Source organism: Lissotriton helveticus (genome assembly GCF_964261635.1).
Source record: "Lissotriton helveticus chromosome 1_1 unlocalized genomic scaffold, aLisHel1.1 SUPER_1_unloc_4, whole genome shotgun sequence".
Lineage (NCBI taxonomy): Eukaryota > Metazoa > Chordata > Amphibia > Caudata > Salamandridae > Lissotriton > Lissotriton helveticus.
Genome location: NW_027611681.1, coordinates 2,034,386 through 2,178,564, shown reverse-complemented (window position 1 = coordinate 2,178,564; position 144,179 = coordinate 2,034,386).

The following is a 144,179-nucleotide window of genomic DNA, read 5'->3' as shown; positions in this document are numbered from 1 at the left end:
TCTAAGCTCTAAGATTTCCACTTTCCCATTCACCTCAACTCCTTTGGAAAACTCTCACCTTCCCACGAGATGCACCTCGCTCCCTCACCCCATCATAGCCAAGCATAACCTGTCGTCCGCAAACATCGCTCACTCACACAAGCCCATGAACGCCACCCTTCTTCAACCTACATCTCAGAGGAACCCAACTATCTACACTATTCCGACCATCTCCTCTGTCAGAACCAAGCATCCTCCTAAACCCTCCCGTGCACCCCCGTATAGGCACAATATCCCTATCACCCTTCTTAGCCCAAGTGCCCCCATCACCAAAACTGTCTTGACAGAGCTGCGCTGTCTGCTCCACAACTGCAGATCTGCAATAAAGCACAAACTCGAAATCTCTGATACCATCACCCTTCACAATATTGACCTGTTCTTCCTAACAGAGACCTGGTTCAACGATACCTCTCACTCTATGTTTGATCTCCTATTACCCACAGGCTACTCTATCTTCAGGAATGACAGACCTATCAAAGTTGGGGGAGGTGTTGCAGTCATCTTTACAAACTCCCTTCAACTTAAGGCTTTTCCCATCAGCGCATTCTGCACTTTTGAAGTCTATCTCTTGAGCTTCAACTACACTACCGCTCACCCCTCAGATTCCATGTCATATACCGCCCACCTGGCAGCGGCCCTTTGTTTATGGAGGAACTCACTGACTTCATCAGCGACCAATACTCGCAAAGTGACAATCAGACCTTCGTGGGTGACTTCAATCTCCACTGGGGCACTCTGCAAGACTCGTCCGCGAACCTGCTGGCCACCTTCCTCTCTACAAACGATCTTACCCAACACTGCACAGAATCAACACACTCTAAGGACTCAATCCTGGACCTTTTTATTTCTAAAGCAGGCATGCTTTCTATCGCTACCCCTATTCACGTAGACTGGTCTGACCACCTCCTCATTCCATTCTCTCCTCACCTAGCACACTCTATAACTCTTGGCCAACCTAAGAGGGCTACCTCCTGGTTCCGTGACACTAAAAACATTGACACTGTTTCCCTCTGTGAATCAACTTTGCAGTCACTTCCAAGGCTAGACCCAAACCTAGATGTTGACGATCTCACCACCCAATGCCTCTCAGTCCTTGCAATAGAAATCAATAATGTCGCTCCTCTCCAAAGCAAAAAGAAAAGGACCATTCCCTCAGCACCTTGGTTCAACAAATCCCTCTATGAAGAGAGGAAGCACCTACGACTCCTGGAGAAACAATGGAGGCAAGCGCCCTCCACCAATAATTTGGCCACGCTTCGTTCAGCAAGATCCAAGTAGCACAAGCACATCTTCTTTGGGAAAGCATCAAGATTCAAGATTCAAGATTCAAAAGTACTTTATTCGGTTAAAAAGGGAAAATAACCATAAAAGTAGCATGTAAGGTGCAATTTACAAAAGGTAGAGTAAGTATTTTTCCTTTAAAATCACAAAATAAGAAAAACAACAAAATTAAATCCATATCAGCAATATTAAATTCATATACACAATAAAAGAGATCAATCCATTTGCATTGATTTACGACATTTAAAAGCCAATTTTAAAAATTCTGCAATAGAGGCAACCATAAAAACAGTATCCATTTTCTGGCACTCTGTAAACGCTAGGCGGCATCTGTAAACATTTAGATCTTTAAGAATAGGAATGATAAGTTTCTTTCGGGGAAAGGTATAAAATTTACAAAAAAATAAAATATGTATATCCGATTGTTGGGAAACATCATCGCATGGACAGAAACATAAGTCCTTCAGCCAACAATTCATCACGGGGAATGATAGTGTCCTAAAAACTATATTCAATCTAAATCGGGTCAAAAGGTACCGTTCATGATTAGACATATACAGTGAAAGATATGGCTGCAAATTCTCTCCACATATAATATCCTGGTGGGCAGAGACAGTCTTTTTTCTTGCCTCCTTTATATTTCTCTTTTCCTTGAGGTAGGTCATACACAAATATTTCAAATCGCTTCTGGATATACATTCCATTGATTGTGGATCCTCAAAGTATTGGGGGCAACTTATTTTTTCAAGAAAGTCTCTGACATAGCCTATCCATTTGTAATCCCTGATATTGTCCAATACCATGATGTCCTTAAAAATGGCACGATTAACAACACATTCTTCATTTGTCCAGACCCTATGCCAAAGAAGAACTGGCTGAATTCTAATAATGTCGGTGACATAAGATATTCCCAATTCAACATGGCATATCATTGTTGCAGTACTTTGGGGTACAGACAATATGTGACATAAAAACTTATTTTCCAGGATTTGAATTGGGGTGATGTTTGAATAACCCCATAATCCTGCCCCGTAGATGGCTACAGATATACAAGTCGCATTATAAACGGTTAAAATCTCTTTTATGGGTTTTTTACCTAATTTTTTCATAAAACATTTTAGGGCCATAATGGTCTTAGAGAATAACAGAGATCTGGCATGAATTGCTGTGGTCCATGAGCCGCTTTCATGAAACAGTATCCCTAGATAAGGGAAGGTGGGGGTCCTTTCTAAGGGATTGGAGTTCACAAAGATTTGCTTCACATGCTTGTTTGTTCTGGACCCGCAGTACATAGATAAAGTTTTAGAACAATTGATTCTCAAATCTAAGTCAAGCATAAAGGTGTTAAAGGCTGTAACCAAAAAGCATCACACTTCAGAACCCTCCTTGACTCAGCCAAAAATAGACCCAAAAACTATTCGATCTCATCAAGAATATTAACTGCTCTCCCCCAACCGCCAAGTTGGAGCATTCTACAAAGAAAGCAACAGATTTCGCTATATTCTTTGACAAAAAAGTGAAATCACTTGTGGATCAGGTCGCTCATCCTACCCCTCCAGAGGAGCGCAAATCCTTAGCCATTTGGCAGAACTTTGACCCCATTTCTGAAGATGTCCTCCTCAAGTGCATCCTCAAAACAAAGCCCTCCAACCATTCTCTTCCCTAGTGCTATTGCCATTGACTTCTATTCTCATTCTCTTTCCTATTGGACCACTCTGGTCAACCTCTCCCTCCATCAAGGCTCCCTTCCTGTTCCCTTCAAAACTGGGCAGGTCACCCCTCTGCTTAAAAAATCCACTGCGGATGCGAAGGACCTCAACAACTTCCGCCCCATCACTAACCTACCCTTTCTTGCGAAGATCACAGAAAGATGTGTTGCGAAACAACTCTCTCATCATATTAAGGACAATGATCTTCTTGACAATTTTCAGTCCGGCTTCATCCAAAACTGCAGCACTGAAACAGCCCTGCTGCTAGTGATTGATGACGTGCTGCGGATACTCGATTCGGGGGGGCCTTGTCTTCTAATTCTCCTTGACCTTTCTGCAGCCTTTGACACTGTCACTCACAACACCCTCCTCAACACTCTTCAACAGAGAATGGGCATGGAGGGCACTGTGCTCAAATGGTTTGCTTCCTTCCTCTCTGAGAGATCCCAAATGATCAAAATAGCGGACAGTCTTTCATCTCCTTTGGCGGTAGGTCAAGGTGTTCCTCAAGGCTCTATACTTACACCCACATTGTTCAATCTCTATTTGGAACTACTGGGAAATCTCCTAAGTAAATCCGGGATCCATTATCATCTCTACGCAGACGACACTCAAATCTACCTCAACGTTGCCTCCTCTCATGATCTCTCCGTCCTAAGCTCTACTTTGTACTCCATTCAAAACTGGATGTCTACACATCAACTGATTCTGAATCCCTCCAAAACTGAATTCCTCCTCCTCTTCTCCTCCTCACTCTCTCCTCCCCCGGTTCAATCATGGATGGACCAGATGAATCTGCTGAACAATAAACCCATCATTGTCAACAGCGCAAAATCCTTGGTGTCATCCTTAACAAAAAACTCAATCTACTCTCCCACATTAATTCAATTGCAAAGTCTGCTTGAAACCAACTGCACCTTCTTTGGGGGATTCGTTGCTTCTTCCCGGAGCATGACCTTAAAACTCTGGTCCAATCGCTGGTCCTCTCCAGACTGGACTACTGCAATTCTCTTCTTACTGGCCTCCCCAAATCACACCTGTCCCCCCTCAAGTCTGTTCTCCATTCAGCAGCTCGTTTTATTTATGGGGCCAAAAGAAGCGACCACATCACACCCATGTTATCCACCCTCGGCTGGCTTCCCATCGAGGCAAGATCTATCTACAAGACTGCCTGCATTACCCACAAAGCCTTGCACTCCTCCTCTCCTCGCTACCTGGCGAATAAAATGAAACTCTCGGGAGGCTCTAGACATTCACGAAATGCGGAAAATCTACTGCTTGAATCGCCCACTTTCAAGAAGGAAAGATCGATGGCCCAATCCTTTTCAGGCAACGCGGTGAGAATCTGGAACTCCCTTCCGCCTCAGCTCCGGACCACCACCTCCTCCCAGGCCTTCAAAACGGACCTCAAAGTTCTCCTCCTTCAAAGACACTTCCAAACTTAATTCATGCCCTCTCTTTTACCTGAAGGAAGACCTTCCATTATAGAAAATTCTTCTTTCCATGACTATGGTAGTGCCTTCCCAGTGTGTTCTTGTGGCGTGAGAGTCTGCCATTTATTGCAGTATTATCCTTCTACCTATGTTTGGCACTCGTTTATAACATGCACACGTCACTTTTCTCTTGTATCACACATCGTTTGCTACCTCTTACATTTTGTTTGCCTTCAATTCTTGCACAAGTGCCACCATTGCCTATGTAATGTTTGTTTTTGTGTTTGAGTGTCTGCCATTTATTGATGCTTTTGTAACCTGCACACGTCACTTTTTCCTCCTGTAATGCACCGTTTGCTCCTCTTGTATTTTGTTGGCTCACGATTGTCATTTTTGCATCATTCAATGTAACGTTTGCTTTTGTAATTTGTTCACTTGTAATGTTCTCATGTATCAGTTCTGTTCCTATTGTGAAGCGCTCTGACACCTTCGGGTAAAGTCCGGGCTACATAAAAATGCATAAATAAATAACGGCGCCTCGATCTGCGTCACGTGACCCTATGACGCCTTTCGATGGTGCCTTCCTGAGGGAAGCAGTGGGCGCTCCTCTCCTCAGCGAGGCCCGACCGCCCCCAGGAAGCTCACGTTTCTGACCAATCATGGAGTTTATTGCACAGAAACCCGCCAAAAATTACAGTATATTCCGCTTCTCACGGCCCCTCGGAGTGCGCGCGACCCACGGAGTATTAAACTAAAGATTAAGATATTGAATAGAAAGTTGTGCTGTCCGCACAATCACAATAACTTCCTACTAGTAGAGTGACTTTACACCGGTGACGTGCCGTTCACTCTCATGAATGCCTCTGTGTGCACAGCTACAGGCGCTCCTTCTACTGTTAAACAAACGCCTGTGTCACTTGTAGTGATGAATTGGGTGTTTGCAGCAGAGGCTTCTGGGTATGCAAATGTTTGTGGCTAGCCACGCCCCCTCCAGTAACAGCAAGGCTCCTGCAGCAGCCCCATGGTGACTTGTGCTCTGGGTCCAGGCTGTGAAGAGTCTCAAAATCCAGTAATATTCACACAGGCCAAAATTTCAGAACAGGGAGGCGGAGATTTAAAATAGAAAATCAGGAGAATGAAAACCCCAATGACTTCTGTTGTAGAAAATGCAATTTCAGGCCGGAGACGGCTAAAATAAAGGCATTTTTGGCTTGAAAAATCTGTAGTCTCCAGCCTGAATGGGGTCTATTGGCATGTATGAATAATGACCGAAGGCTCCATGGGGTTAGGGTACTTCCACAATATACTCGCGTGCATACGTGCCAACAGACCCGATTCAGACAGGACAGTCCCGACTTTTGAGCCCAAAAGTCTGTCTCCGCCTGACATGGCAGCGTCTTCAATGCAAGTCAATGGGAAATGCATCTAGCCCTGCCCAGTAACACGCATCAGGAGTGAGACTAACACATTTTACTGCTGGTGTCCGCATCAATAGAATAAAATGCATTAGTCACGCAATTATAGCGCTCGGGGAACACTGCAGGAGCCGTGCTCGAGGAACTCAGCTGCGCAGCCCTGAGTGATCGCACTGGCATGCGCTGTGCTTGTAGAGCATGCTTTCTCACTTGTTGTAACGTTTACACACTGCAGAGCCTCCTAATGAAGGCGCTCCGGTGCCCCGTGGAGAATCAATCAATCAATCAATCAATCAATAAGGGCAGGTTACTTTGTCATTTAATATTCCAGGCATGGATCCTTGTCTGTTGTTCATTCCCGGCAACGCACCCGCCCCACTGTGACCTCGCACGGGCTGATTGACCAGAGTCAGACACCTCCAGGCAGCAGCTTTATTTTAAGTTACTGCAGCAGCAAATTAAACCCAAAAATCACTGGCTTTCATCTGCGCCCAAAGAAAGCCTACCTGCTGAGGGTTTCAGATCGCTATGAGTAAAATTTTAATAAATTCAGTGTGGTTATGAGTGACATTCCAACGGCTATGAGTGACACTTACTCAAGAACAAAATCAAGCAATGAAGACGAGAAAATAAACAAATAAATATCACAAGTTACACCCATTTGAGCAACGAGAAACTCTAAGAAGATCTTAAAACTGCTGCCAAGGACCAGAAATGGAAGGGCACTAACTAGAGACAGACTGCACTTCTCAGTCACAGAGGGCAGGGGGCACTACAGCTGCTCAGAAGATGATCTCATTGGTCTGATCATTCATGGCCAAACACTATCCTAAAAAGCACATGTGATGGTATAGCATAGCAAGTGCAACTAGGGGATTATACCATGAGGCCCAAGCACAGGCATATTTGTTATTATACCACCATATTGCCGAATCCATCATTCAAGTCTTAAGTATTGATGCGTGTAAGTAAACACTGTAAAAACCCTGCGACTGATACACCCATACCTTTACATTCTGTCCATGCATCTCCTGGCACCAAGGACAAGGTATGTGCTCTGCAGTGTTTGCTGGTTACCCCTGCATTTAGGAATAGAATAATGTGATGTTTACTGCGTGTCTGCGTCTCCTCTTCCACCGCGCACTCACCTTGAGCAATGCAGTGCTGCGGTCTTATGCGTGGGCGCACATTAAACACACTATTAACAGTTTCCTGAACACATACAACAGTGCAGTGTGTGAAGGCTCGGTGTCATACTGTGGTGATAATACACGGTGCACTGCAGGTTAAGAACGACTCCACCTCCGATGGGTAATATTAATTTCAAAGTGTTTATTCATGGGTTCCTGGTTCCTCATACATAGAGATGATGCCAGCAAGCCCCAGCACAACAGCTACTCCTGGCCAACTGCCCCCAATGTTCATATTCTAATACCGATCATGTCCCTCACCAACCTTCCACTCACAACATTCCAATGTCCCACACACCTTCCCCTCAATACAAATAACAAACACAACAAAACAACAACAGATAAATGACATATGCCCTTTCCCCCCTTAGAACACCAACTACCAGGAAATAAATATGCACACTGTAAATAACTAAAATATAATATTATTCCATTACAAGCTCTTTAATATGACCACGCAATTTACTCTCTCTTGCACTTTGTACTCTTACATCTGGATCCCTCTGACCTCCACCACTTGCCACCCCAGAACTCCCACACATCTCACTCACCCTAGCGTTTGCTTCAACCCTTGAACACACCTCATCACCCATCAAGTATCCACTAACAGTGTCATGCATACCACACTCCTGACCATTATGTCCGCTAACTCTCCTGCACTCACTCACATGGCATAAATTCCGCACTCTCCCATCTTCAAGTTTCACTGCACCTTTCAACACCTAAGCAATTTTAAGCTTTTTTAAGCCATTGTACTGAATGTTTTAACTTTCTCAACGGTCCGATGGATAGGAGATGACGGGGCAGATTTACAAGCCCTTTGCATCACTTTTGCGACACTTTTAACATTTAAAAATTGACGCAAGGGGCTTGTAAATCTGCCCGAGATGTTTAAAGTAACTCTTAAGTTCATCTAAGCAACGTTATCTTCCCCATTGTTATTGAATGGCATTTTTGCATGAAGCTAAATCCCTTAATTCACTGCATAGAACGTGACTAGGAGAGTTGTCACAGGAAACAAAGTCACAGTCGCTTTAGGAACAGCGAGCAAAAGCATCATAGGCGGTAGAGATACGTGTGGGAGAGACCAGAAAAGTGGCTCCCTTGACCGCAGACATCACAGGTATGGGTGTGCCGTTTGTTAGCTTGCACCAGTGAATAGATGGGGCAACCACTTTATGTTTCAGTGTTTCATACCAATTTATGTGAGATATCAGGTTTTTCTTTTTACACCTGTCAGTACAAGGATTTTATCGACGGGCTTTAAACCGCCAACAATTTCGATGTGCAGAAGTCCAGTTGGTGTTCTAGACCGTCTATCCCAGAAGCTGTTTTATTTCTTCTGTAGTAGTCTTTTCCCATTTACTATACACCATGTGTGAAACAGTAACAATGATGGCACTGAAGACCCAAGGCCCCAGTGCTTTGCCAACAAACATTGGCACCTGAGTGACCTCTGAAGGGAAACATCCTTTACAACGCGGTGTTTACACCGCGGGGCCTTTACGACGCAGCCATCACAACGCAAGTCATTACTACGACTTGCTCTGGATGGCGCTCTTGCTCAAAGAATAGTTTAATTTTCTATTCCAACACCTTCCCATCTGTTACGTGGGCCGGAGTTGGAATTGAAAATTAAAATAATCCACAATCCAGCGCCCTCCAACGCAAGTCGTTGTAACGACTTGCGTTGTGATAACTGCGTTATAATGGTAGCGTGGTGTAAACACCGGGTCGTAATGACATACATCCCCCCTGAAGGCTCCTTGAAGCCCGACCGCTACTTCAGTACAGTTGCATGCATTAATACGTTTTTTTTCCGTTTTGTACTTTCTTAAATGTGATTGGGGGTCAAAAATCGTAAATTATTTCCCATACTCACCACTTTATGTACTCTGTCACTTCAACCAAAAATGAAACGTATATTATTTGCATAGTGGACGTTGCCCGTTTTGCTTGTGATAAACTGCGCCCACTGTAGTTCATTGCAACGTTCCCGCTAATTTCAGCAATAAGAACTGCTTGCCTACAGCTAGCACTGGACATTTCGAGGCGTCTAAATGAGTCCAGGCAGAGCACTGTTTTTCTTGTAGTGTAGCTCCTATTTTCCCAATAGGCTCTGCGCATTGGAATAGTACCTACAGCAGTAAAGGCCTAGGCCAGACGTTAACTAGGTCTACTACTGTCGATACTAGACTTAATTTTTGAGTTTGCCAGCTAAGCTCAGAGTTCGCTAGAAACTTTCTCGAATGTTCAAGGAAGGATTAACTTCCCTGATTAGACAAGAAGGGATTTAGTTTCTGACAACCATAGAACATGACAACTTTGCTCTCCCCTAATCAAGAGTCAATCTCGAGAGTCGTGTGAGCACAAGGCAATTATTTTACTCAGTCAGTACGTGCATTCTTAGTCTCATCAGAATGTAGAGAAAAGGAAGAGACGGGCGTGTTCAATAAAAGATGTTATTTATTGATCAGTCTCTTTTCTCGTACAAGAGAAATGGATCGATATTATTGCAATACTTATAGTTAAGTAAAGTGCATACATTAGAAGCAATAGTATAAAATAATACTGTAAAAACATTGATATGGTTTCTGAGCCATATGATGTTTAAAAGGATTAAAATATATTTACATACACATATACATTTGACTAAACGTACTCAACTGGTGTTTCTAAATACGCCTACCCCGTGTACCTGACCTAAGTCTAATGCGTGGGCGGGAATAGAAAGTTACAGTTTAAGTTAAGTTTGTTTTTGCCAAGTGAATAACTAAAGAATTCTCTGTGAGGGGTTATTCAGTTCTGTACCTGGAATTTAGGATGAATGAGGAATGGTATCTCTTTCTCTGCTCTCGATATTCCAGGCTGCCTGCGAGGGCTACCCGGAAGCGCCGGTGCTGGGTCTCTCGGCTTGAGATAGCAGCGCGTCTCTCAGCGCGTCAGGAAGGCGGGGCTGCTGCCAGCGGGGTCTGCTTCTGCTCTCGGCTTCGGCAAGTATGGCTGCTCCGTCTTGTCACCACGCGTGTGTTTGCATAGGGCAAGGTCGGCAATATTTATACCTTAAAGGTGCCGGGATTGACGTAAGGATGGACATAGGTACGTCAATAAAGATGTCATACGACTTGCTCGTTAGCACATTCTTTACTAAAGTTCTCTGTGAAATCAAAACAATGGCCGCACGGATTATCCAGGTTGTCATAGGTTTGATTTGTTATGAGAACGTCGTATACCTTATCAGGGGCTGGAGGAATGTCGCTTGTCTAATTAGATCTCAAGCGTTATGACCTAATCAGATAACACGTTCCTGTGCCGTAGTGTGACTGCGTCAGATAACGGTATCTGCATCATGGGGGTTTTCTTGCCTCATGGGCTGACTGTTAGTTAACTAGCTAGGTAGTTTAACCAGAATAGGGTCAGGAATAGGGGGATCGATTCAGAACCTATAGAAATACACGACACCCACTCCACGCTAACTATGGTCATATCTACTAATCTATGCATAGTATAACATAGTACAACATACTATAGAGTATAGTGTATACCTTACCACCCCAAAATGCATAAATGCATTTTGAAATTTTCAAATATACTGAAAAATTGCAGTCATATATATTGTATGCACTTAAGCTATGAATTAAATGCAAAATTAAACACGCATTGTTATGCATTATTGCTTTTTGGTATATGAGAAATACACATGAAATGGCTCTTAATATAGCTATACAGAAAGGAAGGTCGAGACCATTTCATCACATAATAAAATATTTGTGAACATACCAGCGGGCAGCTAAAGTCTATATAAAGTATCTAAAAATAGAAATCTTAGTTCTCTAGGAATAGTTTCTTACTTTAAGCAGAAGATCAGTGTCCCGGGGAAAAAATATATAGAAATTTTTTTTAAGGGCTTGCTGTCCGTGAACTGGATTGTAATTGTTCATGTGACTTTATTTTTTAAAGTTGAAGGCCGAATTCAGGGAACGCCGTGTGCGAGTTTACTCAAAAGTCTCTATTTCTGTTCCGGAGAGAACATCATATCATTCAGGCTTTCGAAAAAACTGTCAACAGCTTCATGGGAAAGTTCCACTAAGTCGGAAATAGGGGTAACCATGCATTCGTGCGCATGATTGTCTCCATTGACATTCTGATTTGCATTGCTGACAGAAGGTCGTACCTGTTCGATGCTGCTTTCATCTCGAACTTCACTACCCTTCAATCGTAGTGGTGAAGATTCCAGGAATGCCGTCATCAGAATTGGCAGCCTTTGAGGGCAGCACAGTGCGTGAACCTTGGTAGGAACCAACAGTGTATCTGCATCCACCGGCGCATCCGATTGTAGCGTCAGACAGGTGTCTAACACGCATTCTTCTCTGCATAGCAGACACCTTAGTACAGGTAAAACACACCTTTGCCACATTGGTCGAAATGATAGAAACCAAGTCATGTTTAGGTCTCTAAGCCGGGAGAGTCCCAGGATTTTTGATATCCGGTCCCGGTATCCAATGGCTAGGATCGTATCTTCCATTGTCGCGAGAGTTTGATCTGTGACATGGGTTGCCATAACGGAAAATAAGGACTAGGAATAGGATTCCTGCAATTAGTCCCAGGATCAGGGGAAGTCCGCCAAAAATCGAATGGACGAAATCTGGAAAAATACCCAGTATGGCTTTGAATGGTGTTAATGCCATCGAAAATACTGTCTTAAATACCTTTGAGACCCCAGTGGTATCAGAAATATTTAAGATTTCGCTCAGGATTTCCGCGAAATGTACGGGGGAATTAGTTGATAATAATGTATGTATCTCTGCAGTCGTCCTTGCGACTTGTAGATCATACGTTTCTTTAGATGACGTGAGCCTTGTAGGCGTCTGAAGAAGCACTGTTTTCATTCTGCTTAAAGTATCTATTCGAATAGAAGTAATTTTCAAACCGGGCCATGCCCTTGCCTCCCTGTCTGGAAAGGAGCTGGGGAATAAAGAACGTCCACAGCACTTGACCTTCGCCGTCGTAGTGACGAGATAAGGAGTCCCGGGCATAAGAGTACAACATCTGCGGTCTACAATAAGAATGTAACTCCCATTATAGAGTCTTTGAAAGAATGGTTCTATTTCAGTTGCAGGTGCGCCTTGCTGGTGACATGAAAGGTTGTATGAATTCCCTTCACAGGCTCCGTGCAAACTAATACCGTTACACAGAAGCGTGCCGCTTAGTGACATAGCACAATTGTTGCCACTAAGAAACACTTTCTGTCCTTTGTTACTGACACATGCATGTGAATAGGGCAGGTTCCAAGTTGTTTTAAGGTACCCCTTTCCCAATTTCTCGTACATGCCAGCCTGTATATATTTTTGGCAGTATTGAAACCTGAAGGTTGAGATTGGAATATTTATGATTCCGTGGATTATCCATTCACTGACAGGTCGTTCTGACATTGTCATTGGTAATCTTTCTAGTTTTTCAATGCTCAAGATTGTATAATCAGCACCCTTCTGCGCCATACCGATTTGTCTATCAGTAAGGTTAAAGATTTGGAATAGTGACGTTGTGTTGATTAAACGCCAAGGCACATAGCCTGAACGAAGATTTTGTAACGTCCAGCCAAGCTGTACAATGGAACGCAATTGTGACTGTCCATGTTGTAATAACAGTAAGTCTTGCGATAATATATCGATTGCTGAAGACACAATGCTGTCCAATGAAAAAATTCTGGAGGACAGAGTCATTAACCCATTGTCCACTACAGAAAGTGATTTTTCCAAATTAATACGGTCAATTTCCCGTATTCTTTCTGCTGTTTCAATTTGAGTAACCTTCCAGGCCTCATTGTATGCTGCATATACAGAGGCTGCTATGAAACGCTTTTGACGCTGTTTGCGTGGCCCCAGTATGAAATCACGCAAGTCAGCACCATCAGTAAGTAAAGTTAGGTGTTGCTTAATTTCAGGCAGTGTGGAAGTCTGTAGCCATTGAAGGCATAATTTGCCCACACTGTAGGTTGTTATTATCCCTGGGTGATGTCTTTGGGGATATCTAGGGTCTGGCCTGGTCATTTTGAAACCCTGTGTTTTATTCAGGAATCTATCTTGACAGTTATTTGTATCTGTGGGCCAGATCAACCATTGTTTCCAATCAGGATGTGTTCTGTTTTGGTTAAGTATATGGTTTATGTCTATTTCTTCATCTGTTTCAGAGCTATTGCTAAACATTGTTGGCTTTGGAATAGACAGGTTATTTAAATCTTTGATTTTGGCTAAGCCAAGACAGGTGGTTTGTTGAACAGTGTCATTTAAAAATATCATTTGTTCTGGGATCATGCAGGCTCTAAACAAAGCTTCTAAACCCTGTACTTGCCATTCTTTTGTACCCCAAACACTTTTCAAATCAACATTTTTGTCCCAATAATCAAATCCAAAAGTATTCATTTTTTCAAAGAACGAATCAGAATAAATCAATTTTGTGTTGGTTATCATGGTTTTCATCCCTGTCTTGTTTGACAATTTGTAATAAAATGTTTCAGCATTACTAGTGTTAAAACCTTGAAAGTATGAATATTTGTCATAAACGGTTCTAGAGCTCCCTTTTGGAGGTGTAGCACAATGTTCCCATTGATTATAATTTAAAACATTTCTTGGTTGTGCAGATTTATGCAAAAAACTGTTACCATAATGGTTATAGCAATACATACTATCATAATTTGTAGAACCTTGCAAATAATCATGTTTTGTAAATTTAGCAGACATTACTAAGTCAGACATCATATTGTTTATACTTTCAAAGTCCCAATCATCAGCAAATGAGTTTGGTTTTGCAAAATCACTCAAGGAGATCTTGATTTGGTGTGGATATTTCAGGATCTCGACCGGACCATAAATTTCATAGTCAGTGTTGTCCCAGGCTACCCCACCAGGTATTGGAATTGCTGTGAAGTTGGCTGAAGAAAGTTCTGAAGAAAGTTCTCGTTTCTCGACGTGTGAAGATGTGTGTGGTTTGAGGACCAAGTTGATGTTCTGACTTGCTGTGTCCATTTTAGCATATTTTCCCTCAATGAAGCGTCCCAAGGTAAATACCATGATGAGCCAAAGTATGAGGATAAATGCACCAAAACCCACCCAAAATTCAATCCATGGAGTAACCAGATATGTTTCTTTCAGTTGTTTCAAAAGTTCCTTAGCTTTGTCTTTAAAGGATTTTGATGATGGCTGTGTCTTTTGTTCGCTGAAACCTTCAGAGGAATCATCGAAGTTGATGAAGTAACCAGATGCAGTTCTGTCAATTGTTCCAATTGGTTCAGGATTTTTGTTTCTTGCATTTTCACTTGGAACTTCATTGTAGATTGGTGTGTCTCTGCTAAATGTCTTTATTTGGGTTTTCAGAGGTCTGAGTTCTATTGCATTGTTGCATAGTCCTTGTTGTTCTTCTTTAGGCGTTTCGAATGTGATGAGCCTCTTTGTTAGGACCTCTGTACTGGTAGCAAACCTTGGTGTTCTGCTACTTATTGGGAGTCCACTTGGCCTACTGTTTGTTATCGGCCACATGTTGTGGTTTTACCAGGTCGATGGATACAACTCGGTTCTCCTTTTTTCCAGCAAGTGGCGGTAGTACAACTGATCTTGTCCCGTTGACAGACAAGACAGGAACTGCTTTTCTGTAAGAAGGCCCAAATTCCTTCTTTACCGCGATCTTCTCCCTGACTAGATCCCCGACTTTTGGAATCCAGACAGGTCTTGCTGGGACAGGTGGTGAATCTTCAGTGGTCGTTGGCTGTTGTTTCAACTGTATGTTGCTCAGGTCTTTTCTTGTTTTGTTTAAGTCCTGCAAAATAGCCAAACGGTCTTTGACATCAAAGGTTTTTTCTATTACCACTGAAGTCTGACTATCAAGGTCAGAGATCAACATCCTAGTTCCGAATAATAATTCGTACGGACTGAATCCCTTCAGAGAATTTCTTGGCAAGTTATTTAGACTACGTTGGACACTTATTAGATGTTTGACCCACCCAGCTCCCGAACCTAATATCCTTTCTATTATAGATTGCTTTCTGCCTTGGTTTTTTCTTTACACCGTCCCATACCCTCAGGAAGGAAGTGAGAAGATTCCCGCTGGGCTGTGCTCATTTGGCCATGTTTCCCCCCCAGGCTGGTTTGCCTGAGTGAAAGAAATGGTCGAACGTAGCATGCTCTTAGCGTATATGCCATTTAGACTCGCAAATCTTGTATAATAGTCCGGACGTCAGCCGAGTGCTGGTGATCTACATTATAAGTGGAAACTAGCCTGTATATGTTAATCGCAAGCCATTCTTTTTGCTGGTAATATTATCTGCCTTGATACGACGAGGTATTAAACTGCTTCTCTCCCCACTGCGATCTCTGTTGCAGTTTGGGCAGTTTTTTACAAACATGGTGTAGTGCAGGCTCATGCCTGGCCACCAGTACCGTGATTGTAATTCTTCCAGAGAATCTTTTAATTTAAGGTGTCTGTGACCCTCGCCCATGTGTGCGTCTGCGATTAACAAGTTTCTCCTGTCCATGTTTGGAATCACTCTATCCCCCACTCCAGGGATTCGAGCAAAAGGGACGGAGTTTGCATCGATTATGTATGTATAATTGAGTGGATAGTTGATCGGTAACGCTGAGCAGTCGCCTTTTGATGACGTTTTCACCGCCAGCAATGTTTCACCGTCAATGTATTTTAATGTACGCTTTTTTCGATCTACGGGAGCCGGTTTAGTGGCTGCCGCTGCGGCTGCTTCAGCCAATGAATTCCCTACAACGTGAACGCCATCACGTTGATGACTCAGTGAGTGAGTCACGTGAGTCTTTGGTAGTTCTTTTTTCAAAAGAGCTACTTGTTCCCAGAGCAGTCTCTGCTTTATTGGTGCATCTGTGTCATCTTTGTAACCATTCTGAATCCATGTCTGCAAATCGCTGTTATATGATTTGACGCAGTAATATGAATCTGACACTATAAGTGTCGGGAATTCGCGATCCGCATTATCTAGCGCCATTTTCAAAGCTAATATTTCAGTTTGTTGTTCTGAATTGGTTTCTACTGAGTGTGTCTTTGTTAATAGAGGTCTTAGTTTACCTCCGCGCCACACTTCTTTTGTAATCTCACATGTGGGGTTGTATGCTTGTTCTCCCCAAACGGATGGTTGAGCATGTCCGTCTGTATAGATTACACAGGCGTAATGTCGTAGAGACAGAATGTCGATTGGCAGAGGATACGTCTTATCATATTTTAGATTTTTCAATTCTTCTAGTTCTGGATCAAAGTAGTAGTATACTTTGTCCGTTGTGATTGAATTCACCCATTGTATCCATTCCGGATTCAATGTTGTTGTTGGTAAATTACACGGTGTTGTTAGTGCCTCGAAGGCTGATTCAGCTGTTCTGACTGTGATATGTCTACCATCAGCTATGTCTTTTTCTCTAGCTATTGCGGTTTGAACTGCTTGAACCATTTTTCCTTTGTTGCTGAATCTCTGTTCAGCTTTTGTGTACAAATGTGATTTGAATGCAATTGGTACCTTTTTTCCCTCATTAGAGGTCAGGTATGTGAATCCGCATTTCCCTGGGATGACTCGGATCACAAGGTTGCGTGTATTATCACGGGTTTCTAATTTTGTTTTAATTAGCATGTCTGTTTGTAAGGATCTCAAAATTTCTGTGTGTGCTTGAGTCCAACTGGATCTTTTAAAGTCTGGTTTAATTAGATCATAAAGGGGTTTGACCCTTTCTGCGTAATTTGCAATATATGTTCTTCCGAAATTTAGGAAGCCTAGAATTGACTGTAGGTTTTTTAGTGTTTTAGGAGCTTGGATTACGGCACATTTCTCTAGGAAATTGTCTGCCAGGCTTTTACCTTCACTTGATAACTCATATCCTAAGAATAGGACCGTCAGATGGGCAATTCTGGACTTTTTGAAGTTGAATTTGTAACCCTCTGCAGCGAAACCAAGTATTATGGTGTTCACTCTTTTCAAGTGAGTCTCCAAGTCATCATCTGTTAAGTAAATGTCATCGACATAAGATAATGCTTCATCATCATATAGTTGTAGTAATTCTGTTACTCTCGCTGAGAATACCCCCGGGCTGTTCTTGTACCCCTGGGCTAACCGACAGAATTGTTTTTGAGTGCCATTTACTGAGAAAGCTGTTAAATATCTGCTCTCTGGTGCTATGTTTTGACAAAAGAATCCATTGGAGATGTCCAAGGTTGTTTTGTATTTTTTGCGCACTATGTTATTCATTAGTGCAGCACTGTGTGAGTTTTGCACTGCAAAGGTTTTGCAACATGTGTTAAGGTGTCGGTAATCCAAAACTAGACGATATGAGTTGTCTGGTTTGGCGACCGGAAACAAAGGATTGTTCATTTGTGAGGTGCAAGTTTCAATCACCCCCTGGTATTCTAGCTGATCTAGTATTTCATTTACTTGTTTTTTAGCTTCTTGCTTAATTGGGTACTGCCTTTGTGCAGTTGGTTGTGATTTTAACTGGATTTTGTGAAGAGGAGAATCCTCATCCCATCCTACATGATTTTTATATAAAGCAGGTGCTAAGGCCACTGCCCACTTTCTAGCAAGTGTATATTTTTTATGAATCGGTATTTGATTCGAGAAGGCAGGCATAATTACTTCTTCGCCATGAGGGCACTCCCTGACAAACTCTGGTGGCCAGTCTTTTTCAGCTAGAAGGATGTCATAGCCTTTGGAGAGGTTATCCCAAAATAGTCCCCTAATTTTCCTAGTCTTATCTCCCTCTATACGTAATGTTATCTCGTATATTTTGTGGGGCTTGCTAACTCTGGTATCTGCAGTTTCCACTTGAAGGTATTCATTCGTGTCCACTGTCTCCAGATGATTCATAAGGACTTTGCGAGCTATGCTCACCTCTGCTGCGCTGTCTAGCATTGTCTGAGCCCACTCTCCGTTTTTCAGTTGTGTCCTCAGTATTCTCGGCATTGTTAACTACCTTGATACTGGCTACCTTCTTTTTTGGAAATTGTGATTTCTTTTTCAGTTGAGCAGGTTCCTTGTCTTTGGACTTGGCGTGCTCTTCTGATCGTCCTCTTCTTTCCGATTTCTGCGAGGAATTCTGAAAAGATTGAGAGGGACGTGTATCAATGTCTTGATATCTATCAGGTTTTTTAATATTATCCCTATTTCTAAGGTTATATCTATTCCCAGAGGGGTCACTCTGGGGTGACCTTTGTCTCGGGTTTGGAGATTTCTCTCTTCGCCTAGGAGACCTTCCTCTGGACTGGAATTTCTTTTCTTTAGGATTGGATTGTTTATTTCCATCCCAGTTCTTTTTTGGTGAATTATTATTATTATTAAAAAACATTTTTTCTGGACTTGTAGTCAGTTGCGGTTTTACTGGTATTCCACCTAGACTATCTCTGCCTAGTTCTTCATAGGATTTTTCTATGATTCTGGCAATTTCAGCTGGTTGGTCTGCTATATCTGTCTCTTTTAACCTCTGGCGGATCGCCACGTTTGCTGCTTCACCCTTTATGTTGGCTAGTAATATAGCCGAAACCTGCTTGAAGTCTTTCAGTAATTTCATACCAAGAGTTAAAGCAGGTTCTGGACCGTATTCATCTTGAATTTGTTTTAGCACATCTGGTATTACCGAAATGGACGGAACACCGTGCGTTTTTGTGTAGATGGAAGCAAAGACTGTACCCCAAGTGTCACAGTCCTCAATGTGTGGTGCGATTCCCATTGGGAGACATATAGTCAGAATCCTGTGTTTTTCCAGAGGGGTGGTGTCAGGAAACACCGCCTCTATTTGGGTAATTTTCTGTGCCAACCAGAATGGTATTTGTTCCCGTTTAGCTGGAACTTTACCTAGGCAGGATTGGATGTTCTGTGGTGTAATTTTATTTGTGTTCCCCTGGTGAGGGGTCAGCTGTGGAAGTTTAATCGCTGGCTGAATTGTTGAAGTCCGCATTACATACTGAACTAATTGTCTATGAATTTTTAGTAGTTGTTTTAGCTGTATTAATAGCTCTGCTGCAGGCATTCTTTCGATGTCTGGATGTGGTGTGTATCCGGCTAAGACCGGCCACGTTGCTCCTGGTCTTCCTAAAGGACCGAGCCTTGTAATGTGATTGTTATGTATTAGGGCGCCATCAAATAAGAGCAAATGCTCTTGGAATTTGAGTGGTACTTCCACCTCCTCGAAAGGAGTGTAAATGTCGGGTGGAACCTCTATTTTGTAATAGTGGAAGTACTTTGTTACAGCATTTGCTGCTGGAAAATGTATCCATGTATAGTATACCTCTGTCTGCCGATATTCGTGTGCCTCAATTACGAATATGACTGTGCCACCTCTAGGTGTCAGTCCATTTTCTATAAGTTTTAAGGTTATAGATCTCCTTTTGGCGACCTGGATGAGTATTATATCCGGGTCTGCTGTTTGCATGGTAGCATCAGCATCTGCTATTTCAGTTGCTAATCTAATTGCCTCTCTTTCATCATCACTCTCTGCCATTTTACAGACAGGATGGTATTATGTTTGTTTGCAGATCAGGTTTCTTATGGAGACAGAGATTAGATGCACAATATTCTGGAACTGTTTTATCCTTCAACGTTGACTAGACCAAGAACCATACATAGGAGTTCCCTCCTGCGAGGTTTTGGAGGATATAATAACCTTTCACCCACTCCAGACGTCTTTGGAGTATTTGGGAAAAGGGGTCTGAGTGAGAAAGCACGACTGAGTTACTCTAAATGTCTTACGTTAGTTTTATCGCCCTTTCCAAACGCGTTGGGCGCCATGTAGTGTAGCTCCTATTTTCCCAATAGGCTCTGCGCATTGGAATAGTACCTACAGCAGTAAAGGCCTAGGCCAGACGTTAACTAGGTCTACTACTGTCGATACTAGACTTAATTTTTGGGTTTGCCAGCTAAGCTCAGAGTTCGCTAGAAACTTTCTCGAATGTTCAAGGAAGGATTAACTTCCCTGATTAGACAAGAAGGGATTTAGTTTCTGACAACCATAGAACATGACAACTTTGCTCTCCCCTAATCAAGAGTCAATCTCGAGAGTCGTGTGAGCACAAGGCAATTATTTTACTCAGTCAGTACGTGCATTCTTAGTCTCATCAGAATGTAGAGAAAAGGAAGAGACGGGCGTGTTCAATAAAAGATGTTATTTATTGATCAGTCTCTTTTCTCGTACAAGAGAAATGGATCGATATTATTGCAATACTTATAGTTAAGTAAAGTGCATACATTAGAAGCAATAGTATAAAATAATACTGTAAAAACATTGATATGGTTTCTGAGCCATATGATGTTTAAAATGATTAAAATATATTTACATACACATATACATTTGACTAAACGTACTCAACTGGTGTTTCTAAATACGCCTACCCCGTGTACCTGACCTAAGTCTAATGCGTGGGCGGGAATAGAAAGTTACAGTTTAAGTTAAGTTTGTTTTTGCCAAGTGAATAACTAAAGAATTCTCTGTGAGGGGTTATTCAGTTCTGTACCTGGAATTTAGGATGAATGAGGAATGGTATCTCTTTCTCTGCTCTCGATATTCCAGGCTGCCTGCGAGGGCTACCCGGAAGCGCCGGTGCTGGGTCTCTCGGCTTGAGATAGCAGCGCGTCTCTCAGCGCGTCAGGAAGGCGGGGCTGCTGCCAGCGGGGTCTGCTTCTGCTCTCGGCTTCGGCAAGTATGGCTGCTCCGTCTTGTCACCACGCGTGTGTTTGCATAGGGCAAGGTCGGCAATATTTATACCTTAAAGGTGCCGGGATTGACGTAAGGATGGACATAGGTACGTCAATAAAGATGTCATACGACTTGCTCGTTAGCACATTCTTTACTAAAGTTCTCTGTGAAATCAAAACAATGGCCGCACGGATTATCCAGGTTGTCATAGGTTTGATTTGTTATGAGAACGTTGTATACCTTATCAGGGGCTGGAGGAATGTCGCTTGTCTAATTAGATCTCAAGCGTTATGACCTAATCAGATAACACGTTCCTGTGCCGTAGTGTGACTGCGTCAGATAACGGTATCTGCATCATGGGGGTTTTCTTGCCTCATGGGCTGACTGTTAGTTAACTAGCTAGGTAGTTTAACCAGAATAGGGTCAGGAATAGGGGGATCGATTCAGAACCTATAGAAATACACGACATTCTGAAATCCTGTCTCTTGGTCCAGTTGGTGAGAGAAGGCATTTTTACTTCTGATTCTTCTCAACGTGCTCTACATATAACAGGTTTAGCTAGAAAGCCTCATCTAGTCCATGTCCAAGGCAATCAGTGAAAATCTGGATTTAGGCATCATGGGGACTAAGAGGTATTAAAAGAAAATCTCATTAACCCCATCCCATTATGCCACCTTTTCCATGAGCTAAAAGGACTAAGGTAACAAAAAATAAAAACATTAACACATGACTGTCATTGGGCCATATTTGGAGTGTGAGACCAACCAGCATTGAGAAAAAGGAGAGCCGTAACCAGATTTGTATTGGTTCTCCACGAGGCAGCCATGTCTCTGAGTGCCCAGCTGTAGCGGTACAGTATCTTTTGACACTTTTCCTAGCTGAATGATGGTCTATCAGCCATTGCATTTCCTTCAGGTGTTACTGTTGTAGAGCTAATGGTTTGGATTGTTTGACACAGCATTTGCCTGTGAGGAAAGACTAGCTTTTGCCTGACCCTGTTTTGTGACTTGCATCATCGGGCTAATTTTTTTATAAAAATGCAATCAATCCAACACATGGCCAATACTGGAAATGTTCAACTAAAGGAATGTTTCATGGTTACATTCTGTGTTTATGATCCTTTAGACATGATCCAGTTCACCAGGTGCCACACTAACTTGGATGTTGTTTGTTTTAGATTGAGGTTTGCCAAGAAAGAGATAATTTCAGTGATCCTCTGCTGACTTAATCTGTTTTCACCCAAAAGGCAATCTCATAATAGAGCATCCTGTATATCTTGGTTTTTTTGTTTCCTCCCATGGAGCACCGGCCAAGTACTGTATCCTTATGCTTTAGGTGTTTATGTGTTCCTTTGGGGACTCCTTTTTTTCCCTTGCCTGCTCATGTTTAACTGTGGGTGTATGTTCTCTACTCTGACTTCCATAAGCACTTCTTATAAGTGTTCTGTTTTGCCTTTAGTTCTCCTGGCTCATCACGGCGCTCACTTCACGTCTGCCTCGCTTATTGTTTTTGTGTGCCTCATGCTCAGCACACTGCACACTTCAAGTCTGCTGTGCTTTACATTCGTTTTGTGTTCCTAATCCTTTACATGCTCGTGTTACACTGAGGGTGCATGTTAAGCTTTTGTGCCTGTTGCAATTCACTTAATCTCGACCGTGCTGCCCGCCCACCACCACCTCCTCCCGCCCGGATTAGATCTAAATTCATCCCAGCTGCACAACGTTTGTAGCTTATTTGGAGAACAAACCCTACTGTGTGGTTCGCTAATAATCCCGCCATCTTGAAACTGCCAATATTCTCACTTTCAAAAAACACTAAAGCAGGAAAAGTGCATACATAAAAAAAGAATAGGATTTAGACAATCATATTAAAAATCTCTTAGATTTATTCATCAGAGTTTTGTGATTTATGGCACTTTTTTTGCATACAAAATACCTGTCGTTAAACCAGAAAAAAAGGATTCATATAAATAGTTATAAAAAATATAGACGCATATTTTCTAAGTATGCGTTGGCAGCAGGCATTAATAACAGCCATATAGTGAAGGAACAAGGTACACATCTTACTGGCTAGACGTCCAATCTCAGAATTACATTGGTGGGAGTGCACTTTCGAGGCGGGCTAGGAGTGAGGTCCGTTCGGCAGTTTTCTTGCACTTTCTTGGTGCTGCAATGCTGCAGAAACTTGCCCTGGAATTGATCTAGCGGTACAGTGGGGTATTTGGAGCCTTTCGGCACTGCTCAAAAGAAACAAATTCTACAACCTAACAAGTGAGCATCTGGGGCTTGAGTAAGCAGAGGACGTGATTTGTAAAAGTGGGGGGAGTTTTAGGGTTTGATTAACTGGTGCGGTTGAAGTGGAATATAGGTAACTTGTTTATAACACTTCTTGCCACTTGGTGTTCGCTCTTTATGCATCTGTAGCATGCTCTCCCCTTCTTTCTCTCTCCCTCACACACTTTCTGCTACTCCATCTAGAGTTCATTCACCACTTCTTGCATAAACTACCTATCCCTCTATATCTTAATTTCTATCTATTCTATACAGCTCTCACCCACGTATTCAACATGTGACGTAATGGCCTACATCAATATTCTGCACACCACACAATTCCACCCCATAAAATTCCACAAGTAAGAATTCCAATTCAGCCCAAATAGCTCCACTCCAAACCACATACATCCACTCCACTCCAAACCAAAACACATAGATAAAATACATTGTCATTTTCAGTAAGCATGGGCCAAAAATCCGTTACGCTCGCGAAATTTGCGGATTTTTGGCAATTTCGCGATCAGCGAATCTCGCGAAATTGCCGAAAATTCGCAAACTCGCGAGCCGTTGTATTTTTTTTATTTTTTATGAACAGCTAACTCAAGGGACCCCTGCACCCTACGGTGCGATGGCATAGTAACACACACATGGTCACTGGAGACAACTCTTCTGGCACTTTACGCAGCTGTAGTGTAGGAAAAGCACTATACATTTACCCAACAAGGTAGCACTTACAGTTAGCCACTGTAGACAGTGGGAAACAGTCCTTTGGGCAAATCCGTGAATTTTTTAGCGAACTCGCTGATTTTTTTGCCGATTCCGCGCGAATTTGCAGATCGCAAATCCGCAAAATTCACCCATACTTCATTTTCAGTGCCAATAGCTCTCTCACAAATGCAAGACCTATTGCATTGTAAAGGCTTGTTTAAATAGTGAAAGATTTTACTAAATCATTCGCATAATCTAGCATGATTCCCCCTACTCAGGAACTCTGCAATGGACTATTGGACTTCTTTCAAGATAAAATGTTAGACATTTACTCTACGTTCGGCCCTACTCTGGATTGCCCGGTTCAACCAGTCGTAACCAATAGTGAGCCATTCACCACCTTTCAGCCCGATCTTCACTCATTTAGCACTCCAGAAATTGCTTGCCTGTAAATCAAGCTCCACAAAGGACCCCTGCCTGGCATTAATATTTAGCTCTTTAGCCCCCCTCATTATCTCTCCTTTGAACTTGATTTGGAACACCTCCCTGTGAAATGGGGCTTTCCCTCTTTCCCTTGACCTGGAAACAGGCCATGCTAATACCTATTTGGAAAAAGAACGGATGCGGATTCTTCCGTTGAAAAAAATTACCGCCCCATTTCCCTGGTACCTAAACCAGCCAAAGTCCAGGAAAAAGTAGTTCAGGAGCAATTATCGAGCTATCTTGAGACATGCCATCCTTTACACGACTCACAATCCGGGTTTAGATCGGGATATAGCACAGAGGCGCGCTGCTGGAGGTTTTTGAAACCATTTGAGAATGTTTGGACGCAGGTGAAGCAGCGATGCTGGTGCTTCTCGAACTGTCCGTGGCATTCGATACAGTCGCTCATGATATTTTGCTTGAGAGACTATACAATCTTGGGATTCAGGGTACCCCTCTAGCCTGGATCAGATCCTTTCTAGATGGCTGCACTCAACAGGTCTCCCTTCAGCCATTTGTGTCCGAGGAGAAACCACTGAACTGTGGAGTCCCTCAGGGCTCTGCACTGAGCCCGCTATTGATGTAAATCTCCCTCCTCTGGCCTCAGTGGTAGAATCTTGTGGTGTCAGAGTGATTTCTTATGCTGACAACACACAATTGGTGTTCTCATTTAAGCATTACTCTGAAGCAGCTTTCTCTAATTTTAGACACTGCTTGTGCAACATCTCCACCCGGTTGGCATCAAACACGCTTAGGCTCAACTCTGATAAAACCGAGGTGCTGTTTTTTCATCAAAAAACCCTCCTGCACCTCTATGATGGTGGCCATTGGAGTTAAACCCCCCTCCGGAACCTGTGGACTCAGCCAGGAATCTCGGATTCCGGTTCAACAACGAGTTATCCTGTAAATCTCAATTTGACCAGGTTTCATCAGCGTCTTTCGGTAAATTGTACATGATTCGCAAAATTCTCCCTTTTCTCCCTCGAGAATTTTGCCATACCATTGTTCACGCCATGATCACCTCACATTTGGACTATGCCACCTGTCTTCACTCTGGGGCTCCTGCCTACCTGATCAAACGCTTACAGATTGTTTAGAACACGGTGGTCAGGTTGATCAATAACATCCCATATCGCCACTCGATTTCTCCCCACCTGAAGAAGCTTCACTGGCTTTCAGTGACCAGGCGCATTCAGTTTAAGTCACTGGTTTTGGCTTTTAGAGGAATGCAGGGTCAGGGACCGACCTACCTTAGAGCCCGACTTAAGCATGCTCAGTCTAACCGCTCACTCAGATCAAACCATCTCCTCCTTTTGGTGACTCCCCGTTCGCCGCTCCAGAATGGGTGGCAGAGCTTTCGCAGTGATCACAGCCAAAGCCTGGAACAGACTGCCAATGTCCTTGCGGATGGCTGAATCTGAATCTATTTTCCGATGCCACTTTAAGACCTGGCTGTTTTCCCACTCTTAGCCCTCTATGAGTACCCGCACCTGCCGCCTGTCTTAGAGCCGGGAAACGCCCGCTGGGGGTAGCTGTGCACTTTACAAGCTTCAAATAATAATAATAATAATCTTGATTCTGTTAATGACCTGAGTTTGACTCCGTTTCACATTCTTCTTCATCAGAAGCTCAACCTCTGACTTCCCTTTTTCTTCCTTCTTAATGCTCAACAAGCAAGGTACAAGTTTTGAAGAAGGTGTCCTTCCTCTTAACACCTTAAATGGCATTGTACCTGTTATTGAATGAGGTGTAATCGTGTTTGATAACAACATACTTTGAAGAGCTTTATTCCTTGATAGCCCAAACTTAAGTGCCAATCGTATTGCCTCTTTGACAATTCCATTGAACCGCTCAACCTGGCCATTACTTTTGGGATAATCCAATGACGTGCTTACATGATTAACACCACACTTTTACAAAAGCGACTGCATCTTACTTGATGTAGGCTCCACCCCATTATCAGACACCAACGACTCTGGTACACCTTCTCTCGAATAAACATCCTCCAAAAAATCAATAAATAACCACCTCCGTGGTCACACTGCCATTCATATGAACTTCCGCCCACATAGAGTAATGCCCAATGAGATCAATGGCATATGCCTTCTTGGATGGTAACGTGGTAAATGGCCCCATAATATCAATTGTTACTTTCCACCATGGCCCATCACATAAATGTACTGTTTGCATAGGTACCACCACTGGTTTAATCATTTTGTCACTTGACATGCATGCATTAGATTCCCTCACCCAGCAATCCGCCATACCATCCAAACCTGACCTCCAAATTTCTTCTTAAACTTTCCACCTCATGCTTGACATCCTCCAATGGCCTTCATGTCCTAACTTGATAATGTTCTCGCGCTTCCCAATAGGCGATACAAACCTATCTCCTCTTAGGACAATACCATTAGAAAAGCATAATTCCTAGTCGGGGCAAGATGGCGTCGGGGCAAGATGGCGTCGGGGCAAGATGGCCGCGGATCGGTCCATTGAGTGAGACGCCGAGTCATCCTTCTCCCTGAGAATGAAGTCGGAGTGAAAGTAATGCAGATGCCTATGCGACTGGAAGTAAGAAACCGAGGAGCGAGAGTTTCAGTATCGTCGCGGCTGGTGCAAAGGGCATTTCACAGAGTCCTTCGAATTATACGATTTCTAGAGGCGTTCACATTGTCGTTCTGGTCAGATGCACCATTGACTCGAAGCGGGATGTCTATATGCAGCGCGAAGCAGGGGCGTGATACAAAAAAATTACCTGTAACACAGATCACCGCCAGGAACCAAGTGGTAAAAAGCAAGAACCCAGAGCTAGATGTTGATACGGACTCGGCATCCAGGAAGAAAGAGTTAAGGAGAAAGGAAAAGGAGAGGGGTGCCGACACCAGAGCTGAGCAAAGAGCTGAACGCAAGGCGATAATGGCAGCAGCAGCCGCGGAGAGAGCGGGGAAAAAAGCATTGAAAACAGAAGCTGCATTAAGAAAAGAGACAACCCCTAAAACTGGGCGAGGGGCGCTACGGCAACCTACCTTAGCGGAGTCCTTTGCGGGTACTTTAATGAATACCAATAATGAGCTGCCGCTGGAGCGGGGTCAGGACCTGGTGAATCTAGAGGTTGACCCAGCGTTGCCCGCGATACCGGTAATGCGAGAAACAATCCCTGCAGACATGGCGTTACTGGCGGAGGGAAAGTCTGCCAAGGAGGCTGAGGTGGCAGCGACAGAACAAGCAACAGGAGCGGGAGCACCGAGCAGGCAGTACGCGGAGAGCGGCTCGATGGATTCGAAACCAGGAGGAATAGCAGAGCAGCAGCCGGAGGGTATGGAGCAGGAGCAGTGTCTACGCAAGACTATAGTTTCGTCCAAGGAGCCGCTGAATGCGGATGGAGGTCGAGAGGCTGAGCTGGGACTAGCATTCAGCGAGGAGGAGCACTTAGGCGACCTGACTCCCGTCCCTACTGAGGTACAGCCAGCTAACTTGACTCTTGGGCCAGGCGGGTCTGACGGCAATGTTCTGCTACCGACTGAGGCAGTGATAGCGGTTACCGGCCCAACCAGTATATCGGAGGGGGCTGCGGGGGCTGCGGGGGCTGATCTATCAAAGAGTCCGAGTCTGAGTCGGAGCCTGAGCGGTGAAGTCAGCTCGATGGACACAAAAGGTAACGGGCAGGGAGATAAAGAGATGGGGCAACAGCGGATAGGGGGACACAGGCGCTGCCAGGTACTCAACTCAATTCACCTCTGGGTAATCCAGACACAGGCACAGCCACAGGTACAGGTGATAACACAAGGAACTCAAATTTAAATAGGAACATGCTAGGAAATGGGCTGGCAGGGGCAATGTCGTTACTAAACATAGCCAAGACAGGGGGTACCGACACCTCTACTGCTAACCCTAATGCTTCTATTGTTTCTGGCACCAACGGAGTCTTTCTGTTAGGTATGATACCAGGCACGGTATCAGGCACACCAAGTGAAGAGATTTTTTACTCAGTAAATGATGAAACGGATGAAACAGACAGAGCTTCTGTAATGTCTAAAAGTGGGGAAGCAGAACCAGAGACTGAATCAGATGAATCTGATAGGAGTTCAGCGCTCAGCGGATCATCTGTCTCAGACCATGACTCAGAGCCTGACCAAACTCAGTCCTCTCTAGACGACAAATTGCAACAACCTACCGCAATTAGGAAGAAACTGCAGCATACCAGAAAACAGCAAAGCAGGATTAGCCCTACACAGATGGAGATGTCTAGAAAGTTGGTTTGGGATTATTCGGCAACCTGTAAAATATACCAAGAGGAAGGGGGAAGGAGGGCCCAACATCCTGGGTCGACCGGTGTACAAAATCAAGGTCAGAGTCCCACAATGGGGACACTCTATGCAACCCTTAAACAGATGCAGGGGGAAGCTAGAGCAGAGACTAAAAGGTCTAAATGAGTGAGTAAGAAAATAGAGGGCTCTCTGAGTAAAATGAATAAATTATACGCAGAAATGGCTGGTCGTGTGACTGAAGTCGAAGAAAGAACAGGACATTTAGAGGAGGAAGTATCTCAATGGAAGGAGTTTAAGGCTGCACGGGAGAAGTTTAATGAGGACTTGCAGTGGAAGGCTGAGGATGCAGAGAACAGGCAAAGGCGTAACAATATTAGATTATTGGGTATTCCGGAGGGTCTGGAGGAACAAAATCCGAGAGCTTTCGTGGTCACCTTGTTGAAAGAGGCATTTCCAGAGATTACCGTTTGGAATTGTGACGTTGAGGTACAGCGAGCACATAGGTACCCCTTGACAATTAAGAAATCTTATGGGGCCTCACAGAATGTAAAACCAAGAGCATTGCTTATATATGTAGGGAACTTCCTGGCTAGACAGGAGATAATGGATAATGCTAGACTACAGGATCGCCGTTCCTTCAAAGGGACATCTTTCTTTGCCCGACCCGACGTTTGCCACGTCACGGTGGAAAGGAGATGGAGATTGAGGCAAATGATAGACCCCTTTCAAAAAATAGGATGCGGGGCCTATCTCTTGTTCCCTGCAAGATTAAAAGTAATTTCAGACGGGCACGCAAGAATGTTTTTCTCAGAAGTTAAAGCGCAGAGTTTTTTGACTGAATTAAAGGAGAATAGAAGGCATGGGGTCGTTAGACCAGGCATCAAATGAACTGGAATAAACATGGACTAAATAATTCAGCAATGATGGTTCTCTATTTAAAACACGTTGTTTGGTTAGGCTGGCTATGCGGTGGAGGGATTAGCGAGGGGATCATGGCGGGGGTATTTATTGTGGCTTAAGGGTAAAGATAAAGCTTAATTATATGAATTAGGTGAGGTGGACTAGAGAGTTGGTCTCACTGGTTTCATCACTGGGCAGTTTTTCTATGTTATCGGCACTCTGCAAACAAGGTGAGGCGAGAGGGGAGAGGGAGGGTGGCGACACTCTAGGGGCTGGGAAACAGTCATACGTAGGTCAGGATTGACCTAGTTGCCTGTGATGGTGGGGTGGGGGGGAGGGGTTCTTGGGGTGGGGGAAGCACCGGACAAAAGGGAGTAGTTTTGATTGTACAGAGAAAGGAAGGGAAGTATGGCAGTTGGAAACGGCAAGGGAGGGAGAAACAGATGGAACTGAAGGCATACAGTAACAAGAAATACGGTAATCAGTATGGGTGCAAGAGATTCAGATCTGTAATGGTTGATTCAGGGTTAATAAATGTGTGAATCATCGAAAACCGTCTATGAGTGCAAGTATTAGAATAGTTACTATGAATGTATGTGGACTGAACGATAGAATAAAGAGACAGAGGGTAGCGTTATTGCTGAAGAACACTCAAGCTGATTTTATTTGTCTCCAGGAAACTCATATAGAGGGGAACAAACCATTTATGCTGGAACAACTGGGGTTTCGCTTGCTGGCCCATTCGAAACAGGGGGCTAAAATCAGGGGGGTTGCTATTCTAACGAAACATTTAGATATAAGAACAAGGAATAAATTCGAAGATCAATGGGGGAGATGTGCCTTGATTGAATGCTTTATAGGAGAGGAATGGGTCACTATCGGTTCTATTTACGGGTCTACAGAGAATGACCCAGAGCTATTTGAGTTTTTGGATATCGAATTATCTTCATGGGCATCAAGAGTTATCCTAGCTGGGGACTTTAACATTAACGGGCCACAGGTCTGGGTTTGGATGCGATGGGACAATATCAAGGCAGGAAGAGGAGGGTATGCAGAGCAATCTTGAGTATGGCTAGGAATAACGCATTAGTAGACGTATGGGGGGCACAGAAATGTTTGGATCCAGGTTTTACATTCTTTTCGGCACCACATCGTAAATGTATCCGGCTGGACTATTTTTTTACATCAAGGTCATTACTAGCCAATATGAAAATAGAAAGACTGCCACGAATCCTGTCGGATCATAATCCCCTAAAGCTTATCGTGGAAGGCAGTGGGTTCAGGAGGCGGGCAAAATCATGGACGTTTGAAAAAGAATTATTGAAAGATGAAGAATATATCACACACATGCATTCCTGGATTACAGATTTTTGGGATCTCAACAGGGGGAGTACTAGTAATGAGAATGATTGGGATATGTTCAAGGCAGGGGTTAGAGGGGAGGCACTCAGTTATAGTATAGCTAAACAAAAAACAAGAAAAGATAAGGAATGACCTGCTAAATACTGCCCTGTTAGAGGCGGAAGCAAGATTGGTTCAGGCCACGATAGACCATCAGGAGTTTGCTCAACGATTATTGGAGGTAACGATAGCTAAGACAGAGGCTGTAGAAGGAATGGCAATTAAGGCGGCTAAAATATATGATACAAGGAGGGAGAACTGTTATGAGTGTAGTGAAAGGGTTGGCCGGACCCTAGCAGCGCGTACCAGACAAAGGCTAGCGAAGGGGGAAATAAAAGAAATAAAAGATAGTAGTGGTAATATATACACGGACGATAAGGGGATACTTGAGGTGTTTAGGGAGTTTTATAGTAAACTTTATAAGGAGGAGCAAGATAGGGATAGTGAGGAAATATTGGACTACTTACGGAATATAAATGGGGGTGGGGTCGCACACTACTCACACACCGGCGGTGTCGCCCCTAAGGACTCTGGTCAATTACGGAATATACCTGCCAAAGTGCTAGACAATGAAGATAGAGCATACTTGGACGCCTGCTTAAGAGACGAGGAAATTAGTGAAGCAATATTGGGTTTACCTTCTGGTAAAGCAGCTGGCCCTGATCTGATACCAGGAGAGTTCTATAAGGTATTCATATCCTCAATTTTTCTGGATTTAGTGAGAACGTTTAGGGGAGTACAGTCGGGGTTATCGACCCCAGCTAGTTGGGCTGGGGCAGATATCATAATATTACTCGAAGGAGCCACCAGAACCAGGCTCATATCGTCCTATAACCCTGATCAACGCAGACTTAAAAATATTCTCCAAAGTATTGGCAGTTAGATTTTCCAAGGTAATAGGGCAGATTGTTAGTACAAATCAGCATGGCTTTATACCACATAGAGGTACCACGTTGCATATCAGGAAGATGGTTACGCTATTTGATGTTCAGGGCACGGAGGGGAACCCTATGGCTGCTATGTTATTAGATGCCGAAAAGGCCTTTGACAGGGTGGCTTGGGAGTTCTTGTGGGCTGTGTTAAGGAGAGGGGGATTTGGTGAAGGGTTTATCAGAGTGGTTCAAACATTATATACGAAGCTCATGGCCTGCGTTAGGGTAAACTCAGGCCGCACCTCACCCTTTGCCATCACCAGGGGCACAAGGCAGGGGTGCCCGTGCTCACCCCTCCTATTTGCTATGTACATCAATCCGCTGATTTTGAGACTAGAGCAAAACGTTAGAATCAGGCCGTTAACTACTCGTATGGGGGATATTAAAGTCCTTGCTTATGCAGACGACATCGCGGTTATTACACCTAGGCCGGCGGAGGCAATAGGAGAAATTGAATTAGAGGCATAATTATTCGGGCGGGTGGCAGGGTATGCCCTGAACAAAAGCAAGTCTCAAATTATAAAGAACTCCCACACAGATTGTGCAGATGAACGGGTGACTAGTGAAGGGGTGTACCTGGCCATTACTATCACGGCAGAATTGGAGAAGCTGGTGGAAATTAATATTGATCCAATTATTAATAAAGCAAGGAAGGATCTAGATAGGGTACATAACTTGCGCATGTCTATAGTAGGTAGGGTAAACTATGTAAAAATGAATTTACTGCCGAAATTTTTGTATTTGTTTAGAACGATACCACTTTTTTTTAATATGATTTGGCTAACCAAGATAGAGAGTATGGTGAATCGATTTATCTGGTCACAGGGCAAGACCAGTAGAGCTTTGAAATACATGTCCTTGCCACGGGACAGGGGAGGATGGTCACTTCCAGACTTACGAATGTATTACTGGGCAGCGGCACTACAGCAGATGACAGGCCTGTTGGGTGGTGCTGAGAGGGAAAGGGAAAACTTTACAGGATCTACAGAGGTGTACGGATTAATTCTAGGTGACGAGACAAATAATGCATTCCTTAGATATTCTGAACCAAGCTACTTTAAACGAACCAGATTCAAGACGCTAGAAGCTGCATATAAAGTCTGGAAGGCGTTTAAAAAGAGTTTTGGTCTGGGAAGGTATCATGCACATACTAGGCTTACAGAGGATCCTATGCTACCTCCTGAGATTTTTGCTGACAGTATATTTAAGGAGTGGGGCCGATTGGGAGTTAAAAGGATGGGTGACTTAATAGGGGAATCAGGGGTCCGGCAATTTATAGAAATTCAGCAGACATTCGGAGTTAGTACAAGGAGTTTTTTAAAATACTTACAGACAAGAAGTTTTCTGGGTAGTAAAAGAGGGGGCCCAATGGGATTCACGTACAATCCAATACTACAGATAATAGAAGGGGGACACTCGTGCACAATAAAAAGGTTTTATGCAGAACTTATAGAGCATAGAGAGGATGACTTAGGAAAATTTGAAGCTAAATGGATGGAAGCATTGGCAATATCTGAAGGTGTCTTTGAAAAATCATTACAGTTAGGACAGGATATTCTTTGTTCATCGGCTCTACAAGCTCAACACTACAAAACTCTGTTCAAGTTATACTATACCCCAGCCAGAATTGCTCAGTGGGGAGGGACACAGGGGATCAGGTGCCCAAGATGTGATAGTTTGGAGGCTGACATGAAACATATGTTTGCAGAGTGCCCACATCTTCTCCCTCTAATAAGTAGTATTGAAGCATTTTTTGATAAATCTTTGAACTATAAATTGAAGTTGTCTTCGGAAGTAATTCTATTAGGGGTGGAGGAAAACATATCCCAACAACAACTTGGTTGCTTCATTTTTGTGGCTACGGCTGTTCTTTGCCTATGCATAGCCTCAGCGTGGCGAGATAAGTTACCACCCTCGATGCAGCAATGGCTGGCTAGGCTATTACATATGTATAATCTTGAAAAGGCTATCTACGCTAGGAGAGGGAAGAAAGGTAGAGCATTAGGCTTACAGATTTGGAAGCCTATTGCAGACTGGAAAAATAGGATGGCGAATGTATAGGAAGTGTAGAAATTGGACAAAATGTACATGTATTTCTTATTTTTCTTTACCTTTTTTTGTTGTTCTTATTTGGTGTGGAATGTTAGTACATTATTAAAATTCTCATTTAGTGTTATCATATTTAAAAGTCATGTAAAGTATACTTAGGTGTTGCTAACCCTCTTATTTTTTCCCTGTGGGTATATTGTCAAGTGCGGGGGGTGGGGGGTGGGGAGTAAAAATGTTGTAAAAAATTGCTTTATAACAATAAAAAAAAATAAAAGGATAATTCCTCCTTTACCTTCCAAAATGTGCTAAATTCAGCTTGCTATTCCCAGTCCAATGGCCACCCATTTGCAATTGTTTTATTTTACATCCAACAGCACCACATCTTTTTTCATTTCCTCTATCCTTCACCTCAGGCAACTCCAACCCATTCACCACATCTCTGTTCCTGCAACACATCACATCTTCATACATGTACGCCACATCACGTCCACTCTCATCCATTTCCTGTGCGTTGCACGATTCCACTGGTAACTGTGACAACCTATCAGCACCACAAGTATTTTTGTCTGGAACACATACAATATCATAATAATACATTTGCAACTTTGAAGCCAATCGTGCTAACTTTGCTCTTATATGTTTCCCAACTCCTGTTTTTGAAATATTCACTAAAGAGTAATGGTTTGCACAGATTTTGAATTTCCTGCCCCGAACATTCTTTCCCTATCATTGAAAATCTTCTGCCCACTTGTGTCAGGGTGCGAGATGCATATACAACCACCCACTCATTGCCATCCTTCTTTAGTGATAGAACATCTCCTACTCGGTAACCACTGCCACCCACAGATTATTTTTTTTTAAAATATATCTTTATAAAGATTTTGGTGCACGATATATTTTAACCAATCCCTTGTAGGGTGGTGTACTTTTTACCAGTCCAAAGTGTGGTGCTCGCAGGCATGTACTTTGGTGGTTTCCATCTAGATTCATTAATATATTAAAACTTACCCCAAGTTGGGGGGTCTTTTATGACGCATTTATTAGCTATTTGGCCCACTCTTTATATTTCCATGTTTGGCTAGCTTCCGCCTGGCCTAAATTTTTAATGTCATACATTACATATATCATTGCTTTATTGAAACACAGCTTTAATCATTCATTTGTGGTCAGTTGTTTGTGCGAGAAAAGTAATAGGTTCCTGGAGATCCACAGGGTTTCTTTCCCCGCGTTGATTATTTTCCATGCGGTCTCTTTGTTTGCGGAGGGTAGATCCAGGCCGTAGAGAATGGAATGTTCTCATGTTGTCGGTTTGTCATGGAGGTGATGTGATTTAGGAGCTTGCCCAGCTTCTTCCATAGTGTCTGTGCATATGGGCAGTTCCACATCAGATGAGTTGTGGTTTCTTCGTGTAGGCAGCTTTCTCTGGGGCATTTTGTAGTTCTCGCCATCCCTCTGTGGTGTTGGAGCTGTCTGGTGGGGAGGCATTCGTGGACAACCATCCAGGTTAAGTCTCTTTGCTCATTGGTCAGGCGTTTCCAGCTTACTTGTTTCCACGTTTCAGCTGTCTTTTTTTCCAGGCAGGTGGCGATAGTGTTCATTGTTGTTTGATTTTCAATGTCTGTGGTCAGTTGTCTTGCCGTAGTTTTCTCCCCAATGTCTTGTAGTAGAGCTTTGTTTTTCAGCATGAGGGGTTCTCGGCATATGTACATTGGGGGTGCGATGAGGTCAAAGACTTTGTTTGTTACTGAGTAGAGTTTGAAACGGTGGAACAAAAAGCCTGCGTGAAATTTGATGTACGCTGCACTTTTTGTGTTCTTGTTGTGCAGGCTTCGGTAGCATAGCATGAAATATTTAGTGAGCAAAAAGTCTCCGACACTTGGCATTTTCTTCCCTCCTTTGTCATGGGATTTGCAGATGAGTTCTCTTTTCAGTTTTTCTGCTGTAGAGTTCCAAAGAAAGGTGAAAAGTAGCCTGTTCAGTTTTTGTAGCATGGCTTTGGTTGGAGGGAAACCACAGCTATTTATAAAAGGATTGGTAGTACATCTGCTTTTGTGACCAAGATTTTCCCTTCCAGGGTTAGCTTTCTTGTGCGCCAGAGGTTTGTTTGTGATTTTTTTGTTGCTTCTTGCCAGTTTTTTCCCCCTTTGTGTCTTGGGAGAAGTGGATACCTAAGATTTTCGTGGGCTCTGTGGTGGTCTTGACTGGTAGCTTGGTTAGGTTGTTCCATTGACCCTTGGTGAGAACTGTTGTTTTCTCCTCGTGTAGGGTTAGTCCGGATGATTAGCCGAAGATTTGTACATGCAAAATAGTTTTCCTCACTGCTTGTGGTGTTTTGCAGATTACTGTGAGGTCGTCCATGTAAGCAATGCATTTGGCCTCCTGTCCTTTGGCTCCTGGTATTAGTGTCCCTCTGATGATTTTGTCTTTTCTGATTTGTATCAGTAAAGGTTCCAAGGCACATATGAAGAGGGCTGGGGATAGGGGGCAGCCTTGACGTACTCCTGTCTGGATGCAAAAGGGACTAGACAGTGATCCATTTATATTTACACAGCTAGTTGCGTTTGTATATAGCATTTCAATTGTTTGTATGAAGACGTGGGGGAACCCCATCTTCTTTAGTACTTGTAGGACGAAAGTGTGTGCGACTTTGTCAAAGGCTTTATTGAAGTCTATTGCAAGGATGCCGACTGTTTCTTTCCTGTCTTTGGCTGACCTGATTGTATCCCTCAGTATTATAAGGTTGTCCCAGATTTGTCTGCCTGGGACTGCACAGGTTTGATCTTTGTGTATTACGGTTTGTAATACTTTCTTCATCCTGTTGGCTAGAACCTATGTGAAAAGCTTGTAGTCCACGTTTAAAAGGGAGATTGGTCTCCAGATACCAATGATTTTTTCGGGTCCTTTTTTGTGTATCAGAGATATTATCCCATGACAAACACTTTCTGGGGTGGAGTTGTTCCATACACATTTATAAAACATTTCTATTACATCGGTGGCTATGATAGGCCAGCAAACTTTGTAGAAATCCCATGGGAGCCCATCCACCCCCGGCTAGATAGCTTGTTACATTTCTGTAGAGCTTGCAAGGACTCTTCCCCTGTGAGCTCTTTCTTCATAAAATCACTTTCATTAGATGACAAACAGTTTTCAATTAGGTCAACATATTGTGAGATGAAACCCTTGCTTTCATTTCCTTTTTGGTACAGTTTTTCATAAAACATTCTTGCCACTTGTTTACATTTTTCTGTCCCTTCCTGACTTTCCTCTTCTTTGTCTATCAGCTCCTGAATTTCTTTGTGAACTTGTGTTTTTTTCCTAAACAAAAAGGAGGTGCATTTTTCTCCCTCTTCATAGTGTTTTACTCTGGCGTTGAAGATAGTCTCCTTCCCTTTTTCTTCTAACCATGTGTTCATTTCTTGTTTTGCCTTTGTCATTTATTGTTGTACTTTCATCTCTCGGCCATCTAACTTGTGAAGGAGGGCTATTCTATCTTGCAGGATGTCAAATTGTTCTGCCTTTTGTGCGCTTCTTTCTCTCCCTATGGTTTTGAAATGGGCGGCTATGTATTGTTTTCTTTGCACCCACCAGTCTGCCATGATGTGTGATGTGGTTTGTTGTCTCTTAGGTCTTTGTATATTGCCTCAAAATCCTTCAGTGCACCTTTTCTTGGAGGAGGGCAACATTCAGGGGTATATTATCAACAACTAGCGATAATTTTTGTCTCTAACTTGTTTAGAGACAAAAATTATCGCCGCACATCGGCGATTTTTATCGCAGATAAACCTTGCTATTAGCAAGGTTTATCGCAAATGCGATAAAAAACGCCCGCAATGCATGAATATCGCTGAAAAGTCCGCGATATTCATGCATTATCGAGCAAATGCTCTTAGCCATGTTATCCACCTCCCATTGGATAACATGGCTAAGAACTGCTCAGGGCAGGTGTTAGCTTTTGGAGATATTCGCGCTTAGCGCAAATATCTCCAAAAGTTGGTAATAGGAGATAGCGATGTTAGCGACTGTTTCCAGTCGCTAACATCTTGGCACGCCCACTTTGCATATCATTAGTGATAAATATCACTGACATGCAAAGTGGGGCCCATGATGGTCGCTATCTCCTATTAGCTGTCGCTAACTGGTGTTAGCGACAGCTTGGTAATAGGGAGATAATTTTATCTCCGCTTTCTTGGCTTTTAAAGCCAAAAAAGCGGAGATAAAACCCCTTGATAATATACCCCTCAGTTTACAATACACTTTCCCTCTTTTCTTGTTTGCTTGTATCTGGTAGGTAGCGGTTCTCAGGGAGTGGTCTGAAAAGGATGTGGGGGTGATGTGCTATTGTGTGGTGTTGATATTTCTGTTGCAGAAGAGGAAATCAATATGTGCTTTAGTGGTGCCTTTGTCTGAGTGCCCTGTAAAATGTGAGCCAGGCTTGTGTTTGTCTCTGTATGTGTCTTTTAGGTTTATGTCTTTGAGGAGAGCGTGCAGTGTTTTTGATGATATGTCTAAGTTGTAGTTGGTTGCTTTCCCTATCCTGTCTTTTTCTTTTAAAATGCAATTAAAATCCCCTACTAGGAAGGTAGGGTGTGAACCTGTAAGGAAAAATGTGATTATGTTAAACAATACTTCCCTTTCTTTTTTGTCGGGTGATGCATAAACATGACATATTTGGAAAGTTTCGGCATACAAGTTAATTGTGGTTAGCATTGCCCTTCCTGCACTTATAATAGTTTCCTTGGTTATTTGTGTATTACTGTTTTTGCAGAGGATCGCTATGCCAGCATTTCTGTTCCCTCCCCCTGACCATGCAGATGGACCGAGTGTCCACCAGTTTTTTTCCTCTGCATCGTCTCTTTTTAGGTCTAAAGAACATTCTTGCAAGCATATGATATACACATCAACATTTTTGCAGTATTCCATTACTGTCAGTTTCTTTGAGTGTAGCCCAAATCCTCTGATGTTTAAAGGAGCGAGTGTGATCGCCTTTAGTATTATTTGTGTACTCATCATGAGATGTGTTTTTTTATGATGGTGACCATGGTGAATCCATATTTTCTGACATCCCACCATTCATTATGGGGGTTAGTGACCATATTCCTCTGTTATCCCCAAGAATGGAGAAAAGATGGCGTTGTTTGTGTCCTGTAATTTGGCTGTTAATTGAGATTCCTGGGGTTCTGGGATCTCAGTTTCCTCCTGAACCTCCTCAGGTTTTGTAGCACGCTGAACTTCCCCTTTACTACTATCTCTTTTGCTTTGGGGAATTGTTTTTTTTGGGGCGTGGTTTGGAGTTTTCCTGTTATGGTTTCTGTGACCTTTTTCTTGTGGCCTTTTGGGAGTTGCCACCCTTCATCGTCCATGCCGTTTTGAGTATTAAGCTCTGTTTTCTCTTCTTTCCCTCACGCTTTTTTTCTATGACTTACTTCATCTGTTGAACTGCTAGCACAATTTTGGAGTCAGAGGGTGTTGTGTTTCCCTGTGGTTCTTGGGCTGTGTTGTTTGTTTTGGTCTCTTGCCTTTGTGAGTTATTTTCTTGTTGCTGTTCTGTGTTATTGGTTTCACTGTTCATGGGATCTGCGTGTTGGTTTTGTTCTGTGTTTTTTATGATTTCTTCTCTGAGTTTCTCAAGAGCTTTCAGATGGTCAGAGTCTATGTCTAATTCTTAATCTTGTTTGGCCCCATCTGTTTGATCTATTAGATTGAAGGGGTTGTTGTTTTTGCTTGTTGATGCGCTCTCACCTTTGTCTTTTATTACCTGGGCCTAGGAGTTTTTCCTCATGGGGCATAAGTTCAATAAGTGTTTGTCACTCCCACACATATTGCATCTCTTTGGGTTTTTTGCCCAGTTTCATTGCAGTTCTTGTTTACCTCTTTGTTGCACTTTTCTTTGGTGTGTTCAAAGGTTTTGCAAGAACTACAAGAGGTGGGTTGGTTGGGATAGTTGAGAAAACCTTTGTTTGCCCCTATAGAGAAGGTAGCGGGTGGGTGTCTGAGGTTCCCCATGCCTGTTTCATCTTGTTTACGTTTGTATAGGTACCTCCTTTTCCCATTCCACACTCCCAAGAAATTTTTCAGGTGCCAGCCCCCTCTGATTTGTAAATGTAAATGTAAATGTGAATGTGGGTGTACTTGTAAAGCGCACTGCGACTCCATGGAGTATCCTGGCACTGAAGACCGCTGGGGAACCCGTCCCGGTTTTCCCTGTGAGATGGTCCCTTTCTGGGTATCTCCAAGGTAAAACCAGGCATCCCCGGCGTCTGTGGGGGGCCGTTGTAGAGATGAGGCAAGCTTAATGCCCAGAGTTGCCGAGTGTGTCCCTGGTTAGAGTAGGCACCGAGGCGAGAATTATCGAGTCCGTTTTGACCCTGGTCCACGACCCTGCCGCGTCAGGAATTGAACCCAGGTCCCAGGCCGTTCTATGCTTACGAGTCTGCCGCCTCTAACCAGTGAGCCACACCACTCCATTTGTTCGCAGTATTTACGTAAGAACAGCTCAACATCTTGATCAGGGACATATGGGTTATACGTGTGGATTGTTATTGGGATTTCCTTTATCACAGATGCATTGGTCATGGTTATTCCCTTTATGGCCTCTTCATAAAAAAAAAAAAAATTGTGACATACATAATGTTGCTTACTGTTGCTTCGTTACTGAAATTAAATTCATACACTCCCCTACTGGGATATACCTCAATACATCTTAATTGATCTATTCCAACTTTAAATATTTTTTCGAGTATTTCAAAAACAATGTATTGTAAACCTTTCACATTTCTTTCCTCTTCATGGACTTCAATTTTAATTGTGTTGTGCCCTTGCTTTGGCACATTTTTATGATAATGCGAGCCTGAGCCCATTGCGCTCTGTTAGAACTGGGGTCACCAATTCCACCACAGTAGCTTGGTGCGAGGCAGGTAGGCACCCGAAGGCAATGTGTAAAGCAGAAGTGCAGCACACACTCGCACTGAAACAGGGAGGCACCCGAAGGCAATGTGTAAAGCAGACGTGCAGCACACACTCGCACTGAGACAGGGAGGCACCCGAAGGCAATGTGTAAAGCAGTGGTGCAGCACACACTCGTACACTCGTACTCGGCTGCACCAGTGCTGCTTCGGCTGCACTGGTGCAGCTTCTCAGACTTGAGGCGTTGCACCAGTGCAGCAGCCTAAAACGAAAATGTGTTATTAAAAAGTGAATATAACACATAGAGATGTTTGAAAAATTCCTTTTGTTTATGCGGCCTTATGTCCAAAGCCATCCAACAAGAGCATTTTTTTTTAATTCGGTCGATTTAAAAAAAATCTGCGAACTATTTTATCTCTCTCAAAAAAGTGCCAAAAAGTGACTTTTTGTGCAAAAAAGTGCCCGTACAATATTTTTTCATCTAATAAACTTTTTATGACTCAGAATACACTTAGGCTTCAGGTCAATGTGTTTTCGTTTGGGGGAGGGGCCCAGGGAAAAAAACACCTTTTTTTTTCTCGGATTGGTCAAAGGTCAGGCTACCAGCTTGACTCTTGTTGCACCATGGTAATGCAGATGGTCTCTCCAGGTACTTCCACTTAGAACATGAAGACTTATCTGGTCAAGGTTAGTTTAATGTCCCTGCGTTTGGGGGGGGTTGTGTAGGAGAGTAGGGTCTGCTATCCTATGGTCACCCCAAATTTTTGCTTTTTGCTTCACTGGTTTTCGACTACTGAGGCTGTGGGCCTGCTGATCAGACCCCCAGCCTGCTGTTCTCTCACTAAATTAATGATACGTGTGCTATAGGCACATACCAATTGGAAATGGACTCCTTGTCAGCCCCTGTAGAATGCACTATAGGTGCCCAGGGCATAGGTGCCACCAAGGCCTACCAGGGGCTGCAGCATATCTTTTGCCACCCCTGGCTGGTTCTTAAATTGACACAACTGGCTGATCACTCAGCTGGGGTAAGGTGGTGTAAACACCCCTTGCTTAGATATAGTATACCTGTATCTAAACCTATATCTGGACACATGTAAACCTGTGAGCCACTCCTATAGAAGGCCTCATCAATCCTGGAGGCTGAGTGCGTGGTTTTATGTGAGATGGAGCTCTAGCATGAGCTGAGCCTGTCTGCAGCTGTCGGGGACAACTCCCTAAGCTGTTTCAGGATAATGCCATACCATATACTCTTAAGTGCCTTATAATCCTCGCGGTTGAATAGCAACTTTGGTTTGGCTTTATCAAAACATGTCGTGTAAGGTGTCATACGATTTGGAATACCATCCCCTCGCCAGTTCTGGCGACGGGGATGGCATTCCACCCCTCTAGAGGGGTAAGACATGTTCCTTTACTAAATGCGGTTAATTTCTCCAAAGACCTTAAGATCCACAAAATGGATGCCTCTGCCACAGACAAATGTCTGGACCCCTGCAGTTGACCGAAACTCAGCAGATGGGGCCTGGACAAAGGGTTTCCTGTCACAGGAGGGTGTCACCACCCTCCAGACAGGAGATAGTGGATCGGCCTGGATCAAAGGAAGGGGGTGTATCCACCCACTTCCTGGGTCCCACCCATAGGAGGGGACCTAGCAGGTAATCACGCCCCCCAGATTGGAATAAGAGTGGGAGCAGTGCCAATGCACATCAGATTTCCTGGAAGAAACATTAGAAACGAAACTCTGGACCCTTGGACCTCCATCTCAACGTGGAAGCCCGAACAATCTCCCTTGTGGTCAAGGAGTGACCACCCTGCAGCAGCAGGCACCATCCAGCCCTCGACGTCTACTTAGTTGCAGTTCCCGCCAGAACTCGAGCGACTGAGATCGACGAGATCAAGCTTGCCTGCCTTCCAACAGCCCGATCCACAGTCCCTGCAGAGCTGAGACCCGTGGAGGCGACCGGAAGCGTGGGGCACGCCATCTTGAATTGACCACGAGACGCTGACGGTGCAGCCCACGAGTGACCCTTGAAGCTGTGCACCGGGGTTTGAGAAGCCCCCACCCTGAGCTGCTCCTGAGCCGAAGTTCAGCCCTCCACACTCGACGAGTGCTGCGTGGGGCCCTTTGGCTCTATTTGGCTCAACGCGTTGGCCCGGTCACTTGCCAGCTGGCTAGTGGTCCCTGTGCCGACGAACTACCTAAGAAGACTCGTGAATCTGGTTGCTCCAGATCCACACCAGCTCCCCTGAAAAGGAGCCCCGACTCTGACCTTCCTGGTCTGAGTGAGAAGCAATCTTCCGATCCCGCGTGGATTGCTCTTGCCAAGGCTTGTTTGCTCCAAACTTGAAGCCGACTGCACCGACGGTGAGAGCCTGCGTGGGACAGATCGTGACCTGCTCCTGGACGTCGCAGATGCCCCAGAGCCCACGTGACAGCGGAGAGAAGCTCCTCGACGACCACCTGATTGCGCCCGACATTGCCTGGTTCCGTCCTGGTTCCACCCTGGTCACTGCTGAGTGACCCAGACTCTGTCCCCTCTGCTTTCAGGTACTCTACAACTTGAGTCCACCCTTGGACTCCACCGGACACTTCATCTTTAACCAGCCTGCAGCCCTTTCAGCTTCAAGCACCAAGAGCCTGCGTGTCAAAACCCGACGCCACTTCGACCCTGTGCACCCCCTTCCTGTGGGTGAGGTAACTTTGCTCCGCCGGTGTTCCCACACTGGTGCACACCTCTAGGGTCTGTGTGTTAAGTTTTGTTCCTCTAGGTTCAGCGGAAGTGTCCTTAAACTTTAACTCTATGACTTTTACGCACCATTGGTTAACATTGGTGCATGCGTGCGCTTTCCGCACATCTCCCGAATCCCGAGGGCCATTCCCGACTTCAGCATTGCTTGTCCTGACTGCTCCCAGCGATTCCCTAGGCCCTAGGCCTAACCACTGTTCGAGTGGCCTTTCTTATACCACTTGTTTAGTATATGGTTTGAGTGGCCACCCGCCCTCATCCATAATTGTGCAACTTGTATGTTTAAACAGTGCTTTTGATTTAACGCTTGTGCCCCTTTATTCATAAAGAATACTGGGGATTGTTTTTAGTAATAAACACATATATTTTTATAATATATACTTGTGTGGTGTCCTTTCATTTGGTATTACAGGATTGTATGTGGTAAAACAGCTCGCTTAACAAGACCTCTTAAGTTAAGCCTTTAGGCTGCTTAGTCCATGCTACCCCTAGGATAGCTTGTCTAATAAGGTTGACTTACAACCAGACACCATAAGGGATTGTTTGGTCAGGTAGTAGGTGGTTCCAGAATTGGAAACATCCCCTACCAGGCCAACTTCTCACACCCATCATCAATGGTTTGAAAGTTGAAGCTTTTAGAGACACAGGGGCTAGCATCACCATGGTGGCTGACTGTATAGTCCCCTCTAAGCAACTTTTACCTGGTGCCACATACCAGGTAACAAACATTGATGGCATCAAAACAAATCATCCCATGGCAGTAGTAAGTCTCAGCTGGGGAGGTGTCATTGGCCCAAAGAGAGTGGCAGTGTCATCAAACTTGCCTGTAGACTGCCTACTTGGTAATGATTTGGAAATCTCAGCCTGGGCTGAGGTTGAACAGGAAATCCATTCTAGAATGGTAAATTCCAATGGAAAGGTTAGTGGGGCTGTAATGGCTACAGCCCCAATTCAAGATGTGTAAACAAGAGTATCCCTTGGCTCAGTTCAATAGCTATTGAAACCCAAATACTAGTCTTGGACACAAGCAACTAGAGGTTAAATCATAAACATGGCAACATTTTTTGTATGAAAGTATATAAAATATTTTATTAAAATCATTAACAATTCATAAATATATGGACAAAACCTTGAATAAAAATAGAGTTAAACTACTCTATGCAGAAATTATAAAACATTGTCACGAAAAAATTTTTTCTTTGATTTAAAAAAACATGAGTGAAACATATGTATACAATATCAATAAACAATCAATCAAAAAGAAAGACCTGCTCAAGTTAAGTAAGGACATAAAGAAAATAGGGGAAAGACGTTTTTGGTGGCAGAGAAGTTAAACAAACACAGACAGTCACAATTTGTCATTGAATTTTGCACATTAAATATCCAATCTGACTCAAACCAAAACCCGATTTCTTCTCGGTGTTCTTGGGGCGAGTTTGGTGGTTTGATTGTGCACTAGTATGCGTCGACGCGTTTCGATGGCTTTTTTAGATGGATGCCATCTTTATCAAGACTTGTGCTCTTGTTATTGACTCTGCTACAATGGCACTGGATGGTTGCCTTTGTGTATAGATCCTGTTGGTAAATATAATTCAATAAGTATATGGCATGAAGAAACAAGTTATTATCACTGAAAATCTTACTTTAGGCCTGATCGACTTTTCTTAGATAATAAGACCAGCATTAGCCATTACCGTATACATTTATATTGTCCACAGATTTGACAAAGCAATAATCAGCTAAACCTTCTTCTTATAACATACCTTAATAATTTTAAGGCACATCCTCTTAGAAAGCATCTTTACATAAGAACTTCCTTGTCCTACCAGTATGTGGGCTTCCATTATAAGAATAACCCCAGGGCTCTCAGGCTGGGTATCCGTTATATTATTCCATAGTATTGGCATGGACCCTCCCTCGGGCAGTCCCTGGGGTAATTGCCCATGTATAGACAGGGGTGAGAAAAAAGGGTGGATTACCTTATATCATTGTCTTTTCAGGTGTACAGCTCTGGATGTTTTAAATTGATGGATGGTGCTCAGGGACAGGTTTGTCCTGTAAATACAAGGTTTGCCACGATTGGATTCTAGTACTCTGTTTGTAGTTCTATATTCGCGTTATTCAATTCAAGATGTCCTTCCTGAAAAGGTTGGTAGGGCTAAGAAACTCTCTGCCCCATCTTTAGCAAAAGCTCTTCCTGAACAGAATAGCAAAGCTGTTATGATAACAGCAGAAACCCAAACTGAGTCTCCTCCTGAAAAGGTTGGTGGGGCTGTGATGGCCACAGCCCAGACTCAAACTGATATGTGTGTTGTGAAACCTGAAATGATGGATAACTCCACACAAACTGAGAGCATGGAGGAGGAAGAGAAATCTCCCCCTCACCAGACTTTAGGACAGGATCAGCCTCCTCAGGGAACTGATCTTACCCCTGACGAAGGAACTGCCCCAGAGGTGGTTGGGCCTAGCCTGACAGAACCTCTGATGTCAGTGGACCCTTCTCAGGTGGGACCCAGTCTGGAGCAGGTAACCTGCCCCTCTCTACCTTGCCTTACTCAGCCCAGGGCTGCAGAGGACAAGAAGGACAGTGAGACCCAGAGGGCCCCCTGTCAAATAAAGCACCCCCATCAACAGATTAGGGGCACCAAAACTAGTAGCCCTAGTGAGGTGAAAACTTTAAGAACTCCTGAGGGAGCCCCCTTAAAAGTAGTTAGGGACCTCCCACAGATGGATTCTGTTGGGCACAGCCAAACCTGGGACCCAAAGGGCCCAAACCTGAACTGTCCCTCCAGCAAGCCAAACAGAGGGACCCAGCCTCCAGCTTTAGGTAGCCAGAGGTTGACCCTGAGAGCACAGTGCAACTCAGTTAAAGAAAGAAAGGCACACATGGTGGAAGATAATTGGAGGAAGCTAAGCCCTAAATTAGTAGAGCCTCACTTCAATACTCCATATCCAAACCAGCCTTTAACTTTGCATAAACACACCCAAGGTAGTGATTCCCTATGGTGGAGACCCTCTAATACCCAAAGGGTGAGGGACTGCTTAGTGGACCATGAGACAGGGGGTACCCATGCTAGTGCAGGTACTTCCTTATATGGCCACTCAGGCAATATAGGCTTACCTGGCCAAGGATAGCCTTATCTCCTTTTGTTTGGGGGGGGGGTTGTGTAGGAAGGTGGCTACCTGACTATGGTTACCCCAGATTTTTTGCCTGTGTTTAGCTGGTTTTTTGACTTAGTTGACCTGGTTCCCTGCTAATCAGGGCCCCAGGCCATCTGCTCTCTCTGTAAAATGGATTCCATGTACCCTAGGTACATACCACAATTGGAAATGGACTCCTTGTCAGCCCCTGTATAATGCACTATAGGTGCCCAGGGCATAGGGGCCACCAAGGCCTACCAGGGGCTGCAGCATATCTTTTGCCACCCCTGGCTGGTTCTTAAATTGACACAACTGGCTGATCACTCAGCTGGGGTAAGGTGGTGTAATCACCCCTTACTTAGATATAGTATACCTATATCTAAACCTATATCTGGACACATATAAACCTGTGAGCCACTCCTATGGAAGGCCTCATCAATCCTGGAGGCAGAGTGCGTGGTTTAATGTGAGATGGAGCTCTAGCATGAGCTGAGCCTGTCTGCAGCTGTCGGGAACAACTCCCTAAGCTGTTTCAGGATAATGCCATACCATATACTCTTAAGTGCCTTATAATCCTCGCGGTTAAATAGCAACTCTGGTTTGGCTTTATCAAAACATGTCGTGTAAGGTGTCATACGATTTGGAATACTATCCCCTCGCCAGTTCTGGCGACGGGGATAGCATTCCACCCCTCTAGAGGGGTAGGACATGTTGCTTTACTTAAATGCGGTTAATTTCTCCAAAGACCTTAGATCCACAAAATGGATGCCTCTGCCACAGACAAATGTCTGGACCCCTGCAGCTGACCGAAACTCGGCCAAATGGGGCCTGGACAAAGGGTTTCCTGTCACAGGAGGGTGTCACCGCCCTCCAGACAGGAGATAGTGGATTGTAGCAGGGAGGTTTGAAAGAAACCAGACACTGCTTGGGGCGCACAAGGCTGCCCCTTGCATAATCCGGCCAAACCGGTTCTGGGGCACTCCAGCCCTCGTGCCAGGGCGGCCTGGATCAAAGGAAGGGGGTGTATCCACCCACTTCCTGGGTCCCACCCATAGGGGGGGACCTAGCAGGTAATCACGCCCCCCAGATTCGAATAAGAGTGGGAGCAGTGCCAATGCACATCAGATTTCCTGGAAGAAACATTAGAAACGAAACTCTGGACCCTTGGTCCTCCATCTCAACGTGGAAGCCTGAAGAATCTCCCTTGTGGTCAAGGAGTGACCACCCTGCAGCAGCAGGCACCATCCAGCCCTCGACGTCTACTTAGTTGCAGTTCCCGCCGGAACTCGAGCGACTGAGATCGACAAGATCAAGCTTGCCTGCCTTCCAACAGCCCGATCCACAGTCCCTGCAGAGTTGAGATCCGTGGAGGCGACCGGAAGCGTGGGGCCCGCCATCTTGAATTGACCACGAGACGCTGACCGTGCAGCCCACGAGTGACCCTCGAAGCTGTGCACCGGGGCTTGAGAAGCCCCCACCCTGAGCTACTCTTGAGTCGAAGTTCAGCCCTCCACACTCGACGAGTGCTGCGTGGGGCCCTTTTGCTCCATTTGGCTCAACGCGTTGGCCCGGTCACTTGCCAGCCGGCTAGTGGTCCCTGTGCCGACGAAACTACAAAGAAGACTCGTGAATCTGGTTGCTCCAGATCCACACCAGCTCCCCTGAAAAGGAGCCCCCACTCTGACCTTCCTGGTTTGAGTGAGAAGCAATCTCCCGGTTCCGCGTGGATTGCTCTTGCCAAGTGTTGTTTGCTCCAAACTTGAAGCCGACAGCGCCAACGGTGAGAGCCTGCGTGGGACAGATCGTGACCTGCTCCTGGACGTCGCTGATGCCCCAGAGCCCACGTGACAGCAGAGAGAAGCTCCTTGACGACCACCTGATTGCGCCCGACATTGCCTGGTTCCGTCCTGGTTCCACCCTGGTCACTGCTGAGTGACCCAGACTCTGTCCCCTCTGCTTTCAGGTACCCTTCGACTTGAGTCCACCCTTGGACTCCACCGGACACTTCATCTTCAACCCGCCTGCAGCCCTTTCAGCTTCAAGCTCCAAGAGCCTGCGTGTCAAAACCCGACGCCACTTCGACCCTGTGCACCCACTTCCTGTGGGTGAGGTAACTTTGCTCCGCCGGTGTTCCCACACTGGTGCACATCTCTAGGGTCTGTGTCTTATGTTTTGTTCCTCTAGGTTCAGCGGAAGTGTCCTTAAACTCTAACTTTACACTTTTTACGCACCATTGGTTAACATTGGTGCATGCGTGCGCTTTCCGCACAGCTCCCGAATCCCGAGGGCCATTCCCGACTTCAGCATTGCTTGTCCTGACTGCTCCCAGCGATTCCCTAGGCCCTAGGCCTAACCACTGCTCGAGTGGCATCTCTTATACCACTTGTTTAGTATATGGTTTGAGTGGCCCCCTGCCCTCATCCATAATTGTGCAACTTGTATGTTTAAACAGTGGCTTTTGATTTAACGCTTGTGCCCCTTTATTCATAAAGAATACTGGGGATTGTTTTTAGTAATAAATACATATATTTTTATAATATATACTTGTGTGGTGTCCTTTCATTTGATATTACAGGATTGTATGTGATAAAACAGCTCGCTTAACACGACCTCTTAAGTTAAGCCTTTAGGCTGCTTAGTCCATGCTACCCCTAGGATAGCTTGTCTAATAAGGTTGACTTACAACCAGACACCATAAGGGATTGTTTGGTCTGCTTCGGCTGCACCAGTGCTGCTTCGGCTGCACTGGTGCAGCTTCTCAGACTTGAGGCGTTGCACCAGTGCAGCAGCCTAAAACGAAAATGTGTTATTAAAAAGTGAATATAACACATAGAGATGTTTTTTCTTTTGTTTATGAAGCCTAATGTGAAGGCAGGTCACACCTATGTTTTACTTTGAAAAAATCTCTTTTCTAAAATTTACGGCGTTACCTTGTTTTTTAATATAGCTAAAAAAACAATTGTTAAAGTCGCTTATAAAAAAGTGATCGTAAATGCTATTTTGTTTTTTTTTTCAGCTTGAGGTTCAGTTTAATATGAGTCTTAATTTGATGTATCACTTGCCCTAGTAAACAATCCCCAAAGTCTATTTTTTTTCAATTTTCCCAAGCTCAATGTTAAACACATGCATCACCAATGATGCAAAAAGTCAAGTCAGAAATTTCAAACAGCAATAAAAAAGTGAGAAAAACAGATATTTGAAAAATTCCTTTTGTTTATGCGGCCTTATGTCCAAAGCCATCCAACAAGAGCATTTTTTTTTAATTCGGTCGATTTAAAAAAATCTGCGAACTATTTTATTTCTCTCAAAAAAGTGCCAAAAAGTGACTTTTTGTGCAAAAAAGTGCCTGTACAATATTTTTTCATCTAATAAACTTTTTATGACTCAGAATACACTTAGGCTTCAGGTCAATGTGTTTTCGTTTGGGGGAGGGGCCCAGGGAAAAAAACACCTTTTTTTTCTCGGATTGGTCAAAGGTCAGGCTACCAGCTTGACTCTTGTTGCACCAGTGCTGCTTCGGCTGCACCAGTGCTGCTTCGGCTGCACTGGTGCAGCTTCTCAGACTTGAGGCGTTGCACCAGTGCAGCATAGAAAAGAAACTTTTTAATAAAAGGATTTAAAACTAATTCAAGATATACATTATCTAAGGAATGTTATAAAAACTCAGATATGGAGAATATTTTTCATTTTCGTCCATTTTTGACCGTTTTGGAGCACTTTGAAGCACTGATGCAGCTTTGGGATTTTTATGGTTATTTTGATCAGAGATGCTCCTAATGTGTTTAAAATTCATGTGGGATGTATCCAAGACACTGCCATCACACCTATATAGTTTTTAAATGATTTTGATGTATTAAAATTTTGACCTCCATAAGGGGGGAAAGGTTGAACTTTTACCCCGCTCGGAGTTCCATGACTTTCGTGACCTTGTCCCCCTGAAATTTAAAATTGCATTTTCAAAGTAATGTGTACAACTATTCATTCTGTGTCATTCATTGTGTGTTTAGCATGCTATTGGGCCACTGTAGCACTTGTTTTTTTTCCTTTTTAATGCATTTTTGACCGTTTTTGAACACTTTGATGCTCCAAATGGTCTTTGGACTTAGTCACTTTTTGCTTCATGGAGACTTCAAAAGTGTTAGAAAGTCACTTTGGAGGCACACAGGACAGTGCAAATGCACCTATATAGCAACCAGGACACTCCAATCACACCTATATAGTTTTTAAATGATTTTGATTAATTAAAAATTTTGACCTCGATGAGGGGTGGAAAGTTTGAACTTTTACCCCGCTCGGAGTTCCATGACTTCTGTGACCTCGTCCCCCTGAAATTTAAAATAGCATTTTCCAAGTAATTTGTAAATATATTCATTCTGGGTCATTCATTGTGTGTTTAGCTTGCTATTGGGCCAGTGTAGCACTTAGTTTTTTTCATTTTTATGCATTTGTGACCGTTTTTAAACACTTTCATGCACCAATGATGTCTTTGTACTTCGTCATTTTTCACTTCATGGAGACTTCAAAAGTGTTAGAAATTCATTTTGGAGGCACACAGAACAGTGCAAATGCAGTTACATAGCATTCAGGACACTGCAATTACACCTATATAGTTTTTAAAAGATTTTGATGTAATAACATTTTTGACCTCCATGGGGAGGGCCCTTAAGCTGAACTTTTACCCAGCTCGGAGTTCCATGACTTCCATGACCTTGTCCCCCTGAAATTGAAAATCGAATTTTCAAAGTGTTTAGTAAAACTGTTCATTCTGTGTCATTCATTATGTCTTTAGCCTGCTATTGGACCACTGCAGCACTATGTTTTGTTAATTTTAACCCAATGTTGACCTTTTTTGACCACTTTGATGCACCAGTGAAGTTTTTGGACTTAGTCATTTTTCACTTCATGGAGACTTCAAAAGTGTTAGAAATTCATTTTGTACATACCTAGAACGGTGCAAATGCAGCCATATAGCATTCAGGGCACTACAATTACACCTATATAGTTTTTAAATGATTTTGATGCAATAACATTTTTGACCTCCATGGGGAGGGCACTCAAGCTAAACTTTTACCCAGCTCCGAGTTCCACGACCTCGGGTGGAAAAAGTGACTTTGCCCCCTTAAACCCAAAAACTTCAAAAAGTCACCCCTGGAGGCCAGAAATGGGTCTTAGACACTCTTGGTATGTCATCTGAGGTATACTATGGTGTTCTTGGGTCCAGAACTAGAAATGTGATGTGACTCTGATATCTAGGGCCTATAATGGAAAAAATGAATTTGACACCAAACACCTCAAAATGTCTGAAATAGTACTCAGACATGTACCTGGAGGCTGGAAATGAGCCCTAGACACTCTTGCTATATCACCTGAGAAATAATATAGGGTCCTGGTGGCCACAGGGACCCAAAAACAGTCAGGTGGGTTGATACTGAAAATTAGCAAAAATCGTCCAAAAATTTTTTTTGACAAGATTTGCTAATTTTCCAAATAGCTCAGAATGGATATCAGAGACACTGTTTGAGTGCGCAAGATATGAATACACTTGTTAGAAAGGTCAGCTCTGATGCTTTCATGTGATATATATAACTTTGATATTATATAAAGTTTTTTTTCCGCTACCAGCCAAGGGAAACACCTGATATCGTACCCGATTTTGAGAACATTGGGCTGGGTGGAAAAAGTCACTTTGCCCCCTTAAACCCAAAAACTTCAAAAAGTCACCCCTGGAGGCCAGAAATGGGTCTTAGACACTCTTGGTATGTCATCTGAGGTATACTATGGTCTTCTTGGGTCCAGAACTAGAAATCTGATGTGACTCTGATATCTAGGAGCTATAATGGAAAAAAATGAATTTGACACCAAACACCTCAAAATGTCACAAATAGGAGTCAGACATGTACCTGGAGGCTGGAAATGAGCCCTAGCCACTCTTGTTATATAATCTGAGATATATTATGGGGTCCTGGTGGCTACAGGGACCTGAAAACAGTCATGAGGGTTGATACCGAAAATTAGCAAAAATCGTCAAAAAAAGTTTTTTTGACAAGATTTGCTAATTTTCCAAATAGCTCAGAATGGATATCACAGTCACTTTGTGAGTACCCAGGACCTAAATATACTTGTTAGAAAGCTCAGATCTGATGCTTTCATTTGATCTATCTACCTTTGCTATTATCTGAAGTTTTTTTTTCAGCTTCCAGCCATGGGAAAAACCTGACATTGTACCCGATTTTGAGCACCTGCGGCTGGATGGAAGAAGTGACTTTGCCCCCTTAAACCCCAAAACTTCAAAAAGTCATCCCTGGAGGCCAGAAATGGGTCTTAGACACTCCTGGTATGTCATCTGAGGTATACTAAGGGGTCCTTAGGTCCAGAACTAGAAATTTGATGTGACTCTGAGCTCAATGTGATGTGACTCTGAGCTATATGGCCTATAATGGAAAAAATGAGTTTGACCCCAAACACCTCGAAATGTCACAAATAGGAGTCAGACATGTACCTGGAGGCTGGAAATGAGCGCTAGCCACTCTTGTTATATCATCTGAGATATATTATGGGGTCCTGGTGGCTACAGGGACCCGAAAACAGTCATGAGGGTTGATACCGAAAATTAGCAAAAATCGTCAAAAAAAGTTTTTTTGACAAGATTTGCTAATTTTCCAAATAGCTCAGAATGGATATCACAGTCACTTTGTGAGTACCCATGACCTAAATATACTTGTTAGAAAGCTCAGATCTGATGCTTTCATTTGATCTATCTACCTTTGCTATTATCTGAAGTTTTTTTTTCAGCTTCCAGCCAAGGGAAGAACCTGACATCGTACCCGATTTTGAGCAACGTAGCCAGGATGGAAGAAGTGACTATGCCCCCTTAAACCCCAAAACTTCAAAAAGTCATCCCTGGAGGCCAGAAATGGGTCTTAGACACTCCTGGTATGTCATCTGAGGTATACTAAGGGGTCCTTAGGTCCAGAACTAGAAATTTGATGTGACTCTGAGCTCAATGTGATGTGACTCTGAGCTCTATGCCTATATTGGGAAAAATGAGTTTGATCCCAAACACCTCGAAATGTCACAAATAAGAGTCAGACATGTACCTGGAGGCTGGAAATGAGCCCTAGCCACTCTTGTTATATCATCTGAGATATATTATGGGGTCCTGGTGGCTACAGGGACCTGAAAACAGTCATACAAAGCAATTTGAATCCATACGAGGCAATTTTTAATTTGCGGCCATCTGGTCACCCTTTGAAATGGATAGGATATACTACAGAGGATGTAGTGCACTCTATTTCTTGAAGCATATGATGTACTGACTTAATTTCAATTGCAGTATGTAGCTAAGACATTTACAATTCATAGTGGTAACTCTCATGGTTGTGGCTTATAGGGACAAGGTACAAATCAAGTGTAACCTTCAGGTACGTTTTTATTTTTCACTTTTATGTGTGTTGTAGAACACTTTATACTTTTGGCTATAATTCATAGTCTGTACATTATAGAGACATAATTTAAACAGCACTTTGTTCCTAGTGATGTGCATCTTACCCATGTGAATTATTATGTGTGTGGCGTATTGTAAAGTTGTCAAAATTTGAGGTTGAATGTATGACGTTTTTCAATACCGTCGCATGTACGAAAAAGTATGCCTTACATTTTGTCCCATACTTCTAAAACCATACAATCTGGATCCATAATTGGAAGTGCAGCATTAAGCTAACATGATGCCACTGTCCTGTGTTCATTTTCATGCATGTGGAAAGCTTCAAAGTGGTGTGAATCTTTCAGCGATTAAACACATATTTTAAAAAAAATTCCTTCAGCTTTTGCAAAATGTGTCACGTATGTTATGTCATCAGTCAAGATCCATATTAGATAGAGCTTGATTTCCAACTGCAACACATTCTATAACATAGCCTACTACAGTGTGCCATTTTATATGCATGTGGCTCACACACAAGGTGCATACAAAGCAATTTGAATCCATACGAGGCGATTTTTAATTTGCGGCCATCTGGTCACCCATTGAAATGGATAGGATATATTACATAGTATGTGGTGCACTATAAATCTTGAACCATATGAGGTACCGACCTAATTTCAATCACAGTATGTAGCTAAGACATCTACACTTTATAGTGGTAACTCTCATATTTGTGGCTTATAGGGACAAGGTACAAATCAAGTGTAATCTTCAGGAAAAGTTTTTATTTTTCACTTTCATGTGTGTTGAAGAACACTTTATGCTTTTGGCTACAAAATGTGAAGTTGAATGTATGATGTTTTTCAATAACGTCACATGTGTGAAAAAATATGCCTTACGTTGTGGCCCATAATTCTAAAACCATACAATCTGGATCCATAATTCTGAGTGCAGCATACAGTTACCATCATGCCACTGCCCTGTGGTCATTGTCATGCCTGTGCCATGCTTAGAAGTGGTGAGAATCATTCAGTGATTAAACGCATGTTTTATAAAATTTGCCTCCATTTTTTGCAAAATGAGTCACGTATATTGTGTCATCAGTCATGATCCATACTAGATAGAGCTTGATTTCCAACTGCAACACATTCTATAGCATACCCTACTACATTGTGTCATTTTAAATGCATGTGGTTTACACGTAAGGTACATACAACGCAATATGAATCCATACGACGCGATTTTCAATTTGCGGCCATCTGGTCGTCCCATTGAAATGGATAGGATATTATACATAGCAGAATGTGCCCTATAATTCTTGAAGCATATAAGTTAAAGACTTAATTTCAATTGCAGATTCTAGCTAAGATTCGTATGCATTATTGTACCAATTCTTATGCATGTGGCCCACATAGAAAGTGCACGAAATGGAAGTTGAATCCATACGAGGCGATTTTCGATTTCCGGCCATCTGGTCACCCAAATCTCAAAGATTATTGTTAATAATTCAGTGTGTTTTTATGCTATTTAGCTAATAATGCATGAACCTGTTTATTAACATGTGCATAATGAGATACCAAAGAGAAAATAATGAAAATGTATTGGTAAACCGTATTTTGGTAGACTTTAAAAAACCCCATTGAAAAACACATGCATCACCAATGCTGCTTTTTGCTTGTGCCTAAAACGAAAATGTGTTATTAAAAAGTGAATATAACACATAGAGATGTTTTTTCTTTTGTTTATGAAGCCTAATGTAGGCAGGTCACACCTATGTTTTACTTTGAAAAAATCTCTTTTCTAAAATTTACGGCGTTACCTTGTTTTTTAATATAGCTAAAAAAGCAATTGTTAAAGTCGCTTATAAAAAGTGATCGTAAATGCTATTTTGGGTTTTTTTTCAGCTTGAGGTTCAGTTTAATATGAGTCTTAATTTGATGTATCACTTGCCCTAGTAAACAATCCCCAAAGTCTATTTTTTTCAATTTTCCCAAGCTCAATGTTAAACACATGCATCACCAATGATGCAAAAAGTCAAGTCAGAAATTTCAAACAGCAATAAAAAAGTGAGAAAAACAGATTTTTTTTAACAACTGCTCCCGGCACTGGATGGTGCTGGGAGTGGAGACAGCTGCGGAACAGGTAGTCTCCTTAAGTAAGGAAATTGCGGACTTAAAAGCTGAAATCCTGGGAGATAACACACTCACCAAAGCCAAGGAAGCCCTAGATAGCTTGGAAGTAACCATTAAAGATTTTGACACCACAGCTCAAACAAAAAAATTGGAAAAATTAGCTCGAGATCTCAGACTCTTTGATAAAAAACTGGTCTATCCATACTTACAACCAGATTACTTTAAACAGGACAATCAAGGCCGTTTCACCAACCGCGGCCGCGGGGGGTACAGAGGACGACAGAATTACACCACTTTTTCGGACTCCTCGTATAGTTCTGGAAGTGAGGTGGAGGCAGGACCCAGCACTTCATATTCATACCCACCGTATCCCCCTCAAGATACAACCTACCAACAATATCCTCCTCAATTTCCACCCCATTTTTTAGATCAAGGTCGGGGGCAATGGCGCCCTCCACGTGGTCGGGGCAACAACTGGCCCAGAGGCCAATCAAGAGGACAGCAACAGCAACAGAATCAGGCAGGCTGGGAAGGGGGTCGGGGCAAACAACAGAAACGGGTAACCTTTCGACCAGAGGTGCACGGGGAGATCTCCACCCGCAGGAACACATACAGATGGTAGATACATCTGCAATACAAGATCCTATTCTACCAACCTCCAATAGTCCGGTGATCAATATTTCCAAACACCAACTTCAGGAGGAAGAACTTAAAGTCCTCGGCCGAGGTCTCTCCTATGTTCCCACTGCTCATGTCAATAAATTCCTGTTGAAAACAGAACTGTACAGTTTTTTCAGGAGGATAAGGTTGCGCTATTTCTTTCGAAATCAAACCACTAGACCACAGAGTTCGGTCACTGGCCTTAGGGTACCCTCAAGCTTCTTTCCACCTACATATGCTATGAGCAGCCGGATCCTTGCTTTTGAGGAAATTGTCACCTCTGCTATAGACCAATCTCTTAAACAACCAAAATTCTCAAGGCTCAATTTACCAAAAACTGAGAAGAAGGCTTTGGTGGATCTATGTAACAACAAGGAGATCATCATAAAGCCTGCGGACAAAGGCGGAGCCATTGTTGTACAAGATCTTCCAGATTACAAGGCAGAAATCCACAGACAACTGTCTGATGGTGTTAGCTACCGCCTTTTACCTAGTGACCCTTCACACGATTTGGCCAGCACTATCCTCAGAATTACCCAGAATGGTTTGGATACTGGTTTTTTGAGCAAACAGGAATTCGATTTCCTGAACCAAAAGTTCCCAAGACTCGCCACAATTTATACCTTACCTAAGGTACACAAGAACCTTAGTAAGCCTCCCGGACGACCGATCGTGTCCGGGTGTGGATCACTTTTAGAGCCCCTGTGCCAAAACGTGGATTTTTTCCTAAAACCCATAGCCCTTAACACCAAGGCCTACCTAAGAGACACTACCCAAGTGATTAATCTGATTGATGGAACCCCTTTTAACCCAGAACGCACACTTCTAGTTACATGCGACATCATATCGCTCTATACTAGTATCCCCCAGCAAGATGCTTTGGACGTCATGAGAGTCGCTTTGGATACTCGACCTGGCCCGGTTCAGGTCCCCACTGAATTCATTATCGAACTTCTGGAAATAGCAATGATGCACAATTTCTTTATTTTTCAAGAATGTTTTTATTTGCAGACCCAGGGCGTAGCGATGGGGGCCACCTTCGCTCCCAATTTGGCTATCATTTATATGGATCATTTTGAACACCAGCATATTTTTCCATCCACTAATCCATTCAAGGCCAATCTGCCCCTATGGGTCCGATACATCGACGACGTCCTCTGCATCTGGGAAGGTGATGTTGAACAACTTAAAGTGTTCCACTCCTGGCTCAATTCTAGAAACCCTCACATCCAGTTCACGATGGAATCTAGTAACGACACAATACCCTTTTTAGACATTTCGATCTATGTTGAAATAGACCATCTACAGACAACTCTGTTTAGGAAGCCAACTGAGCGAAACTCCTTATTACAATACCAGAGCCATCACCCACGGGGGCTCAAGGACAACCTCCCAGTTGGTCAATTCTTCCGCATCAGGAGGAATTGTTCCACACGGGCTGATTATTTCAAAGAGTCTGAAATTTTGAGTGAACGCCTCATATCACGGGGGTACCCGACCAGGTTGGTGAAACGAGCCAGAAAACGGGCGTGGTACAACCCCCGAGAATCCCTATTGAACCCAGAAAACTCAGCACGGGCCAGCACCGACCGTGTCATCTGCGTCACTACTTTCTCCACACGCAGTAATGATATAAAGAGGATTATCAACCATAATTGGCCTCTTGTTGCTGATGTCATAAACCAAACAGAGCTGCCTCTCCACTCTTTCAAAAGGGCAAAAAATATAAGGGACATGGTGGTCCATTCATACTTGGAACCATTGTGTCAACCAACCCTTACATCACTCTGGAATTTGCCCCCTATAATTGGTCATTACAGGTGTGGTACGTGCACTGCATGTGAGACGACTATGCAGATAAAAACATTTGCCCACAATGGACGTACATTTCATCTGAAACACCATTCCAACTGTAACTCCACCGGAGTTATCTACATCATCCAGTGCCCATGCAGACAACTATATGTAGGGCAAACGCAACAGAAAATCAAGTCAAGAATATCTTCCCACTGCAGTAGGTTAAGATGCAAAGTGGCAGGTGCACCGCTGGTAGATCATTGGCAAACCGCGGGTCATTTGGTCACGGATTTGCGTTGGTTCGTTATTGAAAAGATCACTCTGGGGAGACGAGGAGGTAACCTCTTAACAATCCTTAACACATGTGAGTCCAAATGGATGTCACTTCTGGACTCCATAAAAAATGGGTTGAATGAGCAGGACAGTAGTCTTGCACAACTGGCAGCATTGGGTTAGAAGTGTAGCCCCCTTATATTATTCTGTAGGCTGAGATAAGAGGCCTTGTTCATTGCTGAGTTTGGACACAACAACCTTGTGGGAAACAATGTCTTTTGAGGATTGTTCTTTAATGTATGTCAATGTTCCATAACTAACTTTGAATTTGGGCAAATGCAATTGGTTTACATCCTCCTGCGAGAGAGATGCACCATCCTTCTGTGATTTGTTATTCTGTGTAGCACAACTTACATCACTTGCCAATTGTCTTGTATTTGATAATCTTACGGTTTGGTTACATCCCCCTGTGTGGGAGATGCACCAACGACTGTTTTTCGATCTGTGACTTGGTTTGCAAATAAGCAAAAGTTTTTTTGTATATACCCAAAGTTTAATACTGCGGCCAATTTTTCCCAAATATGGTAATTTAACTTTGGTTTTCTTAACTTTGCTCCAATTTGCCTTGTACCTAATGTAATTCTCCCAATTGTGGCTCCCATATCTTATTTGGTCGCGCTTCGCGCCCTCTAGAGAGTATGTCTTCTATTTCCTTGGGAATCGACATATGCTTTGGCTCCTCCCCCCCTCCTCCGCATTGCAGCCGCTGCGGAGTGTGACGAACAGCCTGACTAAGACAGCACCTTTCCCCGCCTTTTGTAAGTACGACTTAGACAGGGTGGGCTGTGCTAGTGGGGTCCAGGTCCCCTTGTAACTCTTGGATGTATTTACCCTAGATCATATGGATTGACGAGTCTTTGCAAAATCGACCTCGCTTCTGACCTCTTTTGAATTTCGCGCTCCACGCCACTGACGCGATGGAGCCTGCCGGAGCTTCCGCATAGATAGCGTGAACAGCTTCCAATTTTTCCGTGAGTAATTGCTATCTGGTTTGCAACTATTCGCGTACTGTGGGTTATCTGCTACTTCAGGCATTATAAATCAGCACATTGAGTTGTCTTCCCTTGTTACCCCCAGGTTTTGCGACTAACGAATGTGTGAATTCGTGGGTTCCAAGTGAGAAGTCACTGGATTCATCGCCGTATGCGATTGATGTGGCAGAGTTCCCCTCTCGCTTTCTCCCGTTTTTAAGAACAAGATTCCATATAAAACGTTTCTGTCTACAATCTCTTGTGAGTAATCTTTTACCGCCCAATCAAAATCCCTGAAGCCAATTTGCTTGCGAAAACTCCCAAACATGCAATTTATTTATTTATTTCAGCTCCTCGCCAGGGGAACTCCAGCAGTATTCTCTGCATTTTCTTTAATTACCCACCTACTCGTGACGTTCCTTCTGACCTCAGAGGTACTACTCTATTTTACCGTAACTACCCTCTCATGAGGTTATTTTGGCAGTAAGGCCCTAGGACCCTCTCAGGGCTCTGCCTTATTTTCCAAGAGATGGTTTTATATTCTGTTGTATAAACCCTTGGGACATATCAGTCCGCTGACACCTTTGTTTTTATCTCCTCTGTAGCGTAGTTCTTTGCCACTGACGACAGACCACGACTCCCTAGCGTGGCGTCTCATCCATGTACCGAGCCAGTCTTGGCCGTACCCCATGGTAATTTATTTTAATTATCATTCCACTCGTTGTTATAGTTTTTAGGATGATTTGCCGTCCTTACTATATACTAAAGTGAAACATTCTTCTTCACAGAACTGGCCCCCTCCCTCACTTTCCCAGTGTGACGTCCTGATGAAGACCCCGTGAAAGGACTTTAATGAGCCTGTTGATAGGGGTCGAAACGTCGACTTTTCTCTGTTTGTATTCCGGCACATCCCCGATCAAATCTAGCAATCAGAAGTGCCTTGCGAATATGATTTATTGTAATGGTGTAATTTTGGTCTGATTGTTTGGCCATGATATTTTGAATTATCCTTACATTGTCAAGAAAACTGGAATGCTGTGTTATTCTTGTATATTGTGTTAATCTTCTAATTCTTATCACTCCTTTTGAGCACTCTCTCCTTCCCTTCCCCCCTTCGGGGCTTTTTCGCAAAATATTAATTGATACAACTGTTATTAATTTTGAAAACAACGCTTTGTTTGGTAATAAATCATTATTACCTCTCCAATAAGTTTGTGAAAAATTTTGTTTAATTGTTCTTAGTAATTTGTGTATGCTTCTGACAATACACCTTCCTTACGGGGACCCTCCCTCATATGTACCGCATAGCGCCCAGGTCCCCGTGACTTTATGGGTTTAACCCCCTTTTCTGTAACACTTTCTTAGCAGGTGTTGACCTGCGAGGTTTTCCTAAATCAAGTTTACTTATACCATGGTGGAATCAGAATTACTTTCATATACAGAGGAGTATATAAATCAGCTCACAAAGGATTTGTCAACTACTTTTCTCTCTACTTCTGTCCCCCCAATTGACATCACCCTAAATGATAAGATAGCTCGTCTTGAAAGATTAGAGAAGAAACTTATCAGAACACGACTCCATGGGCACCTCTTCACGAGGTATTTGCAAGAGAACATAATCCCGGTGGGATTGCAAATTAAAATCGAGCCTGTGATATTTGTTGACGTGCCAAAATTTAAAGAGGGTTTCAGCTACGTGGCAAACAACTGCTCCCGGCACTGGATGGTGCTGGGAGTGGAGACAGCTGCGGAACAGGTAGTCTCCTTAAGTAAGGAAATTGCGGACTTAAAAGCTGAAATCCTGGGAGATAACACACTCACCAAAGCCAAGGAAGCCCTAGATAGCTTGGAAGTAACCATTAAAGATTTTGACACCACAGCTCAAACAAAAAAATTGGAAAAATTAGCTCGAGATCTCAGACTCTTTGATAAAAAACTGGTCTATCCATACTTACAACCAGATTACTTTAAACAGGACAATCAAGGCCGTTTCACCAACCGCGGCCGCGGGGGGTACAGAGGACGACAGAATTACACCACTTTTTCGGACTCCTCGTATAGTTCTGGAAGTGAGGTGGAGGCAGGACCCAGCACTTCATATTCATACCCACCGTATCCCCCTCAAGATACAACCTACCAACAATATCCTCCTCAATTTCCACCCCATTTTTTAGATCAAGGTCGGGGGCAATGGCGCCCTCCACGTGGTCGGGGCAACAACTGGCCCAGAGGCCAATCAAGAGGACAGCAACAGCAACAGAATCAGGCAGGCTGGGAAGGGGGTCGGGGCAAACAACAGAAACGGGTAACCTTTCGACCAGAGGTGCACGGGGAGATCTCCACCCGCAGGAACACATACAGATGGTAGATACATCTGCAATACAAGATCCTATTCTACCAACCTCCAATAGTCCGGTGATCAATATTTCCAAACACCAACTTCAGGAGGAAGAACTTAAAGTCCTCGGCCGAGGTCTCTCCTATGTTCCCACTGCTCATGTCAATAAATTCCTGTTGAAAACAGAACTGTACAGTTTTTTCAGGAGGATAAGGTTGCGCTATTTCTTTCGAAATCAAACCACTAGACCACAGAGTTCGGTCACTGGCCTTAGGGTACCCTCAAGCTTCTTTCCACCTACATATGCTATGAGCAGCCGGATCCTTGCTTTTGAGGAAATTGTCACCTCTGCTATAGACCAATCTCTTAAACAACCAAAATTCTCAAGGCTCAATTTACCAAAAACTGAGAAGAAGGCTTTGGTGGATCTATGTAACAACAAGGAGATCATCATAAAGCCTGCGGACAAAGGCGGAGCCATTGTTGTACAAGATCTTCCAGATTACAAGGCAGAAATCCACAGACAACTGTCTGATGGTGTTAGCTACCGCCTTTTACCTAGTGACCCTTCACACGATTTGGCCAGCACTATCCTCAGAATTACCCAGAATGGTTTGGATACTGGTTTTTTGAGCAAACAGGAATTCGATTTCCTGAACCAAAAGTTCCCAAGACTCGCCACAATTTATACCTTACCTAAGGTACACAAGAACCTTAGTAAGCCTCCCGGACGACCGATCGTGTCCGGGTGTGGATCACTTTTAGAGCCCCTGTGCCAATACGTGGATTTTTTCCTAAAACCCATAGCCCTTAACACCAAGGCCTACCTAAGAGACACTACCCAAGTGATTAATCTGATTGATGGAACCCCTTTTAACCCAGAACGCACACTTCTAGTTACATGCGACATCATATCGCTCTATACTAGTATCCCCCAGCAAGATGCTTTGGACGTCATGAGAGTCGCTTTGGATACTCGACCTGGCCCGGTTCAGGTCCCCACTGAATTCATTATCGAACTTCTGGAAATAGCAATGATGCACAATTTCTTTATTTTTCAAGAATGTTTTTATTTGCAGACCCAGGGCGTAGCGATGGGGGCCACCTTCGCTCCCAATTTGGCTATCATTTATATGGATCATTTTGAACACCAGCATATTTTTCCATCCACTAATCCATTCAAGGCCAATCTGCCCCTATGGGTCCGATACATCGACGACGTCCTCTGCATCTGGGAAGGTGATGTTGAACAACTTAAAGTGTTCCACTCCTGGCTCAACTCTAGAAACCCTCACATCCAGTTCACGATGGAATCTAGTAACGACACAATACCCTTTTTAGACATTTCGATCTATGTTGAAATAGACCATCTACAGGCAACTCTGTTTAGGAAGCCAACTGAGCGAAACTCCTTATTACAATACCAGAGCCATCACCCACGGGGGCTCAAGGACAACCTCCCAGTTGGTCAATTCTTCCGCATCAGGAGGAATTGTTCCACACGGGCTGATTATTTCAAAGAGTCTGAAATTTTGAGTGAACGCCTCATATCACGGGGGTACCCGACCAGGTTGGTGAAACGAGCCAGAAAACGGGCGTGGTACAACCCCCGAGAATCCCTATTGAACCCAGAAAACTCAGCACGGGCCAGCACCGACCGTGTCATCTGCGTCACTACTTTCTCCACACGCAGTAATGATATAAAGAGGATTATCAACCATAATTGGCCTCTTGTTGCTGATGTCATAAACCAAACAGAGCTGCCTCTCCACTCTTTCAAAAGGGCAAAAAATATAAGGGACATGGTGGTCCATTCATACTTGGAACCATTGTGTCAACCAACCCTTACATCACTCTGGAATTTGCCCCCTATAATTGGTCATTACAGGTGTGGTACGTGCACTGCATGTGAGACGACTATGCAGATAAAAACATTTGCCCACAATGGACGTACATTTCATCTGAAACACCATTCCAACTGTAACTCCACCGGAGTTATCTACATCATCCAGTGCCCATGCAGACAACTATATGTAGGGCAAACGCAACAGAAAATCAAGTCAAGAATATCTTCCCACTGCAGTAGGTTAAGATGCAAAGTGGCAGGTGCACCGCTGGTAGATCATTGGCAAACCGCGGGTCATTTGGTCACGGATTTGCGTTGGTTCGTTATTGAAAAGATCACTCTGGGGAGACGAGGAGGTAACCTCTTAACAATCCTTAACACATGTGAGTCCAAATGGATGTCACTTCTGGACTCCATAAAAAATGGGTTGAATGAGCAGGACAGTAGTCTTGCACAACTGGCAGCATTGGGTTAGAAGTGTAGCCCCCTTATATTATTCTGTAGGCTGAGATAAGAGGCCTTGTTCATTGCTGAGTTTGGACACAACAACCTTGTGGGAAACAATGTCTTTTGAGGATTGTTCTTTAATGTATGTCAATGTTCCATAACTAACTTTGAATTTGGGCAAATGCAATTGGTTTACATCCTCCTGCGAGAGAGATGCACCATCCTTCTGTGATTTGTTATTCTGTGTAGCACAACTTACATCACTTGCCAATTGTCTTGTATTTGATAATCTTACGGTTTGGTTACATCCCCCTGTGTGGGAGATGCACCAACGACTGTTTTTCGATCTGTGACTTGGTTTGCAAATAAGCAAAAGTTTTTTTGTATATACCCAAAGTTTAATACTGCGGCCAATTTTTCCCAAATATGGTAATTTAACTTTGGTTTTCTTAACTTTGCTCCAATTTGCCTTGTACCTAATGTAATTCTCCCAATTGTGGCTCCCATATCTTATTTGGTCGCGCTTCGCGCCCTCTAGAGAGTATGTCTTCTATTTCCTTGGGAATCGACATATGCTTTGGCTCCTCCCCCCCTCCTCCGCATTGCAGCCGCTGCGGAGTGTGACGAACAGCCTGACTAAGACAGCACCTTTCCCCGCCTTTTGTAAGTACGACTTAGACAGGGTGGGCTGTGCTAGTGGGGTCCAGGTCCCCTTGTAACTCTTGGATGTATTTACCCTAGATCATATGGATTGACGAGTCTTTGCAAAATCGACCTCGCTTCTGACCTCTTTTGAATTTCGCGCTCCACGCCACTGACGCGATGGAGCCTGCCGGAGCTTCCGCATAGATAGCGTGAACAGCTTCCAATTTTTCCGTGAGTAATTGCTATCTGGTTTGCAACTATTCGCGTACTGTGGGTTATCTGCTACTTCAGGCATTATAAATCAGCACATTGAGTTGTCTTCCCTTGTTACCCCCAGGTTTTGCGACTAACGAATGTGTGAATTCGTGGGTTCCAAGTGAGAAGTCACTGGATTCATCGCCGTATGCGATTGATGTGGCAGAGTTCCCCTCTCGCTTTCTCCCGTTTTTAAGAACAAGATTCCATATAAAACGTTTCTGTCTACAATCTCTTGTGAGTAATCTTTTACCGCCCAATCAAAATCCCTGAAGCCAATTTGCTTGCGAAAACTCCCAAACATGCAATTTATTTATTTATTTCAGCTCCTCGCCAGGGGAACTCCAGCAGTATTCTCTGCATTTTCTTTAATTACCCACCTACTCGTGACGTTCCTTCTGACCTCAGAGGTACTACTCTATTTTACCGTAACTACCCTCTCATGAGGTTATTTTGGCAGTAAGGCCCTAGGACCCTCTCAGGGCTCTGCCTTATTTTCCAAGAGATGGTTTTATATTCTGTTGTATAAACCCTTGGGACATATCAGTCCGCTGACACCTTTGTTTTTATCTCCTCTGTAGCGTAGTTCTTTGCCACTGACGACAGACCACGACTCCCTAGCGTGGCGTCTCATCCATGTACCGAGCCAGTCTTGGCCGTACCCCATGGTAATTTATTTTAATTATCATTCCACTCGTTGTTATAGTTTTTAGGATGATTTGCCGTCCTTACTATATACTAAAGTGAAACATTCTTCTTCACAGAACTGGCCCCCCTCCCTCACTTTCCCAGTGTGACGTCCTGATGAAGACCCCGTGAAAGGACTTTAATGAGCCTGTTGATAGGGGTCGAAACGTCGACTTTTCTCTGTTTGTATTCCGGCACATCCCCGATCAAATCTAGCAATCAGAAGTGCCTTGCGAATATGATTTATTGTAATGGTGTAATTTTGGTCTGATTGTTTGGCCATGATATTTTGAATTATCCTTACATTGTCAAGAAAACTGGAATGCTGTGTTATTCTTGTATATTGTGTTAATCTTCTAATTCTTATCACTCCTTTTGAGCACTCTCTCCTTCCCTTCCCCCCTTCGGGGCTTTTTCGCAAAATATTAATTGATACAACTGTTATTAATTTTGAAAACAACGCTTTGTTTGGTAATAAATCATTATTACCACTCCAATAAGTTTGTGAAAAATTTTGTTTAATTGTTCTTAGTAATTTGTGTATGCTTCTGACAATACACCTTCCTTACGGGGACCCTCCCTCATATGTACCGCATAGCGCCCAGGTCCCCGTGACTTTATGGGTTTAACCCCCTTTTCTGTAACACTTTCTTAGCAGGTGTTGACCTGCGAGGTTTTCCTAAATCAAGTTTACTTATACCATGGTGGAATCAGAATTACTTTCATATACAGAGGAGTATATAAATCAGCTCACAAAGGATTTGTCAACTACTTTTCTCTCTACTTCTGTCCCCCCAATTGACATCACCCTAAATGATAAGATAGCTCGTCTTGAAAGATTAGAGAAGAAACTTATCAGAACACGACTCCATGGGCACCTCTTCACGAGGTATTTGCAAGAGAACATAATCCCGGTGGGATTGCAAATTAAAATCGAGCCTGTGATATTTGTTGACGTGCCAAAATTTAAAGAGGGTTTCAGCTACGTGGCAAACAACTGCTCCCGGCACTGGATGGTGCTGGCAGTGGAGACAGCTGCGGAACAGGTAGTCTCCTTAAGTAAGGAAATTGCGGACTTAAAAGCTGAAATCCTGGGAGATAACACACTCACCAAAGCCAAGGAAGCCCTAGATAGCTTGGAAGTAACCATTAAAGATTTTGACACCACAGCTCAAACAAAAAAATTGGAAAAATTAGCTCGAGATCTCAGACTCTTTGATAAAAAACTGGTCTATCCATACTTACAACCAGATTACTTTAAACAGGACAATCAAGGCCGTTTCACCAACCGCGGCCGCGGGGGGTACAGAGGACGACAGAATTACACCACTTTTTCGGACTCCTCGTATAGTTCTGGAAGTGAGGTGGAGGCAGGACCCAGCACTTCATATTCATACCCACCGTATCCCCCTCAAGATACAACCTACCAACAATATCCTCCTCAATTTCCACCCCATTTTTTAGATCAAGGTCGGGGGCAATGGCGCCCTCCACGTGGTCGGGGCAACAACTGGCCCAGAGGCCAATCAAGAGGACAGCAACAGCAACAGAATCAGGCAGGCTGCGAAGGGGGTCGGGGCAAACAACAGAAACGGGTAACCTTTCGACCAGAGGTGCACGGGGAGATCTCCACCCGCAGGAACACATACAGATGGTAGATACATCTGCAATACAAGATCCTATTCTACCAACCTCCAATAGTCCGGTGATCAATATTTCCAAACACCAACTTCAGGAGGAAGAACTTAAAGTCCTCGGCCGAGGTCTCTCCTATGTTCCCACTGCTCATGTCAATAAATTCCTGTTGAAAACAGAACTGTACAGTTTTTTCAGGAGGATAAGGTTGCGCTATTTCTTTCGAAATCAAACCACTAGACCACAGAGTTCGGTCACTGGCCTTAGGGTACCCTCAAGCTTCTTTCCACCTACATATGCTATGAGCAGCCGGATCCTTGCTTTTGAGGAAATTGTCACCTCTGCTATAGACCAATCTCTTAAACAACCAAAATTCTCAAGGCTCAATTTACCAAAAACTGAGAAGAAGGCTTTGGTGGATCTATGTAACAACAAGGAGATCATCATAAAGCCTGCGGACAAAGGCGGAGCCATTGTTGTACAAGATCTTCCAGATTACAAGGCAGAAATCCACAGACAACTGTCTGATGGTGTTAGCTACCGCCTTTTACCTAGTGACCCTTCACACGATTTGGCCAGCACTATCCTCAGAATTACCCAGAATGGTTTGGATACTGGTTTTTTGAGCAAACAGGAATTCGATTTCCTGAACCAAAAGTTCCCAAGACTCGCCACAATTTATACCTTACCTAAGGTACACAAGAACCTTAGTAAGCCTCCCGGACGACCGATCGTGTCCGGGTGTGGATCACTTTTAGAGCCCCTGTGCCAATACGTGGATTTTTTCCTAAAACCCATAGCCCTTAACACCAAGGCCTACCTAAGAGACACTACCCAAGTGATTAATCTGATTGATGGAACCCCTTTTAACCCAGAACGCACACTTCTAGTTACATGCGACATCATATCGCTCTATACTAGTATCCCCCAGCAAGATGCTTTGGACGTCATGAGAGTGGCTTTGGATACTCGACCTGGCCCGGTTCAGGTCCCCACTGAATTCATTATCGAACTTCTGGAAATAGCAATGATGCACAATTTCTTTATTTTTCAAGAATGTTTTTATTTGCAGACCCAGGGCGTAGCGATGGGGGCCACCTTCGCTCCCAATTTGGCTATAATTTATATGGATCATTTTGAACACCAGCATATTTTTCCATCCACTAATCCATTCAAGGCCAATCTGCCCCTATGGGTCCGATACATCGACGACGTCCTCTGCATCTGGGAAGGTGATGTTGAACAACTTAAAGTGTTCCACTCCTGGCTCAATTCTAGAAACCCTCACATCCAGTTCACGATGGAATCTAGTAATGACACAATACCCTTTTTAGACATTTCGATCTATGTTGAAATAGACCATCTACAGACAACTCTGTTTAGGAAGCCAACTGAGCGAAACTCCTTATTACAATACCAGAGCCATCACCCACGGGGGCTCAAGGACAACCTCCCAGTTGGTCAATTCTTCCGCATCAGGAGGAATTGTTCCACACGGGCTGATTATTTCAAAGAGTCTGAAATTTTGAGTGAACGCCTCATATCACGGGGGTACCCGACCAGGTTGGTGAAACGAGCCAGAAAACGGGCGTGGTACAACCCCCGAGAATCCCTATTGAACCCAGAAAACTCAGCACGGGCCAGCACCGACCGTGTCATCTGCGTCACTACTTTCTCCACACGCAGTAATGATATAAAGAGGATTATCAACCATAATTGGCCTCTCGTTGCTGATGTCATAAACCAAACAGAGCTGCCTCTCCACTCTTTCAAAAGGGCAAAAAATATAAGGGACATGGTGGTCCATTCATACTTGGAACCATTGTGTCAACCAACCCTTACATCACTCTGGAATTTGCCCCCTATAATTGGTCATTACAGGTGTGGTACGTGCACTGCATGTGAGACGACTATGCAGATAAAAACATTTGCCCACAATGGACATACATTTCATCTGAAACACCATTCCAACTGTAACTCCACCGGAGTTATCTACATCATCCAGTGCCCATGCAGACAACTATATGTAGGGCAAACGCAACAGAAAATCAAGTCAAGAATATCTTCCCACTGCAGTAGGTTAAGATGCAAAGTGGCAGGTGCACCGCTGGTAGATCATTGGCAAACCGCGGGTCATTTGGTCACGGATTTGCGTTGTTTCGTTATTGAAAAGATCACTCTGGGGAGACGAGGAGGTAACCTCTTAACAATCCTTAACACACGTGAGTCCAAATGGATGTCACTTCTGGACTCCATAAAAAATGGGTTGAATGAGCAGGACAGTAGTCTTGCACAACTGGCAGCATTGGGTTAGAAGTGTAGCCCCCTTATATTATTCTGTAGTCTGAGATAAGAGGCCTTGTTCATTGCTGAGTTTGGACACAACAACCTTGTGGGAAACAATGTCTTTTGAGGATTGTTCTTTAATGTATGTCAATGTTCCATAACTAACTTTGAATTTGGGCAAATGCAATTGGTTTACATCCTCCTGCGAGAGAGATGCACCATCCTTCTGTGATTTGTTATTCTGTGTAGCACAACTTACATCACTTGCCAATTGTCTTGTATTTAATAATCTTACGGTTTGGTTACATCCCCCTGTGTGGGAGATGCACCAACGACTGTTTTTCGATCTGTGACTTGGTTTGCAAATAAGCAAAAGTTTTTTTGTATATACCCAAAGTTTAATACTGCGGCCAATTTTTCCCAAATATGGTAATTTAACTTTGGTTTTCTTAACTTTGCTCCAATTTGCCTTGTACCTAATGTAATTCTCCCAATTGTGGCTCCCATATCTTATTTGGTCGCGCTTCGCGCCCTCTAGAGAGTATGTCTTCTATTTCCTTGGGAATCGACATATGCTTTGGCTCCTCCCCCCCTCCTCCGCATTGCAGCCGCTGCGGAGTGTGACGAACAGCCTGACTAAGACAGCACCTTTCCCCGCCTTTTGTAAGTACGACTTAGACAGGGTGGGCTGTGCTAGTGGGGTCCAGGTCCCCTTGTAACTCTTGGATGTATTTACCCTAGATCATATGGATTGACGAGTCTTTGCAAAATCGACCTCGCTTCTGACCTCTTTTGAATTTCGCGCTCCACGCCACTGACGCGATGGAGCCTGCCGGAGCTTCCGCATAGATAGCGTGAACAGCTTCCAATTTTTCCGTGAGTAATTGCTATCTGGTTTGCAACTATTCGCGTACTGTGGGTTATCTGCTACTTCAGGCATTATAAATCAGCACATTGAGTTGTCTTCCCTTGTTACCCCCAGGTTTTGCGACTAACGAATGTGTGAATTCGTGGGTTCCAAGTGAGAAGTCACTGGATTCATCGCCGTATGCGATTGATGTGGCAGAGTTCCCCTCTCGCTTTCTCCCGTTTTTAAGAACAAGATTCCATATAAAACGTTTCTGTCTACAATCTCTTGTGAGTAATCTTTTACCGCCCAATCAAAATCCCTGAAGCCAATTTGCTTGCGAAAACTCCCAAACATGCAATTTATTTATTTATTTCAGCTCCTCGCCAGGGGAACTCCAGCAGTATTCTCTGCATTTTCTTTAATTACCCACCTACTCGTGACGTTCCTTCTGACCTCAGAGGTACTACTCTATTTTACCGTAACTACCCTCTCATGAGGTTATTTTGGCAGTAAGGCCCTAGGACCCTCTCAGGGCTCTGCCTTATTTTCCAAGAGATGGTTTTATATTCTGTTGTATAAACCCTTGGGACATATCAGTCCGCTGACACCTTTGTTTTTATCTCCTCTGTAGCGTAGTTCTTTGCCACTGACGACAGACCACGACTCCCTAGCGTGGCGTCTCATCCATGTACCGAGCCAGTCTTGGCCGTACCCCATGGTAATTTATTTTAATTATCATTCCACTCGTTGTTATAGTTTTTAGGATGATTTGCCGTCCTTACTATATACTAAAGTGAAACATTCTTCTTCACAGAACTGGCCCCCCTCCCTCACTTTCCCAGTGTGACGTCCTGATGAAGACCCCGTGAAAGGACTTTAATGAGCCTGTTGATAGGGGTCGAAACGTCGACTTTTCTCTGTTTGTATTCCGGCACATCCCCGATCAAATCTAGCAATCAGAAGTGCCTTGCGAATATGATTTATTGTAATGGTGTAATTTTGGTCTGATTGTTTGGCCATGATATTTTGAATTATCCTTACATTGTCAAGAAAACTGGAATGCTGTGTTATTCTTGTATATTGTGTTAATCTTCTAATTCTTATCACTCCTTTTGAGCACTCTCTCCTTCCCTTCCCCCCTTCGGGGCTTTTTCGCAAAATATTAATTGATACAACTGTTATTAATTTTGAAAACAACGCTTTGTTTGGTATTAAATCATTATTACCACTCCAATAAGTTTGTGAAAAATTTTGTTTAATTGTTCTTAGTAATTTGTGTATGCTTCTGACAATACACCTTCCTTACGGGGACCCTCCCTCATATGTACCGCATAGCGCCCAGGTCCCCGTGACTTTATGGGTTTAACCCCCTTTTCTGTAACACTCAGAATACACTTAGGCTTCAGGTCAATGTGTTTTCGTTTGGGGGAGGGGCCCAGGGAAAAAAACACCTTTTTTTTTCTCGGATTGGTCAAAGGTCAGGCTACCAGCTTGACTCTTGTTGCACCAGTGCTGCTTCGGCTGCACCAGTGCTGCTTCGGCTGCACTGGTGCAGCTTCTCAGACTTGAGGCGTTGCACCAGTGCAGCATAGAAAAGAAACTTTTTAATAAAAGGATTTAAAACTAATTCAAGATATACATTATCTAAGGAATGTTATAAAAACTCAGATATGGAGAATATTTTTCATTTTCGTCCATTTTTGACCGTTTTGGAGCACTTTGAAGCACTGATGCAGCTTTGGGATTTTTATGGTTATTTTGATCAGAGATGCTCCTAATGTGTTTAAAATTCATGTGGGATGTATCCAAGACACTGCCATCACACCTATATAGTTTTTAAATGATTTTGATGTATTAAAATTTTGACCTCCATAAGGGGGGAAAGGTTGAACTTTTACCCCGCTCGGAGTTCCATGACTTTCGTGACCTTGTCCCCCTGAAATTTAAAATTGCATTTTCAAAGTAATGTGTACAACTATTCATTCTGTGTCATTCATTGTGTGTTTAGCATGCTATTGGGCCACTGTAGCACTTGTTTTTTTTTCGTTTTTATGCATTTTTGACCGTTTTTGAACACTTTGATGCTCCAAATGGTCTTTGGACTTAGTCACTTTTTGCTTCATGGAGATTTCAAAAGTGTTAGAAAGTCACTTTGGAGGCACACAGGACAGTGCAAATGCACCTATATAGCAATCAGGACACTCCAATCACACCTATATAGTTTTTAAATGATTTTGATGAATTAAAAATTTTGACCTCCATGAGGGGTGGAAAGTTTGAACTTTTACCCCGCTCGGAGTTCCATGACTTCTGTGACCTCGTCCCCCTGAAATTTAAAATAGCATTTTCCAAGTAATTTGTAAATATATTCATTCTGGGTCATTCATTGTGTGTTTAGCTTGCTATTGGGCCAGTGTAGCACTTTGTTTTTTTCATTTTAATGCATTTGTGACCGTTTTTAAACACTTTCATGCACCAATGATGTCTTTGTACTTCGCCATTTTTCACTTCATGGGGACTTCAAAAGTGTTAGAAATTCATTTTGGAGGCACACAGAACAGTGCAAATGCAGTTACATAGCATTCAGGACACTGCAATTACACCTATATAGTTTTTAAAAGATTTTGATGTAATAACATTTTTGACCTCCATGGGGAGGGCCCTTAAGCTGAACTTTTACCCAGCTCGGAGTTCCATGACCTTGTCCCCCTGAAATTGAAAATCGAATTTTCAAAGTGTTTAGTAAAACTGTTCATTCTGTGTCATTCATTATGTCTTTAGCCTGCTATTGGACCACTGCAGCACTATGTTTTGTTAATTTTAACCCAATGTTGACCTTTTTTGACCACTTTGATGCACCAGTGAAGTTTTTGGACTTAGTCATTTTTCACTTCATGGAGACTTCAAAAGTGTTAGAAATTCATTTTGTAAATACCTAGAACGGTGCAAATGCAGCCATATAGCATTCAGGGCACTACAATTACACCTATATAGTTTTTAAATGATTTTGATGCAATAACATTTTTGACCTCCATGGGGAGGGCACTCAAGCTAAACTTTTACCCAGCTCCGAGTTCCACGACCTCGGGTGGAAAAAGTGACTTTGCCCCCTTAAACCCAAAAACTTCAAAAAGTCACCCCTGGAGGCCAGAAATGGGTCTTAGACACTCTTGGTATGTCATCTGAGGTATACTATGGTGTTCTTGGGTCCAGAACTAGAAATGTGATGTGACTCTGAGCTCAATGTGATGTGACTCTGAGCTCTATGGCCTATATTGGGAAAAATGAGTTTGATCCCAAACACCTCGAAATGTCACAAATAGGAGTCAGACATGTACCTGGAGGCTGGAAATGAGCCCTAGCCACTCTTGTTATATCATCTGAGATATATTATGGGGTCCTGGTGGCTACAGGGACCTGAAAACAGTCATACAAAGCAATTTGAATCCATACGAGGCAATTTTTAATTTGCGGCCATCTGGTCACCCTTTGAAATGGATAGGATATACTACAGAGGATGTAGTGCACTCTATTTCTTGAAGCATATGATGTACTGACTTAATTTCAATTGCAGTATGTAGCTAAGACATTTACAATTCATAGTGGTAACTCTCATGGTTGTGGCTTATAGGGACAAGGTACAAATCAAGTGTAACCTTCAGGTAAGTTTTTATTTTTCACTTTCATGTGTGTTGTAGAACACTTTATACTTTTGGCTATAATTCATAGTCTGTACATTATAGAGACATAATTTAAACAGCACTTTGTTCCTAGTGATGTGCATCTTACCCATGTGAATTATTATGTGTGTGGCGTATTGTAAAGTTGTCAAAATTTGAATGACCCAGCCCTAAGACTTGCATGTGCGGCAAGGGTCCCAGCGCCTCGGACTGGAGAATACATGAATGACCCAAGCCCTCAGACTTGCGTGTGCGGCAAGGGTCCCAACGCCTCACACTGGAGAATACATGAATGACCCAGCCCTCAGACTTGCCTGTGCGTCAAGGGTCCCAGCGCCTCAGACTGGAGAATACATGAATGACCCAGCCCTCAGACTTGCGTGTGCGGCAAGGGTCCCAGCGCCTGAGACTGGAGAATACACAAATGACCCAGCCCTCAGACTTGCGTGTGCGGCAAGGGTCACAGCGCCTCAGACTGGAGAATACATGAATGACCCAGCCCTCAGACTTGCGTGTGCTGCAAGGGTCCCAGCGCCTCAGACTGTAGAATACATGAATGACCCAACCCTCAGACTTGCGTGTGCGGCAAGGGTCCCAGCGCCTCAGACTGTAGAATACATGAATGACCCAGCCCTCAGACTTGCGTGTGCGGCAAGGGTCCCAGCACCTCAGACTGGAGAATACATGAATGACCCAGCACTCAGACTTGCGTGACCGGCAAGGGTCACAGCGCCTCAGACTGGAGAATACATGAATGACCCAGCCCTCAGACTTGCGTGTGCGGCAAGGGTCACAGCGCCTCAGACTGGAGAACACATGAATGACCCAGCCCTCAGACTTGCGTGTGCGGCAAGGGTCACAGCGCCTCAAACTGGAGAACACATGAATGACCCAGCCCTCAGACTTGCGTGTGCGGCAAGGGTCACAGCGCCTCAGACTGGAGAATACATGAAAGACCCAGTCCTCAGACTTGCGTGTGCGGCTAGGGTCCCAGCGCCTCAGACTGGAGAATACATGAATGACCCAGCACTCAGACTTGCGTGAGCGGCAAGGGTCACAGCGCCTCAGACTGGAGAATACATGAATGACCCAGCCCTCAGACTTGCGTGTGCGGCAAGGGTCACAGCGCCTCAGACTGGAGAATACATGAATGACCCAGCCCTCAGACTTGCGTGTGCGGCAAGGGTCACAGCGCCTCAGACTGGAGAACACATGAATGACCCAGCCCTCAGACTTGCTTGTGCGGCAAGGGTCACAGCGCCTCAGGCTGGAGAACAACAGAATGACCCAGCCCTCAGACTTGCGTGTGCGGCAAGGGCCCCAGCGCCTCAGACTGGAGAACACAGAATGACCCAGCCCTCAGACTTGCGTGTGCGGCAAGGGTCCCAGCGCCTCGGCTGGAGAACACATGAATGACCCAGCCCTCAGACTTGCGTGTGCGGCAAGGGTCACAGCGCCTCGGACTGGAGAATAACTGAATGACCCATGCCCTCAGACTTGCGTGTGCGGCAAGGGTCACAGCGCCTCGGACTGGAGAATACATGAATGACCCAAGCCCTCAGACTTGCATGTGGGGCAAGGGTCACAGCGCCTCACACTGGAGAATACATGAATGACCCAGCCCTCAGACATGCCTGTGCGTCAAGGGTCCCAGCGCCTCAGACTGGAGAATACATGAATGACCCAGCCCTCAGACTTGCGTGTGCGGCAAGGGTCCCAGCGCCTGAGACTGGAGAATACACAAATGACCCAGCCCTCAGACTTGCGTGTGCGGCAAGGGTCACAGCGCCTCAGACTGGAGAATACATGAATGACCCAGCCCTCAGACTTGCGTGTGCTGCAAGGGTCCCAGCGCCTCAGACTGTAGAATACATGAATGACCCAGCACTCAGACTTGCGTGAGCGGCAAGGGTCACAGCGCCTCAGACTGGAGAATACATGAATGACCCAGCCCTCAGACTTGCGTGTGCGGCAAGGGTCACAGCGCCTCGGACTGGAGAATACATGAATGACCCAGCCCTCAGACTTGCGTGTGCGGCAAGGGTCACAGCGCCTCAGACTGGAGAACACATGAATGACCCAGCCCTCAGACTTGCTTGTGCGGCAAGGGTCACAGCGCCTCAGGCTGGAGAACAACAGAATGACCCAGCCCTCAGACTTGCGTGTGCGGCAAGGGCCCCAGCGCCTCAGACTGGAGAACACAGAATGACCCAGCCCTCAGACTTGCGTGTGCGGCAAGGGTCCCAGCGCCTCGGGCTGGAGAACACATGAATGACCCAGCCCTCAGACTTGCGTGTGCGGCAAGGGTCACAGCGCCTCGGACTGGAGAATACATGAATGACCCAAGCCCTCAGACTTGCATGTGGGGCAAGGGTCACAGCGCCTCGGACAGGAGAATACATGAATGACCCAAGCCCTCAGACTTGCGTGTGCGGCAAGGGTCACAGCGCCTCGGACTGGAGAATACATGAATGACCCAAGAGGAGGGCACTATTTTACTCAGGTTTCTAGTATCAAAACCCCTTTCTCTATCCCTAGGGATATTGCTGCCACCAGTGGGGACTACCCCACTCAACTGTTGCTCTCTAGCAAAGGCAAGCTTCTCCTTGGCAAGGGCAAGTTCTTCCCTTTGGATCCTCAGATTAGCCTCCCTCATCTTTGCTTCATGCTCTCTCCTCTGTGGGGAAGTCATTCTCCTCTGAGCAGATGCATGAGAGTGCACAGATCTGTTGGAGTCCCTAGAATGAGATCTATCTCTTCTAACTCCAAAGTTAGGCCTGCTTAGGGTCACCAGTCCCTTCCCTATGCATGTCTAAGTTGGCCCTGGTTGGTCTGCTGACTACTACAGGACCTTTGTATGCCTCATCCCCAGAGGGTTCCTCATCCTCCTCCTCCTCATCTACATTCTCTGTTTCAGGGAGGTCTGGATCACCACGAGTACCTTCTAAGGCTGGCATGCTCCTATCTGGATTAGAGGGGTCTGTATCAGCAGCCCTTCTGGCATCATATGTCTCTAAAAGACCTAACAGAAAAGGAGTGGTAGGGTTAGAACCCTGTTTCAATTTCTTGAAGGTACACAATTGTCTCATCTCCTGGAAACTGAGAGCTGCATATCTGGAATGGAAAGGACCTGTGGAGGGTCACTAACCACTAGGGGAGTCTCTGAAGTCTCTCAATGGGTGGACATGCTTCTAGTGTGGTGTAAGTGATGCACCTACCTACACTATGGGTTTTCCTACTGATCCCTTGCTAAGAGTTGTAGTCAGGGTGTGCTAGGCCCTTTCTACTACAACAGCTGGTTCAGTAGAACTCAGAGTATTTCTAAGCTTGTCGAAGTGGCGTCGGGTTTTGACACGCAGGCTCTTGGTGCTTGAAGCTGAAAGGGCTGCAGGCAGGGTGAAGACGAAGTGTCCGGTGGAGTCCAAGGGTGGACTCAAGTTGTAGAGTACCTGAAAGCAGAGGGGACAGAGTCTGGGTCACTCAGCAGTGACCAGGGTGGAACCAGGACGGAACCAGGCAATGTCGGGCGCAATCAGGTGGTCGTCGAGGAGCTTCTCTCCGCTGTCACGTGGGCTCTGGGGCATCTGCGACGTCCAGGAGCAGGTCACGATCTGTCTCACGCAGGCTATCACCGTCGGTGCAGTCGGCTTCAGGTTTGGAGCAAACAAGCCTTGGTAAGAGCAATCCACGCAGGTTCGGAAGATTGCTTCTCACTCGGACCAGGAAGGTCAGAGTCGGGGCTCCTTTTCAGGGGAGCTGGTGTGGATCTGGAGCAACCAGATTCACGAGTCTTCTTAGGTAGTTCGTCGGCACAGGGACCACAAGCCAGCTGGCAAGTGACCGGGCCAACGCGTTGAGCCAAATCGTGCCAAAGGGCCCCACGCAGCACTCGTCGAGTGTGGAGGGCTGAACTTCGGCTCAGGAGTAGCTCAGGGTGGGGGCTTCTCAAACCCTGGTGTACAGCTTCGAGGGTCACTCGTGGGCTGCACGGTCAGCGTCTCGTGGTCACTTCAAGATGGCGTGCCCCACGCTTCCGGTCGCCTCCACGGGTCTCAGCTTTGCAGGGACTATGGATCGGGCTGTTAGAAGCTGGGCAGGCTTGATCTCGTCGATCTCAGTCGCTCGAGTTCCGGCGGGAACTGCAACTAAGTAGACGTCGAGGGCTGGATGGTGCCTGCTGCTGCAGGGTGGTCACTCCTTGACCACAAGGGAGATTCTTCGGGCTTCCACGTTGAGATGGAGGGCGAAGGGTCCAGAATATCGTTTCAAATGTTTCTTCCAGGAAATCTGATGTGCATTGGCACTGCTCCCACTCTTATTCGAATCTGGTGGGCGTGATTACCTGCTAGGTCCCCTCCTATGGGTGGGACCCAGGAAGTGGGTGGATACACCCCCTTCCTTTGATCCAGGCCGCCCTGGCACGAGGGCTGGAGTGCCCCAGAACCGGTTTGGCCGGATTATGCAAGGGGCAGCCTTGTGCGCCCCAGGCAGTGTCTGGTTTCTTTCAAACCTCCCTGCTACAATACACTATCTCCTGTCTGGAGGGCGGTGACACCCTCCTGTGACAGGAAACCCTTTGTCCAGGACCCCCTTGACTGAGTTTCGGTCAGCTCCAGGGGTCCAGACATTTGTCTGTGGCAGAGGCATCCATTTTGTGGATCTTAAGGCCTTTGGAGAAATCAACCGCATTAAAGTGAAGTAACATGTCTTACCCCTCTAGAGGGGTGGAATGCCATCCCCGTCGCCAGAACTGGCGAGGGGATGGTATTCCAAAGCGTATGACACCTTACACGACATGTTTTGATAAAGCCAAACCAAAGTTGCTAAATAACCGCGAGGATTATAAGGCACTTAATAGTATATGGTATGGCATTATCCTGAAACAGCTTAGGGATTTGTTCCCGACGGCTGCAGACAGGCTCAGCTCATGCTAGAGCTCCATCTCACATAAAAACCATGCACCCAGCCTCCAGAATTGGTGAGGCCTGTCTATAGGAGTGGCTCACAGGTTTACATGTGTCCAGATATAGGTTTAGACATAGGTATACTATATCTAAGCAAGGGGTGTGTACACCACCTTGCCCCAGCTGAGTGATCAGCCAGTTGTGTCAATTTAAGAACCAGCCAGGGGTGGCAAAAGATATGCTGCAGCCCCAGGTAGGCCTTAGTGGCTCCTGTGCCCTGTGCACCTATAGTGCATTCTACAGGGGCTGACAAGGAGTCCATTTCCAATTGGTATGTGCCTATAGCACATGTGTCATTAATTTAGTGAGAGAACAGCAGGCTGGGGGTCTGATCAGCAGGCCCACAGCCTCAGTAGTCGAAAACCAGTGAAGCAAAAAGCGAAAATTTGGGGTGACCATAGGATAGCAGACCCTACTCTCCTACACTAGGGCTACTAGTTTTGGTGCCCCTAATCTGTTGATGGGGGTGCTTTATGTGACAGGGGGCCCTCCGGGTCTCACTGTCCTTCTTGTCCTCTGCAGCCCTGGGCTGGCTAAGGCAAGGGAGAGAGGGGCAGGTTACCTGCTCCAGACTGGGTCCCACCTGAGAAGGGTCCACCGCCATCAGAGGCTCTGTCAGGCCAGGCCTAACAACCTCTGGGGCAGTTCCTTCATCAGGGGTAAGATCAGTTCCCTGAGGAGGCTGATCCTGTCCTAAAGTCTGGTGAGGGGGAGATTTCTCTTCCTCCTCCATGCTCTCAGTTTGTGTGGAGTTATCCATCATTTCAGGTTTCACAACACACATATCAGTTTGAGTTTGGGCTGTGGCCATCACAGCCCCACCAACCTTTTCAGGAGAAGACTCAGTTTGGGTTTCTGCTGTTATCATAACAGCTTTGCTATTCTGTTCAGGAAGAGCTTTTGCTAAAGATGGGGCAGAGAGTTTCTCAGCCCTACCAACCTTTTCAGGAAGGACATCTTGGATTGGGGCTGTAGCCATTACAGCCCCACTAACCTTTCCATTGGAATTTACCATTCTAGAATGGGTTTACTGTTCAACCTCAGCCCAGGCTGAGATTTCCAAATCATTACCAAGTAGGCAGTTTACAGGCAAGTTTGATGACACTGCCACTCTCTTTGGGCCAATGACACCTCCCCAGCTGAGACTTACTACTGCCATGGGATGATTGTTTTTGACGCCATCAATGTTTGTTACCTGGTATGTGGCACCTGGTAAAAGTTGCTTAGAGGGGACTATACAGTCAGCCACCATGGTGATGCTAGCCCCTGTGTCTCTAAAAGCTTCAACTTTCAAACCATTGATGATGGGCTCTTGTCTATACTTGCTCAAGGTATTTGGGCAATCAGAGAAGTTGGCAAACCCCATGCCAGTCTCATAAACAAGATCATTTGGTGATGGGGACCTGGATAGGCCAGGGTCCACCTGAGCTCCAAAAGTAAACCCACCCAGATTCCGGGGTGTGCTCCCACTTCCTGGGGGATTACTGCTGACAGTAACAGGAGGTGTTGGAGCTGGCTTTGGAGGTATATTCTCTTTATTGTTATTCTTGGGACAACAGTTGTCTGTTTTGTAATGCCCAACCTGTTTACAGGCATAACAATAAGGCTTTTTCTCAGTTGAAGAAGTGTCTTGGGACCCACCCCCATTCTTGGAGTTTTGGGGCCCTGGGGAAGTCTTTTCTTTATTTTTATCCCCACCCTTATCTTGAGGCTTGGTAGACTCCTTCTTCTGGTTACTGTCCTGATTCTTAGGCCTAATCCTGGTTCTGACCCACTTGTCTGCCTTCTTTCCCAATTCTTGGGGAGAGGTCAGATCAGAGTCCACCAGGTGCTGGTGTAAGAGCTGGTTCTGACAATTACTTAGGATCTGCTCCCTCATAATCAAATTATACAATCCTGTAAAGTCATGTACTTTGCTGCCATGTAGCCAACCCTCCAGAGCCTTAGTTGCACAATCAACAAAATCAGTACAGTCCTGTGTCTGTGTCTTCTGGGTGTCTCTGAACTTCAACCTGTACTGTTCAGTGGTTAAGCCAAACCCATCTATTAGGACACTCTTCAGGACTTTGTAATTGTTTGCATCCTCATGTCTGACAGTGAGGAGCTTATCTCTCCCTTTCTCTGAAAAGGAGTACCATAAGATTGCTGCCCACTGTTCCTCAGGAACCTGCTGTACCATGCAGGCTCTCTCAAGAGAAGTTATCCACTTGTGGATGTCATCCCCTTCCTTGTAGGGGGGCACAATCTTTGTCAGGTTTCTACTATCATAGGACATGGGTTTCTCTTTAGGAATATTGCTGCCACCAGTGGCATCTAAGCCACACAATTTCTGCTCTATTGCCAAGGCAAGTCTAGCTTGAGCCAAGGCTACCTCCTCCCTCTCTATTTGGAGTTTGACAGCCCTCATTCTGGCCCTATGCTCTAGCTTTTGAGAAGCAGTCATGCCTCTCTGAGATTCTCTTGAGGCACTAGAAAGATGAGAGTCCCCTGAGGGAGATCTCACTCTTCTGTTGCCTGGGAGAATGTCATGGTAGGATCTGGGGAGGTGCTGGCCCTCTCCATTTCCCAGTAGGTCTAAGTTGGCCTGGCTAAGCCTGGCAACTTTACCTTGGTTAACCCCTAGCTCCTGATCTTCAGGTCCATCTATGTCTGAACCATCCTCGTCCTCTTCCTCCTCTTCTTCTTCCTCCTCTGGAGTGGTATCAGTTACAGGGGGGTTCACTCCATCTCCTGACTCTAAGGGAACTTCATTCGCCTTCTCTGAGTCATCCTGTTCTAGAATGGCTATCAGGATAGGACAGGTGGGACTTCTGCCCCTTTTTAACACTCTTGAGATGCACAAGGCAATCAAGTCCTTTCGGGTTAATTTGTCATAGCTGGAAGTTGCCTTGGTAAGGTCAACTGTCACAGGAGCAGACCCTGAGGCTTTTCCTGTGTCAGACATGACTCTAGTGTGGTGTAAGTGATGCACCTACCTACACTAAGTGTTTCCCTACTGTACCTTGCTAGTGAGTTGTAGTCAGGGTGTGCTAATCCCTTCAACCTACAACTACTAAGTTCAGTAGAACTTAAATATGCTAAGCTTTTGATTTATATGTACCTAGAGGTACTTGATGTGATCTTTCAATTTGATAAAAAGATTGCAATGGTAAAACAACAGCAAGCTCAAATCCGCACCGCTGCTCACCAATGTGAGAAGTTGGCCTGATAGGGGATGTTTCCAATTCTGGAACCACCTGATATCAGACCAAACAATCCCTTATGGTGTCTGGTTGTAAGTCAACCTTGTTAGACAAGCTATCCTAGGGGTAGCATGGACTAAGCAGCCTAAAGGCTTAACTTAAGAGGTCGTGTTAAGCAAGCTGTTTTACCACATACAATCCTGTAATATCAAATGAAAGGACACCACACAAGTATATATTATAAAAATATATGTGTTTATTACTAAAACAATCCCCAGTATTCTTTATGAATAAAGGGGCACAAGCGTTAAATCAAAAGTACAGTTTAAACATGCAAAGTTGCACAATTATGGATGAGGGCGGGTGGCCACTCAAACCATATACTAAACAAGTGGTATAAGAGATACAATCGAACAGTGGTTAGGCCTAGGGCCTAGGGAATCGCTGGGAGCAGTCGGGACAAGCAATGCTGAAGTCGGGAGAGGCCCACGGGATTCGGGTGCAGTGCGGAAAGCGCACGCATGCACCAATGTTAACCAATGGTGCGTAAAAGTTGTAAAGTTAAAGTTTAAGGACACTTCCGCTGAACCTAGAGGAACAAAACTTAAGACACAGACCCTAGAGGTGTGTACCAGTGTGGGAACACCGGCGTTGCAAAGTTACCTCATCCACAGGAAGCGGGTGCACAGGGTCGAAGTTGAGTCGGGTTTCGTCACGCAGGCTCTTGGTGCTTGAAGCTGAAAGGGCTGCAGGCGGGGTGAAAGAGAAGTGTCCGGTGGAGTCCAAGGGTGGACTCAAGTCGAAAAGTACCTGAAAGCAGAGGGGACAGAGTCTGGGTCACTCAGCAGTGACCAGGGTGGAACCAGGACGGAACCAGGCAATGTCGGGCGCAATCAGGTGGTCGTTGAGGAGCTTCTCTCCGCTGTCACGTGGGCTCTGGGGCATCTGCGATGTCCAGGAGTGGGTCACGATCTGTCCCACGAGGGCTCTCACCGTCGGCGCAGTCGGCTTCAAGTTTGGAGCAAACAACACTTGGCAAGAGCAATCCACCCGGAACCGGAAGATTGCTTCTCACTCGGACCAGGAGGGTCAGAGTGGGGGCTCCTTTTCAGGGGAGCTGCTGCAGATCTGGAGCAACCAGATTCGCAGGTCGAATTTCAAAGTTCGTTGGCACAGGGGCCACTAGCCGGCTGGCAAGTGACTGGGCCAACGCGTTGAGCCAAATGGAGCAGAAGGGCCCCACGCAGCACTCGTCGAGTGTGGAGGGCTGAACTTCGGTGCAAGAGTGGCTCAGGGTTGGGGCTTCTCAAACCCCGGTGTACAGCTTCCAGGGTCACTCGTGGGCTGCACGGTCAGCGTCTCGTGGTCTTTTCAAGATGGCGTGCCCCACTGTGAGAAGTTGGCCTGATAGGTGATGTTTCCAATTCTGGAACCACCTATTATCAGACCCAACAATCCCTTATGGTGTCTGGTTGTAAGTCAACCTTATTAGACAAGCTATCCTAGGGGTAGCATGGACTAAGCAGCCTAAAGGCTTAACTTAAGAGGTCGTGTTAAGCGAGCTGTTTTACCACATACAATCCTGTAGTACCAAATGAAAGGACACCACACAAGTATATATTATAAAAATATATGTATTTATTACTAAAAACAATCCCCAGTATTCTTTATGAATAAAGGGGCACAAGCGTTAAATCAAAAACACTGTTTAAACATACAAAGTTGCACAATTATGGATGAGGGCAGGGGGCCACTCAAACCATATACTAAACAAGTGGTATAAGAGATGCCACTCGAGCAGTGGTTAGGCCTAGGGCCTAGAGAATCGCTGGGAGCAGTCTGGACAAGCAATGCTGAAGTCGGGAATGGCCCTCGGGATTCGGGAGATGTGCGGAAAGCGCACGCATGCACCAATGTTAACCAATGGTGCGTAAAAGTTGTAAAGTTAAAGTTAAAGGACACTTCCGCTGAACCTAGAGGAACAAAACTTAACACACAGACCCTAGAGGTGTGCACCAGTGTGGGAACACCGGCGGAGCAAAGTTACCTCACCCACAGGAAGTGGGTGCACAGGGTCGAAGTGGCGTCGGGTTCTGACACGCAGGCTCTTGGTGCTTGAAGCTGAAAGGGCTGCAGGCGGGTTGAAGATGAAGTGTCCGGTGGAGTCCAAGGGTGGACTCAAGTCGAAGGGTACCTGAAAGCAGAGGGGATAGAGTCTGGGTCACTCAGCAGTGACCAGGGTGGAACCAGGACGGAACCAGGCAATGTTGGGCGCAATCAGGTGGTCGTCGAGGAGCTTCTCTCCGCTGTCACATGGGCTCTGGGGCATCTGCGACGTCCAGGAGCAGGTCACGATCTGTCCCACGCAGGCTCTCACCGTCGGTGCAGTCGGCTTCAAGTTTGGAGCAAACAAGCCTTGGCAAGAGCAATCCACGCGGGATCGGAAGATTGCTTCTCACTCGGACCAGGAAGGTCAGAGTCGGGGCTCCTTTTCAGGGGAGCTGGTGTGGATCTGGAGCAACCAGATTCACGAGTCTTCTTAGTAGTTTCGTTGGCACAGGGACCACAAGCCAGCTGGCAAGTGACCGGGCCAACGCGTTGAGCCAAATAGAGCAGAAGGGCTCCACGCAGCACTCGTCGAGTGTGGAGGGCTGAACTTCGTTGCAAAAGTGGCTCAGGGTGGGGGCTTCTCAAACCCCGGTGCACAGCTTCGAGGGTCACTCGTGGGCTGCACGGTCAGCGTCTCGTGGTCAATTCAAGATGGCGTGCCCCACGCTTCCAGTTGCCTCCACGGGTCTCAGCTTTGCAGGGACTGTGGATCGGGCTGTTAGAAGGCAGGCAGGCTTGATCTCGTCGATCTCAGTCGCTCGAGTTCCGGCGGGAACTGCAACTAAGTAGACGTTGAGGGCTGGATGGTGCCTGCTGCTGCAGGGTGGTCACTCCTTGACCACAAGGGAGATTCTTCGGGCTTCCACGTTGAGATGGAGGGCGAAGGGTCCAGAATTTCGTTTCAAATGTTTCTTCCAGGAAATCTGATGTGCATTGGCACTGCTCCCACTCTTATTCGAATCTGGGGGGCGTGATTACCTGCTAGGTCCCCCCCTATGGGTGGGACCCAGGAAGTGGGTGGATACACCCCCTTCCTTTGATCCAGGCCGCCCTGGCACGAGGGCTGGAGTGCCCCAGAACCGGTTTGGCCGGATTATGCAAGGGGCAGCCTTGTGCGCCCCCAGCAGTGTCTGGTTTCTTTCAAACCTCCCTGCTACAATCCACTATCTCCTGTCTGGAGGGCGGTGACACCCTCCTGTGACAGGAAACCCTTTGTCCAGGACCCATTTGGTTGAGTTTCGGTCAACTGCAGGGGTCCAGACATTTGTCTGTGGCAGAGGCATCCATTTTGTGGATCTAAGGTCTTTGGAGAAATTAACCGCATTTAGTTAAAGCAACATGTCTTACCCCTCTAGAGGGGTGGAATGCCATCCCCGTCGCCAGAACTGGCGAGGGGATGGTATTCCAAATCGTATGACACCTTACACGACATGTTTTGATAAAGCCAAACCAAAGTTGCTATTTAACCGCGAGGATTATAAGGCACTTAAGAGTATATGGTATGGCATTATCCTGAAACAGCTTAGGGAGTTGTTCCCGACAGCTGCAGACAGGCTCAGCTCATGCTAGAGCTCCATCTCACATAAAACCACGCACTCTGCCTCCAGGATTGATGAGGCCTTCCATAGGAGTAACTCACAGGTTTACATGTGTCCAGATATAGGTTTAGATATAGGTATACTATATCTAAGCAAGGGGTGTTTACACCACCTTACCCCAGCTGAGTGATCAGCTAGTTGTGTCAATTTAAGAACCAGCCAGGGGTGGCAAAAGATATGCTGCAGCCCCTGGTAGGCCTTGGTGGCCCCTATGCCCTGGGCACCTATGGTGCATTATACAGGGGCTGACAAGGAGTCCATTTCCAATTGTGGTATGTACCTAGGGTACATGGAATCCATTTTACAGAGAGAGCAGATGGCCTGGGGCCCTGATTAACAGGGAACCAGGTCAACTAAGTCAAAAAACCAGCTAAACACAGGCAAAAAATCCGGGGTAACCATAGTCAGGTAGCCACCTTCCTACATAACCCCCCCCTGTGAGAAGTTGGCCTGGTAGGGGATGTTTCCAATTCTGGAACCACCTACTACCTGACCAAACAATCCCTTATGGTGTCTGGTTGTAAGTCAACCTTATTAGACAAGCTATCCTAGGGGTAGCATGGACTAAGCAGCCTAAAGGCTTAACTTAAGAGGTCGTGTTAAGCGAGCTGTTTTACCACATACAATCCTGTAATACCAAATGAAAGGACACCACACAAGTATATATTATAAAAATATATGTGTTTATTACTAAAAACAATCCCCAGTATTCTTTATGAATAAAGGGGCACAAGCGTTAAATCAAAAGCACTGTTTAAACATACAAGTTGCACAATTATGGATGAGGGCGGGTGGCCACTCAAACCATATACTAAACAAGTGGTATAAGAGATGCCACTCGAGCAGTGGTTAGGCCTAGGGCCTAGGGAATCGCTGGGAGCAGTCAGGACAAGCAATGCTGAAGTCGGGAATGGCCCTCGGGATTCGGGAGATGTGCGGAAAGCGCACGCACGCACCAATGTTAACCAATGGTGCGTAAAAGTTGTAAAGTTAGAGTTAAAGGACACTTCCGCTGAACCTAGAGGAACAAAACTTAACACACAGACCCTAGAGATGTGTACCAGTGTGGGAACACTGGCGGAGCAAAGTTACCTCACCCACAGGAAGCGGGTGCACAGGGTCGAAGTGGCGTCGGGTTTTGACACGCAGGTTCTTGGCGCTTGAAGCTGAAGACGCTGCAGGCGATGTGAAGGAGAAGTGTCCGGTGGATCCAAGGGTGGATCTGAAGTGGTGAAGACCTGAAAGCAGAGGGGACAGTGTTCAAAGTCACTGGCCAGTGACCACCGTGGAACCAGATTGGAACCAGGCAAAGTCGGGTGCAAACAGGTGATGAGGGGTTGCTTCTCTCTGCAGCCACGTGGACACGAAGAGGTCAAGGACGTCCAGGAGTCGATCACGAGCTGTTCCTTTGAAGGCTCTAGCTGATGGCGGTGTCGGCAACTCGATTGAAGCAAACAAGCCTTGGCTAATGCAAGCCACGGGGAAAGTGAAAAAGGCTTATTACTCGGACCAGCAAGGTCAGAGCGGGTACTCCTTTCTACAGGAGCGAGGGAAGGTCTGGGGCAACCAGACCCATAGTGTAAATTGTAGGTTTCGTCGCCAAGATGGCCGCTGACCACGTGACAAGCGGCCGGGATGGCGAGTCCAGTGGCACAAAGCAAAAGGGCCCCACGCAGATCGTGGAGATGCTGAAGGGCTGATCTTTGGTGCAAATACTGCTCGATTGTGAGGCTTCTCAAACCCCAAAGCACAGAGTCGAGGGTGCCTCGGGTGCTGCGCAGTCAGCGTCTCGGGGGTCTTTCAAGATGTCCGCTCCCACGTCTCTCGGTGCCTCCACGGGTCCCTTCTTTGCAGGGACTGTGGATCGGGCTGGGCGAAGTCTGGGAAGCTGGGTCTTGTCAGGCTCTGCACTCGGGCTCCGGCGGGAGGCGGCGGCAAAGCAGACGTCGAGGTGCAGGGTGGTGCCTGTGTTCACAGGGTGGCCCCTCCTAGGCCACAAGGGAGATTCTCTTCAGTCTTCTATCATCAGAATGTCGAAGTCCAGTCTTCTTAGTTTAAAGGTGATTTCAGGATGATCTGATGTGCATTGGCACTGCTCCCACTCTTATTCCAATCTGGGGGGCGTGATTACCTGCTAGGTCCCTCCCTATGGGTGGGACCCAGGAAGGGGGTGGATACACCCCTTTCCTTTGATCCAGGCCGCCCTGGCACGAGGGCTGGAGTGCCCCAGAACCGGTTTGGCCGGATTATGCAAGGGGCAGCCTTGTGCGCCCCAGGCAGTGTCTGGTTTCTTTCAAATCTCCCTGCTACAATCCACTATCTCCTGTCTGGAGGGCGGTGACACCCTCCTGTGACAGGAAACCCTTTGTCCAGGACCCCTTTGGCTGAGTTTCGGTCAGCTGCAGGGGTCCAGACATTTGTCTGTGGCAGAGGCATCCATTTTGTGGATCTAAGGTCTTTGGAGAAATCAACCGCATTAAAGCAAAGTAACATGTCTTACCCCTCTAGAGGGGTGGAATGCTATCCCCGTCGCCAGAACTGGCGAGGGGATAGTATTCCAAATCGTATGACACCTTACACGACATGTTTTGATAAAGCCAAACCAAAGTTGCTATATAACCGCGAGGATTATAAGGCACTTAAGAGTATATGGTATGGCATTATCCTGAAACAGCTTAGGGAGTTGTTCCCGACAGCTGCAGACAGGCTCAGCTCATGCTAGAGCTCCATCTCACATGAAACCACGCACTCTGCCTCCAGGATTGATGAGGCCTTCCATAGGAGTGGCTCACAGGTTAATATGTGTCCAGATATAGGTTTAGATATAGGTATACTATATCTAAGCAAGGGGTGATTACACCACCTTACCCCAGCTGAGTGATCAGCCAGTTGTGTCAATTTAAGAACCAGCCAGGGGTGGCAAAAGATATGCTGCAGCCCCTGGTAGGCCTTGGTGGCCCCTATGCCCTGGGCACCTATAGTGCATTATACAGGGGCTGACAAGGGGTCCATTTCCAATTGGGGTATGTACCTAGGGTACATGGAATCCATTTTACAGAGAGAGCAGATGGCCTGGGGCCCTGATTAGCAGGGAACCAGGTCAACTAAGTCAAAAAACCAGCTAAACACAGTCGAAAAAATCCGGGGTAACCATAGTCAGGTAGCCACCTTCCTACATAACCCCCCCCCAAACGAAAGGAGATAAGGCTATCCTTGGCCAGGTAAGCCTATATTGCCTGAGTGGCCATATAAGGAAGTACCTGCACTAGCATGGGTACCCCCTGTCTCATGGTCCACTAAGCAGTCCCTCACCCTTTGGGTATTAGAGGGTCTCCACCATAGGGAATTACTACCTTGGGTGTGTTGATGCAAAGTTAAAGGCTGGTTTGGATATGGAGTATTGAAGTGAGGCTCTACTAAGTTAGGGCTTGGCTTCCTCCAATTATCTTCCACCATGTGTGCCTTTCTCTCTTTAACTGAGTTGCACTGTGCTCTCAGGGTCAACCTCTGGCTACCTAAAGCTGGAGGCTGGGTCCCTCTGTTTGGCTTGCTGGAGGGACAGTTCAGGTTTGGGCCCCTTGGGTCCCAGGTTTGGCTGTGCCCAACAGAATCCATCTGTGGGAGGTCCCTAACTGTTTTTAAGGGGGCTCCCTCAGGAGTTTTTAAAGTTTTCACCTTACTAGGGCTACTAGTTTTGGTGCACCTAATCTTTTGATGGGGGTGCTTTATTTGACAGGGGGCCCTCTGGGTCTCACTGTCCTTCTTGTCCTCTGCAGCCCTGGGCTGGCTAAGGCAAGGTAGAGAGGGGCAGGTTACCTGCTCCAGACTGGGTCCCACCTGAGAAGGGTCCACCGCCATCAGAGGCTCTGTCAGGCCAGGCCTAACAACCTCTGGGGCAGTTCCTTCATCAGGGGTAAGATCAGTTCCCTGAGGAGGCTGATCCTGTCCTAAAGTCTGGTGAGGGGGAGATTTCTCTTCCTCCTCCATGCTCTCAGTTTGTGTGGAGGTATCCATCATTTCAGGCTTCACAACACACATATCAGTTTGAGTTTGGGCTGTGGCCATCACAGCCCCACCAACCTTTTCAGGAGGAGACTCAGTTTGGGTTTCTGCTGTTATCATAACAGCTTTGCTATTCTGTTCAGGAAGAGCTTTTGCTAAAGATGGGGCAGAGAGTTTCTCAGCCCTACCAACCTTTTCAGGAAGGACATCTTGAATTGGGGCTGTAGCCATTACAGCCCCACTAACCTTTCCATTGGAATTCACCATTCTAGAATGGGTTTCCTGTTCAACCTCAGCCCAGGCTGAGATTTCCAAATCATTACCAAGTAGGCAGTCTACAGGCAAGTTTGGTGACACTGCCACTCTCTTTGGGCCAATGACACCTCCCCAGCTGAGACTTACTACTGCCATGGGATGATTTGTTTGGATTCCATCAATGTTTGTAACCTGGTATGTGGCACCAGGTAAAAGTTGCTTAGAGGGGACTATGCCATCAACCACCATGGTGATGCTAGCCCCTGTGTCTCTAAAAGCTTCAACTTTCAAACCATTGATGATGGGTTCTTGTCTATACTTGCTCAAAGTATTTGGGCAAGCAGAGAAGTTGGCAAACCCCATGCCAGTCTCATAAACAAGATCATTGGGTGATGGGGACCTGGATAGGCCAGGGTCCACCTGAGCTCCAACAGTAAACCCACCCAGATTCCTGGGTGTGCTTCCACTTCCTGGGGGATTACTGCTGACAGTAACAGGAGGTGTTGAAGCTGGCTTTGGAGGTATATTTTCTTTATTGTTATTCTTGGGACAACAGTTGTCTGTTTTGTAATGCCCCACCTGTTTACAGGCATAACAATAAGGCTTTTTCTCAGTTGAAGAAGTGTCTTGGGACCCACCCCCATCCTTGGAGTTTTGGGGCCCTGGGGAAGTCTTTTCTTTATTTTTATCCCCACCCTTATCTTGAGGCTTGGTAGACTCCTTCTTCTGGTTACTGTCCTGATTCTTAGGCCTAATCCTGGTTCTGACCCATTTGTCTGCCTTCTTTCCCAATTCTTGGGGAGAGGTCAGATCAGAGTCCACCAGGTGCTGGTGTAAGAGCTGGTTCTGACAATTACTTAGGATCTGCTCCCTCATAATCAAATTATACAATCCTGTAAAGTCATGTACTTTGCTGCCATGTAGCCAACCCTCCAGAGCCTTAGTTGCACAATCTACAAAATCAGTCCAGTCCTGAGTCTGTGTCTTCTGGGTATCTCTGAACTTCAACCTGTACTGGTCAGTGGTTAAGCCAAACCCATCTATCAGAACACTCTTCAGGACTTTGTAATTGTTTGCATCCTCATGTCTAACAGTGAGGAGCTTATCTCTCCCTTTCTCTGAAAAGGAGTACCATAAGATTGCTGCCCACTGTTCCTCAGGAACCTGCTGTACCATGCAGGCTCTCTCAAGAGCAGTTATCCACTTGTGGATGTCATCCCCTTCCTTGTAGGGGGGCACAATCGTTGTCAGGTTTCTACTATCATAGGACCTGGGTTTCTCTTTAGGAATATTGCTGCCACCAGTGGCATCTAAGCCACACAATTTTTGCTCTCTTGCCAAGGCAAGTCTAGCTTGAGCCAAGGCTACCTCCTCCCTCTCTATTTGGAGTTTGACAGCCCTCATTCTGGCCCTATGCTCTAGCTTTTGAGAAGCAGTCATGCCTCTCTGAGATTCTCTTGAGGCACTAGAAATATGAGAGTCCCCTGAGGGAGATCTCACTCTTCTGTTGCCTGGGAGAATGATATGGTGGGATCTGGGGAGGTGCTGGCCCTCTCCATTTCCCAGTAGGTCTAAGTTAGCCTGGTTAAGCCTGGCAACTAGGACCTGGCTACCCCTCTGATCCTGATCTTCTGGGTCCTCTACATCTGAGTCCTCCTCCTCCTCTTCTTCCTCCTCTTCTCCTTCCTCTGGAGGGGTATCAGTTACAGGGGGGTTCACTCCATCTCCTGATTCTAAGGGAGCTTCATTTCCCTTCTCTAAGTCATCCTGCTCTAGAATGGCTATCAGGATAGGACAGGTGGGACTTCTGCCCCTTTTTAACCCTCTTGATATGCACAAGGCAATCAAGTCCTTTCGGGTTAATTTGTCATAGCTGGAAGTTGCCTTGGTAAGGTCAACTGTCACAGGAGCAGACCCTGAGGCTTTTCCTGTGTCAGACATGACTCTAGTGTGGTGTAAGTGATGCACCTACCTACACTAAGTGTTTCCCTACTGTACCTTGCTAGTGAGTTGTAGTCAGGGTGTGCTAATCCCTTTAATCTACAACTACTAAGTTCAGTAGAACTTAAGTATGCTAAGCCTTTGACTTTATATGTACCTAGAGGTACTTGATGTGATCTTTCAATTTGATAAAAGATTGCAATGGTAAAACAACAGCAAGCTCAAATCCGCACCGCTGCCACCAATGTGAGAAGTTGGCCTGGTAGGGGATGTTTCCAATTCTGGAACCACCTACTACCTGACCAAACAATCCCTTATGGTGTCTGGTTGTAAGTCAACCTTATTAGACAAGCTATCCTAGGGGTAGCATGGACTAAGCAGCCTAAAGGCTTAACTTAAGAGGTCGTGTTAATCGAGCTGTTTTACCACATACAATCCTGTAATACCAAATGAAAGGACACCACACAAGTATATATTATAAAAATATATGTGTTTATTACTAAAAACAATCCCCAGTATTCTTTATGAATAAAGGGGCACAAGCGTTAAATCAAAAAGCACTGTTTAAACATACAAGTTGCACAATTATGGATGAGGGCGGGTGGCCACTCAAACCATATACTAAACAAGTGGTATAAGAGATGCCACTCGAGCAGTGGTTAGGCCTAGGGCCTAGGGAATCGCTGGGAGCAGTCAGGACAAGCAATGCTGAAGTCGGGAATGGCCCTCGGGATTCGGGAGATGTGCGGAAAGCGCACGCATGCACCAATGTTAACCAATGGTGCGTAAAAGTCAAAGAGTTAAAGTTTAAGGACACTTCCGCTGAACCTAGAGGAACACAACTTAACACACAGACCCTAGAGGTGTGCACCAGTGTGGGAACACCGGCGGAGCAAAGTTACCTCACCCACAGGAAGTGGGTGCACAGGGTCGAAGTGGCGTCGGGTTTTGACACGCAGGTTCTTGGCGCTTGAAGCTGAAGACGCTGCAGGCGATGTGAAGGAGAAGTGTCCGGTGGATCTGAAGTGGTGAAGACCTGAAAGCAGAGGGGACAGTGTTCAAAGTCACTGGCCAGTGACCACCGTGGAACCAGATTGGAACCAGGCAAAGTCGGGTGCAAACAGGTGATGAGGGGTTGCTTCTCTCTGCAGCCACGTGGACACGAAGAGGTCAAGGACGTCCAGGAGTCGATCACGAGCTGTCCCTCAAAGGCTCTAGCTGATGGCCGTGTCGGCAACTCGATTGAAGCAAACAAGCCTTGGCTAATGCAAGCCATGGGGAAAGTGAAAAAGGCTTATTACTCGGACCAGCAAGGTCAGAGCGGGTACTCCTTTCTACAGGAGCGAGGGCAGGTCTGGAGCAACCAGACCCACAGTGTAAATTGTAGGTTTCGTTGCCAAGATGGCCGCTGACCACGTGACAAGCGGCCGGGATGGCGAGTCGAGTGGCACAAAGCAAAAGGGCCCCACGCAGATCGTGGAGATGCTGGAGGGCTGATCTTTGGTGCAAATGCTGCTCGATTGTGGGGCTTCTCAAACCCCAAAGCACAGAGTCGAGGGTGCCTCGGGTGCTGCGCAGTCAGCGTCTCGGGGGTCTTTCAAGATGTCCGCTCCCACGTCTCTCGGTGCCTCCACGGGTCCCTTCTTTGCAGGGACTGTGGATCGGGCTGGGAGAAGTCTGGGAAGCTGAGTCTTGTCAGGCTCTGCACTCGGGCTCCGGCGGGAAGCGGCGGCAAAGCAGACGTCGAGGTGCTGGGTAGTGCCTGTGTTCACAGGGTGGCCCCTCCTAGGCCACAAGGGAGATGCTCTTCAGTCTTCTATCATCAGAATGTCGAAGTCCAGTCGTCTTCTTAGTTTAAAGGTGATTTCAGGATGATCTGCTGTGCTAGGGCACTGCTCCCACTCTTATTCCAATCTGAGGGGTGGATCTCCTGCTAGGTCCCTCCCTATGGGTGGGACCAGGAAGGGGGGTGGTTACACCCCCTTTCCTTTGTCCAGGTCTCACTGGAGCTGGGGCTGGGCTGCCCCAGAACCGGTTTGACCGGATTATGCAAGGGGAAGCCTTGTGCTCCCCAGGCACTGTCTGGTTTCTTTCAAACCTCCCTGCTACAATACACTATCTCCTGTCTGGAGGGCGGTGACACCCTCCTGTGACAGGAAACCCTTTGTCCAGGCCCCATCTGCTGAGTTTCGGTCAACTGCAGGGGTCCAGACATTTGTCTGTGGCAGAGGCATCCATTTTGTGGATCTAAGGTCCTTTTTGAAATTAACCGCATTTAAGCAAAGTAACATGTCTTACCCCTCTAGAGGGGTGGAATGCTATCCCCGTCGCCAGAACTGGCGAGGGGATAGTATTCCAAATCGTATGACACCTTACACGACATGTTTTGATAAAGCCAAACCAAAGTTGCTATATAACCGCGAGGATTATAAGGCACTTAAGAGTATATGGTATGGCCTTATACTGAAACAGCTTAGGGAGTTGTTCCCGACAGCTGCAGACAGGCTCAGCTCATGCTAGAGCTCCATCTCACATTAAACCACGCACTCTGCCTCCAGGATTGATGAGGCCTTCCATAGGAGTGGCTCACAGGTTAATATGTGTCCAGATATAGGTTTAGATATAGGTATACTATATCTAAGCAAGGGGTGCTTACACCACCTTACCCCAGCTGAGTGATCAGCCAGTTGTGTCAATTTAAGAACCAGCCAGGGGTGGCAAAAGATATGCTGCAGCCCCTGGTAGGCCTTGGTGGCTCCTATGCCCTGGGCACCTATAGTGCATTATACAGGGGCTGACAAGGAGTCCATTTCCAATTGTGGTATGTACCTAGGGTACATGGAATCCATTTTACAGAGAGAGCAGATGGCCTGGGGCCCTGATTAGCAGGGAACCAGGTCAACTAAGTCAAAAAACCAGCTAAACACAGGCAAAAAATCTGTGGTAACCATAGTCAGGTAGCCACCTTCCTACAGTCAGCTGCAGGGGTCCAGACATTTGTCTGTGGCAGAGGCATCCATTTTGTGGATCTAAGGTCTTTGGAGAAATTAACCGCATTACAGTAAAGGAACATGTCTTACCCCTCTAGAGGGGTGGAATGCTATCCCCGTCGCCAGACCTGGCGAGGGGATAGTATTCCAAATCGTATGACACCTTACACGACATGTTTTGATAAAGCCAAACCAAAGTTGCTATTTAACCGCGAGGATTAAAAGGCACTTAAGAGTATATGGTATGGCATTATCCTGAAACAGCTGAGGGAGTTGTTCCCGACAGCTGCAGACAGGCTCAGCTCATGCTAGAGCTCCATCTCACATAAAACCACGCACCCTGCCTCCAGGATTGATGAGGCCTTCCATAGGAGTGGCTCACAGGTTTACATGTGTCCAGATACAGGTTTAGATATAGGTATACTATATCTAAGCAAGGGGTGATTACACCACCTTACCCCAGCTGAGTGATCAGCCAGTTGTGTCAATTTAAGAACCAGCCAGGGGTGGCAAAAGATATGCTGCAGCCCCTGGTAGGCCTTGGTGGCCCCTATGCCCTGGGCACCTATAGTGCATTATACAGGGGCTGACAAGGAGTCCATTTCCAATTGGTATGTGCCTATAGCACATGTGTCAGTAATTTAGTGAGAGAACAGCAGGCTGGGGGTCTGATCAGCAGGCCCACAGCCTCAGTAGTCGAAAACCAGTGAAGCAAAAAGCAAAAATTTGGGGTGACCATAGGATAGCAGACCCTACTCTCCTACACTGGGGGACCAAGAGCAACCAGGGGGACCAAGCAGCACAGCCTGGGGGACCAAGCACAAGCCTGGGGGACCAAGAGCAACCAGGGGGACCAAGCACAGCCTGGGGACCAAGCACAGCCTGGGGGACCAAGCACAAGCCTGGGGGACCAAGAGCAACCAGGGGGACCAATCACAGCCTGGGGGACCAAGCACAAGCCTGGGGTACCAAGAGCAACCAGGGGGACCAAGCACAGCCTGGGGGACCAAGCACAGCCTGGGGGACCAAGCACAGCCTGGGGGACCATGAGCAACCAGGGGGACCAAGCACAGCTGGGGGACCAAGAACAGCCTGGGGGACCAAGCACAGCCTGGGGGACCAAGAGCAACCATGGGGACCCAAGCACAGCCTGGGGGACCAAGCACAGCCTGGGGGACCAAGAGCAACCAGGGGGACCAAGCACAACCAGGGGTACCAAGCACAGCCTGGGGGACCAAAAGCAACCAGGGGGACCAAGCACAGCCTGGGGGACCAAGCACAGCCTGGGGGACCAAGAGCAACCAGGGGGACCAAGCACAGCCTGGGGGACCAAGCACAGCCTGGTGGACCAATAGCAACCAGGGGGACCAAGCACAGCCAGGGTGTGAGAAGTTGGCCTGGTAGGGGATGTTTCCAATTCTGGAACCACCTACTACCTGACCAAACAATCTCCTTATGGTGTCTGGTTGTAAGTCAACCTTATTAGACAAGCTATCCTAGGGGTAGCATGGACTAAGCAGCCTAAAGGCTTAACTTAAGAGGTCGTGTTAAGCGAGCTGTTTTACCATATACAATCCTGTAATACCAAATGAAAGGACACCACACAAGTATATATTATAAAAATATATGTGTTTATTACTAAAAACAATCCCCAGTATTCTTTATGAATAAAGGGGCACAAGCGTTAAAGCAAAAAGCACTGTTTAAACATACAAGTTGCACAATTATGGATGAGGGCGGGTGGCCACTCAAACCATATACTAAACAAGTGGTATAAGAAAGGCCACTCGAGCAGTGGTTAGGCCTAGGGCCTAGGGAATCGCTGGGAGCAGTCAGGACAAGCAATGCTGAAGTCGGGAATGGCCCTCGGGATTCGGGAGATGTGTGGAAAGCGCACGCATGCACCAATGTTAACCAATGGTGCGTAAAAGTCAAAGAGTTAAAGTTTAAGGACACTTCCGCTGAACCTAGAGGAACAAAACTTAACACACAGACCCTAGAGGTGTGCACCAGTGTGGGAACACCGGCGGAGCAAAGTTACCTCACCCACAGGAAGTGGGTGCACAGGGTCGAAGTGGCGTCGGGTTTTGACACGCAGGCTCTTGGTGCTTGAAGCTGAAAGGGCTGCAGGCAGGGTGAAGACGAAGTGTCCGGTGGAGTCCAAGGGTGGACTCAAGTTGTAGAGTACCTGAAAGCAGAGGGGACAGAGTCTGGGTCACTCAGCAGTGACCAGGGTGGAACCAGGACGGAACCAGGCAATGTCGGGCGCAATCAGGTGGTCGTCGAGGAGCTTCTCTCCGCTGTCACGTGGGCTCTGGGGCATCTGCGACGTCCAGGAGCAGGTCACGATCTGTCCCACGCAGGCTCTCACCGTCGGTGCAATCGGCTTCAGGTTTGGAGCAAACAAGCCTTGGTAAGAGCAATCCACGCAGGATCAGAAGATTGCTTCTCACTCGGACCAGGAAGGTCAGAGTCGGGGCTCCTTTTCAGGGGAGCTGGTGTGGATCTGGAGCAACCAGATTCACGAGTCTTCTTCGGTAGTTCGTCGGCACAGGGACCACAAGCCAGCTGGCAAGTGACCGGGCCAACGCGTTGAGCCAAATCGTGCCAAAGGGCCCCACGCAGCACTCGTCGAGTGTGGAGGGCTGAACTTCGGCTCAGGAGTAGCTCAGGGTGGGGGCTTCTCAAACCCCGGTGTACAGCTTCGAGGGTCACTCGTGGGCTGCACGGTCAGCGTCTCGTGGTCACTTCAAGATGGCGTGCCCCACGCTTCCGGTCGCCTCCACGGGTCTCAGCTTTGCATGGACTGTGGATCGGGCTGTTAGAAGCTGGGCAGGCTTGATCTCGTCGATCTCAGTCGCTCGAGTTCCGGCGGGAACTGCAACTAAGTAGATGTCGAGGGCTGGATGGTGCCTGCTGCTGCAGGGTGGTCACTCCTTGACCACAAGGGAGATTCTTCGGGCTTCCACGTTGAGATGGAGGGCGAAGGGTCCAGAATATCGTTTCAAATGTTTCTTCCAGGAAATCTGCTGTGCATTGGCACTGCTCCCACTCTTATTCGAATCTGGTGGGCGTGATTACCTGCTAGGTCCCCTCCTATGGGTGGGACCCAGGAAGTGGGTGGATACACCCCCTTCCTTTGATCCAGGCCGCCCTGGCACGAGGGCTGGAGTGCCCCAGAACCGGTTTGGCCGGATTATGCAAGGGGCAGCCTTGTGCGCCCCAGGCAGTGTCTGGTTTCTTTCAAACCTCCCTGCTACAATACACTATCTCCTGTCTGGAGGGCGGTGACACCCTCCTGTGACAGGAAACCCTTTGTCCAGGACCCCCTTGACTGGGTTTCGGTCAGCTCCAGGGGTCCAGACATTTGTCTGTGGCAGAGGCATCCATTTTGTGGATCTTAAGGCCTTTGGAGAAATCAACCGCATTAAAGTGAAGTAACATGTCTTACCCCTCTAGAGGGGTGGAATGCCATCCCTGTCGCCAGAACTGGCGAGGGGATGGTATTCCAAAGCGTATGACACCTTACACGACATGTTTTGATAAAGCCAAACCAGAGTTGCTAAATAACCGCGAGGATTATAAGGCACTTAATAGTATATGGTATGGCATTATCCTGAAACAGCTTAGGGATTTGTTCCCGACGGCTGCAGACAGGCTCAGCTCATGCTAGAGCTCCATCTCACATAAAAACCATGCACCCAGCCTCCAGGATTGGTGAGGCCTGTCTATAGGAGTGGCTCACAGGTTTACATGTGTCCAGATATAGGTTTAGACATAGGTATACTATATCTAAGCAAGGGGTGTGTACACCACCTTACCCCAGCTGAGTGATCAGCCAGTTGTGTCAATTTAAGAACCAGCCAGGGGTGGCAAAAGATATGCTGCAGCCCCTGGTAGGCCTTAGTGGCTCCTGTGCCCTGTGCACCTATAGTGCATTCTACAGGGGCTGACAAGGAGTCCATTTCCAATTGGTATGTACCTAGGGTACATGGAATCCATTTTACAGAGAGAGCAGATGGCCTGGGGCCCTGATTAGCAGGGAACCAGGTCAACTAAGTCAAAAAACCAGCTAAACACAGGCAAAAAATCTGGGGTAACCATAGTCAGGTAGCCACCTTCCTACATAACCCCCCCCCAAACGAAAGGAGATAAGGCTATCCTTGGCCAGGTAAGCCTATATTGCCTGAGTGGCCATATAAGGAAGTACCTGCACTAGCATGGGTACCCCCTGTCTCATGGTCCACTAAGCAGTCCCTCACCCTTTGGGTATTAGAGGGTCTCCACCATAGGGAATCACTACCTTGGGTGTGTTTATGCAAAGTTAAAGGCTGGATTGGATATGGAGTATTGAAGCGAGGCTCTACTAATTTAGGGCTTAGCTTCCTCCAATTATCTTCCACCATGTGTGCCTTTCTCTCTTTAACTGAGTTGCACTGTGCTCTCAGGGTCAACCTCTGGCTACCTAAAGCTGGAGGCTGGGTCCCTCTGTTTGGCTTGCTGGAGGGACAGTTCAGGTTTGGGCCCCTTGGGTCCCAGGTTTGGCTGTGCCCAACAGAATCCATCTGTGGGAGGTCCCTAACTGTTTTTAAGGGGGCTCCCTCAGGAGTTTTTAAAGTTTTCACCTTACTAGGGCTACTAGTTTTGGTGCACCTAATCTTTTGATGGGGGTGCTTTATTTGACAGGGGGCCCTCTGGGTCTCACTGTCCTTCTTGTCCTCTGCAGCCCTGGGCTGGCTAAGGCAAGGTAGAGAGGGGCAGGTTACCTGCTCCAGACTGGGTCCCACCTGAGAAGGGTCCACGGACATCAGAGGTTCTGTCAGGCCAGGCCCAACCACCTCTGGGGCAGCTCCTTCATCAGGGGTAAGATCAGTTCCCTGAGGAGGCTGATCCTGTCCTAAAGTCTGGCGAGGGGGAGATTTCTCTTCCTCCTCCATGCTCTCAGTTTGTGTGGAGTTATCCATCATTTCAGGTTTCACAACACACATGTCAGTTTGAGTTTGGGCTGTGGCCATCACAGCCCCACCAACCTTTTCAGGAGGAGACTCAGTTTGGGTTTCTGCTGTTATCATAACAGCTTTGCTATTCTGTTCAGGAAGAGCTTTTACTAAAGATGGGGCAGAGAGTTTCTCAGCCCTACCAACCTTTTCAGGAAGGACATCTTGGATTGGGGCTGTAGCCAGTACAGCCTCACTAACCTTTCCATGGGAATTCACCATTCTAGAATGGGTTTCCTGTTCAACCTCAGCCCAGGCTGAGATTTCTAAATCATTACCCAGTAGACAGTCCACAGGCAAGTTTGGTGACACTGCCACTCTCTTTGGGCCAGTGACACCTCCCCAGCTGAGACTTACTACTGCCATGGGATGATTTGTTTGGATGCCATCAATGTTTATTACCTGGTATGTGGCACCAGGTAAAAGTTGCTTAGAGGGGACTATGCCATCAGCCACCATGGTGATGCTAGCCCCTGTGTCTCTAAAAGCTTCAACTCTTAAACCATTGATGATGGGTTCTTGTCTATACTTGCTCAAAGTATTTGGGCAAGCAGAGAAGTTGGCAAACCCCATGCCAGCCTCATAAACAAGATCATTGGGTGATGGGGACCTGGATAGGCCAGGGTCCACCTGATTTCCAAAAGTAAACCCACCCAGATTCCTGGGTGTGCTCCCACTTCCTGGGGGATTACTGCTGACAGTAACAGGAGGTGTTGAAGCTGGCTTTGGAGGTATATTTTCTTTATTGTTATTCTTGGGACAACAGCTGTCTGTTTTGTAATGCCCCACCTGTTTACAGGGATAACAATAGGGTTTTTTCTCAGTTGAAGAAGTGTCTTGGGACCCACCCCCATCCTTGGAGTTTTGGGGCCCTGGGGAAGTCTTTTCTTTACTTTTATCCCCACCCTTATCTTGAGGTTTGGTAGACTCCTTCTTCTGGTTACTGTCCTGATTCTTAGGCCTAATCCTGGTTCTGACCCATTTGTCTGCCTTCTTTCCCAATTCTTGGGGAGAGGTCAGATCAGAGTCTACCAGGTGCTGGTGTAAGAGCTGGTTCTGACAATTACTTAGGATCTGCTCCCTCATAATCAAATTATACAATCCTGTAAAGTCATGTACTTTGCTGCCATGTAGCCAACCCTCCAGAGCCTTAGTTGCACAATCAACAAAATCAGTCCAGTCCTGAGTCTGTGTCTTCTGGGTGTCTCTGAACTTCAACCTGTACTGTTCAGTGGTTAAGCCAAACCCATCTATCAGAACACTCTTCAGGACTTTGTAATTGTTTGCATCCTCATGTCTGACAGTGAGGAGCTTATCTCTCCCTTTCTCTGAAAAGGAGTACCATAAGATTGCTGCCCACTGTTCCTCAGGAACCTGCTGTACCATGCAGGCTCTCTCAAGAGCAGTTATCCACTTGTGGATATCATCCCCTTCCTTGTAGGGGGGCACAATCTTTGTCAGGTTTCTACTATCATAGGACCTGGGTTTCTCTTTAGGAATATTGCTGCCACCAGTGGCATCTAAGCCACACAATTTTTGCTCTCTTGCCAAGGCAAGTTTAGCTTGAGCCAAGGCTACCTCCTCCCTCTCTATCTGGAGTTTGACAGCCCTCATTCTGGCCCTATGTTCTAGCTTTTGAGAAGCACCCATGCTTCTCTGTGATTCTCTGGAGGCACTAGAAATATGAGAGTCCCCTGAGGGAGATCTCACTCTTCTGTTGCCTGGGAGAATAACATGTTGGGTTCTGGGGAGGTGCTGGCCCTCTCCATTCCCCAGTAGGTCCAAGTTGGCCTGGCTAAGCCTACCAACTGGAACCTGGCTACCCTGATCCTGTACTTCTAAGTCCTCAACATCTGAGTCCTCATCCAAGTCATCATCATCCTCCTCTTCAGGGGGATCAACTGCAGGGGGGTTCCCTCCAGTTCCTGTGTCTAGGGAAGCTGCTTTTGCCTTCTCTAAGTCATCCTGTTCTAGGATTTCTACCAGGATTAGGCAGGTGGGGCTTCTGCCCCTTTTTAACCCTCTTGCTTTGCACAAGGCAATCAAGTCTCTGTGGGTTAGTTTGTCATATCCAAAAGTTGCCTGGGTAGGGTCAACTGTCACAGGACTAGACCCTGAGGCCTTTCCTGTGTCAGACATGGTTACTAGTGAGGTGTAAGTGGTGCACTTACCTACACTAAGTGTTTTCCTACTGGACCTTGCTAGTGAGTTGTAGTCAGGGGTGTGCTACTCCCTTCAACCTACAACTACTAAGTTCAGTAGAACTTAATATGCTAAGCTTTTGATTTTATATGTACCTAGAGGTACTTGATGTGATCTTTCAATTTGATATAAAGATTGCAATGGTAAAACAACAGCAAGCTCAAATCCGCACCGCTGCTCACCAATGTGAGAAGTTGGCCTGGTAGGGGATGTTTCCAATTCTGGAACCACCTACTACCTGACCAAACAATCTCCTTATGGTGTCTGGTTGTAAGTCAACCTTATTAGACAAGCTATCCTAGGGGTAGCATGGACTAAGCAGCCTAAAGGCTTAACTTAAGAGGTCGTGTTAAGCGAGCTGTTTTACCATATACAATCCTGTAATACCAAATGAAAGGACACCACACAAGTATATATTATAAAAATATATGTGTTTATTACTAAAAACAATCCCCAGTATTCTTTATGAATAAAGGGGCACAAGCGTTAAATCAAAAAGCACTGTTTAAACATACAAGTTGCACAATTATGGATGAGGGCGGGTGGCCACTCAAACCATATACTAAACAAGTGGTATAAGAAAGGCCACTCGAGCAGTGGTTAGGCCTAGGGCCTAGGGAATCGCTGGGAGCAGTCAGGACAAGCAATGCTGAAGTCGGGAATGGCCCTCGGGATTCGGGAGATGTGCGGAAAGCGCACGCATGCACCAATGTTAACCAATGGTGCGTAAAAGTCAAAGAGTTAAAGTTTAAGGACACTTCCGCTGAACCTAGAGGAACAAAACTTAACACACAGACCCTAGAGGTGTGCACCAGTGTGGGAACACCGGCGGAGCAAAGTTACCTCACCCACAGGAAGTGGGTGCACAGGGTCGAAGTGGCGTCGGGTTTTGACACGCAGGCTCTTGGTGCTTGAAGCTGAAAGGGCTGCAGGCAGGGTGAAGACGAAGTGTCCGGTGGAGTCCAAGGGTGGACTCAAGTTGTAGAGTACCTGAAAGCAGAGGGGACAGAGTCTGGGTCACTCAGCAGTGACCAGGGTGGAACCAGGACGGAACCAGGCAATGTCGGGCGCAATCAGGTGGTCGTCGAGGAGCTTCTCTCCGCTGTCACGTGGGCTCTGGGGCATCTGCGACGTCCAGGAGCAGGTCACGATCTGTCCCACGCAGGCTCTCACCGTCGGTGCAATCGGCTTCAGGTTTGGAGCAAACAAGCCTTGGTAAGAGCAATCCACGCAGGATCGGAAGATTGCTTCTCACTCGGACCAGGAAGGTCAGAGTCGGGGCTCCTTTTCAGGGGAGCTGGTGTGGATCTGGAGCAACCAGATTCACGAGTCTTCTTTGGTAGTTCGTCGGCACAGGGACCACAAGCCAGCTGGCAAGTGACCGGGCCAACGCGTTGAGCCAAATCGTGCCAAAGGGCCCCACGCAGCACTCGTCGAGTGTGGAGGGCTGAACTTCGGCTCAGGAGTAGCTCAGGGTGGGGGCTTCTCAAACCCCGGTGTACAGCTTCGAGGGTCACTCGTGGGCTGCACGGTCAGCGTCTCGTGGTCACTTCAAGATGGCGTGCCCCACGCTTCCGGTCGCCTCCACGGGTCTCAGCTTTGCATGGACTGTGGATCGGGCTGTTAGAAGCTGGGCAGGCTTGATCTCGTCGATCTCAGTCGCTCGAGTTCCGGCGGGAACTGCAACTAAGTAGACGTCGAGGGCTGGATTGTGCCTGCTGCTGCAGGGTGGTCACTCCTTGACCACAAGGGAGATTCTTCGGGCTTCCACGTTGAGATGGAGGGCGAAGGGTCCAGAATATCGTTTCAAATGTTTCTTCCAGGAAATCTGCTGTGCATTGGCACTGCTCCCACTCTTATTCGAATCTGGTGGGCGTGATTACCTGCTAGGTCCCCTCCTATGGGTGGGACCCAGGAAGTGGGTGGATACACCCCCTTCCTTTGATCCAGGCCGCCCTGGCACGAGGGCTGGAGTGCCCCAGAACCGGTTTGGCCGGATTATGCAAGGGGCAGCCTTGTGCGCCCCAGGCAGTGTCTGGTTTCTTTCAAACCTCCCTGCTACAATACACTATCTCCTGTCTGGAGGGCGGTGACACCCTCCTGTGACAGGAAACCCTTTGTCCAGGACCCCCTTGACTGGGTTTCGGTCAGCTCCAGGGGTCCAGACATTTGTCTGTGGCAGAGGCATCCATTTTGTGGATCTTAAGGCCTTTGGAGAAATCAACCGCATTAAAGTGAAGTAACATGTCTTACCCCTCTAGAGGGGTGGAATGCCATCCCCGTCGCCAGAACTGGCGAGGGGATGGTATTCCAAAGCGTATGACACCTTACACGACATGTTTTGATAAAGCCAAACCAGAGTTGCTAAATAACCGCGAGGATTATAAGGCACTTAATAGTATATGGTATGGCATTATCCTGAAACAGCTTAGGGATTTGTTCCCGACGGCTGCAGACAGGCTCAGCTCATGCTAGAGCTCCATCTCACATAAAAACCATGCACCCAGCCTCCAGGATTGGTGAGGCCTGTCTATAGGAGTGGCTCACAGGTTTACATGTGTCCAGATATAGGTTTAGACATAGGTATACTATATCTAAGCAAGGGGTGTGTACACCACCTTACCCCAGCTGAGTGATCAGCCAGTTGTGTCAATTTAAGAACCAGCCAGGGGTGGCAAAAGATATGCTGCAGCCCCTGGTAGGCCTTAGTGGCTCCTGTGCCCTGTGCACCTATAGTGCATTCTACAGGGGCTGACAAGGAGTCCATTTCCAATTGGTATGTACCTAGGGTACATGGAATCCATTTTACAGAGAGAGCAGATGGCCTGGGGCCCTGATTAGCAGGGAACCAGGTCAACTAAGTCAAAAAACCAGCTAAACACAGGCAAAAAATCTGGGGTAACCATAGTCAGGTAGCCACCTTCCTACACAGGGGTACCATGCACAGCCAGGGGGACCAAGAGCAACCAGGGGGACTAAGCACAGCCTGGGGGACCAAGCACAGCCCGGGGGACCAAGCACAGCCTGGGGGACCAAGCACAGCCTGAGGGACCAAGAGCAACCAGGGGGACCAAGCAGAGCCTGGGGGACCAAGCACAGCCTGGGGGACCAAGCACAGCCTGGGGTACCAAGCACAGCCTGGGGGACCAAGAGCAACCAGGGGGACCAAGCACAGCCTGGGGGACCAAGCACAGCCTGGGGGACCAAGAGCAACCAGGGGGACCAAGCACAGCCAGGGGTACCAAGCACAGCCAGGGGGACCAAGAGCAACCAGGGGGACCAAGCACAGCCTGGGGGACCAAGCACAGCCTGGGGGACCAAGCACAGCCTGGGGGACCAAGAGCAACCAGGGGGGCCAAGCACAGCCTGGGGGACCAAGCACAGCCTGGGGGACCAAGCACAGCCTGGGGGAACAAGCACAGCCTGGGGGACCAAGAGCAACCAGAGGGACCAAGCACAGCCTGGGGGACCAAGCACAGCCTGGGGGACCAAGCACAGCCTGGGAGACCAAGAACAGCCTGGGGGACCAAGCACAGCCTGGGGGACCAAGAGCAACCAGGAGGACCAAGCACAGCCTGGGGTACCAAGCACAGCCTGGGGGACCAAGCACAGCCTGGGTGACCAAGAGCAACCAGGGGGACCAAGCACAGCCTGGGGGACCAAGCACAGCCTGGGGGACCATGCACAGCCTGGGGGACCAAGAGCAACCAGGGGGACCAAGCACAGCCTGGGGGACCAAGCACAGCCTGGGGGACCAAGAGCAACCAGGGGGACCAAGCACAGCCTGTGTGAGAAGTTGGCCTGATAGGTGATGTTTCCAATTCTGGAACCACCTGTTATCAGACCAAACAATCCCTTATGGTGTCTGGTTGTAAGTCAACCTTATTAGACAAGCTATCCTAGGGGTAGCATGGACTAAGCAGCCTAAAGGCTTAACTTAAGAGGTCGTGTTAAGCGAGCTGTTTTACCACATACAATCCTGTAATACCAAATGAAAGGACACCACACAAGTATATATTATAAAAATATATGTATTTATTACTAAAAACAATCCCCAGTATTCTTTATGAATAAAGGGGCACAAGCGTTAAATCAAAAGCACTGTTTAAACATACAAAGTTGCACAATTATGGATGAGGGCAGGGGGCCACTCAAACCATATACTAAACAAGTGGTATAAGAGATGCCACTCGAGCAGTGGTTAGGCCTAGGGTCTAGAGAATCGCTGGGAGCAGTCTGGACAAGCAATGCTGAAGTCGGGAATGGCCCTCGGGATTCGGGAGATGTGCGGAAAGCGCACGCATGCACCAATGTTAACCAATGGTGCGTAAAAGTTGTAAAGTTAAAGTTAAAGGACACTTCCGCTGAACCTAGAGGAACAAAACTTAACACACAGACCCTAGAGGTGTGCACCAGTGTGGGAACACCGGCGGAGCAAAGTTACCTCACCCACAGGAAGTGGGTGCACAGGGTCGAAGTGGCGTCGGGTTCTGACACGCAGGCTCTTGGTGCTTGAAGCTGAAAGGGCTGCAGGCGGGTTAAAGATGAAGTGTCCGGTGGAGTCCAAGGGTGGACTCAAGTCGAAGGGTACCTGAAAGCAGAGGGGACAGAGTCTGGGTCACTCAGCAGTGACCAGGGTGGAACCAGGACGGAACCAGGCAATGTCGGGCGCAATCAGGTGGTCGTCGAGGAGCTTCTCTCCGCTGTCACGTGGGCTCTGGGGCATCTGCGACGTCCAGGAGCAGGTCAAGATCTGTCCCACGCAGGCTCTCACCGTCGGTGCAGTCGGCTTCAAGTTTGGAGCAAACAAGCCTTGGCAAGAGCAATCCACGCGGGATCGGAAGATTGCTTCTCACTCGGACCAGGAAGGTCAGAGTCGGGGCTCCTTTTCAGGGCAGCTGGTGTGGATCTGGAGCAACCAGATTCACGAGTCTTCATAGTAGTTTCGTCGGCACAGGGACCACTATCCAGCTGGCAAGTGACCGGGCCAACGCGTTGAGCCAAATAGAGCAGAAGGGCCCCACGCAGCACTCGTCGAGTGTGGAGGGCTGAACTTCGGCTCAGGAGTAGCTCAGGGTGGGCGCTTCTCAAACCCCGGTGCACAGCTTCGAGGATCACTCGTGGGCTGCACGGTCAGCGGCTCGTGGTCAATTCAAGATGGCGTGCCCCACGCTTCCGGTCGCCTCCACGGGTCTCAGCTTTGCAGGGACTGTGGATCGGGCTGTTAGAAGGCAGGCAGGCTTAATCTCGTCGATCTCAGTCGCTCGAGTTCCGGCGGGAACTGCAACTAAGTAGACGTCGAGGGCTGGATGGTGCCTGCTGCTGCAGGGTGGTCACTCCTTGACCACAAGGGAGATTCTTCGGGCTTCCACGTTGAGATGGAGGGCGAAGGGTCCAGAATTTTGTTTCAAATGTTTCTTCCAGGAAATCTGATGTGCATTGGCACTGCTCCCACTCTTATTCGAATCTGGGGGGCGTGATTACCTGCTAGGTCCCCCCCTATGGGTGGGACCCAGGAAGTGGGTGGATACACCCCCTTCCTTTGATCCAGGCCGCCCTGGCACGAGGGCTGGAGTGCCCCAGAACCGGTTTGGCCGGATTATGCAAGGGGCAGCCTTGTGCGCCCCCAGCAGTGTCTGGTTTCTTTCAAACCTCCCTGCTACAATCCACTATCTCCTGTCTGGAGGGCGGTGACACCCTCCTGTGACAGGAAACCCTTTGTCCAGGACCCATTTGGTTGAGTTTCGGTCAACTGCAGGGGTCCAGACATTTGTCTGTGGCAGAGGCATCCATTTTGTGGATCTAAGGTCTTTGGAGAAATTAACCGCATTTAGTTAAAGCAACATGTCTTACCCCTCTAGAGGGGTGGAATGCCATCCCCGTCGCCAGAACTGGCGAGGGGATGGTATTCCAAATCGTATGACACCTTACACGACATGTTTTGATAAAGCCAAACCAAAGTTGCTATTTAACCGCGAGGATTATAAGGCACTTAAGAGTATATGGTATGGCATTATCCTGAAACAGCTTAGGGAGTTGTTCCCAACAGCTGCAGACAGGCTCAGCTCATGCTAGAGCTCCATCTCACATAAAACCACGCACTCTGCCTCCAGGATTGATGAGGCCTTCCATAGGAGTGACTCACAGGTTTACATGTGTCCAGATATAGGTTTAGATATAGGTATACTATATCTAAGCAAGGGGTGTTTACACCACCTTACCCCAGCTGAGTGATCAGCCAGTTGTGTCAATTTAAGAACCAGCCAGGGGTGGCAAAAGATATGCTGCAGCCCCTGGTAGGCCTTGGTGGCCCCTATGCCCTGGGCACCTATGGTGCATTATACAGGGGCTGACAAGGAGTCCATTTCCAATTGTGGTATGTACCTAGGGTACATGGAATCCATTTTACAGAGAGAGCAGATGGCCTGGGGCCCTGATTAGCAGGGAACCAGGTCAACTAAGTCAAAAAACCAGCTAAACACAGGCAAAAAATCCGGGGTAACCATAGTCAGGTAGCCACCTTCCTACATAACCCCCCCCCCAAACGAAAGGAGATAAGGCTATCCTTGGCCAGGTAAGCCTATATTGCCTGAGTTGCCATATAAGGAAGTACCTGCACTAGCATGGGTACCCCCTGTCTCATGGTCCACTAAGCAGTCCCTCACCCTTGGGGTATCAGAGGGTCTCCACCATAGGGAATCACTACCTTGGGTGTGTTTATGCAAAGTTAAAGGCTGGTTTGGATATGGAGTATTGAAGCGAGGCTCTACTAATTTAGGGCTTAGCTTCCTCCAATTATCTTCCACCATGAGTGCCTTTCTCTCTTTAACTGAGTTGCACTGTGCTCTCAGGGTCAACCTCTGGCTACCTAAAGCTGGAGGCTGGGTCCCTCTGTTTGGCTTGCTGGAGGGACAGTTCAGGTTTGGGCCCCTTGGGTCCCAGGTTTGGCTGTGCCCAACAGAATCCATCTGTGGGAGGTCCCTGACTGTTTTTAAGGGGGCTCCCTCAGGAGTTTTTAAAGTTTTCACCTTACTAGGGCTACTAGTTTTGGTGCACCTAATCTTTTGATGGGGGTGCTTTATTTGACAGGGGGCCCTCTGGGTCTCTCTGTCCTTCTTGTCCTCTGCAGCCCTGGGCTGGCTAAGGCAAGGTAGAGAGGGGCAGGTTACCTGCTCCAGACTGGGTCCCACCTGAGAAGGGTCCACCGCCATCAGAGGCTCTGTCAGGCCAGGCCTAACAACCTCTGGGGCAGTTCCTTCATCAGGGGTAAGATCAGTTCCCTGAGGAGGCTGATCCTGTCCTAAAGTCTGGTGAGGGGGAGATTTCTCTTCCTCCTCCATGCTCTCAGTTTGTGTGGAGTTATCCATCATTTCAGGCTTCACAACACACATATCAGTTTGAGTTTGGGCTGTGGCCATCACAGCCCCACCAACCTTTTCAGGAGGAGACTCAGTTTGGGTTTCTGCTGTTATCATAACAGCTTTGCTATTCTGTTCAGGAAGAGCTTTTGCTAAAGATGGGGCAGGGAGTTTCTCAGCCCTACCAACCTTTTCAGGAAGGACATCTTGAATTGGGGCTGTAGCCATTACAGCCCCACTAACCTTTCCATTGGAATTCACCATTCTAGAATGGGTTTCCTGTTCAACCTCAGCCCAGGCTGAGATCTCCAAATCATTACCAAGTAGGCAGTCTACAGGCAAGTTTGGTGACACTGCCACTCTCTTTGGGCCAATGACACCTCCCCAGCTGAGACTTACTACTGCCATGGGATGATTTGTTTGGATTCCATCAATGTTTGTAACCTGGTATGTGGCACCAGGTAAAAGTTGCTTAGAGGGGACTATGCCATCAGCCACCATGGTGATGCTAGCCCCTGTGTCTCTAAAAGCTTCAACTTTCAAACCATTGATGATGGGTTCTTGTCTATACTTGCTCAAAGTATTTGGGCAAGCAGAGAAGTTGGCAAACCCCATGCCAGTCTCATAAACAAGATCATTGGGTGATAGGGACCTGGATAGGCCAGGGTCCACCTGAGCTCCAACAGTAAACCCACCCAGATTCCTGGGTGTGCTTCCACTTCCTGGGGGATTACTGCTGACAGTAACAGGAGGTGTTGAAGCTGGCTTTGGAGGTACATTTTCTTTATTGTTATTCTTGGGACAACAGTTGTCTGTTTTGTAATGCCCAACCTGTTTACAGGCATAACAATAAGGCTTTTTCTCTGTTGAAGAAGTGTCTGGGGACCCACCCCCATTCTTGGAGTAGTTTTGGGGCCCTGGGGAAGTCTTTTCTTTACTTTTATCCCCACCCTTATCTTGAGGCTTGGTAGACTCCTTCTTCTGGTTACTGTCCTGATTCTTAGGCCTAATCCTGGTTCTGACCCACTTGTCTGCCTTCTTTCCCAATTCTTGGGGAGAGGTCAGATCAGAGTCCACCAGGTGCTGGTGTAAGAGCTGGTTCTGACAATTACTTAGGATCTGCTCCCTCATAATCAAATTATACAATCCTGTAAAGTCATGTACTTTGCTGCCATGTAGCCAACCCTCCAGAGCCTTAGTAGCACAATCTACAAAATCAGTCCAGTCCTGTGTCTGTGTCTTCTGGGTGTCTCTGAACTTCAACCTGTACTGTTCAGTGGTTAAGCCAAACCCATCTATTAGGACACTCTTCAGGACTTTGTAATTGTTTGCATCCTCATGTCTGACAGTGAGGAGCTTATCTCTCCCTTTCTCTGAAAAGGAGTACCATAAGATTGCTGCCCACTGTTCCTCAGGAACCTGCTGTACCATGCAGGCTCTCTCAAGAGCAGTTATCCACTTGTGGATGTCATCCCCTTCCTTGTAGGGGGGCACAATCTTTGTCAGGTTTCTACTATCATAGGACCTGGGTTTCTCTTTAGGAATATTGCTGCCACCAGTGGCATCTAAGCCACACAATTTTTTCTCTCTTGCCAAGGCAAGTTTAGCTTGAGCTAAGGTAAGTCTAGCTTGACTCAGGGCTACCTCCTCTCTCTCTATTTGGAGTTTGACAGCCCTCATTCTAGCCCTATGCTCAGCTTTCTGAGAAGCAGTCATGCCTCTCTCTGATTCTCTGGAGGCACTAGAAATATGAGAGTCCCCTGAGGGAGATCTCACTCTTCTGTTGCCTGGGAGAATCCCATGGTGGGTTCTGGGGAGGTGCTGGCCCTCTCCATTCCCCAGTAGGTCCAAGTTGGCCTGGCTAAGCCTGGCAACTGGAACCTGGCTACCCCTCTGATCCTGATCTTCTAAGTCCTCAACTTCTGAGTCCTCCTCCTCCTCTTCTTCTTCCTCATCTTCCTCCTGAGGGGGGTCAGTTACAGGGGGGTTCCCTCCATTTCCTGTTTCTAGGGAAGCTTGCTTTGCCCTTTCTAAGTCATCCTGCTCTAGGATTTCTACCAGGATTTGGCAGGTGGGGCTTCTGCCCATTTTTAACCCTCTTGCTTTGCACAAGGCAATCAAGTCTCTGCGGGTTAGTTTGTCATATCCAAAAGTTGCCTGGGTAAGGTCAACTGTCACAGGAGTAGACCCTGAGGCTTTTCCTGTGTCAGACATGGCTGCTAGTGAGGTGTAAGTGGTGCACTTACCTACACTATTTGTTTTCCTTCTGTACCTTGCTAGTGAGTTGTAGTCAGGGTGTGCTAATCCCTTTAATCTACAACTACTAAGTTCAGTAGAACTTAATATGCTAAGCTTTTGATTTATATGTACCTAAAGGTACTTGATGTGATCTTTCAATTTGATACAAAGATTGCAATGGTAAAACAACAGCAAGCTCAAATCCGCACCGCTGCTCACCAATGTGAGAAGTTGGCCTGATAGGTGATGTTTCCAATTCTGGAACCACCTATTATCAGACCAAACAATCCCTTATGGTGTCTGGTTGTAAGTCAACCTTATTAGACAAGCTATCCTAGGGGTAGCATGGACTAAGCAGCCTAAAGGCTTAACTTAAGAGGTCGTGTTAAGCGAGCTGTTTTACCACATACAATCCTGTAATATCAAATGAAAGGACACCACTGTGAGAAGTTGGCCTGATAGGTGATGTTTCCAATTCTGGAACCACCTGTTATCAGACCAAACAATCCCTTATGGTGTCTGGTTGTAAGTCAACCTTATTAGACAAGCTATCCTAGGGGTAGCATGGACTAAGCAGCCTAAAGGCTTAACTTAAGAGGTCGTGTTAAGCGAGCTGTTTTACCACATACAGTCCTGTAGTACCAAATGAAAGGACACCACACAAGTATATATTATAAAAATATATGTATTTATTACTAAAAACAATCCCCAGTATTCTTTATGAATAAAGGGGCACAAGCGTTAAATCAAAAGCACTGTTTAAACATACAAAGTTGCACAATTATGGATGAGGGCAGGGGGCCACTCAAACCATATACTAAACAAGTGGTATAAGAGATGCCACTCGAGCAGTGGTTAGGCCTAGGGCCTAGAGAATCGCTGGGAGCAGTCTGGACAAGCAATGCTGAAGTCGGGAATGGCCCTCGGGATTCGGGAGATGTGCGGAAAGCGCACGCATGCACCAATGTTAACCAATGGTGCGTAAAAGTTGTAAAGTTAAAGTTAAAGGACACTTCCGCTGAACCTAGAGGAACAAAACTTAACACACAGACCCTAGAGGTGTGCACCAGTGTGGGAACACCGGCGGAGCAAAGTTACCTCACCCACAGGAAGTGGGTGCACAGGGTCGAAGTGGCGTCGGGTTCTGACACGCAGGCTCTTGGTGCTTGAAGCTGAAAGGGCTGCAGGCGGGTTAAAGATGAAGTGTCCGGTGGAGTCCAAGGGTGGACTCAAGTCGAAGGGTACCTGAAAGCAGAGGGGACAGAGTCTGGGTCACTCAGCATTGACCAGGGTGGAACCAGGACGGAACCAGGCAATGTCGGGCGCAATCAGGTGGTCGTCGAGGAGCTTCTCTCCGCTGTCACGTGGGCTCTGGGGCATCTGCGACGTCCAGGAGCAGGTCACGATCTGTCCCACGCAGGCTCTCACCGTCGGTGCAGTCGGCTTCAAGTTTGGAGCAAACAAGCCTTGGCAAGAGCAATCCACGCAGGATCAGAAGATTGCTTCTCACTCGGACCAGGAAGGTCAGAGTCGGGGCTCCTTTTCAAGGGAGCTGGTGTGGATCTGGAGCAACCAGATTCACGAGTCTTCTTAGTAGTTTCGTCGGCACAGGGACCACTAGCCAGCTGGCAAGTGACCGGGCCAACGCGTTGAGCCAAATAGAGCAGAAGGGCCCCACGCAGCACTCGTCGAGTGTGGAGGGCTGAACTTCGGCTCAGGAGTAGCTCAGGGTGGGGGCTTCTCAAACCCCGGTGCACAGCTTCGAGGGTCACTCGTGGGCTGCACGGTCAGCGTCTCGTGGTCAATTCAAGATGGCGTGCCCCACGCTTCCGGTCGCCTCCACGGGTCTCAGCTCTACAGGGACTGTGGATCGGGCTGTTAGAAGGCAGGCAGGCTTGATCTCGTCGATCTCAGTCGCTCGAGTTCCGGCGGGAACTGCAACTAAGTAGACGTCGAGGGCTGGATGGTGCCTGCTGCTGCAGGGTGGTCACTCCTTGACCACAAGGGAGATTCTTCGGGCTTCCACGTTGAGATGGAGGGTGAAGGGTCCAGAATTTCGTTTCAAATGTTTCTTCCAGGAAATCTGATGTGCATTGGCACTGCTCCCACTCTTATTCGAATCTGGGGGGCGTGATTACCTGCTAGGTCCCCCCCTATGGGTGGGACCCAGGAAGTGGGTGGATACACCCCCTTCCTTTGATCCAGGCCGCCCTGGCACGAGGGCTGGAGTGCCCCAGAACCGGTTTGGCCGGATTATGCAAGGGGCAGCCTTGTGCGCCCCCAGCAGTGTCTGGTTTCTTTCAAACCTCCCTGCTACAATCCACTATCTCCAGTCTGGAGGGCGGTGACACCCTCCTGTGACAGGAAACCCTTTGTCCAGGACCCATTTGGTTGAGTTTCGGTCAACTGCAGGGGTCCAGACATTTGTCTGTGGCAGAGGCATCCATTTTGTGGATCTAAGGTCTTTGGAGAAATTAACCGCATTTAGTTAAAGCAACATGTCTTACCCCTCTAGAGGGGTGGAATGCCATCCCCGTCGCCAGACCTGGCGAGGGGATGGTATTCCAAATCGTATGACACCTTACACGACATGTTTTGATAAAGCCAAACCAAAGTTGCTATTTAACCGCGAGGATTATAAGGCACTTAAGAGTATATGGTATGGCATTATCCTGAAACAGCTTAGGGAGTTGTTCCCGACAGCTGCAGACAGGCTCAGCTCATGCTAGAGCTCCATCTCACATAAAACCACGCACTCTGCCTCCAGGATTGATGAGGCCTTCCATAGGAGTGACTCACAGGTTTACATGTGTCCAGATATAGGTTTAGATATAGGTATACTATATCTAAGCAAGGGGTGTTTACACCACCTTACCCCAGCTGAGTGATCAGCCAGTTGTGTCAATTTAAGAACCAGCCAGGGGTGGCAAAAGATATGCTGCAGCCCCTGGTAGGCCTTGGTGGCCCCTATGCCCTGGGCACCTATGGTGCATTATACAGGGGCTGACAAGGAGTCCATTTCCAATTGTGGTATGTACCTAGGGTACATGGAATCCATTTTACAGAGAGAGCAGATGGCCTGGGGCCCTGATTAGCAGGGAACCAGGTCAACTAAGTAAAAAAACCAGCTAAACACAGGCAAAAAATCCGGGGTAACCATAGTCAGGTAGCCACCTTCCTACAGTCCCCCAGGCTGAGCTTGGACCCCCTGGTTGCTCTTGGTCCCCCAGGCTGTGCTTGGTCCCCCGGCTGTGCTTGGTCCCCCTGGTTGTTCTTGGTCCCCCTGGCTGTGCTTGGTACCCCTGGCTGTGCTTGGTCCCCCTGGTTGCTGTTGGTCCCCCAGGCTGTGCTTGGTCCCCCAGGCTGTGCTTGGTCCTCCTGATTGCTCTTGGTCCCCCAGGCTGTGCTTGGTCCCCCTGGTTGCTCTTGGTCCCCCAGGCTGTGCTTGGTCCCCCTGGTTGCTCTTGGTCCCCCAGGCTGTGCTTGGTCCCCCAGGCTGTGCTTGGTCCCCCAGCTGTGCTTGGTCCCCCTGGTTGCTCTTGGTCCCCCAGGCTGTGCTTGGTCCCCCAGGCTGTGCTTGGTCCCCCTGGTTGCTCTTGGTCCCCCAGGCTTGTGCTTGGTCCCCCAGGCTGTGCTTGGTCCCCCTGGTTGCTCTTGGTCCCCCAGGCTTGTGCTTTGTCCCCCAGGCTGTGCTTGGTCCCCCAAGCTGTGCTTGGTCCCCCTGGTTGCTCTTGGTCCCCAAGGCTTGTGCTTAGTCCCCCAGGCTGTGCTTGGTCCCCCAGGCTGTGCTTGGTCCCCCTGGTTGCTCTTGGTCCCCCAGGCTGCTTTGTCCCCCAGGCTGTGCTTGGTCCCCCAGGCTGTGCTTGGTCCCCCAGGCTGTGCTTGGTCCCCCAGGCTGTGCTTGGTCCCCCTGGCTGTGCTTGGTCCCCCTGGTTGCTCTTGGTCCCCCAGGCTGTGCTTGGTCCCCAAGGCTGTGCTTGGTCCCCCAGGCTGTGCTTGGCCCCCCTGGTTGCTCTTGATCCCCCAGGCTGTGCTTGGTCCCCCAGGCTGTGCTTGGTCCCCCTGGTTGCTCTTGGTCCCCCAGGCTGTGCTTGGTCCCCCAAGCTGTGCTTGGTCCCCAGGCTGTGCTTGGTCCCCCTGGTTGCTCTTGGTCCCCCTGGCTGTGCTTGGTACCCCTGGCTGTGCTTGGTCCCCCTGTGTGAGAAGTTGGCCTGATAGGTGATGTTTCCAATTCTGGAACCACCTATTATCAGACCAAACAATCCCTTATGGTGTCTGGTTGTAAGTCAACCTTATTAGACAAGCTATCCTAGGGGTAGCATGGACTAAGCAGCCTAAAGGCTTAACTTAAGAGGTCGTGTTAAGCGAGCTGTTTTATCACATACAATCCTGTAATATCAAATGAAAGGACACCACACAAGTATATATTATAAAAATATATGTATTTATTACTAAAAACAATCCCCAGTATTCTTTATGAATAAAGGGGCACAAGCGTTAAATCAAAAGCACTGTTTAAACATACAAGTTGCACAATTATGGATGAGGGCAGGGGGCCACTCAAACCATATACTAAACAAGTGGTATAAGAGATGCCACTCGAGCAGTGGTTAGGCCTAGGGCCTAGGGAATCGCTGGGAGCAGTCAGGACAAGCAATGCTGAAGTCGGGAATGGCCCTCGGGATTCGGGAGCTGTGCGGAAAGCGCACGCATGCACCAATGTTAACCAATGGTGCGTAAAAAGTGTAAAGTTAGAGTTTAAGGACACTTCCGCTGAACCTAGAGGAACAAAACATAAGACACAGACCCTAGAGATGTGCACCAGTGTGGGAACACCGGCGGAGCAAAGTTACCTCACCCACAGGAAGTGGGTGCACAGGGTCGAAGTGGCGTCGGGTTTTGACACGCAGGCTCTTGGAGCTTGAAGCTGAAAGGGCTGCAGGCGGGTTGAAGATGAAGTGTCCGGTGGAGTCCAAGGGTGGACTCAAGTCGAAGGGTACCTGAAAGCAGAGGGGACAGAGTCTGGGTCACTCAGCAGTGACCAGGGTGGAACCAGGACGGAACCAGGCAATGTCGGGCGCAATCAGGTGGTCGTCGAGGAGCTTCTCTCTGCTGTCACGTGGGCTCTGGGGCATCAGCGACGTCCAGGAGCAGGACACGATCTGTCCCACGCAGGCTCTCACCGTCGGCGCTGTCGGCTTCAAGTTTGGAGCAAACAACACTTGGCAAGAGCAATCCACGCGGAACCGGGAGATTGCTTCTCACTCGAACCAGGAAGGTCAGAGTGGGGGCTCCTTTTCAGGGGAGCTGGTGTGGATCTGGAGCAACCAGATTCACGAGTCTTCTTAGGTAGTTCGTCGGCACAGGGACCACTAGCCAGCTGGCAAGTGACCGGGCCAACGCGTTAAGCCAAATAGAGCCAAAGGGCCCCACGCAGCACTCGTCGAGTGTGGAGGGCTGAACTTCGGCTCACGAGCAGCTCAGGGTGGGGGCTTCTCAAACCCCGGTGCACAGCTTCAAGGGTCACTCGTGGGCTGCACGGTCAGCGTCTCGTGGTCAATTCAAGATGGCGTGCCCCACGCTTCCGGTCGCCTCCACGGGTCTCAGCTCTGCAGGGACTGTGGATCGGGCTGTTGGAAGGCAGGCAAGCTTAATCTCGTCGATCTCAGTCGCTCGAGTTCCGGCGGGAACTGCAACTAAGTAGACGTCGAGGGCTGGATGGTGCCTGCTGCTGCAGGGTGGTCACTCCTTGACCACAAGGGAGATTCTTCGGGCTTCCACGTTGAGATGGAGGTCCAAGGGTCCAGAGTTTCGTTTCTAATGTTTCTTCCAGGAAATCTGATGTGCATTGGCACTGCTCCCACTCTTATTCCAATCTGGGGGGCGTGATTACCTGCTAGGTCCCCCCCTATGGGTGGGACCCAGGAAGTGGGTGGATACACCCCCTTCCTTTGATCCAGGCCGCCCTGGCACGAGGGCTGGAGTGCCCCAGAACCGGTTTGGCCGGATTATGCAAGGGGCAGCCTTGTGCGCCCCAGGCAGTGTCTGGTTTCTTTCAGACCTCCCTGCTACAATCCACTATCTCCTGTCTGGATGGTGGTGACACCCTCCTGTGACAGGAAACCCTTTGTCCAGGACCCCTTTGGCTGAGTTTCGGTCAGCTGCAGGGGTCCAGACATTTGTCTGTGGCAGAGGCATCCATTTTGTGGATCTAAGGTCTTTGGAGAAATTAACCGCATTACAGTAAAGGAACATGTCTTACCCCTCTAGAGGGGTGGAATGCTATCCCCGTCGCCAGACCTGGCGAGGGGATAGTATTCCAAATCGTATGACACCTTACACGACATGTTTTGATAAAGCCAAACCAAAGTTGCTCTTTAACCGTGAGGATTAAAAGGCACTTAAGAGTATATGGTATGGCATTATCCTGAAACAGCTGAGGGAGTTGTTCCCGACAGCTGCAGACAGGCTCAGCTCATGCTAGAGCTCCATCTCACATAAAACCACGCACTCAGCCTCCAGGATTGATGAGGCCTTCTATAGGAGTGGCTCACAGGTTTACATGTGTCCAGATATAGGTTTAGATACAGGTATACTATATCTAAGCAAGGGGTGTTTACACCACCTTACCCCAGCTGAGTGATCAGTCAGTTGTGTCAATTTAAGAACCAGCCAGGGGTGGCAAAAGATATGCTGCAGCCCCTGGTAGGCCTTGGTGGCCCCTATGCCCTGGGCACCTATAGTGCATTCTACAGGGGCTGACAAGGAGTCCATTTCCAATTGGTATGTGCCTATAGCACATGTATCATTAATTTAGTGAGAGAACAGCAGGCTGGGGGTCTGATCAGCAGGCCCACAGCCTCAGTAGTCGAAAACCAGTGAAGCAAAAAGCAAAAATTTGGGGTGACCATAGAATAGCAGACCCTACTCTCCTACACAACCCCCCCCCAAACGCAGGGACATTAAACTAACCTTGACCAGATAAGTCTTCATGTTCTAAGTGGAAGTACCTGGAGAGACCATCTGCATTACCATGGTCAGTCCCTGGGCTGTGCTCCACTGTAAAGTCCATCCCCTGTAGGGAAATGGACCACCTGAGCAGTTTGGGATTTTCACCCTTCATCTGATTAAGCCATAAGAGGGGCTTATGGTCTGTCTGCACCAGGAAGTGAGTTCCAAACAAGTAGGACCTCAACTTCTTTAATGCCCAAACCACAGCAAAGGCCTCCCTCTCAATGGCTGACCAACGTTTCTCTCTGGGAGTCAGCCTCCTGCTAATGAAAGCAATAGGCTGGTCTTGACCATCTTGATTAAGTTGTGAGAGCACAGCTCCCACCCCCAACTCAGAAGCATCTGTCTGAACAATGAACTGTTTGGAGTAGTCAGGACTCTTTAGGATAGGTGCAGAGCACATGGCCTTCTTCAGGTCATCAAATGCCTTCTGACAGCTAACTGTCCACTGAACCTTTTTTGGCATCTTCTTGGATGTCAAGTCATTTAATGGTGTCACTATAGACCCATAGTTTTTCACAAACTTTCTGTAATACCCAGTCAGGCCCAAGAAGGCTCTGACTTGTGTCTGGGTAACTGGAGGAGCCCAGTCCTGTATGGCCTGGATTTTGCTTTCCAGTGGCTGAACCTGGCCTCCACCTACTAGGTGGCCCAGGTATACAACCTTACTCTGCCCTATCTGGCACTTTGTGGCCTTGATAGTTAGGCCTGCCTTTTGCAGGGCCTCCAAAACTTTCTTCAGGTGGATCAGGTGATCCTCCCAGGTGGAGCTAAAGACAGCAATATCATCTAGATAAGCTGCACAAAAGTCATCCAACCCAGTAAGGACTTGGTTCACCAACCTTTGGAAAGTGGCAGGTGCATTCTTCAAACCAAAGGGCATTACCACAAACTGATAATGTCCACTAGGGGTAGAGAATGCTGTTTTGGCTTTTGACTCCTCAGCTAGTCTGATTTGCCAGTAGCCAGCTGTCAGATCAAATGTGCTCAGAAACTTGGCAGAAGCCAATCTGTCAATGAGCTCATCTGCTCTTGGAATGGGGTGAGCATCTGTCCTAGTGACAGCATTGAGACCCCTGTAGTCCACGCAAAACCTAATTTCTCTCTTTCCATCTTGGGTATGAGGTTTTGGCACCAGGACTACTGGGCTGTCCCATGGGCTCTCTGATGGCTCAATCACTCCAAGCTCCAACATCTTTTGCACCTCAGCCTTGATGCAATCCCTGACATGATCAGGTTGCCTGTAGATCTTATTCTTGACAGGCAGACTGTCACCAGTGTCCACAACATGGGTACACCAGTCAGTCTGGCTGGGTGTGAGTGAAAACAAATGCCTGTGGGCCTGCAAAACTTGTCTGCAGTCCATCTGTTGCTGGTCAGTGAGGCTGCCTGCCAAGGCTACTCCATCAACTGAACCATCATCAGGGTTCTGAGAAAGCAGGTCTGGGAGAGGGTCACTCTCTTCTTCCTGTTCCCCATCTGTGGCCATGAGCAAGCTCATGTCCTCCCTGTCCACAAATGCTTTCAAGCGATTCACATGGATTACCCTGTGAGGGCTCCTGGGTGTTCCAAAGTCTACCAAGTAGGTGACTTCCCCCTTCTTCTCAGTAATAGGATAGGGTCCACTCCATTTGTCTTGGAGTGCTGCTGGAGCCACTGGCTCCAGTACCCATACCTTCTGTCCTGGTTGGAACTCTACCAGCACAGCCTTTTGGTCATGCCAAGCTTTCTGTAATTCTTGGCTGGCCTCCAGGTTTTTGGATGCTCTTTCCATGTACTCAGCCATCCTGGAGCGGAGACCAAGTACATAGTCCACTATGTCTAGTTTGGGCTTTTTGAGAGGTAACTCCCATCCTTCCTTCACCAAACACAATGGACCTCTCACAGGGTGTCCAAACAAAAGTTCAAAAGGGCTGTAGCCAACCCCCTTCTGTGGGACCTCTCTGTAAGCAAAGAGCAGGCAGGGTAAAAGAATGTCCCATTTCCGCCTGAGCTTCTCTGGTAATCCTTTTATCATGCCTTTAAGGGTCTTGTTAAATCTCTCCACAAGCCCATTGCATTGTGGATGATATGGGGTGGTAAACTTATAGTTTACTCCACATTCCTTCCACATTGCTTTCAGATAGCTGGACATAAAATTGGTGCCCCTATCTGATAACACCTCCTTTGGGAAGCCCACTCTTGAGAAAACTGCAATGAGGGTTTTTGCCACCACAGGTGCTGTGGTGGTCCTCAGGGGAATAGCCTCTGGATACCTGGTGGCATGATCCACTACCACCAGTATGAATCTGTTCCCAGATGCTGTTTGGGGGTCCATTGGACCCACAATATCAATTCCAACTCTTTCAAAGGGGACCCCCACCACAGGTAGTGGTATTAGGGGGGCCTTTGTTGTGCCACCTGACTTACCACTGGCTTGGCAAGTGACACAGGAGCGACAAAACTCCTTGACATCCTCTGACATGTGAGGCCAGTGAAAGTGTGAAACAAGCCTGTCCCACGTCTTGTTCTGGCCTAAGTGTCCTGCAAGGGGAATATCATGGGCCAAGGTAAGAAGAAACCCCCTAAACTGCAGAGGTATGACCAACCTCCTGGTCATGCCAGGCTTGGGGTCTCTAGCCTCTGAGTAAAGGAGTCCATCATCCCAATACACAGTATGGGTACCTTGGGCATCCCCAGCAGCCTCAGCAGCAGCCTGCTGTCTGAGGGGTTCAAGGGAAGGGCAATCTAATTGAGCCTGCCTCAGGTCTGCCCTTGAGGGTCCCCCTGTCCCCAGAAACTCAACCTGGTCAGGTTCAAGCTCCTCAGAGACAGTCTCCTCTTGGACTGCAGAATCAGTTTCCTCTGAAACTTGATCCTCAACCTGGGGCAAGGTGGAAGGCTGGGCCTTTCCTCTCTTGCTCCTTCTCTTGGGTTGTGGCTGGTCTATTGTTTCAAGATCCACCACTGGTTCAGGAAGGCACTTCTTAGCCTGAGCCCTTGTCATGGCAAGGACATGCTCTGAAATCCCTAGCATTTCTGCATGAGTCCTGTACTCCACTTCTGACCATGCTGAGCTTTCAAGGTCATTGCCTAACAGACAGTCTACTGGTAGGTCTGCACTCACCACAACTTTCTTTAGGCCATCAACCCCTCCCCAGGAGAAGTTCACAACTGCCACACTATGGGAGGTAGTGGAGTTGCTGGCGTTGGTCACTAGGTAGCTCTCACCTAGTACAATCTGTCCAGGGTCCACAAAGTCAGGTGTCACCATTGTGACACTGGCACATGTGTCCCTGTATGCTTGAGCCAGTTTCTCATTAATTAAGGGAGTCTGCCTGTATTTGCCCAGGTTAGTGGGGCTTACTGCAGTGGGCAACTCAATGTCCACATCATACAGGAGAACTGCCTGTGTAGGGATTCTGACTAGGCCAGATCCTACTTCAATACCCAGGGTCAACCCAGCTACACCCTTGGACTGTGTTCCACCACTGCTTACTGTACTTGGGGTTGCAGTTGCTTTAGGAGCTGTAGTGGTGGGAACTGGATTTGCCTTGGTGCACTCACTGCCCCAGTGTGAAACTGATTTGCAGGTATTACACCAAGGTGTCTTTGGACCTTTGTTCTTCTTCTTCTTGTTACCATTTTGGGAACCACCCTCCTTACTATTAGTTTGGGGGCCTGAAGACTTCTGGTCTTTTTCTTTATCTTTCTGATTCTGGTTACCACCCTTCTGGTCTGTTTTCTTCTGGTCACCACCTTGGTTCTGGGGTTTCTGCTTAATCCTTGTTCTGACCCATTTGTCTGCCTTCTTTCCCAATTCTTGGGGAGAGGTCAGATCAGAGTCAATAAGGTATTGATGCAACAGCTGGTTTGTACAGTTATTAAGGATCTGTTCTCTCATTATAAGATTGTACAATCCTGTATAGTCTGAAACTTTACTTCCCTGCAACCAACCCTCCAAAGCCTTAGTGGCACACTCAACGAAATCAGTCCAGTCTTGAGTCTGTGCTTTTTGGGTGTCTCTGAACAACAACCTGTATTGCTCAGTGGTTAGGCCAAACCCTTCAATAAGAGCACTCTTCAAAACAGAGTAGTTTTTGGCATCCTCAGGTCTAACTGTGAGGAGCCTGTCTCTCCCTTTCTCAGAAAAGGAGTACCACAAAATTGCAGCCCACTGATTCTCAGGAACCTGCTGTACCATGCAGGCTCTCTCAAGAGCAGTCATCCATTTGTGGATGTCATCCCCTTCTTTAAAGGGGGGCACAATTTTGGTCAGGTTTCTATTGTCATAGGCCCTGTCTTTTTCTCTTGGAAAATTGCTGCCACCAGTGACATCTAAGCCACTTAATTTCTGCTCTCTTGCCAAGGCAAGTCTAGCTTGAGCCAAGGCTACCTCCTCCCTCTCTATCTGGAGTTTGACAGCCCTCATTCTGGCCCTATGCTCTAGCTTTTGAGAAGCACTCATGCCTCTCTGTGATTCTCTGGAGGCACTAGAAACATGAGAGTCCCCTGAGGGAGATCTCACTCTTCTGTTGCCTGGGAGAATAACATGTTGGGTTCTGGGGAGGTGCTGGCCCTCTCCATTCCCCAGTAGGTCCAAGTTGGCCTGGCTAAGCCTGGCAACTGGAACCTGGCTACCCTGTTCCTGAACTTCTAAGTCCTCAACATCTGAGTCCTCATCTAAGTCATCATCATCCTCCTCTTCAGGGGGATCAGTTACAGGGGGGTTCCCTCCATTTCCTGTTTCTAGGGAAGCTTCCTTTGCCTTCTCTAAGTCATCCTGTTCTAGGATTTCTACCAGGATTTGGCAGGTGGGGCTTCTGCCCCTTTTTAACCCTCTTGCTTTGCACAAGGCAATCAAGTCTCTTCGGGTTAGTTTGTCATATCCAAAAGTTGCCTGGGTAGGGTCAACTGTCACAGGATTAGACCCTGAGGCTTTTCCTGTGTCAGACATGGTTACTAGTGAGGTGTAAGTGGTGCACTTACCTACACTAAGTGTTTTCCTACTGTACCTTGCTAGTGAGTTGTAGTCAGGGTGTGCTAATCCCTTCAACCTACAACTACTAAGTTCAGTAGAACTTAATATGCTAAGCTTTTGATTTATATGTACCTAGAGGTACTTGATGTGATCTTTCAATTTGATAAAAGATTGCAATGGTAAAACAACAGCAAGCTCAAATCCGCACCGCTGCCACCAATGTGAGAAGTTGGCCTGATAGGTGATGTTTCCAATTCTGGAACCACCTATTATCAGACCAAACAATCCCTTATGCTGTCTGGTTGTAAGTCAACCTTATTAGACAAGCTATCCTAGGGGTAGCATGGACTAAGCAGCCTAAAGGCTTAACTTAAGAGGTCGTGTTAAGCGAGCTGTTTTACCACATACAATCCTGTAATATCAAATGAAAGGACACCACACAAGTATATATTATAAAAATATATGTGTTTATTACTAAAAACAATCCCCAGTATTCTTTATGAATAAAGGGGCACAAGCGTTAAATCAAAAGCACTGTTTAAACATACAAGTTGCACAATTATGGATGAGGGCAGGGGGCCACTCAAACCATATACTAAACAAGTGGTATAAGAGATGCCACTCAAGCAGTGGTTAGGCCTAGGGCCTAGGGAATCGCTGGGAGCAGTCAGGACAAGCAATGCTGAAGTCGGGAATGGCCCTCGGGATTCGGGAGCTGTGCGGAAAGCGCACTGTAGGAAGGTGGCTACCTGACTATGGTTACCCCAGATTTTTTTGCCTGTGTTTAGCTAGTTTTTTGACTTAGTTGACCTGGTTCCCTGCTAATCAGGGCCCCAGGCCATCTGCTCTCTCTGTAAAATGGATTCCATGTACCCTAGGTACATACCACAATTGGAAATGGACTCCTTGTCAGCCCCTGTATAATGCACTATAGGTGCACGGGGCATAGGGGCCACCAAGGCCTACCAGGGGCTGCAGCATATCTTTTGCCACCCCTGGCTGGTTCTTAAATTGACACAACTGGCTGTTCACTCAGCTGGGGTAAGGTGGTGTAAACACCCCTTGCTTAGGTATAGTATATCTATATCTAAACCTATATCTGGACACATGTAAACCTGTGAGCCACTCCTATAGTAGGCCTCATCAATCCTGGAGGCTGAGTGCGTGGTTTTATGTGAGATGGAGCTCTAGCATGAGCTGAGCCTGTCTGCAGCCGTCGGGAACAAGTCCCTAAGCTGTTTCAGGATAATGCCATACCATATACTATTAAGTGCCTTATAATCCTCGCGGTTATTTAGCAACTTTGGTTTGTGTGAGAAGTTGGCCTGGTAGGGGATGTTTCCAATTCTGGAACCACCTACTACCTGACCAAACAATCCCCTTATGGTGTCTGGTTGTAAGTCAACCTTATTAGACAAGCTATCCTAGGGGTAGCATGGACTAAGCAGCCTAAAGGCTTAACTTAAGAGGTCGTGTTAAGCGAGCTGTTTTACCACATACAATCCTGTAATACCAAATGAAAGGACACCACACAAGTATATATTATAAAAATATATGTGTTTATTACTAAAAACAATCCCCAGTATTCTTTATGAATAAAGGGGCACAAGCGTTAAATCAAAAGCACTGTTTAAACATACAAAGTTGCACAATTATGGATGAGGGCGGGGGGGCCACTCAAACCATATACTAAACAAGTGGTATAAGAGAGGCCACTCGAACAGTGGTTAGGCCTAGGGCCTAGGGAATCGCTGGGAGCAGTCAGGACAAGCAATGCTGAAGTCGGGAATGGCCCTCGGGATTCGGGAGATGTGCGGAAAGCGCACGCATGCACCAATGTTAACCAATGGTGCGTAAAAGTCAAATAGTTAAAGTTTAAGGACACTTCCGCTGAACCTAGAGGAACAAAACTTAACACACAGACCCTAGAGGTGTGCACCAGTGTGGGAACACCGGCGGAGCAAAGTTACCTCACCCACAGGAAGTGGGTGCACAGGGTCGAAGTGGCGTCGGGTTTTGACACGCAGGCTCTTGGTGCTTGAAGCTGAAAGGGCTGCAGGCTGGGTGAAGACGAAGTGTCCGGTGGAGTCCAAGGGTGGACTCAAGTTGTAGAGTACCTGAAAGCAGAGGGGACAGAGTCTGGGTCACTCAGCAGTGACCAGGGTGGAACCAGGACGGAACCAGGCAATGTCGGGCGCAATCAGGTGGTCGTCGAGGCGCTTCTCTTCGCTGTCACGTGGGCTCTGGGGCATCTGCGACGTCCAGGAGCAGGTCACGATCTGTCCCACGCAGGCTCTCACCGTCGGTGCAGTCGGCTTCCGGTTTGGAGCAAACAAGCCTTGGTAAGAGCAATCCACGCGGGATTGGAAGATGGCGTCTCACTCGGACCAGGAAGGTCAGAGTCGGGGCTCCCTTTCAGGGGAGCTGGTGTGGATCTGGAGCAACCAGAATCACGAGTCTTCTTTTGTAGTTCGTCGGCACAGGGACCACAAGCCAGCTGGCAAGTGACCGGGCCAACGCGTTGAGCCAAATCGTGCCAAAGGGCCCCACGCAGCACTCGTCGAGTGTGGAGGGCTGAACTTCGGCTCAGGAGTAGCTCAGGGTGGGGGCTTCTCAAACCCCGGTGTACAGCTTCGAGGGTCACTCGTGGGCTGCACGGTCAGCGTCTCGTGGTCACTTCAAGATGGCGTGCCCCACGCTTCCGGTCGCCTCCACGGGTCTCAGCTTTGCAGGGACTGTGGATCGGGCTGTTAGAAGCTGGGCAGGCTTGATCTCGTCGATCTCAGTCGCTCGAGTTCCGGCGGGAACTGCAACTAAGTAGACGTCGAGGGCTGGATGGTGCCTGCTGCTGCAGGGTGGTCACTCCTTGACCACAAGGGAGATTCTTCGGGCTTCCACGTTGAGATGGAGGGCGAAGGGTCCAGAATATCGTTTCAAATGTTTCTTCCAGGAAATCTGATGTGCATTGGCACTGCTCCCACTCTTATTCGAATCTGGTGGGCGTGATTACCTGCTAGGTCCCCTCCTATGGGTGGGACCCAGGAAGTGGGTGGATACACCCCCTTCCTTTGATCCAGGCCGCCCTGGCACGAGGGCTGGAGTGCCCCAGAACCGGTTTGGCCGGATTATGCAAGGGGCAGCCTTGTGCGCCCCAGGCAGTGTCTGGTTTCTTTCAAACCTCCCTGCTACAATACACTATCTCCTGTCTGGAGGGCGGTGACACCCTCCTGTGACAGGAAACCCTTTGTCCAGGACCCCCTTGACTGGGTTTCGGTCAGCTCCAGGGGTCCAGACATTTGTCTGTGGCAGAGGCATCCATTTTGTGGATCTTAAGGCCTTTGGAGAAATCAACCGCATTAAAGTGAAGTAACATGTCTTACCCCTCTAGAGGGGTGGAATGCCATCCCCGTCGCCAGAACTGGCGAGGGGATGGTATTCCAAAGCGTATGACACCTTACACGACATGTTTTGATAAAGCCAAACCAGAGTTGCTAAATAACCGCGAGGATTATAAGGCACTTAATAGTATATGGTATGGCATTATCCTGAAACAGCTTAGGGATTTGTTCCCGACGGCTGCAGACAGGCTCAGCTCATGCTAGAGCTCCATCTCACATAAAAACCATGCACCCAGCCTCCAGGATTGGTGAGGCCTGTCTGTAGGAGTGGCTCACAGGTTTACATGTGTCCAGATATAGGTTTAGACATAGGTATACTATATCTAAGCAAGGGGTGTGTACACCACCTTACCCCAGCTGAGTGATCAGCCAGTTGTGTCAATTTAAGAACCAGCCAGGGGTGGCAAAAGATATGCTGCAGCCCCTGGTAGGCCTTAGTGGCTCCTGTGCCCTGTGCACCTATAGTGCATTCTACAGGGGCTGACAAGGAGTCCATTTCCAATTGGTATGTGCCTATAGCACATGTGTCATTAATTTAGTGAGAGAACAGCAGGCTGGGGGTCTGATCAGCAGGCCCACAGCCTCAGTAGTCGAAAACCAGTGAAGCAAAAAGCAAAAATTTGGGGTGACCATAGGATAGCAGACCCTACTCTCCTACACAACCCCCCCCCAAACGCAGGGACATTAAACTAACCTTGACCAGATAAGTCTTCATGTTCTAAGTGGAAGTACCTGGAGAGACCATCTGCATTACCATGGTCAGTCCCTGGGCGGTGCTCCACTGTAAAGTCCATCCCCTGTAGGGAAATGGACCACCTGAGCAGTTTGGGATTTTCACCCTTCATCTGATTAAGCCATAAGAGGGGCTTATGGTCTGTTTGCACCAGGAAGTGAGTTCCAAACAAGTAGGACCTCAACTTCTTTAATGCCCAAACCACAGCAAAGGCCTCCCTCTCAATGGCTGACCAACGTTTTTCTCTTGGGGTTAGCCTCCTGCTAATGAAAGCAATTGGCTGGTCTTGACCATCTTGATTAAGTTGTGAGAGTACAGCTCCCACCCCCAACTCAGAAGCATCTGTCTGAACAATGAACTGTTTGGAGTAGTCAGGACTCTTTTATTAAGGGAGTCTGCCTGTATTTGCCCAGGTTAGTGGGGCTTACTGCAGTGGGCAACTCAATGTCCACATCATACAGGAGAACTGCCTGTGTAGGGACTCTGACTAGGCCAGATCCTACTTCAATACCCAGGGTCAACCCAGCTACACCCTTGGACTGTGTTCCACCACTGCTTACTGTACTTGGGGTTGCAGTTGCTTTAGGAGCTGTAGTGGTGGGAACTGGATTTGCCTTGGTGCACTCACTGCCCCAGTGTGAAACTGATTTGCAGGTATTACACCAAGGTGTCTTTGGACCTTTGTTCTTCTTCTTCTTGTTACCATTTTGGGAACCACCCTCCTTACTATTAGTTTGGGGGCCTGAAGACTTCTGGTCTTTTTCTTTATCTTTCTGATTCTGATTACCACCCTTCTGGTCTGTTTTCTTCTGGTCACCACCTTGGTTCTGGGGTTTCTGCTTAATCCTTGTTCTGACCCATTTGTCTGCCTTCTTTCCCAATTCTTGGGGAGAGGTCAGATCAGAGTCAATAAGGTATTGATGCAACAGCTGGTTTGTACAGTTATTAAGGATCTGTTCTCTCATCATAAGATTGTACAATCCTGTATAGTCTGAAACTTTACTTCCCTGTAACCAACCCTCCAAAGCCTTAGTGGCACACTCCACAAAATCAGTCCAGTCTTGAGTCTGTGCTTTCTGGGTGTCTCTGAACAACAACCTGTATTGCTCAGTGGTTAGGCCATACCCTTCAATGAGAGCACTCTTCAAAACAGAGTAGTTTTTGGCATCCTCAGGTCTAACTGTGAGGAGCCTGTCCCTCCCTTTCTCAGAAAAGGAGTACCACAAAATTGCAGCCCACTGATTCTCAGGAACCTGCTGTACCATGCAGGCTCTCTCAAGAGCAGTCATCCATTTGTGGATGTCATCCCCTTCTTTAAAGGGGGGCACAATTTTGGTCAGGTTTCTATTATCATAGGCCCTGTCTTTTTCTCTTGGAAAATTGCTGCCACCAGTGATATCTAAGCCACTTAATTTCTGCTCTCTTGCCAAGGCAAGTTTAGCTTGAGCTAAGGTAAGCTTAGCTTGACTCAGGGCTACCTCCTCTCTCTCTATCTGGAGTCTGACAGCCCTCATTCTAGCCCTATGCTCAGCTTTCTGAGAAGCACTCATGCCTCTCTCTGATTCTCTGGAGGCACTAGAAAGATGAGAGTCCCCTGAGGGAGATCTCACTCTTCTGTTGCCTGGGAGAATCACATGTTGGGTTCTGGGGAGGTGCTGGCCCTCTCCATTCCCCAGTAGGTCCAAGTTGGCCTGGCTAAGCCTACCAACTGGAACCTGGCTACCCTGATCCTGTACTTGTGAGTCCCCACCATCTGAGTCCTCATCCAAGTCATCATCATCCTCCTCTTCAGGGGGATCAACTACAGGGGGGTTCCCTCCAGTTCCTGTATCTAGGGAAGCTGCTTTTGCCTTCTCTAAGTCATCCTGTTCTAGGATTTCTACCAGGATTAGGCAGGTGGGGCTTCTGCCCCTTTTTAACCCTCTTGCTTTGCACAAGGCAATCAAGTCTCTGCGGGTTAGTTTGTCATATCCAAAAGTTGCCTGGGTAGGGTCAACTGTCACAGGACTAGACCCTGAGGCCTTTCCTGTGTCAGACATGGTTACTAGTGAGGTGTAAGTGGTGCACTTACCTACACTAAGTGTTTTCCTACTGGACCTTGCTAGTGAGTTGTAGTCAGGGGTGTGCTACTCCCTTCAACCTACAACTACTAAGTTCAGTAGAACTTAATATGCTAAGCTTTTGATTTTATATGTACCTAGAGGTACTTGATGTGATCTTTCAATTTGATATAAAGATTGCAATGGTAAAACAACAGCAAGCTCAAATCCGCACCGCTGCTCACCAATGTGAGAAGTTGGCCTGGTAGGGGATGTTTCCAATTCTGGAACCACCTACTACCTGACCAAACAATCCCCTTATGGTGTCTGGTTGTAAGTCAACCTTATTAGACAAGCTATCCTAGGGGTAGCATGGACTAAGCAGCCTAAAGGCTTAACTTAAGAGGTCGTGTTAAGCGAGCTGTTTTACCACATACAATCCTGTAATACCAAATGAAAGGACACCACACAAGTATATATTATAAAAATATATGTGTTTATTACTAAAAACAATCCCCAGTATTCTTTATGAATAAAGGGGCACAAGCGTTAAATCAAAAGCACTGTTTAAACATACAAAGTTGCACAATTATGGATGAGGGCGGGGGGGCCACTCAAACCATATACTAAACAAGTGGTATAAGAGAGGCCACTCGAACAGTGGTTAGGCCTAGGGCCTAGGGAATCGCTGGGAGCAGTCAGGACAAGCAATGCTGAAGTCGGGAATGGCCCTCGGGATTCGGGAGATGTGCGGAAAGCGCACGCATGCACCAATGTTAACCAATGGTGCGTAAAAGTCAAATAGTTAAAGTTTAAGGACACTTCCGCTGAACCTAGAGGAACAAAACTTAACACACAGACCCTAGAGGTGTGCACCAGTGTGGGAACACCGGCGGAGCAAAGTTACCTCACCCACAGGAAGTGGGTGCACAGGGTCGAAGTGGCGTCGGGTTTTGACACGCAGGCTCTTGGTGCTTGAAGCTGAAAGGGCTGCAGGCTGGGTGAAGACGAAGTGTCCGGTGGAGTCCAAGGGTGGACTCAAGTTGTAGAGTACCTGAAAGCAGAGGGGACAGAGTCTGGGTCACTCAGCAGTGACCAGGGTGGAACCAGGACGGAACCAGGCAATGTCGGGCGCAATCAGGTGGTCGTCGAGGCGCTTCTCTTCGCTGTCACGTGGGCTCTGGGGCATCTGCGACGTCCAGGAGCAGGTCACGATCTGTCCCACGCAGGCTCTCACCGTCGGTGCAGTCGGCTTCCGGTTTGGAGCAAACAAGCCTTGGTAAGAGCAATCCACGCGGGATTGGAAGATGGCGTCTCACTCGGACCAGGAAGGTCAGAGTCGGGGCTCCCTTTTAGGGGAGCTGGTGTGGATCTGGAGCAACCAGAATCACGAGTCTTCTTTTGTAGTTCGTCGGCACAGGGACCACAAGCCAGCTGGCAAGTGACCGGGCCAACGCGTTGAGCCAAATCGTGCCAAAGGGCCCCACGCAGCACTCGTCGAGTGTGGAGGGCTGAACTTCGGCTCAGGAGTAGCTCAGGGTGGGGGCTTCTCAAACCCCGGTGTACAGCTTCGAGGGTCACTCGTGGGCTGCACGGTCAGCGTCTCGTGGTCACTTCAAGATGGCGTGCCCCACGCTTCCGGTCGCCTCCACGGGTCTCAGCTTTGCAGGGACTGTGGATCGGGCTGTTAGAAGCTGGGCAGGCTTAATCTCGTCGATCTCAGTCGCTCGAGTTCCGGCGGGAACTGCAACTAAGTAGACGTCGAGGGCTGGATGGTGCCTGCTGCTGCAGGGTGGTCACTCCTTGACCACAAGGGAGATTCTTCGGGCTTCCACGTTGAGATGGAGGGCGAAGGGTCCAGAATATCGTTTCAAATGTTTCTTCCAGGAAATCTGATGTGCATTGGCACTGCTCCCACTCTTATTCGAATCTGGTGGGCGTGATTACCTGCTAGGTCCCCTCCTATGGGTGGGACCCAGGAAGTGGGTGGATACACCCCCTTCCTTTGATCCAGGCCGCCCTGGCACGAGGGCTGGAGTGCCCCAGAACCGGTTTGGCCGGATTATGCAAGGGGCAGCCTTGTGCGCCACAGGCAGTGTCTGGTTTCTTTCAAACCTCCCTGCTACAATACACTATCTCCTGTCTGGAGGGCGGTGACACCCTCCTGTGACAGGAAACCCTTTGTCCAGGACCCCCTTGACTGGGTTTCGGTCAGCTCCAGGGGTCCAGACATTTGTCTGTGGCAGAGGCATCCATTTTGTGGATCTTAAGGCCTTTGGAGAAATCAACCGCATTAAAGTGAAGTAACATGTCTTACCCCTCTAGAGGGGTGGAATGCCATCCCCGTCGCCAGAACTGGCGAGGGGATGGTATTCCAAAGCGTATGACACCTTACACGACATGTTTTGATAAAGCCAAACCAGAGTTGCTAAATAACCGCGAGGATTATAAGGCACTTAATAGTATATGGTATGGCATTATCCTGAAACAGCTTAGGGATTTGTTCCCGACGGCTGCAGACAGGCTCAGCTCATGCTAGAGCTCCATCTCACATAAAAACCATGCACCCAGCCTCCAGGATTGGTGAGGCCTGTCTGTAGGAGTGGCTCACAGGTTTACATGTGTCCAGATATAGGTTTAGACATAGGTATACTATATCTAAGCAAGGGGTGTGTACACCACCTTACCCCAGCTGAGTGATCAGCCAGTTGTGTCAATTTAAGAACCAGCCAGGGGTGGCAAAAGATATGCTGCAGCCCCTGGTAGGCCTTAGTGGCTCCTGTGCCCTGTGCACCTATAGTGCATTCTACAGGGGCTGACAAGGAGTCCATTTCCAATTGGTATGTGCCTATAGCACATGTGTCATTAATTTAGTGAGAGAACAGCAGGCTGGGGGTCTGATCAGCAGGCCCACAGCCTCAGTAGTCGAAAACCAGTGAAGCAAAAAGCAAAAATTTGGGGTGACCATAGGATAGCAGACCCTACTCTCCTACAGTTTGGCTTTATCAAAACATGTCGTGTAAGGTGTCATACGATTTGGAATACCATCCCCTCGCCAGTTCTGGCGACGGGGATGGCATTCCACCCCTCTAGAGGGGTAAGACATGTTACTTTGCTTTAATGCGGTTGATTTCTCCAAAGACCTTAAGATCCCCAAAATGGATGCCTCTGCCACAGACAAATGTCTGGACCCCTGGAGCTGACCGAAACTCAGCCAAAGGGGTCCTGGACAAAGGGTTTCCTGTCACAGGAGGGTGTCACCGCCCTCCAGACAGGAGATAGTGTATTGTAGCAGGGAGGTGTGAAAGAAACCAGACAGTGCCTGGGGAGCACAAGGCTTCCCCTTGCATAATCCGGTCAAACCGGTTCTGGGGCAGCCCAGCCCCAGCTCCAGTGAGACCTGGACAAAGGAAAGGGGGTGTAACCACCCCCCTTCCTGGTCCCACCCATAGGGAGGGACTTAGCAGGAGATCCACCCCTCAGATTGGAATAAGAGTGGGAGCAGTGCCCTAGCACAGCAGATCATCCTGAAATCACCTTTAAACTAAGAAGACGACTGGACTTCGACATTCTGATGAAAAGAAGACTGAAGAGCATCTCCCTTGTGGCCTAGGAGGGGCCACCCTGTGAACACAGGCACCACCCAGCACCTCGACGTCTGCTTTGCCGCCGCCTCCCGCCGGAGCCCGAGTGCAGAGCCTGACAAGACCCAGCTTCCCAGACTTCTCCCAGTCCGATCCACAGTCCCTGCAAAGAAGGGACCCGTGGAGGCACCGAGAGACGTGGGAGCGGACATCTTGAAAGACCCCCGAGACGCTGACTGCGCAGCACCCGAGGCACCCTCGACTCTGTGCTTTGGGGTTTAAGAAGCCCCACAATCGAGCAGCATTTGCACCAAAGATCAGCCCTCCAGCATCTCCACGATCTGCGTGGGGCCCTTTTGCTTTGTGCCACTCGACTCGCCATACCGGCCGCTTGTCACGTGGTCAGCGGCCATCTTGGCGACGAAACCTACGATTTACACTGTGGGTCTGGTTGCTCCAGACCTGCCCTCGCTCCTGTAGAAAGGAGTACCCGCTCTGACCTTGCTGGTCCGAGTAATAAGCCTTTTTCATTTTCCCCATGGCTTGCATTAGCCAAGGCTTGTTTGCTTCATTAGAGTTGCCGACACCGCCATCAGCTAGAGCCTTTGAGGGACAGCTCGTGATCGACTCCTGGACGTCCTTGACCTCTTCGTGTCCACGTGGCTGCAGAGAGAATCAACACCTCATCACCTGTTTGCACCCGACTTTGCCTGGTTCCAATCTGGTTCCACGGTGGTCACTGGCCAGTGACTTTGAACACTGTCCCCTCTGCTTTCAGGTCTTCACCACTTCAGATCCACCCTTGGATCCACCGGACACTTCTCCTTCACATCGCCTGCAGCGTCTTCAGCTTCAAGCGCCAAGAACCTGCGTGTCAAAACCCGACGCCACTTCGACCCTGTGCACCCGCTTCCTGTGGGTGAGGTAACTTTGCTCCGCCGGTGTTCCCACACTGGTGCACACCTCTAGGGTCTGTGTGTTAAGTTTTGTTCCTCTAGGTTCAGCGGAAGTGTCCTTAAACTCTAACTTTACAACTTTTACGCACCATTGGTTAACATTGGTGCGTGCGTGCGCTTTCCGCACATCTCCCGAATCCCGAGGGCCATTCCCGACTTCAGCATTGCTTGTCCTGACTGCTCCCAGCGATTCCCTAGGCCCTAGGCCTAACCACTGCTCGAGTGGCATCTCTTATACCACTTGTTTAGTATATGGTTTGAGTGGCCCCCTGCCCTCATCCATAATTGTGCAACTTTGTATGTTTAAACAGTGCTTTTGATTTAACGCTTGTGCCCCTTTATTCATAAAGAATACTGGGGATTGTTTTTAGTAATAAACACATATATTTTTATAATATATACTTGTGTGGTGTCCTTTCATTTGGTATTACAGGATTGTATGTGGTAAAACAGCTCGCTTAACACGACCTCTTAAGTTAAGCCTTTAGGCTGCTTAGTCCATGCTACCCCTAGGATAGCTTGTCTAATAAGGTTGACTTACAACCAGACACCATAAGGGATTGTTTGGTCAGGTAGTAGGTGGTTCCAGAATTGGAAACATCCCCTACCAGGCCAACTTCTCACACGCACGCATGCACCAATGTTAACCAATGGTGCGTAAAAAGTGTAAAGTTAGAGTTTAAGGACACTTCCGCTGAATCTAGAGGAATAAAACTTAAGACACAGACCCTAGAGATGTGCACCAGTGTGGGAACACCGGCGGAGCAAAGTTACCTCACCCACAGGAAGTGGGTGCACAGGGTCGAAGTGGCGTCGGGTTTTGACACGCAGGCTCTTGGTGCTTGAAGCTGAAAGGGCTGCAGGCGGGTTGAAGATGAAGTGTCCGGTGGAGTCCAAGGGTGGACTCAAGTCGAAGGGTACCTGAAAGCAGAGGGGACAGAGTCTAGGTCACTCAGTAGTGACCAGGGTGGAACCAGGACGGAACCAGGCAATGTCGGGCGCAATCAGGTGGTCGTCGAGGAGCTTCTCTCCGCTGTCACGTGGGCTCTGGGGCATCAGCGACGTCCAGGAGCAGGTCACTATCTGCCCCTTGCAGGCTCTCACCGTCGGCGCTATCGGCTTCAAGTTTGGAGCAAACAACACTTGGCAAGAGCAATCCACGCAGAACTGGGAGATTGCTTCTCACTCAAACCAGGAAGGTCAGAGTGGGGGCTCCTTTTCAGGGGAGCTGGTGTGGATCTGGAGCAACCAGATTCACGAGTCTTCTTTGTAGTTTCGTCAGCACAGGGACCACTAGCCGGCTGGCAAGTGACCGGGCCAACGCGTTGAGCCAAATGGAGCAGAAGGGCCCCACGCAGCACTCGTCGAGTGTGGAGGGCTGAACTTCGGCTCAAGAGTAGCTCAGGGTGGGGGCTTCTCAAACCCAGTGCACAGCTTCGAGGGTCACTCGTGGGCTGCACGGTCAGCGTCTCATGGTCAATTCAAGATGGCGGGCCCCACGCTTCCGGTCGCCTCCACGGGTCTCAGCTCTGCAGGGACTGTGGATCGGGCTGTTGGAAGGCAGGCAAGCTTGATCTTGTCGATCTCAGTTGCTCGAGTTCCGGCGGGAACTACAACTAAGTAGACGTCGAGGGCTGGATGGTGCCTGCTGCTGCAGGGTGGTCACTCCTTGACCACAAGGGAGATTCTTCGGGCTTCCACGTTGAGATGGAGGTCCAAGGGTCCAGAGTTTCGTTTCTAATGTTTCTTCCAGGAAATCTGATGTGCATTGGCACTGCTCCCACTCTTATTCGAATCTGGGGGGCGTGATTACCTGCTAGGTCCCCCCCTATGGGTGGGACCCAGGAAGTGGGTGGATACACCCCCTTCCTTTGATCCAGGCCGCCCTGGCACGAGGGCTGGAGTGCCCCAGAACCGGTTTGGCCGGATTATGCAAGGGGCAGCCTTGTGCGCCCCAAGCAGTGTCTGGTTTCTTTCAAACCTCCCTGCTACAATCCACTATCTCCTGTCTGGAGGGCGGTGACACCCTCCTGTGACAGGAAACCCTTTGTCCAGGCCCCATTTGGCCGAGTTTCGGTCAGCTGCAGGGGTCCAGACATTTGTCTGTGGCAGAGGCATCCATTTTGTGGATCTAAGGTCTTTGGAGAAATTAACCGCATTTAAGTAAAGCAACATGTCCTACCCCTCTAGAGGGGTGGAATGCTATCCCCGTCGCCAGAACTGGCGAGGGGATAGTATTCCAAATCGTATGACACCTTACACGACATGTTTTGATAAAGCCAAACCAGAGTTGCTATTTAACCGCGAGGATTATAAGGCACTTAAGAGTATATGGTATGGCATTATCCTGAAACAGCTTAGGGAGTTGTTCCCGACAGCTGCAGACAGGCTCAGCTCATGCTAGAGCTCCATCTCACATTAAACCACGCACTCTGCCTCCAGGATTGATGAGGCCTTCCATAGGAGTGGCTCACAGGTTTATATGTGTCCAGATATAGGTTTAGATATAGGTATACTATATCTAGGTAAGGGGTGATTACACCACCTTACCCCAGCTGAGTGATCAGCCAGTTGTGTCAATTTAAGAACCAGCCAGGGGTGGCAAAAGATATGCTGCAGCCCCTGGTAGGCCTTGGTGGCCCCTATGCCCTGGACACCTATAGTGCATTATACAGGGGCTGACAAGGAGTCCATTTCCAATTGTGGTATGTACCTAGGGTACATGGAATCCATTTTACAGAGAGAGCAGATGGCCTGGGGCCCTGATTAGCAGGGAACCAGGTCAACTAAGTCAAAAAACCAGCTAAACACAGGCAAAAAATCTGGGGTAACCATAGTCAGGTAGCCACCTTCCTACACCCTGGTTGCTCTTGGTCCCCCAGGCTGTGCTTGGTCCCCCAGGCTGTGCTTGGTCCCCCTGGTTGCTCTTGGTCCCCCAGGCTGTGCTTGGTACCCCAGGCTGTGCTTGGTCCCCCAGGCTGTGCTTGGTCCCCCAGGCTCTGCTTGGTCCCCCTGGTTGCTCTTGGTCCCCCAGGCTGTGCTTGGTCCCCCAGGCTGTGCTTGGTCCCCTAGGCTGTGCTTGGTCCCCCTGGTTGCTCTTGGTCCCCCTGGCTGTGCGTGGTACCCCTGGCTGTGCTTGGTCCCCCTGGTTGCTCTTGGTCCCCCAGGCTGTGCTTGGTCCCCCAGGCTGTGCTTGGTCCCCCTGGTTGCTCTTGGTCCCCCAGGCTGTGCTTGGCCCCCCTGGTTGCTCTTGGTCCCCCAGGCTGTGCTTGGTCCCCCTGGTTGCTCTTGGTCCCCTAGGCTGTGCTTGGTCCCCCAGGCTGTGCTTGGTCCCCCAGGCTGTGCTTGGTCCCCCTGGTTGCTCTTGGTCCCCCAGGCTGTGCTTGGTCCCCCAGGCTGTGCTTGGTCCCCCTGGTTGCTCCTGGTCCCCCAGGCTGTGCTTGGTCCCCCAGGCTGTGCTTGGTCCCCCTGGTTGCTCTTGGTCCCCCAGGCTGTGCTTGGTCCCCCAGGCTGTGCTTGGTCACCCTGGTTGCTCTTGGTCCCCCAGGCTGTGCTTGGTCCCCCAGGCTGTGCTTGGTCCCCCAGGCTGTGCTTGGTCCCCCAAGCTGTGCTTGGTCCCCCTGGTTGCTCTTGGTCCCCCAGGCTGTGCTTGGTCCCACAGGCTGTGCTTGGTCCCCCAGGTTGTGCTTGGTCCCCCTGGTTGCTCTTGGTCCCCCAGGCTGTGCTTGGTCCCCCAGGCTGTGCTTGGTCCCCCAGGCTGTGCTTGGTCCCCCTGGTTGCTCTTGGTCCCTCAGGCTGTGTGCTTGGTCCCCCTGGTTGCTCTTGATCCCCCAGGCTGTGCTTGGTCCCCCAGGCTGTGCTTGGTCCCCCTGGTTGCTCTTGGTCCCCCAGGCTGTGCTTGGTCCCCCAGGCTGTGCTTGGTCCCCCTGGTTGCTCTTGGTCCCCCAGGCTGTGCTTGGTCCCCCAGGCTGTGCTTGGTCCCCCAGGCTGTGCTTGGTCCCCCTGGTTGCTCTTGGTCCCTCAGGCTGTGCTTGGTCCCCCAGTGTGAGAAGTTGGCCTGATAGGTGATGTTTCCAATTCTGGAACCACCTATTATCAGACCAAACAATCCCTTATGGTGTAGCATGGACTAAGCAGCCTAAAGGCTTAACTTAAGAGGTCATGTTAAGCGAGCTGTTTTACCACATACAATCCTGTAATATCAAATGAAAGGACACCACACAAGTATATATTATAAAAATATATGTGTTTATTACTAAAAACAATCCCCAGTATTCTTTATGAATAAAGGGTGTAGGAAGGTGGCTACCTGACTATGGTTACCCCAGATTTTTTGCCTGTGTTTAGCTGGTTTTTTGACTTAGTTGACCTGGTTCCCTGCTAATCAGGGCCCCAGGCCACCTGCTCTCTCTGTAAAATGGATTCCATGTACCCTAGGTACATACCCCAATTGGAAATGGACTCCTTGTCAGCCCCTGTATAATGCACTATAGGTGCACAGGGCACAGGAGCCACTAAGGCCTACCAGGGGCTGCAGCATATCTTTTGCCACCCCTGGCTGGTTCTTAAATTGACACAACTGGCTGATCACTCAGCTGGGGTAAGGTGGTGTACACACCCCTTGCTTAGATATAGTATACCTATGTCTAAACCTATATCTGGACACATGTAAACCTGTGAGCCACTTCTATAGTCAGGCCTCACCAATCCTGGAGGCTGGGTGCATGGTTTTATGTGAGATGGAGCTCTAGCATGAGCTGAGCCTGTCTGCAGCCGTCGGGAACAAATCCCTAAGCTGTTTCAGGATAATGCCATACCATATACTATTAAGTGCCTTATAATCCTCGCGGTTATTTAGCAACTTTGGTTTGGCTTTATCAAAACATGTCGTGTAAGGTGTCATACGCTTTGGAATACCATCCCCTCGCCAGTTCTGGCGACGGGGATGGCATTCCACCCCTCTAGAGGGGTAAGACATGTTACTTCACTTTAATGCGGTTGATTTCTCCAAAGGCCTTATGATCCACAAAATGGATGCCTCTGCCACAGACAAATGTCTGGACCCCTGGAGCTGACCGAAACTCAGTCAAGGGGGTCCTGGACAAAGGGTTTCCTGTCACAGGAGGGTGTCACCGCCCTCCAGACAGGAGATAGTGTATTGTAGCAGGGAGGTTTGAAAGGAACCAGACACTGCCTGGGGCGCACAAGGCTGCCCCTTGCATAATCCGGCCAAACCGGTTCTGGGGTACTCCAGCCCTCGTGCCAGGGCGGCCTGGATCAAAGGAAGGGGGTGTATCCACCCACTTGCTGGGTCCCACCCATAGGAGGGGACCTAGCAGGTAATCACGCCCACCAGATTCGAATAAGAGTGGGAGCAGTGCCAATGCACATCAGATTTCCTGGAAGAAACATTTGAAACGATATTCTGGACCCTTCGCCCTCCATCTCAACGTGGAAGCCCGAAGAATCTCCCTTGTGGTCAAGGAGTGACCACCCTGCAGCAGCAGGCACCATCCAGCCCTCGACGTCAACTTAGTTGCAGTTCCCGCCGGAACTCGAGCGACTGAGATCGACGAGATTAAGCCTGCCCAGCTTCTAACAGCCCGATCCACAGTCCCTGCAAAGCTGAGACCCGTGGAGGCGACCGGAAGCGTGGGGCACGCCATCTTGAAGTGACAACGAGACGCTGACCGTGCAGCCCACGAGTGACCCTCGAAGCTGTACACCGGGGTTTGAGAAGCCCCCACCCTGAGCTACTCCTGAGCCGAAGTTCAGCCCTCCACACTCGACGAGTGCTGCGTGGGGCCCTTTGGCACGATTTGGCTCAACGCGTTGGCCCGGTCACTTGCCAGCTGGCTTGTGGTCCCTGTGCCGACGAACTACCTAAAAAGACTTGTGATTCTGGTTGCTCTAGATCCACACCAGCTCCCCTGAAAAGGAGCCCCGACTCTGACCTTCCTGGTCCGAGTGAGAAGCAATCTTCCGATCCTGCGTGGATTGCTCTTACCAAGGCTTGTTTGCTCCAAACTTGAAGCCGACTGCACCGACGGTGAGAGCCTGCGTGGGACAGATCGTGACCTGCTCCTGGACGTCGCAGATGCCCCAGAGCCCACGTGACAGCGGAGAGAAGCTCCTCGACGACCACCTGATTGCGCCCGACATTGCCTGGTTCCGTCCTGGTTCCACCCTGGTCACTGCTGAGTGACCCAGACTCTGTCCCCTCTGCTTTCAGGTACTCTACAACTTGAGTCCACCCTTGGACTCCACCGGACACTTCATCTTTAACCCGCCTGCAGCCCTTTCAGCTCCAAGCACCAAGAGCCTGCGTGTCAAAACCCGACGCCACTTCGACCCTGTGCACCCACTTCCTGTGGGTGAGGTAACTTTGCTCCGCCGGTGTTCCCACACTGGTGCACACCTCTAGGGTCTGTGTGTTAAGTTTTGTTCCTCTAGGTTCAGCGGAAGTGTCCTTAAACTTTAACTCTATGACTTTTACGCACCATTGGTTAACATTGGTGCATGCGTGCGCTTTCCGCACATCTCCCGAATCCCGAGGGCCATTCCCGACTTCAGCATTGCTTGTCCTGACTGCTCCCAGCGATTCCCTAGGCCCTAGGCCTAACCACTGTTCGAGTGGCCTTTCTTATACCACTTGTTTAGTATATGGTTTGAGTGGCCACCCGCCCTCATCCATAATTGTGCAACTTGTATGTTTAAACAGTGCTTTTGATTTAACGCTTGTGCCCCTTTATTCATAAAGAATACTGGGGATTGTTTTTAGTAATAAACACATATATTTTTATAATATATACTTGTGTGGTGTCCTTTCATTTGGTATTACAGGATTGTATGTGGTAAAACAGCTCGCTTAACACGACCTCTTAAGTTAAGCCTTTAGGCTGCTTAGTCCATGCTACCCCTAGGATAGCTTGTCTAATAAGGTTGACTTACAACCAGACACCATAAGGGGATTGTTTGGTCAGGTAGTAGGTGGTTCCAGAATTGGAAACATCCCCTACCAGGCCAACTTCTCACAAAGGGGCACAAGCGTTAAATCAAAAGCACTGTTTAAACATACAAGTTGCACAATTATGGATGAGGGCGGGTGGCCACTCAAAACATATACTAAACAAGTGGTATAAGAGATGCCACTCGAGCAGTGGTTAGGAATAGGGCCTAGGGAATCGCTGGGAGCAGTCAGGACAAGCAATGCTGAAGTCGGGAATGGCCCTCGGGATTCGGGAGATGTGCGGAAAGCGCACGCAAGCACCAATGTTAACCAATGGTGCGTAAAAGTCATAAAGTTAAAGTTTAAGGACACTTCCGCTGGACCTAGAGGAACAAAACTTAACACACAGACCCTAGAGATGTGCACCAGTGTGGGAACACCGGCGGAGCAAAGTTACCTCACCCACAGGAAGTGGGTGCACAGGGTCGAAGTGGCGTCGGGTTTTGACACGCAGGCTCTTGGTGCTTGAAGCTGAAGGGGCTGCAGGCGGGTTGAAGATGAAGTGTCCGGTGGAGTCCAAGGGTGGACTCAAGTCGAAGGGTACCTGAAAGCAGAGGGGACAGAGTCTGGGTCACTCAGCAGTGACCAGGGTGGAACCAGGACGGAACCAGGCAATGTCGGGCGCAATCAGGTGGTCGTCGAGGAGCTTCTCTCCGCTGTCACGTGGGCTCTGGGGCATCTGCGACGTCCAGGAGCAGGTCACAATCTGTCCCACGCAGGCTCTCACCGTCGGTGCAGTCGTCTTCAAGTTTGGAGCAAACAACACTTGGCAAGAGCAATCCACGCGGGATCGGAAGATTGCTTCTCACTCGGACCAGGAAGGTCAGAGTCGGGGCTCCTTTTCAGGGGAGCTGGTGTGGATCTGGAGTAACCAGATTCACGAGTCTTCTTTGTAGGTTCGTCGGCACAGGGACCACTAGCCAGCGGGCAAGTGACCGGGCCAACGCGTTGAGCCAAATGGAGCAGAAGGGCCCCACGCAGCACTCGTCGAGTGTGGAGGGCTGAACTTCGGCTCAGGAGTAGCTCAGGGTGGGGGCTTCTAAAACCCCGGTGCACAGCTTCGAGGGTCACTCGTGGGCTGCACGGTCAGCGTCTCGTGGTCAATTCAAGATGGCGTGCCCCACGCTTCCGGTCGCCTCCACGGGTCTCAGCTCTGCAGGGACTGTGGATCGGGCTGTTGGAAGGCAGGCAAGCTTGATCTCGTCGATCTCAGTCGCTCGAGTTCTGGCGGGAACTGCAAATAATTAGATGTCGAGGGCTGGATGGTGCCTGCTGCTGCAGGGTGGTCACTCCTTGACCACAAGGGAGATTCTTCGGGCTTCCACGTTGAGATGGAGGTCCAAGGGTCCAGAGTTTCGTTTCTAATGTTTCTTCCAGGAAATCTGATGTGCATTGGCACTGCTCCCACTCTTATTCGAATCTGGGGGGCGTGATTACCTGCTAGGTCCCCCCCTATGGGTGGGACCCAGGAAGGGGGTGGATACACCCCTTTCCTTTGATCCAGGCCGCCCTGGCACGAGGGCTGGAGTGCCCCAGAACCGGTTTGGCCGGATTATGCAAGGGGCAGCCTTGTGCGCCCCAGGCAGTGTCTGGTTTCTTTCAGACCTCCCTGCTACAATCCACTATCTCCTGTCTGGAGGGTGGTGACACCCTCCTGTGACAGGAAACCCTTTGTCCAGGACCCCTTTGGCTGAGTTTCGGTCAGCTGCAGGGGTCCAGACATTTGTCTGTGGCAGAGGCATCCATTTTGTGGATCTAAGGTCTTTGGAGAAATTAACCGCATTACAGTAAAGGAACATGTCTTACCCCTCTAGAGGGGTGGAATGCTATCCCCGTCGCCAGAACTGGCGAGGGGATAGTATTCCAAATCGTATGACACCTTACATGACATGTTTTGATAAAGCCAAACCAAAGTTGCTTTTTAACCGCGAGGATTATAAGGCACTTAAGAGTATATGGTATGGCATTATCCTGAAACAGCTTAGGGAGTTGTTCCCGACAGCTGCAGACAGGCTCAGCTCATGCTAGAGCTCCATCTCACATAAAACCACGCACCCTGCCTCCAGGATTGATGAGGCCTTCCATAGGAGTGGCTCACAGGTTTACATGTG